The following is a 144,179-nucleotide window of genomic DNA, read 5'->3' on the forward strand; positions in this document are numbered from 1 at the left end:
TTCTGTGGACAAGATAGTTGTAGATATCAGGGTAGCAGATGTCAGGCAGAGACGGCGAAGACAGCGGGTCGAAAAATATCGATTTAGGCATCAAATATGGATCTGGCGAATGGATAGACCGAAGCTTTTCCACATAATGCCTTTTATGCAACGCATCCATTGAGTTCACAGCGTCTGAAAGCACCGGGGCTTCCATGAACTGCACTATAAATTGCACGACAAATTGAAACTATTGAGAATACGGATAAACAATGACGGACAATATGGTGGCCGGATACAGCGACACGTCATCGTGTGACGTTGGTGAGTGGGGTCTATAGGATATTTTGGCAGAACACTGTTTCAAAATATGGTTTGTCCTTGGGCATGTTGCAATTTGAAAACATGATACTCTAAACCAAATAAATTGTCAAAAAAGGTTTGAGCTTTCATTTGTATTTTTTTACTATTTGGTAAAACAAATATGATCTATACACCGTGGGAAATCAAATATGAAATGATGCAACCAACTAGAAATCTATGGGTCCGTTCCTGTGGATGTGTTTAATGTGCTAACTGTTCTAAATTCCACCCTAATGTTATGTAACAAATTAACATAACCACATCTACAAGAGTTTCTCACTAAGAGACTTAGGAGCAAAACTAGCCAACATTCTTGAGTAAAAGAATCAATTTCAAGGAGCAGCTGAAGCACTGTCATCTCAGTCAAAGTCAAAACCCACGCTCACAGTTTCTGTTGATAGTGTTACAAAAATGTTCAGCTGAATTTCTATTTCAAAGAGTTAACCCTTGTCTTGTTTTAGAAATCAGCCCATGTTTTTGCTAGTGAATTAAATTTGATCTGTAAATTAAATTGGCCTGAAAATACTAAATCGTTGCAGTATATTGTTTGACTGGTTTTCAAGTTAGGGTATGTCAAAAGTACCATTGAGTTTTGCATATTAAAACTGGAAAATGAACACATTATGAGGGTTGAGGGATTAATGTGCTAACCAGTCAATCGCCAGGCTGACCTGGTCTAAGGTACTAAAAAACAAAAACAAAAGGGGAAAAAAGCACAGAAGCACACTCCTCTAATATCATGCAGTCAACAAGTACCTTTTGTGTTAATAAAAGAAACACCTTCTGATTGTTAGCAAGCTGCTATTTAAATCTAGATAGGCCAAAAGCTCTTTGTTGAACACCAACTTCAAACGACTGACTTTGCAGTCCTAAAACCTCACAAAGGTATCATACAAAAATGAGACAATCCCACTACGGTCAAAATGTGTAAAAAGTAAAATCAAATGCAACCCTACTGTTAAGTGTTCATATGCTCAATGAAACATTACCCAGACTTCCGTGGATTTAATCCGTCTTCCAAGCGCTTCATCAACCTTCAGCTATTTCTTTCCCCCCAGACGAGACAGTAGTTTCAGCGTGTATGATTAATAAGATACAAATATGCTACGGATATTTGATAAATGACTGGGCTTTCATATTCATGATGCTCAATGAATATGCAGCACCGGCGGCTTGGGCCGATACTTGATTGATCAAATGTATTCCATTCATCACACATTTTGTGCTTAATTAGCATATTTGAGGCAACACCATTAAGAGTGCAGCACTATGGGCTATTTGGGAGATATGATGTATGTATGCAGATGAGCACACATTCCTCTTTGTCTCTTAGGGCTCTCTGTCGTCACAAGGAGAAAATCATGCCTGCCAGTCGGAGAAGAAATGCAGGAATATTAAAAAAAAAAAAAAAAAAACTATTTGCTTGATGAATGTTTTTATAATATATTGCTACCTCAGTCTAGAAATCATATTTTTAATCGCTATTTGGTTGGCTTCTTAGCGATAACAATTCTATGAAAGTTACTGTACATGATTTTTTGGTGGAAAAGGAATTTTCACAATCCTATAAGAGATCAGAATCTCTGCCTGTGCCCAAATTAAATTCACCAAATTCACGACCTGAACAGCAAATTGTGTACGTTCCAGTAATGTTATCCTTTCGACCAATTTTCGGTCACCAAATATTTAATCTGCTCGGCGTGTTGTCATACACCCTCACCATGCCGACCTTTGCATAGAGCTGCCGACCAAATTCCCAAACAGGTCCAGTGAGCCATGCGCTTCTATAAAAAGCAGGATGTGCTTGTTACCACCATCTAGCACACCTAAATAAAGAAAATCGTAAATAAACTTTATAATTATTTTTATTACACCCTTTTATAGAGAAATTCTATTACAGTTTTACACAGTTTGGAGGAATACTATTTTTGTTTTATTATCAGCAATATTCTTATATACAATGATACTCTGTCGACACATTTGAGGTGTAATGGAGGAACCAGCGTCTTCTACACACAAGCTGTAATATTGCTATGATTGTGTAATTGAGGGTTTTGCAGAGGCCAAGAGTACCTTCAGATTTAAACCCTATAGAGAACACAATTTGCAGACTAAATGAAAGACTGAAGGAAAACTGTTGGAGGGAAGTGTGAATCCAAGCATTGTGAACAGGTTACTAGTTTATTCTTTTTACATATTTTAAATTTAGATATGTGTGATTTAACTCACCTTCACATAACACTTTTGTCATTCAAGCGAACGTTAGCTCTAAGTGTCGAGACACACAGGAGGCGACGTCACTCGCGTTCAATACATTTTCCATGGCACAAGCGTGACTAGGTGAAAATCGCCAACCCTCTTGCAGCAAGGCGGATGTTTGTGCACGTGAAATTTAGCCCTCATGCACGTACAAGTGAACATGCAGATCAGCGACACGATATAAGAAAATAGGAAATAGTTCTATTTCTGTCGTTGTCGCCTGGCACGACAACCAATTAGCAATGATTTATTGATCGACAAACTACCTACAAGGACACTGGCAAACCCGGAAATTGACATTCACTCACCAAACTTTGTCAACATATCATTTTAGCAGTGTATGTGCGACCAGCACATACTTTATGATATCTCTCGGCATTAATTCCGGGACATAGATTTAAAAAAACAGCAGTATGGGAAGTTGTTTGGGCTCAGAAAAGATCAGAAATGCCCTCCGAATTCATAGCCAATCAGAGATGAGCGATGACGCACGAGCAGAGAGGGTCAGTCGCATCGCGTGTTGGCTTTCAGCTCAACGGCGATGATTTTCGCATTTCGCCATCGCTCATTGCCTCCTGTGTCTCATGCCTAATACCATTAAGATGTTTTTCCATTTTACTTTTAACAACGATTAATTTATTTTGTAATTGAAGAAAAATTATGACTGATTAATGTTACGTTAAATATTTATATCAGATTTACAAGGGTGACTGTCTGGAACTGATTAATTCTATTACCATGATTTTCTATTGGAGGATTGTTTTCAAAATCAAAACAAATTGGAGGTCACCTCGAATCAGAGTAAATAGTGTTTGACCTTCATATTCCTGTGCACAATTGTCTATTGTGGCTTTTCAACAGAGTGGTGGGGAAAATGAAATCATCTCTGAGAAAAGGAACGACACCCAGGATCTCGGCAGGATATTTCTTGAAAGGGATGTAATAACCTGCGCAGGGAGGATAAATTGGAGGAAAGGGAGTCAGGATGTGGGTCATTATGGCTCCAAGTTCTAAAGGCCTTCATTAAACACATGAGCTAGTCATTACCCTGCTGCAGACTTGATGAACATTCTCCGCCCTCTTCACACCAGCCAATCCCCTTCTCTTCTTCACTTTCACAGTCTCGATGATGCAGCGCACCGGTTGTTGTGTGGCGCAGTGACACGCATACACACGCTCACATAAACACCAATTGTTTGTTATTGAGCCCAGTGATCACATTTGGACTGCATTGTAACAGCACATCAGTGTCATCTGATTACTATTCGTTTGTAGGGTTGATGGCAGGCATTTAAAAGGTGATGTTTTCAAATTTAAAAACTGAAAATTTGTACGGGGGGAATAACTGTATGTAGGAATGTTCACAAGCTGTACTATAGTTAGCAAACATTGCTAATTTCAATGACTGTACTGTATGATTGTTTCCCCTTTTTTCCAGGAAACATTAAAATGAAAATGAATTTTATAGATGCTACTATGTAATTGCTTGAATTTTAAAAAAGCAATCTGGTCAACGTTTTGTTTTCTGCCTATTCCCGATAAGAGCAAGTCGTTCAGAATTTTGTGTTTGCGCATGCTTGTGTGCCTTTTCGTTGGAGGAAGTATATTTTTTCTCACCTGTCCCATAATGAAGCTGCACTAGAAAAATGCATATTCATCAAATTGTACTGGGTAGTGATGATTATTTGGGACCCACAAAAGAAAATGTAAAATGAAATGAAAGAATGCAAATACAGTATAGTATCCGTTCTCCGTTTTTGTTGTTGTTTCCCTACAAAGAGCATCCTAGGAGCGGCGCTGGCTCTCCAACATAATGGCCTTGCAGACGAATCAGAAAAAAGGCTTTAAATAATTGATCGCTTTAATCTGCTCACCGAGGTGTGGGCTCTTTGACAGTAATTATAAATGCGTGCAGAAATTATAGCGGAATACTTTAACCGCATTAGGAGTCATCTGATGAACGAGGTGATTGCCGACTCATTTCCAACAATGGGGGCCACGTCGGTGTCACACACATTCAAATGGTCGGCGCTTTCCCCTCATTTACCATCAAATGTCACTCGCCTGTTATAAAATAGAGATTTGATGGGTCGAGGTAATTGAGGACTTGATTGCTGCACAAAAAAGGAGATGAATTGCATGAAATGTTTATGAAGGTAGGAGGCAATTATTTTTTAATAGCCTTGAAATAATAGAGCTGGAGGAAATATGTTTAATTGTTATGATACCATCTTGCAGAAAAGCAATAAAGGCTGAGATGAGGAAATATCTGGGCACTGCATCTAAACGCCATTATGTGGAGATGAGGAAGTATTTTACAGTACGGCCCTGTTGTCCTTTATCTCACATTGCTTCTTACTGTGGGATTAAAGCGTGTTCCTGTTCCCACAATTGAATTAGATGCATCCTGCAGCTCCATCATTTCCTAATAATGTCCTCAGAGCAAACGTGGTTCTTTAAGTCCATGCCAATATTCATCACTATTAGCTGTTGTTTACACCATCTCTGTTTGCCATCAGGGCTGTTTTTACGACATTTGGGGAGTAGTGAAATCTGAGCAAGGGAGGAGTCCATTTATTTCTGTGCAGATCACATTTAACAGGAACTAAAAATGTCCTTTGCAGAACAACAAGAATGATTAACAAGGCAGCAAATAATGAAGAAAAAAAAAAAAAAACACATTTGTCATGATGGTATAATAGTAGTAGTGAATCCTTATGACTGTCAACGGAAGGCCTCAGATCATTGCATTAAGAATTGTGTTGGGTGTCCCTTTCATGTATCATGATCAGCGTATTAATCAAAAACAATATCAAAAATATACAAATTCATTGAACAAACTGCCTAATCTCTATGTCCAAAATTGTAGTGATAGCTTTTAGGTAATATTGTTTTTTTTTTTTTTAATGATGCACTTTTTGTTTTTGCCTGGTTGGGATAGTTGTCTGTCTCTTTGTGTGTATGCGCTGCAATTGAGTGGAGACCAGTTGAGGGCTTTTGGCCCCAGTCAGCTGTGGAAGGCTCCATCACTAAGCGTTATATTGCAGCCTCTATTCGGAGTGAGCAATTTTAGATTTTGAGCACAGAAAATTAGATTTCGAACACAGTAAAATATATTGAGCGACCGGTTAAAGATTTTGAGCAAGCAATATTTGATTTTAAGCACAGAAAATAATATGGTGAAAAAAAAAAAATCTACTCTATGCCGCTCAATTCCCTCGTCCCGCTCTCACTCAACCTCTCAACCCCTACACTTGCCGGGCTGTTTTCACTTGGGGACTCACGTTGCCAATGTGCCACGTAGCCTACCAATCAGAGAGCTGGCGGAAGTACACCGATTGGCTGTTTCAAAAAAAGTCATCCTTTTCCTGTCCAATTCAACCAATCGATGTACTTCCGCCAGCTCTTTGATTGGTTGGCTTCTTGGCATATTTGGAACATTTGTGCCCAGGTGAGCATGCAGAGCGTGAGGGGAGAATTGAGCGGATTGTAGATAGTTTTTCTTTGTTTTTGTTTTTTTTGCTCAATATCATTTTATGTGCTCAAAATTGTTGATTGCTCGCTAAATAAATTTTTATGCGCTCCAAATCTATTTTTCTGTACTCAAAATCTAAAATTCAGAATAGTGGCAGCAATATAACGCCATACATCTCTTCATGACCCTGAGCAATATAAGTGGTTTAAAAATTGGATGGATACATGAAATATTGGCATTGAGACTCCAGATGTATTAAACAGTGCACCACATTTTTAAAATTACTATTTCCATTCCCCTTTTAGTTAGAAAATTAATCATACGCATGTTGAATTTATAATGGATTAAAAAAAAAAAATCTAAACTAATAATTTAAGATATTTTTTATTTGAGAGGTGACAGTTAATGGAGTTATTTATAAAGTAGTGAGGAAAAAAAAAACAAATATACCCAAAATAGAATACTGTATTTCTCTTCCTTGCTGTCAAGTCATAGCACGTTATATTTATCTTTTGATGGGAAAAAAAAAATGTTGGGCTATTAACGTGCTGCCACTGTCTCCTGTGATAACCGCTGAAGGTATCAAAGATACAAATTCCACCATTGAGACATGTGTTTGTTAACTCTGTAATTGGTGCCACATTCATTGCATGTATTAACATACAGTACAGTCATGGGAAAAAAAATAAGACTACCTTGCTTTTATTTAATTCTTTTTTAATTGTAATGCCTGGTACCAGTAAAGGTATTCTGCATTAATTGACTAAAAGACAGAAAACGACAAGCCGAAAAACACTGTTTTTGGTTGTACAAACCTATTAATGGAAGACTTGAAAAAGAACAGTGATTTTGCTGTCATGAAATCCATAGAAAATGGCTTGATATCAGTTCTTAAATTCTGTTGAGCTATTTTGGTTTATTAAACTTATACTGTATGTGTCTGATGCTGAACAAATCATTACGTAAATTCATCCATATTCCTTTAGTGAATTTAAAATGGATAAGAAACTGAAGAAACAACAATAGTTTTGATACTTTACCCCATGACTCTATATTGTTCAATGATTTAAAAAACAAAACAAAACAAAAAAAACAATTCAAGCTGTTATCAAATGTTAACTCTTTATTGAATATGTAAAAAAGGTGCAGGGATCACAGATATAATTTGTGTTGCAGCTTGTCCTCATTGCATGTGTTTCTTTTTTATTTAAAACATAATTTACACGTGAAAGTTTTGCTTTTGAAATGCTTGAATTTTGAGACTTGTACAGAATCCAGATTGATGATTAAACTTTAAAGTGCTTTCCCCCACTTGCTTTCCCTCTTCTATGTTGGCGACACAAAACATGTTTACATAGAAATAGACTGTACAGATCTGCACAGAACTACCTGCTGCGCATGTATTCAGGTGTTCTGTATTCAAAAGCTGCAAAGTACAATTTTCATCTTTTAATCATGTTGCCTTTAAAATACAATTGAAACTTGACGTATCATACAAATAATAAATAGTAGTCAAAGCCGTGGCTACGCATGCAAACATCAGCATTTATGTTTCTTCAAGCAGTAATAGAATTCATTACTGGTTATGCATCGGAGCAGGGTGCAAACATTTGTCGTAGTGTCTCCTAATGTTTTCTAACCAGTGTGTCTCTGCAGCCACTTCATCAAATATACAGTACTACGCAACGCTAACTGGGAAAAATAGTTGAAATGTTCGACCCGTGTGTTAAAACAGAACTGTATTTATCATATGAAAAACTATTCCTTGTCCATCTCCACATACTGTGAATGGTTGTCAGGGGATTTGCTGTGAGTTTTACTCAAATGGAGTTTGACGGCGTGATTACTGGCAAATGTCCGACAACACAGTTTACATTTAAACTTAGAGTCAATGTCCTCCTCTGGGACCATAGTCTCTGAGGCTCGGACTCCAAGGACCTTCGGAAGCTCTGCCTCGTCCACCTTAATCTGATGCTCCACAGGCATTTTACACATGTCTTTGATTTGGAAGCCCAGATGGGACTCCAGATGGGAAATGAAGGTGGTTGGAGACCTGAACTGGGAAGCACAATCATTGCAGTAGAAGACTGGGTGGCCTGTGTCCATGTTCTTTAGGAATTTGGTGCCTCCCGTTTTCCGTAACTGGTACTTGACATTTGCTAACCAATGGCTAATGGTAGTCATGGAGAGTCCCGTGAATTTAGAGATGTGCATTCGCTCCTGGGGGCCGAGGTCAGACAGAAGATACTTTCCCTCAGAGGTGAGGAAGAGGCTAGAGGCAAACTGAGCTTGAAGGATGAGAAGATGGCGAGGATTCCAATTGGACTGGCGGCCTTTGCGCTTGTGTACTGAGTAGACTTCGGCAGACACGTCCTCAAAGCGTCTGACGTCGGATTCCAGTTTCATGGCTGGGAGCCTTGGTGCCAAGGGGGGTTTTGGCGTGGTGGCTTTGGGAAGAACTTTGACCATGTCAGCGATGTCAGACAGCGCATACTTCTGTGGCGTCGGGGTGGATGATTGCAGCAGCAAAGACTTCGGCTTGACATTTTTCGCTTTAGTCAGGTCTATTGGTTGGTCATCAGGTGCAAAACGAAAAGTCTCTTTAATCTTATTCCTTACTGGATTACCGAGTACTAGCGAAGGCTTGTCACTGCAATTGTTAGTGTTAGCGAAAATAGACCGGATATGAGAAGATAGTTTATCTGCTCGCAAGTTATCAGTCTTATTAGCTTTCCCCAAATGATTGTTTAGAACAGACTGCAGAGCACTTAGAGGGTTTACAGCAAGGAGATCCAGAGTGTCTTTGAGAGGCTCTGTAGCAATGGCAGAAGGGCTCGGAGTTTTGCCCCTGTCAGAAAAATTGGGGCTCAGCTTCCCTTTGATCGGCTCACTCCCATCATTCCCACAGTCTGCATCGGGCTTTGAAGAGAAAGAGGAATCATCCTGACAATCGCTGTCATCTGTCTCCATCAGATCAAGCTTTAAGCTTTGACTTTCTTTCCCATCACTGATCACAACCGTTTCTTGTTTGATGTCTAAGTTTTTATGAGAGCCCTCGGGACTTTCAATGCCCGTGGCACCATGGCACTTCCCCTTTGGGGCAAGCGTCCTAAGCTTTTGGTTGAATGTCTGCTTTAGCTGAGTGGGGGGTGACACAGCGGTGACAGGGGTGCTTTTGATAATGCCAGAGATCTGATAGGCCGCATGAATACTTGGGTAGGCACTCCAACTTGGCGTCCCTGTTTGAGCTTTATTGATGGCAGAGGCCACTGTGTTGGCTAAAGATTTAAGAATGTCCCCCCCTCCACCAGAGTCCTGCTCTAGATCTTCCTCCCTGAGATAGGGGTACTTCAATTCCCCATTTCCGGGCTTTTGATCTTCACTCTCTTGCTTGTCATCTTTTGCTTCAGTTTCTTCCATTTTTTCTGATGCAACTTCCCCTTGGCTGTCCCTTTCACTGCTTACAGGAGAAACATTCTTAGGAGACAACTTTTCTGCATCTTGCTCACTTGCAGTGGGCTCAGTTAACCCCTGGATCTTCTCCACAGCCAGAGGGTCGAGTGCGAGCTGTTTACCCTTCTTGGAAGCAGAATTGGTAACCTTGATGAAATGCCCGGTCACCATCATATGCGTGGTGAGTTGCTGCAGGGTGTCATGGGAGCTTCCGCACTCCATGCACTTCAAAATCTGTGACTTGCATGTCTCAAACTGCCATGTATAACTAGCACCATTCTGATAGCCATAGCGATTATTATTAGCATTACAAGCTGCACCAGCGCGTTGGGTGTCGCTGAACCCGGATGCACCAGTAGTAGAGTCAGGGGAGCATGGCCTGGCAGTTTCAAAGGCGCGCTTCTTTGCTGGTGGCAGTAGTTTGGGTGTGATCACTGGTATAGGCTCCTTTAAAGGCACTTTTTGGTAATGCTTTGTTTTGATCATATGGACGCTCAAATCTTGAAGTGAGTCGAAAGAATGACCACAGAACATGCACTTCAAAACTTTCTGTGCGTCCTCCTTTCCTTCCAGATCCTGCAAACTGCGTTTCTTTGATTTAGAGGATGAGGCTGCGGAATTACTCTGTTTGCTGAGGTTGTTGTCTTGGTAGTGGCCACTCTTGTTCATGTGGACAGTCAGCTCCACAAGGGTGTCATATGCAGCACTGCAGTCTTTACAGCGAAAGCGGCTGGCACCTGTGAATACTGAACCACAAGGTTTGCTGCTTTGCCGGTACAGGTGGACAGAACTAAAAAGGTTAGGTTTGGACGTTGGCTTCTGGGAAGTCGTCTGCTGCAGTGTCTTTGACAGAGCATCCTGGTGCCAGTCGAACTCATTCTTAGCGCTTCCGTTGGTACTGTCACAGTTGGCTTTGCTGGTGTGTTTGCCTAATTTTAGTTCCATTCCCACCCCTGTCCAGTAGGAATCTGAAAGAAAGTTTGCATAGGCCGCCCTCATTTTCTGCAAGCTGTTACCTGTCTCCTCTTTACGTTTAGAGCTATCATCCTCCGGCTGAATGTCACTCGGCGAGGAGGTCTTAAAGTCGGAAAGTCTGTCACAGGTGTCGCTGAGGTGCGACTCGAGCTCTGCCTCTTGGTTCGATAGGAAGCTCGCGGGAGAGTTCTGGTTGCTGTAACTGTTGGTGCTCTTGATGTCCAGCTCGCGGTCCTCAGACACTTTGGGGCTCGCCTTCTCTGAGAATTCCTCTTCCGTCAGTGTGTCGTTGTCACCATCTTCCTCGATGATGGAGTCATGAAGTTCAACGTCTTCATCATCAGGCATGTACACTAAAACAACAAATCAAAGAGATTGACAAATTAATTAACTATAATTTATTTTGTGAAATTTTGTTTGTTGTAGAGAAATATAGCAGATGATTTGATTAGGGCAACAAAATAAATTATATCAAAAGTTCACAATAGATTGATTGAAAACCAAGAGTTTCCCTTTAATTAAGGACGTCAATGTCACTGCTGTGTTTTTTTAGTGACAAGATTTACTATTTAATCTCATATTCTCTAATAGTCAGGAAGCTTGAAGGGAATCTCTTTTGTTTTGTCCAATGAAGATTGCATGTTTAAATTAAACCTCAACCTTGCATGGCATGATCGAATTTGAAAAAATTCCCTCTAATTATTGAAAAGGTTAGGGTTAGGGTTAGGTGTTAAATTGTAATGTCTGAGAACACTAAAGTGCATAATGCACAAGAGAAGTTGTTGCATTAAAGTCCATTTTGCATAATGGTTACTGTAAACTGAGTCTTAGGCTTGTGAATTGTGTGAAGTTTCCATCATTGATTAGGGAATATCTTTGCAAATTTTCATTCATAATGAAGAAAAAAAATCCCGATACATTTATGCCAAAATTTGTGGCTTGTGAGACTGGCGCTGGACACAGTGTCTTTACTAACACACTGCTGCAGCATGTGATTCATGACGGGCCATCGACTTAGTGCTGCGTCCAAGGCTTTTCTGGCCTCAACTTGATGTGTTTACAACAGTCATTGGCGACTGAGTGACAAAAGCAAATTGATTCTTCTGAGGCCTGTTAACTGTTATTGCAAATGACCTATTCCAAAGTGATTAAGGAGGCAGGGAAGTGCAGTGAAAATGCGAGTCTTATGCTTCTCAGTCCCATCACTTCCTTCTCCGTAGCCAACGCAAAAATTTGACGTACTAATGTCGCGACATGCACCGGCAACAAATTAGAAGGCGATTGGGAAACATGACTTCAGCAGATGGTTTGCGAGCAATTCGACATCAGGAAACTGATTTTGCTGACGGCAAACAGAATTATGTTGCAAATGTGAGCGATGATGAAGAGCAATGAAACTATACATAAATAACAACTTTCGAGAGATTACGGGCAATCTGTCAGGTCTTTATATTCCCCCCGACAGCCTCATAAACAGTAATTACATCTTTCATTATTCACCTGTTCCTTCTCCCAACTCATACTGCACAAACATTATTGCTTTCATTAACAGATAATTAAACAACACTATTACTAATTGGCATGCTTCCCATCACGCAATTAGGAGTCTGACTCAGCATTTTCACATGGCTTCAGGAGCGCAGGAAAATGTCTTCTTTAAACGGCCGTCAACCAGATCAACAGCAGTGTTCTTTTCAGAAGGCACTTTGCCATAAATTAAGTTTGTCAGCACAAATCTGAGATGTTTTCAACCTCGCAGCCATGCAGGGAAAATGTGCATTTTGGGAGGAAGACATGGCAGATGTGCTCTCGCTTAAAAATGAATGGGACATAACAGCCGTGTCCGGGTGCACTTATGCCTTTCTCGTGGTTACTATTTCCTCTCTCCACCGAGCAGCACTCGCCAATCCCACATTGGGCAGCTCCAGGAATGCCTTGCCTTTGGCTTTCTCAAAATAAAACTTTTTCCTTTTAAATCAATATTTTACAAGCGCCTCCAGAGAAAGCCTGGAGGTGAGTTGCTTGCCAGCTAATGGACACAAGATGGAGATGTGCTTTAGACTTCTTGAACAAGTATAGAGAATGTGGCATCATGAACACACACAAGAGCCCCGAACACACTGTGACCTTGATCCGTCGTAAAAGCGACATTTTGATTGGCCGACCGACATCCGTGATGGCCTCTAAAACACCCTTGATGCTGAGGGAGTGTGGAGGTATGTTTTATTTAGAGTCTAGAGAACACCAGCGGCTCTGACAAGCTCAACTGGCAAGAACAAACGTCAAAGTGGAGCTATTAGCGTTTTTTTTTTTTGGGGGGGGGGGGGGGGGGGCACAGGGAAAAGCTATTGCAAGTTTGTAAATTCCAAAATTCACTTAAACATCTCTTTTTAGGAAAAATAATTGTGCATTCCCAAAGATAGTCTCACCACTGTCCTATATCAATTTTAATATGAAGGGCTGTCTTATCACGCAGGGAGGAATTGTGGCAGATTAACAGCTTCCCCTTTCCTGTTCTTCTACGCGCTTCTATCAGATGCCCAGAGTAGCAAACTTCCACAGGCACCAATTAACCTTCTGGCTGGCATTGCCAGAATGTCTGACTTTTGCCTTTCACTTGACGTTTGTGTCTCAAAATTCTCCTATCAGTCTTTAATATAAATTGGGATTCAAGGGCAAGAAAGCAGTGGTGTTTACATTTACAGACACACACTTATACGCAAACACACACACACGATGGGTAGATAACAAGCCATTAAAAGAGGAAACCTTTATTTCACACACACATTATAATTAGTATCCATTCTTTATTATAATATACAGCATGTATTTCCATTAATATATTGAATCCAACATTCATCTTTACCTTTCACAAGTATATTATCATACCTCACGACTATGATTTGTAAAACTCCCAACCTTGATATGTGACGGTAACAGCTGCCTTGTGACACCACCTTTATTCTGTGGCGATGTGGATTGCGTTTGTTCAAGAGGGTAGACATTGCACTCTACTTTAATTGAGGCATGGATTCTATGACAGCAGTGGCAACAAATAAATAAAATAAAATAAAAGTTAATGTAATTGCTCAAATTCTGTTGGCAAAGTATGGTGAGTGTATACATATATATATATGTATATATATAGGTGTGTGTGTGTGTATATATATATATATATATATATATATATATATAATACTGTATATGTATATATACAGATATACAGTGGGGAGAACAAGTATTTGATACACTGGCAATGGGTTTTCCCATTCAAAGAAAGACGACAGGAGCTCAGTTAAAACACACTCAAAGCAGAACCTACAATCCCCAAAACAAACTTTGACTTGAAGATGGGCTAGAAAGCAGCTGATCCAATAAACCCTACCGTTATTTGGGAGATCTCTTTTGGTAACTATGACACTAAAAAAAGTTAGTTATATTTAGGTTAACTTACTGTGCTTACAGCACAGTGAAGCCCGGCGCACAGGAGGGAGGCTCCATTGGCATCCTTATATTGCACCTATGCACTGCACACTTACTTTTCATGATTCCAAACACGTGATCAATGCTCTTTTCTTGTTTTCGTAGCGGTGCCAAGGCCACCTAATGCGCGGGGAACAACGTCATCGGCTGTCAGGAGCCATTGGCACAATGGGCAGATGGCACCTCATGTGCGCCGGGCTTTAGCTATTCATAACCACTGCTTAAAACAGTGTTTATATCAACCTTTATTGATGTACGCACATATTTACAGGTGCTTATTTAACATTTTAGTCTGAATATTGCCTAGTTCTTTAAACACATTTCAAGGTAATTAAGTTTTGTACGTGTTGGTCATGTATTTTTGGGAAGTCAAGGAATATCTTGAATATTATTGCTATTATTGTTTTGGTAGCAAGTCACGCTTTGCGCCGCAACGATCAGGAAACAGAGACATTTAAAAGTATGATAAAGTTTTATTTTGAAATGGTCCACGAATGCAGTCACAATATTTACTCCTTGCTATTTTCTAGTCCAACAGAACTCTCACAATTTCAAATAAGAAAACAATTTGAAACCTTGGATCATCGATTCCTAGCCTCACAATAGCCGGTGCACTGCTTGAAAATTAATCAATCAATCTCTAGATTACTGGCATATTTTGTATCAATTGGGGAGCTTCCTCGAACATTTCACAAACGGATATCAGGTTGAATCTACTTAACTCATTTGCTCCCAAAAATGTATAAATCTGTTATATTTTTATTTGCTTCAGTGTCCCAAAAACGTATTTATACGTCTTTTGCAGGGTTTTTTTTTTTTTTACAAGATGCATCTATAGGTTCCTATGTATCTAAGATACGACGCACAAAGTTCAAAACCCATTTTAAGCAATAAAACTTGCCACTGGAGGTCAGTAGCGCATTTGGTAAGAACTCATCTCGGGCCAAGAAAGGAAGTGAAGAAAAATAGTCAGGAACGGAAGTTGGAGGGATCTTGTGAAGACGGTGAGCGTTTGAGAAAAATGTGGAGAATGATCGGTGGAAAAAAATGCAAACAACACCGGAGGAGTGTTTTGAAAAGAAAACGAAACCATCGTCAAAGAATGATTAAAAAAATCTATCTTGATGAGACAGACGGTGACGTCCACAACAACGTCAGGTTCCACACACGTTCTGCGGAGCTCACATTGCATTACTCCTAAGCCCGAGGTTGAAACCAACAATGAAGATAATGAAGATGATGAAAAAAGTGAGACCGATCTTGATCCGGACTCATCAGATTAGGCACGGGAGCGGCCGAGAGCCTTCCCCATTGTTATGTGCGCAAATAGTTCAACAGTTCAATAGTTTAGATATGTATAAATAAATTGTTACTTTGCGATCAAAAGCTTTATTTGTTTTGTTGTTTGTTATTTTGTAGAACAAAAACATTATTCAGATGTTTGGGATGTCACATGAGAGGAAAATAGCTGTGTTAAAGCTGTGGAAAGTTATGTTTGAAATGTATGCTTTCACAAAAAGCTCAATTTCTCTGTTTTTTCATCAGAAATTGGAAAAATGCTCAAACTAAGCTATTTTCTAATACTGATTTCTAAAGAATGGAAAAATATATGACCTAACTTTTTTTCTGTTGAAAGAATAGAGCCTATACTTTCTTTTGGTGGGTTCCCTGTTTATATAGCAATAGAACAGAATTTTATGTGGGCCTTGCAAAATCAGTCAAAATCCAGTAAAATGACCGGGAGCGAAGGGCCTTGTGCTGGTGAAAATGGCTGGGAGTGAATCAGTTAATAGGTTAACTTCTGCCATGCCGTGGGAATACATTCAACTGTTCTGATTTGTAGGCAATAAATAATTTTCTGAGTTAGGTGTAGTTGGATAATAGCTTATCCTGCATCTGCCTTGTATATCTGTTAGACCTCTGCCTCAACCAATTGTCACAGCTACGAAAAAACTTGAAGCTACAAGCCGACCTACTCAATGCTTTCCCCCAAAAATACTACCACTGAAGAGGAAGAAGGCAACCTGACTACCTAGCTTGCAAAACAAGAAGCTGGCATAGCTTACCAGAGATTTAGCATGTCATAAACCGCTGTTAAAGCCTCCAATCTGTGTCAACTCAAATTTATATCTTCAGACTGAGATATGCAAAGGTCAAAAAAGCCGGGGTGTCCATCGTTAATCAACCGGCTGAAGTGTTTAGAACCTTTATCCGTGAAAGCAGGCTCTTGGCATAGGGAGGCCTAGATTTACAGAGGTAGCTGCCTGTTTGTCAGCCAACACACTCTTTTCCTCACGTCTACAGAAAGCAGCTAAGTGCCTCAGCCATACTAGATTACTTTTACGGCTACTTCCACCCATTGGCAGCAAGTTGTCCTAGCCAATAGGTGCGGAAAGAATACATTACCAGATATTTAGTGTTCAACGTTAGCAACTTCAGAGCGCTCTGTTGCCAGTTCCAGAAAGGACTCTCAGGATGTGTCAATCATTTGAGGAATTTCCTGTTTCAACACACCAGCATAAAAGTATGGTTAACCCACCAAAGGTCAAAACGCACTTCATTAAATTGTCACCAGAAATGCTTGTTACATCTTCCAAGCATGAGGTAGAACATTATGCTTTCAACATTTACTGTGTTGCCAAATTAACATAAAAAGTACTGAATATATGACTGTTTTTTGGGGAAGCGTGTGGAAAATTACTCCGCAAAGCACATAAGCACGATGCAGGACAGGAGTGAGCCACAACAAGTTAAAATCTTAAAACAAACATTGTTGACAAGCATTTTTGACACAGGTGCTTCAGGTCTTAAATAGTGGCACATTAATTCCTGCTACAATTCTGCTTCTGCCACTAATGATTGTGTACACTACACAAAAGAAAATATTTTTGCCTTCACCATACTGTCATTATTAAAAGTGTCGAATGGCATTTCTGCAGGTAAATCTGAGCTGTAAAGTTCTGCAGTAAAACTAAGGCAAAGACATGATATTAAAATAGCCACCTCAATGACTGGCATGTTAGTCCTTGTTACAAAGACTGTGGGGCATGAATTTGTAGGTTTCAGGTTAAGCATACGAAGTTGCTGTTGTTGTATGCTGCAGTATCAGTAAATCTCTATTCAGGTTGATTCAAAGGTATCAATGACATACCTGTATTACTGTTCTTGCAACCCCTCATACTCAACTACTGCCCCTCACATATAATCAACCCCGCAACCACACCTCTCAGGCTGTCTCAGGCTTCACTTTTGCTTCCCGCCAGTCGATATCTCTTTTTACCTATTATTGATTGCTTAGCTGTTGGAGCGACCTAAGCAGGACTGTTATGACATTTCGAGATTTCCCGCTGTCCTTGCAACAATCAATTACATGTGCATGGCAATCAAAACCTCTTTGCAAAATGAACCTGCCCCGTGACATTTTCATCTTCTAGATTTATGCCACGTAAAGCACAAGAAAAAATGGCATCTGTGAACATTCTGTGGGTTGCTCGGGTAACTATCACCCTCTCCTTCGCATGAAAGTACCAATTAACAGTGTGTGTCAATTTCAAAACACTTAAAATAAGTGTAGCATTGTCAGTCAAAAGAAAAAAGTTGTATTGTAAACAAAGTTGAGGCACTCTTTTTGTGTTGAGAACAAGCAAAATAAAAGTCGTGTCCTCAGTGAGCTATGATTAGAAGGCGGCGCACACCCGCCACAAGGTGCAATATTTGACATCTTGATATCTGACGACGTGTGTGAGTCACGATCAAACGCCGACGCTGTCAGACATCCCTATGACAGACTTGATGACGTGCTTGACGTCTGAAGTTAATTCAGAATACAGTCTAAAAAATAAAGTAAAAAAAAAAAAATGGCAGTGTTAATTCTGAGCCCCGCAGCCATCTGTAAATATCTGTGAATGCTTTTCCTCGTCACCGTTTCCTGTCAGGAAACAGCCCTGCTGCACGCGAGGACGCAGACAGAACAATCAAGCTTGGGTTGCCTTCTTTTGACAAAATATGTCTGCAGGTTAATTGACATCACTGGAAGAAAAACTGTTTGATTTGCCTTTAAACAAGAGTGTATCATTACCTCCCTTCTGACCCATTATTTCCTTGGATGTCTTGAGTCAAGCTGTTCTGACGATGCCCTCGGGGGACTTCAACTGCTCTGACATGCTACAACTGATCTTTTCAGGGATTTAGCTAGGAGTGTGTGACTATGAGCAGTTTGGAGATGGGTACAATGATTTATTTTCCTTTGGATATTTAAGAAAATTAACCGACCACTACTCTTTTATGTACATTACATTCATTGCATGTGTGTATACATATACTACTGTGTATTCTACAAAAGTGACACGAAATCCTTGTTTAACATGGAATGCACAGTCAGGACAGGATGACAGTATTGCTATCACATTTAAAAAACCCTTTTTCTTTTTTTCTAAGTATAAATTGCAGATTATGATTGCATACCACTACTAGATTATTACGCATCAATTTATAATATTTCCCTACTGCACAATATATATATATATATATATATATATATATATATATATATATATATATATATATATATATATATATATATATATATATATATATATATATATATATATATATATATATATATTGAAATCACATTCACATATTTCAAACAACTACTTGGGAATCTGGCTTCATTCGCGTCACATCACTGTGTTAAATCCACACACTAATAATTACAATCATTTTTATGTTTGTTAAAATCAAACACAGATTATATACATACAGCTTTAGCATTTAATTCTAAATGAGACTGTGCTCTTAAATTCTTGCTTTCCTATTTCTTTTATTCTGCAAACCATTTAAACAAACGACTCATTCGGCCTGAATTAACGGCACCCTCTGTACAATACTGATATTAAGTGAAATCCATTACTATTTTCATTCATTTCATTAACATTCTATTTTCATTCGAGATACTCAAGTGAAGCGATGGAACTGACTGGCAACAATTGGTACTTTTACACGGGTAGTTTTTCTCAATCCACTTGAAATGAGTCGTATTAAGTGAATAGGATTTAATCTGTATACATGAAATTTAAATTAAGATATTATATATAGTTCAATCCGCATTTTCATTGCCTAGCTGAATCAGATTGTATTGTTCTTTTTGACGTTCGTATTACATTACTCTCTGCCACTACCTGTAATGTGTAATGCTGCCTTCACGTGCTGTGGGAAAGATGATCCTTCCCACTTGTTAAACGGTAGTTACAAGGACGTTCTGTTCATGTGCTTTTGTTGTCGTAGAAAAAAAAAAAAAACAGCATACACAGATGTCGTTTTAGTTTGTTGCGTGGGCAAAACAGTTTTAGACCTATTAATTCATCAACTACAATAAGAAGAGATTGCATCAAAATGCAAATGGTACGTTTTTGTTTAGCGTTCTAGCAACCATTAGGCTAAAAAAAAAAAAATCTGAGTTTTATAAATGTGGACATTCGTTTTGATGCTGGCATAAAGAAACATTCAAACTGACGATAAATCTTCTTTAAAAACATAGTTTCTTAACATTCACAACTTCTTGTTCGCACTTCGCCATGTTGAAGAGTTAACAGTTGTCCCATCTTGGAAACTGGGGTATCATAATTAAATCCCAGTTTTCCAGTAACTAATACGACGTGAGGGGGCTTTCACATGCAATTTTCCACTCGACAAGTGGTATTTACCATAATTGAAACATCACATGAAAGCAGCACAAGAGATGATGAGGTGCACTTCCTGCTTCACCTGCGTCTTCTTTTGTAGTCAGAGCGCATGCGCAAACCGAAGATTCCTCTCTATCAACACACTACGCTCCACTCAGCAGTATACAAGAGGCATGGGAGCTGATTATCAATTGGCGTAGTCTACCTCTTACAATCCGATCCAAAAAAACAATACGATCCGACAGGGTGAATCCCATTAGCTAAGGTGTTTATACAAGACATTTATAATCATATTGGCCTTTCAATCGGATTATAAATAGAATTTTTAGACACATGTAAACGCACTCATTGTCTGAGGCGCCAAGCAGAAAACACTTGATTTTCAAGTTGCACCGAAATGAAAATACTTGGCAAAATGAAGAAACGAAGGCCAAAACAATGGCACCAAAACAAATTATATCTTATTTCACCCTCTTTCTTTTTTGTCTGTCTATGACAGATGGATATTTTTTTGCACTTGAAAAATTTAGTTAGGTGTGAGCTCTCTTGTTGCTTCATAAATTATGTCCTGCTATATCTCAATCAATTAAGCAAGCGAGCAAGCAACAATTTGTTTTCGTTAGCACATCATTCTGTTTCAGCGATGTTAATTAGCTGAAAACACAATTTCATTCCCATTTCAGCTGATAATTTAAGAGACCGAATTTTTGGTGCGTCTTTACTCTAGATTTGTCACTTTTTGGGGTGTTTTCAGAGGAAGGGGTTATTAAGAGTAAACTGTACTCAAATTATAAATAATAATCCAGTATTGATTTTCGACAATCCTTATTGTCATTTTGGGTCAAGAATGGGTTTAAGCCAATCCCAATTGTTTTTGAGGTAGAGGAGCTGTACATCCATCCATTCATCCATTATATTTTACACCCACACAATTATTTTATTTATTTATTTTACCGCTTATCCTATTTACCGTATTTTTCGGACTATAAGTCGCACCTGAGTATAAGTCGCACCAGCCCAAAAATGTGCAATGAAGAGGGGAAAAAAACATATAAGTCGCACTAGAGTATAAGTCGCATTTTGGGAGGGAGATTTACTTGATAAAATCCAACACATAGAACAGATGTGTCATCTTGAAAGGCAATTTAAAATAAAAATACGATAGAGAACAACATGCTGAAAAAGTGTACAGTATGATATTGTTACATGATGCATGAACAACGCATTGCGAACGTGGCCGGTATTTTAAAGTAACATAGCTATTAAGAGTTATTCAGAGAACTATAGCATAAAGAACATGCTAACAAGTTTACCAATCCATCAGTGTCACTCCAAAACACCAAAATAACATGTGACATGATATAATAATGTGTTAACAATTTCACACATAAGTGCCGCAGAGTATAAATCGCACTCCCAGCCAAACTATGAAAACAAACTGTGACTTATAGTCTGAAAAATACGGTAACCACAGGAAGCTGGGGCCAGCTAACTGCAAGTAAAAAGCATACTACGCCCTGGATTGGTCACCACTCAGTCGGCAAGCATACAGTCCACCCCGAAATGTACACAATTAATTATTTTAAGCTTGATTGTATTTAGGATTGAACAAGCATTCCCACTTATCTTCACACTGTTACTGTGTTGGACAGAGCCCATGCTGCCTGTACTGAAATTAGGCGTATGTACCATTACAATGACTGAACTTGGGGGCTAGCCAACAGCAATCAGTCGGTAGTCAGTGGTCATGCGAAAAGTGGATATCACAATATCATAAAATCGCTCAGATTGGAAATTTGCTGATATCGTCAATGGAAAACATGGAAAAGTATACCAAGGTGGTAGTAGTTTTAAAAGAAATACAAAACTGACATTTTGAGATAAATGGTGATATCTTGCAGCAATTGAATTTCATTTCAATAAAACATTTTATAAGATTATTTTTGAGGAATGGTATTTGATCAGTCATCTAAATTTAAAAATCTGCATGATCAGCTAAATTCCTGCTGATCAAAAACGCATACATTGATTTATCATGCACATCCCGAAATAAGACCATTAAATTGCGTCTTTAAAAGAGACATGCTTGTGTTGGTTTAGGCTTGAAAAAGCACAACTGTAGAAAAAGCCCATCTTGACTTCTGTATGCATGAAGGAGATGCTACTTTCAGCACATTACGTCCTCCACTAAACACAAGTTATTCATGCAGATAAATGCCTCGTTCTCGTACACTCTCAACCTGAATATTTGATGCCCTAATATAATCACATGGAAACTTGCGGCTCAAAAGAGAACAACAGATTGTGAGCACAGCAAACGACGCTCAGATGGACCCGGCGCCAGATTAATACGACGGGATGGCGGATGCGACACCATCTCCTGCCATCTGGCTCTTCATTTGGCCAAAAAGGATCACAATAATTAAGGCAATTAATCAAAGAAATGTTTTCACAGGCCACATTCGGGAAGTTTATAAACAACAACAAAAATTGAGTATATTCGACTATAATGAGCATATTTGCCCAGCCTCCACCCAGCTCATGATGTCATCGATTTATGTAGACACCCCTTTTGATGATAGAATATTCCACATCATTCGGCCCAAAGCCTAATTGGAAGCGAACTGTCCGAGAGCGGCACAATCTGCTCTTCGGAAGCCAGAGTCATCACTTTGAACTAGCCTCGGATGGATCACACGAGGCCGCCGCTGCTGCACCCACAGATCCAGACCTACGTCATGCACCAGCATACACACAGACACACACATATGCACACCTACATATCAGCATATTTTGACATATTCCCATAATGTCCCAGTCCTTGCATTCTTCATTTTCATCCACAATCTGGCACAATTACGTTGCTATCCTGTGAATCTCTTTACAATGGTCATTTAAAAATATATTTTATATATTTGTCAGATAGTTACCATTAAGGCTCCTAAGGGTCTTTTGTTACACCTTTTTCAAAGCCTTTTTTGGTCATTTTTGCTTTAAAGTCTTTATAATGTATTTCTCATCTGAATGTTTTATTTCGTAATGTAAGTATTATTATACACATCATGAACCTTTTTTTTTTTATAACATCAACATTGTATTAAAAAAAAAAATATATATATATATATATATATATATATATATATATATATATATATATATATATATATATATATATATATATATATATATATATATATATATATATAAATATTTTGACTGAACTCTGTATTCATACTGTATTTTTTTTCTATAAAGCGCACATGACTATAAGCCTCACACAACAAATTCCATAAGAAAACTTGCATATAAAACACACTGGACTATAAGCCGCAAGTGTCTACATTGTATTATGCGATATTTACACCTAAAGACATTCAGCTCATTAGCCCAAATCAATATACACACCACACTACTGGACTATAAGCTAAACAGTTCTAAGCCGGGGGAAAAGATAGAGGCTTAATGTCTGACAAATTGTGGTAACTTTATATTTGCATTACTCTTTTTGGGCCTTGAACAGTTTTTGCAATGTACTCGTATTAATCGAGGACACACTGACAAACTAAAATTCATTCAGTTATTGAAGTAAAATACTTTAATGAGAGTAATAGTTACAAAATCAGCATGATCCTGCATTGCTTGATAACAGATCGCCTACTTTTGCAGGATGTAATCACGGTGGATCATTTAAGATACCTCTCAAGTACTAACTTTGGTACTAATGTTCCATTTCAGAGTTGTGTACAATTCTAGTACAAACACGCGCAACAAAAATCAGGCAACCCTAACCTCAAGACATGATGCAACACAATACACAGGCTTGTGATTTTAGTGTCAAACATGTACATTTGCCATACATGATAGACGTATCCTTCCTGCTGTCTTTCAATTGTTTATAACACTGTACTAGTATATTTACAGCATATAGCATGCACTTTGATCTACAGTACCTTGAATCGTCAAAACTTATACTTTGTTTAAAATAAAAAGAAAGAGGCTCTAGAGTATGTGCACAAACAAAAAGACTGTAGTTGATGGACAATAATGTAGAATCCAATGCAGATATTAATTACACTAACAGGAGCAAGAGCGATCAATGTAAGATGCATATGCTCTTTTATTTTATTTAGAATCTGAGTGCTGACATCACACACACATCGCACACAATGACGTTTCCTTATACAGGTAGTCCTAGGGTTATGACTGCAGCTGCAGCTATCGATTATTTTAGTAGTTGATTAATCGATGAACCATTAGTTCAAATAATCGAGTAATCGGATAAGGAACATTTAAAATTAAATTACCTGAACTGAGCCTCAAACGGTGTAAAAAATAAATAAATGAGGATTTACAACAAAAGAACAATTGGCTAACTTACATAGCAGAGGTCCGCTAGTTTAGGTGCTAGAAAATGCTTACTTTTTTACAATGCCCTTAACAAATGGTTCAGACACATATTCCCACAAAAATAGGCAAAATATACCTAAACTAAATTACTAATGCATTAAAAAAAAACATTAGCTCAAACCAAAACTTAGCTCATGTTGGTCTTAACAGGGAGCACCTGGATTCAGCCATGTGAAATGAGGCAGACTACAAGGCAGTGTATCCACCCAAATCAATAAAACTAAATGCCAACACTTTAAATATAAACCATTAAAACGCCACTTAAATTAAACGAATACTCGAAGCAGCAAAATTTAATTCAAATCTTTTTTTCTAATCGAATACTCAAGTTAATCGAATAATCGTTGCAGCACAAATTACGACGTACCCAACTTACGTGATTTTGACTTTACGACGACGGAATCTCGTCCGCCAATTTAGACCGGGTCGACTGACACAGAGAAACCACGGACATTAACTGGGTCATAGTATAATGCCCAGGATTTAAAAGGGACGCGGCATGTTTGAAAGCAGCCGATTAATTCCCGGGTCACAGTGCGGCAGATGACGTAAATATCATGGCGTGCCGATCGTCATTTCTTCTTTCTTCGCAGTCATACGGAAAATGGTAAACAAACATCGCAATTATCAACATGGCAAGCTGGAACAATAGCAAATTTAAACTGAAAACATTTTAAACCGCAAATTTTAAAAAATTACATTGCTACTGGATCTTAGAGTCAAGGAAGAGACATCGTCAATCTTTGGAAATGTGCAGTTCATTTTGTTGCCGATGACGACCAAAAATGACGCAATGTCTGGGAATTAAATTCCCGTCCTCCGCCCTCTCTGCACAGAGAGCGCCGAGTCGTCAACATGGGACAAATCTAAAAGTGTCCTACCCGGGTAATTCCCAGTACATCTCCGCATGTTCGAAAGCCATGACACGGATAAATCCAGCGTCACATTACATTATTACGTTATCATTATTTAGTGGGATATAAGTCTGATGTTTTTGATAGTTATTTTGAGATTTAGGCGGTATTTAGGGATACTTAATGGGTTAATTCCAGTTTACTAGGAAATTTGGGTTACGTCGTCAGCGTAGGAACGGAACTCGTTCGTATCCCGGGGACAACCTGTATTTCCAATCGAGTTTATATTCACCACTCATATGCCTTCACTCAGGCTCAAAGTGATGTCGGAATTTTTCTGTAGTCAGATTATGATAAATGAGTCATTAGTGCACTAAAAATTGATTTACTGGTGAGGATGAAGCCATACAAGTGTCATAATTACAATTCAGTATGAAGTTTTAATAACAAAAATGCACATCGTGAGAAATGATAGGTTGGCCAACACTTTTTTTTTTTTTTTTTAATCTAGAAAGTGTTTTATTCCAAATACCAGCTACAAGAAGCTCACTCTGACTACCCACCACTGTTATCAGGCGCAAAAGATGCTGGATGTTGTCCGTAATTAATAAACAAAAGGGATGAATATGTATTCAATTGAATTTGGTTAAGTCTTTTTGTCATTATATAACTATCAATTGCATATCTTTTGGACTTGGTTCAGCACTACTAAAAAGTAGATCATCTTTAACATTGTTTGCATGTCATCACCGCAGATTTTAATCATAAATTGCTATTCACAATTTAGGTCGTTTCATGTTATATTTCCAAGGCAAGAATAAATGCACTGACAACATTGAGACACGCAGGAAGTTTGAACTATCTACTGTATAAAGATTTACAATTTGGTGCCGATTAGTGTTGTTAATCTTACTTTCAAAAAGTAATTGGTTACAGTTACATATTACTTCTCCCAAAAAGTAATTGAGTTAGTAACTCAGTTACCCGAATGTAAGAGTAATCAGTTACTTGGCAAAGTAAGCAGAGTCTGTCATTTCGCATCTAGCTCTATATACGTGATATCTATCATAGCCAAGGGTGTAACGGTACACAAAAATCTCGGTTCGGTACGTACCTCGGTTTTGGGGTCACGGTTGGGTTCATTTTCGGTACAGTAAGAAAACAAAATGCAAAATATAAATGTGCTAGTTGTGTATTACACACCTTTGTGCTTTCAACAATACGAACATTAGCCTATACAAAGCTAGAATTCTGCTCAAAAAGTAGCAGGTATTGAAAGATAATCCAACAACAATTAGAAGAAAAAAAGAAGTCCTGTGCTAAAGAGAAAAGCAATCCCAATGGCAAAGATTTTAACATGTATTTTATAAATGAAATGCATCAATGAATCATTTTTTTTTTCTTAGGAACGGTTTTCAAAAGCTTTATTTGTGGATTTTCTCAAGTTAAAGCGCCACACAGAAATTAATAAATTTAATTGTGTAAACAGGATCTGTGTATTATTCTTATCATTTAATTACAGGTATTTTAGCTCATTTCAATTTATTTTATTTAAATGGGCAATTATTTATTTTATTATGTGTTTATATTTTACAAATGTGATGTAGTATTGTTTTTGTATTGAACATGGGGCCGTGTTGGTTATTATCATAGCAGAGAAGACAGCAGTAAATCAACAAAGACAAGTCAACTGTGCCCCGATCTACCACTCAAGAGATCTGATGGACTCAAAAAGTGGGTTACGATTGCATATTAGTTTGAAAATCAACCGGATCCACCGTATTATTACACGAGTGACATCCGGTCTGCCTGATCCTAGCTACCGGTAGTAGTATTGACGCAGGAGGGTCGGGTCTCGCGTCAAATAATAAAGTCTGCCGTTCTTTTAGCGTGCGTCGTGTTGAGCCGCTTCAGGGACGCGTCTAACACGCGACCGCACTGCGACTGGTGTGCATTGGCTGATTGACTTTAACGCCCACGTTTCACTGCGTTCTGGCGGCGGCCACGTTGTTGCGCCATTGACGTTTCTGGGTTATACTGTCCTACCGTGTTGGTCCTCGTTATAGTAGACAAGATGGAGTAAATATAATCTACACAAAGAAACTGTAACCCGATCGACTCACAGCCTCGAAAAGGGTAACATTACGTCAGAAACTCGTTCGGTACGCCTCCGTTCCGAACACAGCACCACGTACCGAAACGGTTCAATACAAATACATGTACCGTTAACACTTTAATCATAGCACAATGAGGTCGTAGTTTGTAGGCTACAGTCAGGTATTATTGGAGCCACTTTGCATCGCATTTGCAACGCCGTCACAACTCCCTTCCCTCCTCCCCACTCCCGCTCTGCTCTCTCCGTGAGTCTGTGTGTCTCACATCATTCAACCAACGTAGTAACGCATAGTTACACATGCCGTTACACCCTCAGTAATGGTAAAGGCGTTGCAAAGATGAGAAAAGTAATTAATTAGATGAGTCACTACTGGAAAAAAATAACGCCGTAAGTAACGCCGTTATACTCGTGCCGATCCATACCAGGATTGTTAGGCTAATGGAAAAGTGATACCAACACAACTCACTGATAACAGGCAAAGACAAACATAAAAAGTGATCTTTACAAGCTTGCAGGAAGCCTTTACAAGTGAGGAAGCCAAAAGGCTCTAGTGTATATTTGTCAGATTATGGATGATTTTTTTCCCTCAGCCCCTGCTGATCCACTCAGTCAGACTCTCATTTCCAGTCTATTGGCTTAACCGGGCTGGCCATGCTTGTGACACGGCTCCCCCGCAGCAACATGATGAGGTTCGATACTTCCTTTCTGCAGAACAGCAGTTTACCCCTCGTTCACCCTTATCAGAGTAGGGGAGCCATCATCTCGCCGCACGCCACTCAAAAAGTGCGGCACATATTGGAGCTGACCGCTCCAGCAAACAGGGCGGCGCTAATAAAAGAGCATCCTGCTCGCCTTCAGATTTCCCTGATGGAGTGTCAGTCAGGAATGTTTGCGTGGCAGCCGCCAGGGAAGTGGGCAGCCGTTTAAAGGACCTCGCAACACATGAGGCCTTTGTTCTGGTTAGGAGACATTGAACGCCTCATTTCACTCACTGTGTGAATGCTGAGAGATGAGCATTCACACTAACGCTGTGCTACATCCCAAAGAATTGCCTTATTTTTCCAATCCAGCTCCATTACTACAAATACTTGAAGACAGTACACATTTTTTTACACATACTTGAAGACAGTACACACAAAAATGTCAACTCTCAAATACAATTTGGGAATTGCGTCATTTGTCAGAACTAGTGTTGAGCACATTAGAGAGGTTATGAAGTGATATCTGAGTCCAGCCGATTTTGCATAAACCATTCACTGGTTTTCCCTATTTTGTGGAAAGTTTTAAATCATCCATAGGTATGAACATGAGCATGAAGGGTTGTTTGTCTATATGTGTGTTGTGATTGGCAGGTCACTAGTGTAGGGCTTGTACTACTACCTTAAATCATCTGATCAGCTCTAGCTCATCCTCAACTCAAATGATGAGAGGCTTGAGTGAAATATTTCTTTTGATAATATTGTTATCTGGCAATTTTTTTTTTTTTTTAAATCATGTAGTGTGATGCTACCAGATTTTAAATCCCAGAGTATGTTGTAGGTTTAGGTCACCATAAATCGGATTTGGCAAGGTGTCAACGGACTGCTACGATATTCGTAAGATAATAAACAGAAATGCAATGATACCATGGAACTGCAGCACTTCCCAATGCTGAATTGTTCCCAATTTTGTCAGTTAGAGATCTTAAATAATATTGAGAAATGTAAAGTTGTTGTACCACTAATGTGTGTGTATTTTTTTTTTTAATTTACATATTCTTTTTTTGCAAACTTGGATGCCATTTTATTTTACCAGGTTTGCACAACAATTTGCGTTAAAAGTGCTCAGAATGTCATTTTTTCAAGCTATTTTAGTTGTTAGGGTCCGCAAATGCAGAAACAAAGTTGGACCTCAACGCAAGCAACAACCGAGGGATGCTTACATGGGTTTATTAAATTAAAACGAAAAAAAAAAACAAAAAAACATGCGATCGTGAAAAAGCGGAAATAACAAAATGGGTCCGTGACAGCAGGTGGACTGGGCTCAATAATACTAACCCGAGGGTAAACTAAGGCGATAGGCAGAGAGCCAATAAGACTATATAAAACACTGAAATACCTGCAGAAGGTATAGAATTACAAAACAAGAGCAGCAGACCAACAAAAACCCAAGGACAATGAGGTTAAAGTACAAGGTGTCAAATGATGATCAGCAAGACAAATATCTCGGCATCCTTCTCTTTGATCAGACGTCTTTAAATGCCATGTTGATGAACTGGCATTGAATGCAGGTGTGGCATCGGGAACGCCCCCACAACCAGCTCTGCAACAAAACACTAACTAGCAGCAGAATGTGACAACTTGATCCTTTTTGGGCTCTTCTGCAGAAATGATGATTCTCACTAATATGTAGCTGACTGGATCCAATTGGAATAGTCAGGATTTAAATTTAAACTCTTTGCCACGATTGGACATTAGAGGAGTAGGTATCGTGGGAAGCTCGTTAGTGTTGGCAATGCATGTGGTATCTTTGACACATCGGGGGAATGTGACTACAGTTGTTCTTCAATGACACAAAGCTTTGCTATTTCTTAATTACACTAAAATAAAAATATTCTCTCAACTGACACTCCTGCTTCAGCAGGGTTCCATGCGCTCATGCACACAGAGAGGTGTATTTCAGTCAGGAGGCAAGCTGTTGCTGTTTTTTTTTTTTTTTTGGTTCCATAAGGTTTTGAATAGGTATTCCTTATTTCCACAATAAAAAAAACATTCGTGATATTGCAGACGTTCGGAGGCAATCCATTTTTTTTTTTTTTCTAAGTCGATCAAGAGGTATTCTTTTGTCGGCAAACAAGAGGAGGTCCCAGGGAAAAAAGTGACCAAAAGACAAGAACTTGTGAAAAATGTATTGTACTAAACCACAGCAAATGCACATTTATACATTCAAATACTACATTATTTATGTACTGTATGCTTGATGCGGCTGGGTTAAGAACCATGAACTAGCAACCTCCAAACGGAGGTTGTCTCAGTGCTCAGGATTCAAGAATAAAGTGTGATGGTGTGATGTCACACCATGACCAATTTCAAAACCTAACGTTTGCAGAACAAATTCACTTGCAAGCATAATTGCAATATCAAAGTACGGTAAAATACTACACTGATAACACACTTCAACCAGGGCACACTTTCATATTGACCCACCTTATGCATGGAACTGATCAAAATATTGGAAAATGACTTAAGTCCCTATTTAGGAATTGACCTGAAATTATATTTTGACATATTTGTGTTTTTATTTATATTTTTTTCCAGGTTCAAAAATAATATTCACAAGCAATGAAAATTCATTGTTTTGTGTTTTTTCATGTCGGAATACAATTTCCTGAAAATTCAGTATAGAATACCAACTACTGGTATGGCAAATGTGAGCAAGGCAACAAAAAAATAAAAGACACAGAGGAAAACGTGCGCACAGAAAAAAATTGTTAAGCTCTGTGAAATCAGTTTGAAACCCAAATACCCAAATATCTCTAATGATCACGTGTACGGAAGAGGATTAGGGCCACTGAAGAAAATGAACAAATATTTTTCTTTTTCTTTTTTAAATTTGATCAACACTGAAGATGTATTTTACTCGGTCACACACATCATTTTTTCAATGTGAATAAGTAGAAAAGTCATTTAGTTGCACTTGTGTTAGTGCATGTTTTCAAGCGCTCATCTAATTAATCTCATTTTGCTGTATAAGACATGGTGAATGAATGTAGCCTTTTGTTTGAATTTTTTGGTCAAACACCTTGTGCAAGCTCTCCTGTTCAAAAAATAAATTGGTGTCTCGCTACTATAAAGAACCACCGTCCTATACAGAATGGGTGCTCTCGTGCTCTTCGCTAAGAGGGAACCAAATGTGGCTGGGCAGCGCACTTTTGTCCCTGGCAGAGTAGAGTAAAAAAGGAGGGCTGGTGTGCGCGCTGCATAGGAGATGGTCTGAAAAATTAAACATAAAAAGTCCAAATAAAGTCCAAAAACTGTCCGTCTGCAACCAATTGTCCCCGAAATGACAATGACAGAGGTTTTCAAAAAGTGCAGTTTGGTTGTTGTAGCAACCCAATGTCAAGTTCTTTACTGGTGGATCACTAATAATCAGACCTTGCACGCCCTTGTGAAGTCACTTGTTATTTCATAGTGCCCCTCTCATTCCCAATGGGATCTTCAAAGACTCCCCCTGAGATCACTCTCTCTCTCAGCAACATCAACTTCATGTGAACCCAAAACAACGACCTGCCCTCCCCAAAAAAGCTCACTCCATCAAGGTCGTGCCTGATGAATGTGATAGTGCAGCTGTGTGTATCCTATTAAAAACAATCTGCATGTCTCTAACTCCTCCTGTCTCCCATTTTTTTTTTTTTTTTTACGAGGCTGCTGGATGTGCTCCAGCCACAGCTTTCCTCGTACAAGCACTTTTAAGTTTTCAGCAAAGGGAGGCACTTTTTTAACATTCCCACTTCATTAATAGTAGATTGCCACTTTTTCCCTTCATTAAATACAATGAGGAGGCTGCGGAGGGAAGGTACGGCTGCGAGAGTGCCTCGGCCCGTTGTTTCTTACAGGACAGAAATGCAGCAAGACAGGAGGATATTGAAAATAGCTTCTGATAAAAGACCCCCTTCCACAAAATGGTCATTTTTAAGTGCAAAACTTCAATGGGGCTTTGTCATTCTGACAGCACATTGTGACAACAAGGCTGCCCAAATAGAAAAAGTGTTGGCAGCAGTTGAAAGTTTCCCTCTTCGAAAACAAACCCTACACTGTTTGTGGGTATTACTTAGAGTTGATATCTGTGTGTTGATTAGAATGGAGGGCAAAAAAAAATTAAATTCAATATTGAATCGGGGCTCCCGGGAGCAGTCACTCCATTGAACCAATTACTTATTTTTTCCAAAAGCTTCTTAAAAGACTGCTGCCACTGTTGAAATTAAGAAAACACATTTGAGGCTTTTGCACAATGAATGCAATAATCAACCATTTGGAACTAATATACTCAAAACTGCTATGTTAAACTGCTTCATTTCAGCGGTGGATTACACGTTACATTTTGAGCGTTACATTTACCTTTTAAGGAAAAATGTACTTTTAAAAGTCGTTTTACGAAGCCATGCTTTTACTTTTGCTTGAGTAGATTCGTGAAGAAGAAACACTACTCTTCCTCCGTTACTTTGGGCTATGATCGTTACATTTTTCCTCTTTATTCTACGTATTAGATTTTATTTTTTTTTGCTAGAGATGCCAACAGTGGCTCTGCCAGTTTCACCAATGAGATGTCGCAATAATCACATGACTCCATGATACCAGTCAAACTGGTGCCTGCTGTTCTATTATCACGCCGGCCTGTTCAGTCACATGACGTCTATAAAGCACTGTAAAAAATTAAGCATTTGACATAGAGTGCTGACGTCAACATGACTCGAAAGCACAGAATTTAACCTCTTTCCCAGTATTTATTTGGTATTGACCATGGAAATTATCCTTTTAATTTGAATTTTCTTCACTAGAGGGCATTCATGCTCTTTGGATGAATGATGCTTTATTTGTGTAATATTTTTCTCTCGCCGGAATTCAAGAATCTTTTTGGTGCGTTCTTTGGCTTAATGTGGTTATGTAATAGGTTACAGTGCAGTGTAGTGCTGCAACAATTAATCGATTAACTTGAGTAATTCGATTTTGAAAAAAGCTTCAAATAAAATGTTGCTGCTTTCAGAATTTGTTTAATTAGAGTGGCGTTGTAATGGTTTGTTTTGAAAGTGTTTGCATTTAATTATATTGATTTTGGTGGATGCACTGCCCTCTATTGGCAACAGTGAATATGACCTAACTCATTGATCAACATTTTGTTTGAGCTAATATGTTTTTCGTAATTTGGTTTATAGGTATATTTAGCTGTTTTTGGGGGGAATATGTGTTTGAACGATTTGTTAAAAGCATTATTAAAAAAAAAAAAAAAAAAAAATAATAATAATAATAATAATAATAATATTTTATAGCATTTAAGCTAACTGACTTTTGCTATGCAAGTTATCCAATTCTTTTGTTGTACTTTTATCCTCATTTATTTATTTATTCTATCATTTATTTTTAATAACATTTGAGGCTAAGATCAGGTATTTAAATTTATTCTTAACTGAAAGTGCAATTCTGCATATTTTAAAGAAACACTCGGAAATTTTATTTTGTATTTGCATTTAATGCTCTTTTAAAAGTGCAATCTTAGCAGCCTGTTTTACATCTCCAAAAATTGATTCTGCAGCACATTAAATCTTCCTAATCCGATTATTCGAACAAACAAACTGATAGACTAATCCACTCCTAAACTAATTGATAACTGCAGCCCTAGTTCAGTATAATAACAGTATAATGACAGTTCATATAGATCATTTTGTGCTGAGAAAAAAAAACACTTAAAAAAAATAAATAAAAAAAATAAAAAAATCTAACCTTGTAAGCAGTTACTCATAATGTTACTCATTACTCGAGTATTCTTTTCACCAAATACTTTTTTACGTGACTATTTTTACTTTTACTTGAGCAAGATTATTTTTTAAGTAAAGCTACTCTTACTTAAGTAAAATTTTTTGCTACTCTATTCACCTCTGTTTAATTTAGTAGGCATTAATGCAATTTGGTGTTTGTAATGAAGCAGGGGTTGGTGACATATAGCTCGTAAGCCATATCTGGCTCTTTTGATCAGTGAATATAGTTCTTTGCTGACTTTGACTGCGACTGACATCTTAAGTGTGGCTCACCTGATATGAACGAGCTGTGAAAAGCTGCTTGTTTGATGACACATTGATCTTGGACACTTCAAATGTAAATTACAATAATATGCTTCAATTCAGTGCCCACTAGTGGCCCGCCCATTGCGGATAGTGTAAAGAGCTCGCCTTCAGAAGACTCAAAAGCTGTTTGGCGAGAGTGCTCTTAGCATTCCCACAGCCAGCGGCAGGGCTGGCCCCTCCCATCTAGGTGCCGAGCAATTTGGAGTATTTTAAAACTCATTGGGAAAAAAAAAACATGAAAGTTAACCGTACCCCAATGTACACATGCGCCAGGATAGGCCCGAGCAATTCTACTTTCATTGGACATGACTTTTTGGGCTGTCAAATTATCGCCACTTCGAGGAGAGCGAGGCGCACCAAACGGCTGCCCTTGGAGGCTCCACCTGTCACAGCTACTGTTATGCATATGTCCACCTGATTGTGGTTGCCACTCCCTGCAAATATGTGCAACGCCACACCGTATTTGTTGCAGCCAAGTGATGAGCGCGCAACATGACAATTGATTATGAATGAGAGACGTGTATTTTTGGAGAGCTACAGTGGCATCTCAACTTTCATGAGTCCCATACAAGTCCCAAACAGTGACGCTAGGCTTTTGTTCTTGCTTTCTCGAGAGTTATTTCAATCACAATATGGCAATTGCTTACTAAAGTGAGCAACCCAATTGATAAAGCAACAAATTCCACTAATTAACCCTGATAAGGGAGACCTATGGAGGAAAAACTATTTCAGACGACAAGCTCTTCAAGCTCCTCTTACACAAAAAAAGTAAAAGGGTAGTTACTTGGAGGAAACTACAATATAAAACTTTTATCTTCAGTCACTTTTTTTTTGTTCGGTACATAATCCCACATGTTCCTTCATAGTTTTGATACCTTCAGTGACAATCTACAATGTAAATAGTCTTGAAAATAAAGAAAACCCACGAATAAAATGTGTGTTCAACCTTTTGACCTGTACTGTATGCATATATCATATTTTTCAGGCTATAAGTCGCTACATTTTTTCCTTTTATAATGAAGCAGGTTATATAGGGATTTTATCTATTTTGTCATTTATTTTACAAAAACGCTTCATATTTTCTCATTGTATGTAAATGTATTGACAAAAAAAAAAAAAATAGACAATTTCATTTAATTTTGTTTCACGGCCCGGCGCATCATGATAGCGTTGCCACTCAGGGTGCATTCAAAGTCAAACGACTAGAACGAATGTTCCGTTATGACAACACTCTTGAGTTACCATGGGTATCCACGTGCACTCGGTCTGTATTTTATTCTCAAAACACACCATTAGCTAGTGGTCCAAAGGCTCCGTTTGTGAGAAAACTAGTTAATTTCAGGTAGATGCTGACTTGTTGTGATGAGAAGAACCTCTGCTGCCGCTACAGAAAAGGATTTAAGCCTAACCATTGATTATTAGACATATTTTGCCACGACATGGCTCTCGGCTGCTACACTAGTGCAGACAAAGCTTCTCAGAAGCTTTGAGAGACTTCATCAAAAAATTAGAGGGGATTTTATTGAGGAATAGAATTCGATCTGAAACTATATGACGCTACAAAAGAATGATAGCTATCCACTGTTTGCTGTAACAATTAAACGTTATGCTAGTGCCAAGTACCATAATTTTCGGACTATAAGCCGCTACTTTTTTCCTTCATTTTGATACCTGTGGCTTATAGTCCAGTGCGGCTTATTTGTTGATTTTTTTAGGTAACACTTTATCTGACAGCGGTGTCATAAGACTGTCATAAGATCACCAAAATTATGACATGACACTATCATGGACATTACTGAATGCTTATGTCATTAAGTGTCATTTGGCAAATTATGTCACTAACTCAATTTGTGTCCATCTTGGATCTTTTGCATCCATTCAAAAGTGAGATCATTTGCCAAGTAACACTTAATGACATCTGTTATAAGCATTCACGAATGCTCAGGACAGAGACATGTCATAATTATGATTGTGTAATGACAGTCTTATGGGACCACTGTCAAATAAAGTGTTAGCAAATACCATAACTAGCAATTGATGAAACAATTGGAACAGTAACTGAAGAAATATTTAGCACTGAACATGATTTTTGATTGTTATTTACATCTGTAGCGCTACAATGCATGGTAAGAGGTATGTTGGATGACAACAGTCAACAGCAGGTGGCAGCAGAGGTTGACTGTCTCCCCCAAGGGAGCAGTGATGGCCAAATGAAGCTTCTTGAAGCAATAAAGCTTTGCACTGATTGGTTCAAAGTTTAATGATGGTTCATTTGGTCTTATGACAGTCGGTCGTATGATGCCGCTGTCAAATAAGGTTGTACCGGTTAATATCTTTTGGTGTAAATATCCCATGATACAGTGAGGACAGCTGCGGCTTATAGTCCAGTGCGGCTTATCTATGAATAAATGCCGTTTTCGTGCCAAATTTGGTGGGCTGTGGCTTATAGTCAGGTGCGCTTTATAGTGCAAAAATTAGGGTAGCCATTTTCAGCCAGCACTCATAGGACGTTTGCCCAGGAAAGCTCTGTCCAAGTCTTGATCCCATTACAGGAGAACAGTTCAAGGCTAGCCCTTGTTTTTTTTTTTTTTTTTTTTTTTTGTTAATTTAAGAGATTGTTGCCACAGTCTGCTACAACAAAGCTGCTATCCTAGGGCTAGCAGTGATTGCTGTTAGCCTTAGTATATCGGATCGGTTATGGCCCTGGGATTTTTAAAATTAATCCCAGCTTTAAGTTTAGAGGGCAAGAGAGATTTAATTTTTTTATTCTTTGTATATATAGTGACCGAGAACACCGGTGTTACTTCACCTGTCTGAAAGGCCGCTGTAAATGAATGAGGAGGTTGCAACTTGGCATGTTGATGTGTGTTTGTTTAATAAAGATATGATTAGTCAGTCAAATATTTTTGATATCTTCGTAAATTCTCCACTTTAAGATCAACAGACCAACCTGGGTCCCGGGGAGATGACGGCAGCCACCTTGCTGGAGCCGCAGGCGGAGGGACGGGCTGCGCTGGCTCACCCCTCTACTTGGCTGGGGGGCGGCCGCCGCACAGCATTTCCACTTGTCTGCAGCACTATCACAAGTCTGATATAATTCATGCATGACGGAATGCAATTAGACACACTCAAGTAGAGAAACTGTCGGTGCCAGGATTAGCGATCAGGCAGCATGGAATAGGGTGTCAACATATCCGCACTTAAAAGTGATTGACATAAGACTGGGTTCTACACCTCATAACGTTGATTTGTGTACACTCCACCCCACCTAATCACTTCTCAGACACCCCATCATCAGGCCTCCAAAATGGTGTCAACAGGAAATACAATTAGCTAATGATAACACTACTATAGTCATAGTTAGTTTAAATGGTAAATGGTGTTAAGCATTGAATGCAATTCTTGTTGTTGTTGTTATTCTTCTGTGTCTCTCACCTTTTCTATTTTCCTCTCTGTCCTCTGATAACACTTTCGTGCTCGCTTCTTTCACCTAATAAACGAAATACAATGAATAATCACAATTGGAGTATATCATACTCCCATGTGATACATTAAAACTCTTCAGACCAATAGGACACTCAGATAAAAATAAAGTCACAAGGTCTAAATTCTCCTCCACATAGTTTGAAGAGAAGAGAGACAGGAAAGAGAACTTGTAACTTTGTTTTTAGCAGCAAAGTGCTAACAACCTTGAATCATGATGACATTTTCATTTAACCGAATCGGATGGCTTAATGCAGGTCAAAATTTGACATCCATTAAACTATGAATTATTCTGAGTTAAAATGTCAAGGCTTTGATCACATTTTGAGCTGGTTTAACCTTGATACACATCATGACAAGATGTGAGAAAGTAAGTGTGCATCATCATTGGATACACCTGATACGAAATGCATTATGTGCGGACAACATACGGGTATACATGTAGCTGTAAAAAGCTTTTGGTGCAAGTCTAGAACGTAGGAAGACTGAACCCACACCATGTTGATAAATGGATGCTACTTTTGTCTTCCCTCTTAATAGAAATGTAATACACATCAAGTTCTTAAAATCGCCTCAAAATGTCATGTGGCTGAAATATATTTTCACTAAATCCACTCCACTCTGGAAAAAAAAAAAAAAAAAAAAAGGTGTAGCTTTCAGCTAGCAAGCTTGCAAGCTAACATTTAAGTAATAATTCATAATAAAAAAGTAACTCCAAAATGCACTGAAACACTAATATGAATATGTTCTGAAAAACTACAGTGGGGGAGAGGACTTTTACCAAAGTGTCTCTGTCGCTCCCCCAAAAATTGCCATATCTTCAGAAATTAGTCAGTTTTTAGATGTTTTTTAAGATAATTGCAGAAATAAATCTCTGAATTGGTATTACAGACTTAAATTAATCATTTGTGGACGTAAAAAACAACCATCCTGTATGTTGCTTGCTCACTAATGCGGCCTTGTAAACATGTCACAGCCCTTCAAATATTGCCAAAGGAAAAGTCAGTGGCACAACAATATTTTTCCTGCGTGACATTTGCTAGGTAAGAGAGGAGGAGTAGGTCGTCGACTTTTCTTCTTTGTTCACGGCACGAGAGCAGAGGAGAGTCGTTAATTTATTGAAAAGAAGGTAGGCGGACGAAGCAGCGGCACGGAACTGATACCTTGCACGGCTGTAGGTTGTGCACTGAGGGAGGGGACGGAGGGATGAGGGTGGTAACGGGGGGTCGGGGGGCGAAGGGGTGTGCCGACCAGTGCGACAGAGGAACGGTTAATGGAAATGAGTGACAGGCTTTCAGAATGATTTACAACGGGTGGCGCTGCGGCAGAGGCGGCACTTGATGGATGATACTGAAAGACGGAGACGAACCATAAATCATGTCTGGGAATCATTGACAGAGATAAAGGAGGGCGAGAAAAAGCAACGGCATTGACGTTCATTCTTCCAATAATGTACATTGACGAGTTACACTACGGAGCCTTAATTAAAAAGTGAACATGGAGGCTCCACCCCCCCCCCCCCCCCCCATTCCACCACCTCCTTCACCACAGCTCCACCGTCCCTCAACACTCCCTCTCCGATTGTCCTCCCCCAGCCTTCTGTATTTCCTTATCAATGGTAATTAAAGATGCAGCATCCTCGGCCCAAAGACACTTCCGCCTCACAAGATAAATGCTGTGCCAAAAGATAATGTCCATACCACTTCCTCCCAAAACAATATCTGACCCAATTGTTTATGCGGTTTTGGATAGAGCTTCACGGTTTCATCCAGGCTGCATGCTAACACATTTTCAGTCTTAAAAAAAGGTCATATTAGGTTAATTTGATTTATTTAACGCACATATACATCCACAACTCTTATTCATCTGTAACCACCGATACACATCCATCTATTCAATTAGTAGACTGAAGAGAGAACCTTCACACAGCAAAAACACACCTCCTTTAAACTCGTTAAATTCTCTTGTTTTCAGTGAAAATCTACCAAAAATAATTGAAATTATCTACCAGTGCTTCGAGTAAATTTTACACACGTAGGTTTCTTGAAATAAGAAAAATACCTGGCTGATAATGAGTTAAAAAGACTTATTTTAAGCAATAATTTAAAAAAAAGCTTTGCAATGTTAAATGTTTTTAATTCACTGGAAGCAAATTTTTCTTGATTAAGGTGAAAAATTACCAATTTTTGGATGTATAGGCTTAGTAAGAACAAATAGTGATATTTAGTGAAAGTAAATCATTATTCTGTTAAAATTGTCTCTAACACTCAAAACAAGATGTAGAAAATGATTTGACTAGATTTTTTAAAAAAGCGTGTTTATTTCGTATTACATCTGGATTGAGGAAGAAGGTGAATGTGATGTCAGCGGACTAATCATTTTCACAATACAGCCATTAGTATTGTATGCAGGAGGATTGTGCATTCATCTGATTTTGCGGATTAATATGTTTATTTTTGCGTCACGCCAGCCCAATGTGCTGCAGGCTTTTGTTGCTACACCAGGGAGAGTGGTGTGAGGCTTTTCGGATTTCCAAAACATCCTGTTCACCGCGAAGAATGGGCAAAACAAGTCCGACAAGCAACCATTGGCTGGATGACGAAGTGAGTGAGCTACGTGTTTTATGTTATGCCAAATACTGGGATTATGGCAAACGTTTTAATAAGGAAGTGGCATGCATTTTGTGGGTGACAATGCTCCCTGTCCATCGAAAAGGCCACTCGGCAGACGACCGGCGGCTTCTCACACACCAGGGTCTCTGGCCGATACAGGCTATTTGCAGGCCATGACATTGACTGGACGAGGGTTTCTCCAAGGAATGCTTTAACAGTTTTAGCTCTGTAGCATGATGCATTGTCATCTTGGAAAATAACAAACATATTTTCAATTGAGGGGATAAGAAAGCTGTCTAAAATTTCAGTGTAAACTTGTGCATTTATTGAAGCTTTAACCACAGCCATCTCCCCAGTGCCTTTGCCTGACATGCAGCCCCATATCATCAAGGCAAGGACTGAGGGAATTTTGATGTTTTCTTTGTAAATTTCACTGGAACAGCACCAAACCAAAGTTCCAGAATCATCACCTTGTCAAGAGTCATGAATCTGTATTTGACAAGGTGTCAGGAGTAAAGAATCTGCATTGGAGAAGAAATCGCCAGCTTCATCAGGTTTTTATCATTTATTTCAGAACTTGTGCAACATAACAGGCCTACTGTCTACCGTAGTTGACGGTTTCTCAACAAAACATTAAAAGAGAAAGCAATAACTCTGCCGCACCTCTCCCTCTCTCTATCACGTCCTCGACGCGGTGCGTTCAGGTATACCACGCAAAACACATCCGCCACATTCGAACCCGATTCGTTACATTATTACAGGAATTATTGTTATTATTATTTTATCATTCCGTTTTTTATTAATGATGTATTTGTTTTGTTGTGTGTAATTGCCATTTGTAATAGTACCAGCAGTATTTATTAAGGATTTAGTGTAGGTTTTTGGGCTGTGGAACAAATTAATGGAATTATAAAAAAAAAAAAATATATATATATATATATATATATATATATATATATATATATATATATATATTAGGGCTGTCAAAATTATCATGTTAACGCGCGGTAATTAATTTTTTTAATTAATCACGTTAAAATATTTGACGCAATTAACGCACATGTCCCACTCAGACAGTATTCTGCCTTTTGGTAAGTTTTACAGCGAGGCTTTTGGTGCTGTCTAACAGCGAACTCTTGTGGTCGCTTTGCGACATGGTTTATTGTTTTCTTGCCAGTTCAATATGGCTGCACAACGTCTCGGGCTGACGCCTACGTTGTAATGTTGTGCCTATATGATCCTTGGACAAGATTTGTCCGTGAGTATGGTTGTTGTAAAGAATGTACATATTATGTTAGTAAGCGAAATGTTATATTTTTTGTATGAGACGCTTTTTGTTTATGTTTAGTGAAGCTGTATAGCGTGCTAGGCTAACGTTGTTGCTAATGCAATGCTTGTGTACTTTTTTTTTTGTAGTTTTACAACGGTCTAAAGAGGACAATGGTTTCAGGCCATTTTACTAATAAATCAGATGAAAAAGGAAGAAGTCTGATTATTAAGGCGTCGTTCACTAGCTGTCTAGCTTTGGAAAAAGTAGACGCTTCGGAGTGAGGACAGCATAGACAGATTTAAATGACAGTAGAGTAAAATGCCCACTACAGTCCTTATGTACCGTATGTTGAATGTATATATCCATCTTGTGTCTTATCTTTCCATTCCAACAATTTATTTTACAGAATATATATATAATTTTCAGAAAAATATGGCATATTTTATAGATGGTTTGAATTGCGATTAATTGTGATTAATTACGATTAATTAATTTTTAAGCTGTAATTAACTCGATTAAAAATTTTAATCGTTTGACAGCCCTAATATATATATATATATATATATATATATATATATATATATATATATATATATATATATATATATATATATATATATATATATATATATATATATATATATATATATAAAAATATAAATATATATATATATATATATATATATATATATAAAACACATACCGTATATGTAAAGGGATCACTATACTGTAGTTTTTTTCCATAGGGGCGGACCATAGGGATGGATGTGAGTGAACCATAACTGTTTTATTGTTTATTGTACAGTGTCCTGCGATTAGCTGGCGACTAGTTTCTTTCAAAGTCAGCTGGGATAGGCTCCAGCTCACCTATGGCTGTGTGCAGCATAAAAGTAGGAAATGGATGGATACATTGTAATAAAAAAAATTTTCAAAAATGCCAGCCCTGCCCAACCTCTAAGAAAGCGAAGTTGTTCATTATCTCACTATTAGTCGCATGCAATTCTATTGCTGAGCCTGCCATCTGTCAGTGGTTAAATGATTGCCCCTAACTATTTCTTTCATTGTTTTTATGCACTGATGTCTTGTACAATTTGCACATTGATCACTGTCCACAATGTTGTTCCATGAAGGGTTAATGTACAACTGTACCGAAATGTGTTAGCACATCTGATGTACTTTCTTAAAACAAAAAAAATAAATAATTGCATATGTAGTGCCTTCATCTTCCCACCGTGCTCCTCTTGAAGATGGCGTCAGAGTGTCTTGAGTGCAGATGGCACCTCGATAAACAGGAGGAGCCCTGCAGGAGCCAGAATGAGTGGCATTCCACATCAGCTGAGCTCGCTTTACGTGCACACAATAGAGCAATGAGGTGAAAGTAATCCTAAACATCTGTCTGCTGGGTCCTACACGCACAGGCTGTTTGTTCAAGTTCTAGGAAAGACACTAGAGAGTGGGGGCGGGGTTGATGGAGGGGCTGTTAGAGAAGATATCAGTTCATGCTCTAGCCTCCAGAGGGATTAAGCTTCTGATGTTCCCCTCCGCTCTGTTCTGACAAACAAAACGTATATCCGTTGATGCATGTGCAGTAATACTTAAAACTGCATAAGGACAAGCAGAATAAATCAACAGATATAGATTTTTGTCCATCAAGATTCTTGTCAATCATGTGACTCTGGATCGATGTAACAATTGCATCAGCTTGACACCACATATGGTGAAATGGAAGGAAAATTTGATTTTGAACCTCAAAAATTGACATAGTAATTTAAAATATGAATATCTGAGTGATATATCTGAAGCTAACAAAATGAACTGGGCTTTATTTTGAAAAATAAAAATCTATAAAAATCCCAACAACAAAAGATATATATTTTATGAATCATTTACAAAAGAACAAAATAGAAAACACAATAGAAAAAAATGCCCAAATCTGCCTTTTATTTCGTGTATTTGCATTGAAGTTCTTCCAAAGACACACTGTACACTTTTGTTTAACTGTTCAAGCAAATCCTAACACACAAGTGGTATTTTCATTGCTAGTCAATGTCATTCTTCAATCCAAGATCATTGAACTAACAATAAAAATAAAAATTAAAACTAAATCTCTTTAATACCTTTAATTTTGAGGGAAAAAATGAATGAGAATAATCATTTAGGAACTGCTACCCTGAATAACAATATTATGTGCAAATATGGCAGCATCGTATAATCTGTATCTACAGTATAGAGCAATGTTGTGTAAGGTAAATAATAAAGCAAGGTGAAGTTACCACCCTAAATACTGTAACGTAAGCATTTCCTTTCATCTACTGGACTGTCACTTGCCTGCTTTTACATGTCGAGATGTTCATCTTTCTTGAAGACAATCATTATTTTCTTACACTTGACTTGACTGACTCAATGTGAAAGTTGTTTAATGTAGTCGTGAGCCTCAAGGTCCGTTGCCCTTCAGCCTTTTCCTTCCTTTTCCATTGTTTCACAATTTACGTAACCCTCTGAAGGGCACGAAATTTTATAGGTATACATGAATGAAAATATAAAGATACCTTGCAATAAAACAAAAGGATAATAATATTTTTTAAATAAAATTAAAGGATAAATAATTGATGTTTCTTACGTGTTAAACAGGTTGCAGACTTGAAAATGATTGTATGGGTATTTTTTAATCCGTGCCTACTAAAGGTAGAGGTAGGTATTTATCATTTTTAAGAAATACATATAATTAATATAATTTTTTTCCATTGCATTTTGTTGCGGATACCAATAACAGTGGGAAAGAAATTTGTCTTTGATTCTATCCAGATAGAATGGGCTTGTGCGCTATGAGGGGAGATATAGAAAGGGGTAAGGGGGAAATCATTCTCCCGCCATCCTGCTGTGAGCAGGACATGTTGGCAGGCTGGAATGAAAATGAATAGACAATGGCCATCGAGCGTTGAGAAGCTGTGGCGATACAATCAGTCCTGTGTGTGAGAATGTGCGCGCTAAAGAAATCATTCCCATTTGAAGGCTTGAAGTTGTTTGGATCATGTTTGATCGCATCCCTACATCAAAACACACTTTGATAGACAAGGCAAATAATTAGGTGTCATTCAAACGTCTGACTTTCTTCTATTCGCCGTCCTGTTTTATTTTATTTTATTTTTTCTCGTTACTTCCGGTAACTCACTAAACTCAAACCATAGACCTCCATTGACTGTTGAGCTCAGCAAGTCAAAGGGCTGAAAGTAATGAACTCCTCCGAGTCATTAGCAGAGCGTAGTTCCTGCTGATGTTTAACGGTCTTAAAAGATGATCCATACAGTAATAGAGCAAGCTCTGATGCTGGCTCAGGGCCCAAAATGGGAACAGCTTAAATCCTAAAGGGATACGAGGAAGCTTCTGTGGCACCTTCTTCATTTTTGATCCTTTAATGTACTACAGGGTTCCTGTGTTTACAATGGTTAAACCTGTGACATTATGAGATTAGAATAAACAATAGCACATGATAAAAACATGGTCCCTCTTTACTGTTTACATTTGATTGATTTTGCATGTATTTATCTGATTCTGCATTAGCCTTTGCTACATTTCCACGTAAGAAAGGAACTCCGTCATCAACTTAAGAACCGCTATAGAGGCATTCTTTTAAATGTTGTCATTGATTATTCAGCAGCATAGATTTACAGTGTAATTATTGGGTTTTAATTCACACAAGTTGTGTCATCATGAACCCTTGGAATTTTCTGTTTTAAAATTAATGTGAGATATTACTTTGGAGGGCTTGATTTGCAATTGAATGTTTGCTTATGTCTCAAACAATATAAAAAATAACAATCGAAAGATAAACTCCATCAATGTGGTTTAGTGTGTCTTTGTCTTTCCAATGTTTGTTTTGTGACACCACTAAACTGGATTTTTTTTTTTTTTTTTTTTTTTTTTTAAAAGGCCAGGAAGTGGAAACTATTGTAATGTAGTAACATGTCTCTAGTGGCTGCTTCATTGGTAACAAATACAAAATGGCAATAGAAGAGGGGAATGCACACTGGACCCTCCAGTGAGCTATGTTTAGTCTTAATGTGAAAAGACTCTAAAGCCCGGGCTCCACACTGCGACCAAATAGTCGCATTTTGTGACTAAAGTTAGAGCCAGTACGAGTATTTTTTTCATCTGCTCACAAATGCTTGACCAGTAACATTGCTGGGATTTGTTGTTGTCGTTGCTGACAAGCTCTTTCACTGTTAAATCCACTAGTTGACGGTAATGTAACGAGCTGCTTTGCCGAGTGAAAATAAAACAGAAGAAAAAGAAGGTGGAGTTATGCCATGTGTGGAGCGGGTTATAATTGGGGTAGCAGGAAAACTTGACAGCACTTACGAACAGTATTGTTAATAACGGCGTTAGAATATAACGGCGTTACTAACGGTGTTATTTTCTTCAGTAGTGAGTAATCTAATTAATTACTTTTCTCATGTTGGCAACGCCGTTACCGTTACTGAGGCGGGAAAGGCGTGCGTTACTATGCATTGCGATGTTGGTTGACTGACGTGAGAAAAGTCTGAAAAAGACGGACTCACGGAGACGAGAGAGTAGAGCAGGAGTGCGGAGGAGGCAAGGGAGTGTGTTGCGTTGCAAACGCGATGCTACTATGCTAGGTGGCTCCAATAATACCTAACTGTAGCCGATAGCCTACACACTACGCCCACATTCGGTAGATATCACATATATACAGAACTAGATGCAATGACAGACACGGCGGCATTAGCAACATTTATTATAAAGAACTAGATGCATTAGTAAACAGCTGCCATCTTAAAGCAGTAGACTTCTCAAGAAGGCTCTGTTGTAGAGAACCTTCCTAGCGAACCTAAGTAACGTTTGATCTAAAATACTCCTAAATCGGCAAAAATTAACAAATTTATCTTTAAATGATGAAACTGTTTTAAAACTTACACATGTCGAAAATAGACAGAAGGGAACTAATGCTTTAACGGTTGATTCACAACATTAAATGACGTCCACATATAGCAAAGGTTACTATCTAGTTATCGCAATATCCGCAATACACCTGTGTCTAGTTAAGTTTAGGGTAAAGAATTGGGCTCGGGCCAATTACTTCACATTGTGTGAGCTGTTTTTTTTTTTTTTTTTTTTTTTTTTGAGTTAAAAAAAACATGAAAATTATCACCAGTTACTTTGCCAAGTAACTAATTACTCTTACATTAAGGTAACTGAGTTACTAACGCAATTACTTTTTGGGAGAAGTAATTTGTAACTGTAATTAATTATTTTTTTAAAGTAAGATTAACAACACTGCTTACGAATAATGGCGAAAAGGACAAGAAGTCTTTCCAACAAACCCGCAGGCACTGTTTCAAAGGGGGGGAATAAGTATCACTCAGGGTTTTGACATACGGGAGGCGATGAGCGATGGTGAAATGTGAAAGTCATCGGCATTGAGCTGAACGCCAACACACGGGACGCGATGCAACTGCAGTGACAAGTGACAGCAACACGCACCCCCCATTGCCTGGGCGTCATCGCTCGTCTCTGATTAGCTATGAATTTGGAGGGCATTTTAAAATTTCTGTTTTTTTCTGAGTGCAAACAACTTCCCATACTGCTGCTTTTTTACTTATGTCTCGAAAACCATGCCGACAGGTATCATTAAGTATGTGCTGGTTGCACAATGCTAAAATGATACGCTCCTCCATGTTAATAAAGTGTAGAGTGTGGATGTCCATTTCTGGGTTGGCCAGTGTCCTTGCAGGTGATTTGTCCGTTGCTGACTGGTTGTAGTGCCGGGGGACAGCGACAGAAATAGAACAAAATTTCCATGTTAACCTAATTTTTAAGCAGTATATTAGTTGATGTCAAAAGTGACAGAGAATAAACTATAAATTTATAAGTTTGTAGTTTTATGAAAGAGGTGTGCAAAATTTCCGATTCTTAGATTATTCGCAATTCGGCCGTGGAAGATTCGAGAACAATTCACAAACATCCAAATTCCGATTATTGAAATATGCCAAGTAAAGCGGAAGTACAACGCACTCAGCGCGCCGAGCGGTCTTCGGGATGCAATGAGGAACGGAGCGAGAGCAGCTAAACATCATGCTTCTCATTACCCGGCTCCTCGGGTAATGCCAATGCTCAACTCACGGCTCTAGCTCAACTCATGCCACGAGATAAAAAAAACACAACAGCATACCTGACTGCTGCCGAAAAGCTGCTACAAAGTACATCCACATAATGTTACGGTAGATATAATTTATACAGGACTAGATGCAATATAGATTCGGTAGTGTTAGCAGCACATCTACAAAAAGCTAGATGCGGGCGTTAGTAAACGGCCGGCATCTTAAAGCAGTACACTTCCCTGCAAGGCTGTTGTAGCGAACCTTCCAAGCAAACCTAATTAACTTTTTATCTAAAATACTCCTAAATCGGTAAAATATTGACTTGAATCTATCTTTAAAATAGTTTTAAAACTTTCACATGTCGAAAGTAGACAAAAGGGAAATTATGGAATTTTAACAACTTTAAAGATTGATTCACAACATTAAATTAATTGAATGTAGTTTAAAGCTGCTGATACAGAATGGGGACTGGAGCTTTTTATTTACTGTTATTTTTGTATATTTGTTTACTGCTATATGTTAACTTGATACTGAAATAGTAGTTTGGTTTAGCCTGAGAGGATTTTTGAACAATTTTGGAACTAATGTACAAAACATTAAAAAAAAAAAAAAAAAAAAAAAAAAAAAAAAAAGGAGACGGGTGCATCAATAATCGTTTTATAATCGAATCGGAGCCTCTGAATCGTAATCGTAATGGAATCGTTAGGTGCCCAAAGATTCCCAGCTCTAATGAATAGTATTTAACGGTTAAAGATTGAAAATTAAAGGAAAACTTTGCATGTTGATTTACAGTGTGCGCCCCTGAATCTTCTGCTTGTGGCCCTAAAATTTTAAGTTAGTGGCCATTGTGCTCCTAGTAAAAAATGTTAGTCTGGAGCCTAGAAAGCAGATCTTCTCATATGTTGGGGCAGGTCCATTTTGGTAGGGTTGGTGCAATGTTTGGGTGTGTGTAGCCTGGGGAAACATACATTTCTGCCATACTATAATAAAGTGTCATTGCACACCCATTGCATTTAAGACGGCCATGGTGCTCTCATTGTCAAAGGGTGGGAAGAAATGCCTATTAGCTCTTTGTGTAGGGTTTTTATGAACTGAACATAGAGCAGGAGGATTAATATGCAATGGACAAACTTGTAGTAGATAAACATGAAACATATTTAACAGGGAAGAAAAGAAACCCCAGAGAGACTGAGATTTTAAGACAAAAAGGAAAGTCAGAATATAGCTAAGCTCAGGAAATACCGGATTTCATGTAGCACTTAGCATAACTGTGACTATGGCGAGCGACGAGGAAACACCGGTGTGTTCACTCTGTCATAAACTGTTGTCAGCAGAAGGACGAGGTCAAATAAAGGAAGGTGCCACTTACTACTCTGCAAGCAGGTTCAAAAGCCACTTGAGTTTTTTCAGCATTTTTTTAATCTGAAAAAAATCGGAGGTTCAACACCAATTCTTAACAGATTTTGTCTGTATCAGAGGATTTATTGCAATAGATCTTGACATCGAGGCATTCTAATTCAGAGCATGTTTCTGGCCGCAAAAGGGCCTGCAGGGCGGCTTACAATGTCCTGCAGCACTTTATGTCCGAAACCGTAACCCCTCCCTTCTCTTCCTCACCACTGACGCTTCTGCCGGGACCACCCTGCTGGCCGGGTTGCGCCACATGACAGGATGCTGCTGCTCAGAGCTCAGACCAGTCGCATTGTTTTTCTTGGAGCACGCTGAAAGCAAATTGTATTTAAAGGGCCGCAGTGCTCGCAGTAAAAAACAAAAGCCGCACAGTCATTCATCAAAGTCCAAAAATACCCCCAACAGCAGACAAGCCACCCACTCCCCTCAAGGCCCAGTGCACCTCCCACTCTGGGCTTTAACTAGGACTCCAAATATTTCCAGAAATGACAAATGATACTTATATCTCTGGCCTGTGCCAAATCAATAAGCATGCAGAACAACAATCCATCTTGGGACGTATCGACAGATGTGGCTCAACATCTGCGGGATGCGCTTGGAGGTTTGAATGTGGTGGGCGGAGCCAAGTAGAAGTTACCAAAAAATGCTTGCATTAAACAGAGGAAGGGGGTGGATTCACCCGCTAAGAGGTGGCCTTTTATAAAAAGCGTGATACGGGTTAGTCTGACAAGAACACCTCTCTATGTGTACATGGCAGTTGTATGAACCCAAACTGACCCCCTTGCTAAAACCCTCACAACTGCCCCCCTCCCCCTTGCAACCACAAGAGCAGCTGACAGATCGCACTTCAGAGCAGCTTTAGCTCCAGCTCCCCTTGAGGGGCTATGATGGATGACTCCCGCAGCCACCTCCATCCTTTTTCTATTCCAATCTGACTTGTCACAGGTAAACCTCAATCCTGTGCTCACATTGGAGTGTTCTATTCTGACTTCAAAAACATAGTGCATTTGAAATGGCAAATTAAAGGCAGATTCCAACTGAGTCAAAGGAAGCTATCCTGAAAATAAGGGATCTTAAAAAAGCAAGCCAGTGTTGTTTAGGGACATGATGTCATTAGTAGAGAGATGTTCAGACCCCTGCTGGTCTGAAGGCGTTGAAGAGCAGTTAGCTTAGCCATCTGGTAGACAATTACAGCAGAACAAACGCACCGCCTCAGCAAATAAACCTCGGCTCATCAATCAACACAATGGCCGCAAGTCGGCCTCGTATTGGCTCTGATTTAATAACCCGATGAACTGTGGTAGTGTCAGCTGGTGAACATTCCTCCAGCAGTTTGCGTGCCGAAAAGCTCCAAATGTAAATATCTCATAGAGGCCATTAAAAGGATATAGTTTATGCTGGTTTTTGCCAGACACGTTGACATACACATCCCTCCCATTGATGGCAATTTGACTACAATTCCTTACACTTTGGGAAAATTAAGAATCAATTAATTAATAAAAGTTATTTTTATTTATTCATTTATTTAAAGAATTGGAGGGTATCTTTTAGAATATTCTGTTCCCTATGTGTGTTTCTATGTCATTTTGATTGATCAGAACAATGCTTCACTGAGGAGCTGAGCAAGACCAGCGGTCCACAATATATACGCGTATGTATATCTCAGCTTCCCAAAGCTTATGTTACACTTGGCTCCTTTTAAACAACAAATTAGCTGAATGAACAGCGCCTCTGCTGGTTGCATGACAGTCACACACACCATTTGGTCTAAAATGCTACAAGACACAATTAGCCACCAATCAATTCCACACAGGCAAAATAATTGTTTACAGTCAATTAATTGATTATATCATCTGTCTCTAGGCACTTGCAATAAAAAGTACACTGACTCTTAACAGGCTTTGACCTATGCATGTACTGCATACTAATTAAGCTTCAAGTACAGAAAATCCACACAATTCCAACACAACACTGACACCAACCTGTCCAGGGTGAACCCTTCATCTTTGAATTGTTGTCTGATCTCTGGATCATCTATGGTGAAAAAAAAACAAGGTGCGAAGTGGTGATGAATGGCCTCATTTGTGAAGCCACAATGTCAAGGTAACTGAAAAGCGTCGGTTTAGAGAAGTCCTTCTCAAATAGTATGGGCCAAGCCATGCCGGTTGGGGGTCGCATGTGACCTCGGGGAAAGTACTCTTTTGCCATACTAAAATACAGTGTAATTGCACATCCACTCAGTGGGTGGCAGTGGCATTCTCATTTTCAGAGTGTGCGCAGTATTTTTGCACCAAATAAGAGCACACAGAAAAGCGCAGGAATAAAGCGCATTGATTTAACAAACCCTTCAGTGACTATGCATGTGCTGGTATGAGATTCTGACGGTATGATCACCTTAAGCAAAAATATCACGGTTTCACGGTATTGCAATTACAGCTCTAAAATGTGTTACTGTTAGATATCTGGGTTTTTAAAAAAAAAATCAATTGAACAGGCTTTTTCAAACATATTAGCAAATTGAAACATAAGTATAATGTTAAGTTAAAATAAATTAAAAATATATATTCTAAACAAAATTAAAATAAATGCAGTCCTTTAGGTTAGCGTAAACCACAGCTTACCATTATTTTATCAGAACACAAATAATTGAACTATATTCCATTAAAAGCACTTGTGTATGACTCGTATCATGTTTACATTATAGACAGACACTTTCTTTCTCAACACAGACAGTTGCCAGAAAGAAAAACATGTTTTATTACCCTCTAGACATGCTAAACATGCTGGAGCTCGTAGCCGGTGCGAAACATTCATGATAGTGTTTACTAACCTTTAATTTTGTAAAAATGCCAAATCTTATTGGAGGTATTCCCTCCTCAGCAGCCACTCTCCGCAAACATGTTTTACATGTCGGTTGGCCCTCCTCCTCTAAGCCGCGGCCGTCTGTAACTTTTCTGTCACCGAAGTGTTCGATTTAATTTTTCTTCGATGGGGGCGCAAATTCAGGAGTTTCACCTCCTCCGGCCATCGTGTAGCACAGCTGACTCACTGACACTGAGCAACAACCAGTGGGGGTGGGTTGAGATTTGGAGCTGCAAGCGAGGGACTTCTACCTGCATTTATGGTACGTAAAGAATAGCTAATACCTTAGGGACAGTATGACGGAAATTTCTGCGATTTTGAAACCGTGATGTTTTCATACCACAGTATACCTTGAAACCGGTTATTGGCACATGTCTATCAGTGACACCATGAAAAATTATTTGACAAGGATGTCGGAAATGTCTCCAGAAAGCTAATAAGAGGAAATACAATAAAGCTTATGTAGCGTAGTATTTGGCTTCATTTTTAATACAGTCAAAGACAAGGAAAGACCAGTATGTTTACTGTGTCTAACAATGTTGGCAGCGGAAAGCATGGAGCCAAATCAATTAAGAAAATATTAGACTCTAATCACATTGATAAGCCACCTGATTTTTTTCAGTGAGAACATCTGTAAACCAGTGAGCACTGTTAGCATCATATAAGATGGCATACGAAGTTGCTCAGTGCAAAATACCCCACACCATGGCAAATATTCTGGCAAATTGATAAGCTTTAAGTCTTTTCTGTTACAGACAAAAACAATGTTAATAAAGTTATGCTTTATTGTAGGTTTATCTATGTTCATTTGTTTCCTTGTTAACATTAAAGAAAAAATGTCATGCATAGGTGTACTGAATAATTTTAAAGACAAATGATACTATTCACAGTGGCGGCAGAAAGTTGAGGGGTGGCGTGAAGCATTTTCCTCCTCCCGATGGGGTGTAACAGACAATAATTGAAAAGCACTGGTTAGTGTAACTACAACTGTGTTAAATACTAAACTAATAGTAAGTTTGGGAGCCTATCACCTTGGCAATCAAAAGACGTGTTCGTGTATAATGTATATTTGTAATGACAGACAACACAGCACAAAGTTAAAAAAAAAAAAAAAAATCTTGATTTTGTCTCTGTTGCAATTTGCTCCAGTATAAATTAGGCATAATTTTAAAAAAGAAGATGGAGGTTAAAAGTGACAAACATTTACAACATCCCCCCTTTCTGGTCTCAAGTAGTTTTCTTAATTAACATTTGCCCGATGGTTTTAATTGCAATCACACACACCCGTGGGAACTGAGTGTCGCTTGTCTGGTAATTGCAGATGTTGATATGAGATGATGGTGTCGCCATGTCAAGTTAAACTGCAGAATTTACAAAAGAATGATGAGGAGATAGGGGAGGACCGCCGCTGGTGTGTGGGGACAAAGAGGCTGAGTTTCACCTGAATGCAGGTCAGCCTTTGTTGAGAACAAACGGAGATGTGTTTCTGGGTTGCGGCCTGTGCGGGAAGAAAATAAGTAGGCCACCGCCGCGGTCGCCAGTTCTGCTTGGTACACGCGTCACCTGCCAAGTCGTGTTGTCCCGTACAAAGCCGGACGTGAGCTGCTCTGGCAACAAGCAAATGTTTTCATTTACCTCAAGGGCATCTGCACTCTGTAGTGGTAGGACTGGGATGGGTCACGCACTCTTGGTTTGGGAGACCACAATATAAGTAGTACTACTAGTAGTAGTACTCTGAGCAAGACAGACTCGAGATCACCTGCTAATGCTTTCAGACTTACAATTGAGACAAATGCACATGCACCACAGGTAGGTCTATTTACAGTAGTATGCATTTTAGCTATACCTGAAGTATGAGTCTCAACAGCTCTTTATTGGTTTTACAGCAATCCATTTAGGTAACATATCAATTGTGCCATCTGTCTATCTTGCTAAAAATTGCAAATTTTACCTGGTTGCCGAACCTGTAAACAATCTAAAATTGATTTAGCCGTGTTCATCCCAAGTAAGAATGGCAAAAATTAAGGTCGTCTTTGAAGGAGACAGCAGGAGAAGGGCGGCGGACAGTGGCAGCTTGACAGCATCAGATTTTTTTCTTGGTGGGGGGACCCTCATGAATGCAGTTTTCTGAATCTTTCACTCAATTAGAGCAGTAGGGGTTAGGAATGTGTTTTTAGAGGACACGTTAAAGTTTCACGCATTTATTTGCTGCCATCGCAGCTGAGTCGTTGGCGACAGCCTGTCATGAGTCGACTTCTTTGATCAGCCGACTCAAAAAAAAAAAAAAAACTGCAGGGGGCTGGGGAGAGTAACCATTGCTGACAAGTGAAAAGAGAAACCCAAAAGGTACACAAAATGTTTATAAAGCACAATTTCAAACACCAAAAGAAGCAGAAAAGTGGTGATAAAAGACAGACAAGGATGTGACAAAAACAGTGCTAATCAAATGAGCTAACAAGGCCAAGGAACCTCACAATTGAGAACAACTTTGGAAGGACTCAGCAGGACAAATCAAAGTTTAGCCGTTCATTTCAAAACAGAAAATTGTATCTTTGAGACCATTAAGAACGAGGACAGTCGGCAAAGCAGAGTAAGGAGTTACTCATACCCTGCCTCCGTTTAATGATTCACCACGAAGAGCGTCCACACGCTTCCAGGAGGGTTCAAATCCCTTTTCCCACAGCCTCTTTCAGTCGGCATGATAAATGACACCCGTCATTCCACTGCTGCCAAACAGCACAGAGGGGAATTGTACTGATATATGATTCACAAGAACAGGAAATAAACTCGGCCTTTCAGTGCAGTATTCCCGCTCGCCAAGTAGGACGGACCTGGACAGCGTCAAGCTCTCAGGGAAGAAGCAGTAGGGAGGGAGGCGGCTTTGGTTCTGCTGAAGCCCAAAAAGGGAATAAACGGCAGGTCCAAAATGCTTCTAACGACTGATGAAAGACACACAAGTCGCAGCAATAAAACAAAAGCAAGCTCGGGAGGCTTGAACTGTTTAACCGAGGCTTTGCTAAAGTGTGCAATTATCAAATGGGGTAAAATTGGAAAAAAAAAGTACAGGAACTTGCAACCTCCCTGTGCCCCCAATTAGACTGCTGCGAGCAGGGCTAATTAGTGCTACATTGATTTGAGAAAGAACTCACACAGATCTGATGTGAGCATAGGCATTTCTTTGAAACAACATCCAGCTACTTTTAGACTATGTTCCTTAATGTCCAGATCTGGGATGTGACCTTTAGTAGTGCTTGGCTTCCCAATCAGAATACCATAAATGGCATGAAAAGTAGAGTTATAGTAATATAGTTTTGTCTAATTGGTTTCAAAGAACATTTTAAGTGTAGAAAAACACTCTTCAGAAAGCCAACATTCAATTAGCTAAACATCACGACAGGTATTTTATGCTGATCGCTAATTAGGCCTACTACTCTATGTTTTATGCAGGATCGTTTAGGTAGTTGCACCTGGTGTAATAGTTCATCATCAAGGCCAAACTTAGAAAACATTAACGCCCAATTTGACAGGACATTGGTGAGCCATTTGTTACAAGAGTTCAGCAAACTAAACATGAGTTATTGCAATTTATCCTTCGCAACTGTGCTCTCCTATCACCGATTTTTAAACTACTGTATTTCTAAATATAGATTGTTAATGTGTATAGTTAGTCCAAAATTAGAGTTACGTGCCTTCAGTGTACTGTAATAGCGCAGTAATGTTGTCTACTGTTCGAAATGTAACTGACAGCAAAAAGGGGAAGCCCCAATAGTGTAATACTGCTTATATTTTATGTTTGTTTTTACTACAAGCAGAGGGAATATATGCCTCGGTGTATTGTTGGGCTCGTATTGTAATTTATAGTAACTATAGTTGTTGTTGTGTCATAGATTTAACAATAACTTCTAGCTTCAACCTGTTAATTTCTTGCTTTCTCAATTTTGATTTAGGAAGAAACTTCTCTTCAAAAGAGCTGTGCTCTTTAACATAACGGCGTTTCACATTTTCACTTTTTTATCTGAGCAACTGTCTTTCAGCATATTAAGCACTAGAGCTGGGAATCTTTGGGCACCTAACGATTCGATTACGATTACGATTCAGAGGCTCCGATTCGATTATAAAACGATTATTGATGCACCTCCCTCCTTTTTTTTTTTTTTTTTTTCTTTTTTTTTTTAAAATGTTTTGTACATTAGTTCCAAAATTGTTCAAAAATACTCTCAGGCTAAACCAAACTACTATTTCAGTATCAAGTTAACATATAGCAGTAAAAAAATATACAAAAATAACAGTAAATAAAAAACTCCAGTCCCCATTCTATATCAGCAGCTTTAAACTACATTCAATTAATTTAATGTTGTGAATCAACCGTTAAAGTTGTTAAAATTGCTCCCGTTATTCCTTAATTTCCCTTTTGTCTACTTCCGACATGTGAAAGTTTTAAAACTATTTTAAAGATAGATTCAAGTCTATATTTTACCGATTTAGGAGTATTTTAGATAAAAAGTTAATTAGGTTTGCTTGGAAGGTTCGCTACAACGGCCTTGCAGGGAAGTGTACTGCTTTAAGATGGCGGCCGTTTACTACGCCGGCATCTAGCTTTTTGTATATGTGCTGCTAACGCTAGGGAATCTATATTGCATCTAGTCCTATATAAATGACATCTACCGTAACAATATGTGGATGTACTTTGTAGCAGCTTTTCGGCAGCAGTCAGGTATGTTGTTGTGTTTTTTTTATCTCGTGGCATGAGTTGAGCTAGAGCCGTGAGTTGAGCATTAGCATTACCCGAGGAGCCGGGTAATGAGAAGCATGATGTTTAGCTACTCTCACTCCGTTCCTCATTGTCCCCAAGACCGCACGGCGCGCTGAGTGTGTTGTACTTCCGCTTTACTTGGCCTATTTTCAATAATCGGAATTTGGATGTTTGTGAATCGTTCTCGAATCTTCCACGGCCGAATTGCGAATAATCTAAGAATCGGAAATTTTGCACACCTCTATTAAGCACATAGGTTTGGTACTTGCAGTTGGTGAAATGGATGCATATTTGTCAGTCCATTCCTCATTGAAACGGTTGTTTTCGTTGTCCACTTTTCTCCTCTTGATCAACTTGGAGCATGCCATTTTGTTAGATTCGGTCTTCTACCGGTGGCATGTAAACCAACGAATTGCAAAGTACCGAGTGCGACTCGTGTTTTCACACTGCTGCGGTCCGTCCACTCTAGCTAGCAGCATGCAGGCTCTCTCAGCCAATCAGCGCATCCAGGCCCGCTCTCTCAGCCAATCAGGGCATCCATGCACGCTCTCTCAGCCAATGAGCACATCGTTGTCCTAGAGATGACAACAGAAGTGGGAACATGGAAGATATCTGACTAAAAATGAAACAGAAATTAGCGATAGCATAGTAGAGCACAGCGATAGATCGGCGATTCATACAAATAATACTGTATGAGTTAAAATAACTTTTTTTTTTTTTTTTGAAAAGTGCTATTTGCTCTGTTTCCACAGAGAGGTGTGCAGTGGTCTGGTTGTGGACCGCGGTCCGCTAATTGTGGGCCCCGGATTTAGAGTTTATTAAATCAGAATTGGGTCAATACGCCCAACAATGAAAATCCAGGACCAGGCCAGACAGCACTTCCCATTGTATGCCCAATGACAAAACTCCATCGATGCTGCGATCAGCGGTGGGCCTGCCTCTTGGGCTCATACCAGCTAGATGTGCCCAGGGCAGCACTCAATCACCCGGACAGGGACATCCTTTCGCCATCACTATCAGAGAGGCCTCTTTTGGAGGGGGGCTGGGCGGTGGTGTGCTCCTGTGGTGGATATTTATGAGTGGAGTGAACACACATACGCACACATGCACACACTTGATGATATACTGTGTGCTGGAACTGTGTAGTTCATCTCCTCCTCATTTCCAGCCTCTAAGCACATCCCAGTTGTTTGTGGCCCTCTTAGCTTTCCAGGTCTCACTCCGTGACTCTAAAAGTAACTGACTGGGTCTCACTATCAATTATTACTTTGTTGAAAAATGTGGACGAAATGACCAAAATTCTGGTGCTGGTCTAACAAAGACACTTTCATTGTTGAGAAGCTATATTTTAAAAGAATAAGCAACAGTATTGTATTTTTAAATACTTTTCAAATACAAGAAGACACCATTAAATTCTTACTACTAGCCAGTTTCTATTGTTTCACAGAATGTTAGCTGAGCAGTGTGTCTCAGAAGGGGTTTAGACAACAAAGTTAAATTTTTACTTTTTGTTCTGTACAACTGCATTGCGAAGCTTAAAATCTGTCTTCATGCATTAGTAATTTCCAACCAAAACGACAACCGTGGACCAAAACTCTTACTCTATTTGTATTCTTTAAGTTTGTATATTTGGAAACTATTCACATTAACTGCAATGTCACATCTTAAACTGCACTCACATAAATGTATGTACAGGTAATGTACATATTACCTGTATGTCGAGAAGGCTATACAGATAAGTGACAACGCCTGCTGCTGGTCTTGCATCAGAGTGGCCATACCTCTGGATTTATGCTGAACTGTCGGAATTTAAACGCTTCAAGGCGGACACTTATTTTTCCTTCTTTTTAGAGTTGCACCTGAATGCAACATGACACATCCTCCGCCCTCACTACTATCAACAAACAGACTGTACGATGCAAGACTCCGCCGATTTTCAACTACAGAGGTGAAATTACAGTGCTCAACTTTCAAATTGCTGTAATGCTCCACAAACTTACAAGGTGAAAGCAATATTGTTTTGAACAAGCTAGCCATGTTTTTGCCACTTGACTCCAGTGAACGTGTAAATTGGCGTTTCAAGTTCCTTAAGATGCAGGTATATGTTGACAGTCTCACCCATATCTAAGCACACTTTGCTTTTCCTACTGATTGAGACTCAAGCTTTTCCTTTCTCATTAACGACGCTTCAATCAAATTGGGTCAATGATGACCAGATTTAGGGCCGAGTAGCAGGCGCCCATAAATCGTCTTCACCATCTCCACTTTTCTCCAGAAGACCACCATAGATTCAACCAATTAAAAATATGTTTGACTTGCTTGCTTATGGAACTATCGTCTCTTGGCATCAGATGGAGCAATAGAAACATTATTAAATGTTGTCACCGTAGCCCAGCGATTAAAAAACTTAGGAAAGAAAGGATATCACCAGTGCAACAGTGGTTTAGAACTTGCGAGCAAAACTCTTTATGAATGGTCTATAATACCTAAGGAACACGTTTTGATTTTTGTCTCCTTTGTACCTCTTTTGGCACACTCCCAATGTCTCAACACCTGAACAATTCATTGTCTTTTCCTATAAATATCAGATTTCCATATTTTTCACAGGTGCAACTGGACCTGGATTATTTTGAAGCTATGGCTTCTTCCGTCAGCCGTCTGAAGAGTCACATCAACCACAGCTGTTTACAATTAGCTGGATGGTGTCCCAGAGCCTTTTTTTTTTTGTTCTGTTTTCCACTTTAAAACAGTGAGGCGTGTATACTCTACATTATCTTTGAACACATTATAAATCTGTCTCTTGTTTTAACTGGAGGCATGCCAGAGTGTCGTGTGATATAACATACTAATAGTCTGCCAAATTGAAACATATTTCCTCCTTTCCGATGTATCCTAAAGATTATCCTGCTTTATTATTCCTGTGTGAGATGCATCGCTTGAAACGAGACATTTGCCGAGGATTAGCTCAGGAAACCAATATAAATTGTCAATGTCAAACCTGTTTCATGTATGACAAATCCTTATGTACTATTTGTGGTAACCCGTTAGTTGGGCGGAGCCAATGGTTCTGTTGCTATGTTGTGAAATATGTCAAATAACATCCACTAAGGAAATGATCTGAACCGTTGATGCTGGAAACAATCAGAGAAGCAACTGATTGTGTTGTGTTTGTTTTACATGTCTCCCTAATCATTCAATAAAATAGAAATGAAAAGAGTTTATCCCCACTAAGTACAGTGGTACCTCTACATACGAAGTTAATTCGTTCCAGGACCCTGTTTATAAGTCGAAATGGTGGTATGTCGAGCAGGATTTTCCCATAGGAATACATTATACCGTATTGGCCCTAGAGCTGTCCCGACTAGTCGACGTTGTCGACGTCATCGATGACGTAAATGCGTCGACGGGCAAAACATACCGTCGATGGGTATTGACGGGTTAAAAAAAAATTACATGCGGATAAAGTTTAGAATGGCGGGCGCTCGCGATGCAAGCGGTTGTTACTAACACCCCCAAGGGGGCCGCTGTTATTTCAATGTGATCGGCATTGTCAGATTGAGCAAAGAGGAAGAAAGTGGGCGAGCGAGCGAGAGTGAGCGAAAGACAGGGAGTGATATCGGTGAGTTTGGAAAGTGCGCGACTGCGCGGGTAGCGCGGAGTTCAGTGGCTGCAGCTCCTGCGTTTTTGTTTTGGACATTAAAAGTATCTATAAAGAGCCATCCGACGCCTCTTGGTGTTTTTATGCACGCCGCCGCCTTCCTGAGGAGGACATGGGCCGAACCGACGACAACGAGCCAAGTGAATCGCCGATTCACTCCTCACTATGGCGAGGAGTTGAAAACACCGCCAATTACCAAAAAGGGCAGAATTGGTGACACGTGAAAGTGGCATAAAGCCAAAAAAAGCAGACCAGAATAGCCAGAGCCTGGAATTATATCAAGGAAAATATGGAGGGTGCCACTGTGTGTACTTTTTGCTAAGTTGAGCTCGCATACCACGGTAGCATGTCGGCTATGAACGAACACTTGAAGCGCCGTCACTCAAGTATAATTTTCCAAGACAACAAGAAACAACAAGCTAGCGGATTGTAAGTCCATACAACTTTCTAACGATGTTTTTTAAAATAGAAGTTACCTTTATGTGCGTCGTATCAACGTACATTTTTATATAATAAAATAATTAATGTATATATATAGTTATATAATTTTTTAAAATTATTATTAAATTTATTAGGATCATGGAAGCTCCCACTTGGGGAAAATATATACATACATCCTGTATATACATAATATAATGAAAATATATATGGAAACAGCACTGGCCTGCTTACTGTAATCCATGACTGCACTAATGTTTGTCACTTTATATTATAAAGTATCATTGTGTGTATACATATAGTAGTATACTATAAAAATAATACTGTATATTTAATTTTTGTTACTGTGAGTTTGTGTGCCTCTCATTCAAAATAGTTGTGGTAATATTTCAGTGTGCCCTCTACTTGATCTATTTTCAGGTTAAAACAAACAAAAACTGAACAGTTTTTCCCCTCCCCCAAAAATGCAGAATGCACACCAGAAAAAGCATCTGAACTCACACAAAGTATTCTGAAAATGGTTGTCCGGGACATTTAAATTCATTTTAACATTTAGAACAATATAGACAATGACATACCACAAAAAGAGTGAGAATTGTTTTGACTCATGTTAAAGAGGTGAAGTCTCAGTGTTTCCGTTTACATTTTTGCACTAGTTAATGCCAGCATCATTTGACCTCATTGTTTGTGATTTATTATTGATTTATTATTATTATTTATTATATTGATTTATGTTATTTATTTATACATTAATAAAGAATGTAGGTGTTCCAAAATGTTTTTTGTGAATTAATAAGCTTCAACAAAAATTTCATTGTTAAAGTAGTAAAAAAAAAAAAAAAAATATTAGTCGACTAATCGTACAAATAGTCGGCTGACTAATCGGGAGGAAATTAGTCGTTTGGGACAGCCCTAATTGGCCCGAATATAAGACTGTGTTTTTTGCATTGAAATAAGATTGGAAAAGAGGGGGTCGTCTTGTATTCGCGGTCTAGACATTATACCCATTCACAACGCTAGATGACGCCAGATATCATTGAAGCAATGTTCTGTCACGACAGATTTCAGCTACTAGTTTAACCAGTTTGCATTATTTTATTGCAATGTTTTTCCTCATTCAGAATTGTTTCAAGACTACAGTTACAGTTAGACTTCACTTTGATAGTTAATGCAGTTATTGCAATTTTGTTGTTTTATCACAATAGATTGGTTTATTTACATTTCAAAAACCAGAAGCCATTCATTTACGAATGTGATTGCACTTTAGTTTACATATTTAAATGTTCAGATATTAAGATTTGAATGAGGCAAAATAACATGCTTTTTCTCTCAAATATATTGTTATAAATTTTGTTTCAGATCTACTGTAATTATTTTCTGTATGAAAATTAATTTGGTGTTCAAAAAGGTTTTTTTTTTTTTTTTTTTTTGTTTTTTCAAACTTGAGTCTTGAAAAGAGGGGGTCGTCTTATAATCAGGGCCGTCTTATATTCGGGCCAATACGGTAATTCCATTTATTCATTCCAGAGCCCAAAAACCTACATTAAATCCTTAATAAATACTGCTGCTACTATTACAAATGGCAATTACATATAGCAAAACAACTAAATTATTTAAAACAAATTTTGAATAATAATACAGTATAATAATAATAGTAATAATAATTCCTGTATATTGTAACAAATCGGGTTCTAATGTGGCGGATGTTTTTTTTTTTTTTCTGTACCTGAACGCACCGCGTGACTGACGTGACAAGAGAGAGGAGCGGTGCGGTTGAGTTTACTTTCACTTTCAATGTCTTCCTGAGTACACAATCAATTGAGGCGGATAGCAGGCGTTTTGTGTTGGATAACTTCTGAACTAAATGATAGAAACCTGACAAAGCTGGCGATTTCTTTGACGATGTAACCACAATAATAATTGTCAACTTATAAAGACTGGTGAACGGTGGTTGGAGAAGGACCGTGGAGATGTATTGTTAAGCCAGTTCATGGATTGGCACTCCATGCTCATTTTTTTCTATAATTTGCATCTACATTTAGAAGGTAAGCGTCACCTTTACCTTGTTTCACCACCTGTACCAACCTTTTTGAAACCTGTGTTGATTTCTGTCACAAGAAAGTCAGCCATACATCTGTCTGCGATGCCGTCATGTCGTCATATTTTGAGCATGTCGTCGGATGTAGAAACAAATGGCGAGTCAAATTTTACGTCGGCTGTCGAAAAGATCTTGTGTCGAAGCGATCGTATGTTGAGGTACCACTGTAATCAGAAAATCTACTGTACTGTGCTACCACATAAATCTGGAGGATGAAACTCAAGATTGTCGGTGGAAATATCGTTATTTATGGTGTGCTGTGTTGGACATCTCAAGAACACCACAAACCATACGAACAGTAAGGAAGTGCTACTTGGTTTCTTTTGTGTGTGGTCACCCACATTTTCTAAATCAGTTTTTATAAATCAGTGTGTGTACTCTGGTTTAGAAAACAAACTAGTACAGACAATATGTTTCCTTTTTCAGGCTCTTAACATATGAAAGTGTGAACCTCCACAAGCTTACTGCACAAAAGGATAATGCTGTTATCACATGTGGCCCAGATTCACACGCCAACAATAGACACACAAGGTTCTGAGGGACATAAATCTGTGCGAGACACCCCTAAAGCCATCAGGCAGCTGCATTCAGTTCAGCTCACTATAGCACTGTTCCAATCTGAGAACTTTTGTCTTTCTAGTTATGTCCTTCTGGTATACTAAAACTGCACAATTATACCAAAAAGGGTGAGCTAGAGCCAATTCCACAATGCATTGCCAGTCAATCACCATGTTGTGGATTCCTTCTTTTGGTATGGCTCTAAAACGAAACAACAAAAATCGACTGGCCATGTAGATAAGAACAGTGAGATGTCAATCATTGTGGGCTGCTCACAAACTCTCTGCTGTACACACCTCTAATTAAACTCCAGCTTTTTATCCAGGATGAGGTGGAGATGATCCACACCTACAGCAAGGCCTCCCCTTTGTGTACTTAGGTGTTTGGCGTTGCCGTGACTACGGTGCACATGTCCACACCTTTACTGCTATGGTGCAGAACACAGCAGAGCGAACAGACACACTGAGGTTCGTCATCAAACACTACTGATAATTAGAGAGCTGAGTTACGGCCATATGTTATTTTGATGAACATTCACTTCCCAACTAAAATGAAAGAGTAAACAGCCACCCACCAGTATAATCACAGTGGAGTTATCTCTCTATTTGATATCACCCCGCCCTCATGTCCTGACACTGAATGCCATATTTTTTTTTATGGGGGGGTGGTGGTAGTTGTCTGTGGAGAGACTGGCAGAGGAAGCAGTCATGTGCACAAGACAATGGGCCAACCTGACTACAATAACAGTGTTTATCAACGGAGCGCCCGCATGCTGCGCCTGAGACGATCTGAAAAGTAACCGTCTATTTTCCTCTTGACGGCAGCTGACACAGCTCGTGTTTTAGCAAGACCTCTTGAGGTTTTGCCACCAATTGAAATGCAAGCGACCTTTGGCAGGAAATAAGAGGGGCGGGGTGAGGGAACCAATGCGGCTTTTCATCATTTCAGCCAAATCAGAGAAGGAAATGAATATGGATGTCCTCAGGCAAGAGGGGAAGGCATTTGAGAGGTTGATGAGGTCCCTCAAGGAAATGACTGGACAATTTCGCAAGTTCTCACCTTGGTCATTGCCAAAATTACACAACAACACACACACACACACGCAGAGACAGTACAATAGGTTTTAAAATCACAAGTCGTTTGAAAATATATACTGTATATAACTTTTTACAACATATAACTAGATTAATCTACATACATATACATTTAAATGGGGCTGCATTCACTTTACTGGGGAAATTAGTTCATTGAAAAACACATAAAAAAGAAAATACTATTATATGTTTATTTTAATTTTATATAAATTTGTACCAAAATGCAATGATTAAATTTTTTTTGCAAATTCAATGAAGAATCCATTAATATTTCTAACGTTTTGATCTTTTTCTTAATTCTTTTCATGGAGCCTAATGAAAAATGTAAGCCATAACAGTTTCTTTCTACTACCATCTACTGCATGAATACAAAATAACCTTGTGCAGGTTTGGCAGAGGTCTGCTCTCTACTTGGCGTCATATTAATACTAGATGTGTGACCTTGAAAATATAAAAATAAAATACAAAAATAAAAAAAAGAGCTGCGCCAAAGCTGACTACAATCTGCTCACGCTGCCTGTAGAAGGCTGCTGCCAGCTGGAATAGGCCTCTGCATTTGCTCAATTGCTCAGCGTAGTGAATAGTGGCAATGACATCAGCGGCCGCACCCACGGGAAGTGTGCGCGTGACGTGTCAGCACAGTTCCCACCGGCATCCATTGCGCTCCACCAGACATGCAAGCCGCTTCCTGTACTGTGTAATATTAATCACGTGAGGATAAAGTTGTAAATCCTACTTGCTTTAATGTCTACGAGGGGTGTGGCTTTAATCAGTTGTAAGTGCCTTAGAATGTCAAAGTGACAAAGTTGTTGTTTTTTTTTTCTGCTCTCGGCCCAGCCTGCAAAAAAAAAGCATCAGGGAAAGATTTGATGCACTATCTGCTCTCGGCCCATCCTGAAAAAAAGTATCGGGGAAAGATTTGATGCACAATCTTACCAAATTAGAACAGTTTCACATAATATGACCATTTCAAAGCAAGTACCGTATTTTTCAGACTATAAGTCGCAGTTTTTTTCATAGTTTGGCTGGGGGTGTGATTTAAACTCTGGAGCTTATGTGTGAAATTATCAACTCATTATTATATCATTTCATATGTTATTTTGGTGTTTTGGAGGGACATTGATGGTGTGGTAAACTTGTTAGCATGTTCTTTATGCTAAGTTATCTGAATAACTCTTAATAGCTATGTTACGTTAACATACCGGCCACGTTCGCATTTCGTTGTTCATGCATCATGCAACATTATCATACTGTACACTTATTCAGCATGTTCTTCTCTATTGTATTTTTATTTTAAATTGCCTTTCAAGATGTCATATCTGGTCTATGTTATCAAATAAATTTCCCCCCAAAATGCGATTTATTTTCCGGTGTGATTTATATGTTTTTTTTTTCTCTTCATTGCCCATTTTTGGGCTGGTGCGACTCATACTCAGGTGCGACTAAAAGTCCAAAAAATATGGTAAAAAAAAATGTTAAGTTTCCCCAACAATCAATTTCTCCTCTAAATGGCACCATTTGCCATGTACTTATTAGTGAGACAGTCAATTCCAAATGCCTACAATATCAAACTCAAATCAGGTGGGAAGCACATTCGGCATCTAGCTGACATCAAACAACGTTATTGTATGCACAAATATGATATTTGAAATGAATGAAAGTTCAAACAAAGCCAGCAATGTAATACGGAGTCAATCCTGAAAGACCTGAGTGACTGCTGGTCGCTAGGTAATAGCAGGGCACATATAGAAAAGTTTCCGAGGTACTTCCGCATGTCTGCTCTCAACTTCCGTTTTACAATTTCTCCATTCAAAAGAACAATGGAGCTGGAGTAACATTACTCATCAAAATCCCTTAAAAAGACAATTTGGAAATATCGCATCCATCTTGCCTGGCACAGCCAGACTGTTCTCCCTGTGTTCTTCCAAAGACTGAGAGTGGAGTCTGGGACCCAGCCCATTAACGGCCTCTCGAGCAAGTACAAAATCAATCGACAAATCAGATTCGTTTATTTGCGTGACGTGTTCTTAATGAGCAACGTCACTCTTCCGCGTCGGAAGTCGTTTCCACAACAACACAGATGGCGAACAGGAGAGCCGAGAATATGTTCCAATCCACGGTAAAATCAGTTTTAAATTACCAAAAACACATCGACACAAGTCACTGACAACAGTCTGTCTCGCGCTAGCCATGTTGAATAAACTCCGCTCTCCTCGTATGTTTACTTCCACGCGCAAGTCCCTTGTCCCACCCGTCGCTGATTGGTCCACTCCGCTGTCTGTTTGCTGTGGCTTGCTCTGCCCTGGAAATTTTATCCGCTTAATGGTGGCCAGACTCAATAGCTGGAACAGCAGTGAGTCTGGAGTACCAGGCTAGCATCCATCTGCCATCATCCCGACAGGGGAGGACAAAATGTTCATGACGGCAGATGTGGAACCAAGCTCGTGCCACCACAAAGACCGGGTGTTCTTGTAGTCATGTTGCCGCTGTGTTACGGAATGTTCTTCCCATCCTTGCATTTTCATGTGTCCGGTGCTCAAAAAATACTAAAGCTAAAATCTTGCTCGTGAAATGACTTGTTGCCTTTGATATTGTTATTACGATGATGATTGTAATTATGATGATCTCTAATATTATTTACTACAACTACTGTATCTTCTGCTAGCCTGTTGCTAATCAGTACATGTTGGATGGCAAAATTATGTCAATGCCTAAATGCAAATGTTACAAGTTTTTTCCTCGTTTGTTCACCGGTGGAAACGCTGTTAAGGAAGGGAAGATAAATTGATGTGCCTCACAGCAACACTTACTGTACGTTGATGGACGTGTATCGAGACTACATGCGTTCTACCCGGGGGCGGCCGAGAGGCTGGGGCTGAGAGACGGTGGCTCGTCTCAAGGCGGACCGCCACCTCGAACCCGAGATCCAACTACGAGCTTTTTAACTGCAGCAACTTTAAGATACGCTACTGGAGCTGAAATTACCGAGGACAGCGGGAGAAAGCCCGTCTGGAGACCGCCGAGGCTCTCCGTAATGTCGAGTGAAAGTTTGGCTCTGCTGTCTGACACTTTCTCACTTTCTCGTATGCTATTTTCCTAATTAGTTATATAAATTGTGATTTTTTTTTTTTTATACCTGTTTTCCACATGCACCAATCGTTTTAAATAAAACAAAAAATTGAATCATGTTCTCCAGATGATTTATTGGTAATAATATCTGCAATTAAAAAGAATGACATACTATTTTTGTGTATATCTACATATCTTTTAACATCCTTGTAACAACAAAATTCGTGCAGCACTTCTGCATTCGGCACATGTTATATTATTTGTAGTTTCACCTCATTTTGGTTACTCAAGTGGCCGGCATATCAAGCTACACCTCACGTCAACACAGGCTGACAGGTTGTTATAATTTTGTCCACGAATGATCAACGGAGTGATAAGAACAAAGTTTAAATCACATCCTTAACTTCTTGTCTGCAGCTGGTTTCGATTTAAGGCGTATGGCCAGGTAGATCCACACTGGCGCTTTGAAGCATTTGGGCTGTTCAAAACATTCCACTTCAAACCATATACAGTGGGGAGAACAAGTATTTGATACACAGCCAAGGCAGTGCATCAAATACTTGTTCTCCCCACTTGTTCTCCCCATACACAGCCAATGGGAAAACCCATTGGCAGTGCATCAAATACTTGTTCTCCCCACTGTATATAGGCGCTTTGAGGAGTTGACACACAGCACAGAATGTCTCAGAGTGTCATCTACGTCGAGCTGAATCCCTTTTTGGAGATTCCGTGGGCTCCTCTGGTTTGATTTTGCAGTTTTAACTTTGTCAACACACTGCATACTATAACCGCAATTTATGTTGTTCTTTCTAAACCGGAAGTTCTTGTCTATAGACAAAATAATTCATCCTCACGCTCACACATATTGACAATTTAAGGTTTTCAATTAAACTAACGGGTTAAAAAAATCTACAGTAAATTTAATACAGGTGGAGCCCAAAAAAAAAAACAGGTCACAAATTTGGATAAGCATCATGTCTTGATTTTTTTTTTTTTTTTTTTGTCGGCATAAAAATAGACTCTACCTATAACTGCGGTATTTATTTTCAGAGCATCTTACCTCGTATTGATAATGAATGAGTTTTAGCTGCAGTTTTTCTTTTGTTCTGAAAAAAAAAAAAAAAAAATCAAGGAATGACGCCAATCCAAATTTGGGGCCCGTTTTTTTTTTTTTTTTTTTTGGGTGGGGTAGTCATCCTGTATGTTCAGGGTTAACCTACCACCATCATAAAGCTTTACTTAACTCTAAATTTATAGAAGGGCAAAAATCAATTATTTACATGCGGAATATTTTGGAGGTTTTCAACATCGTTGGCAATCCCATGAAATTTCAACTGGCTCAAATCAAAGATTTAGCTCCCTAAGCTTGCGGGATATTTCAGGACGTCCCGCGGGTACAGCGGCCCGACAGACTCGTCAGCCACTGTTGTTGCTTCTCTTAATCAAGTTGTGAGCACAACACAATTATTCCACATCCATCACGGACACTGAAGCTGTCACCGCTGTTTAATGAGTATCAATTAAGTCGTTTCAACTGACTCGCTCAGCACGTTGTGAAGGCACAAGCGGGCGACCTCCAAACACAAAAGACCTTCAGGCACAATGATCTTAATGTGACAATATGTCGTCATTTTGGCTTCAAATAATGGCTTCATTTAAATGTTTGGGAAGAGATATACAACTATTACACCACTCTCTGTATTCTTTTGAGTTAAGAAAAAATGGCGGACTAATTGGATACTTTAGATGGTAACATTATTTTTGAATGTAAAACATTAAAAAGATCAAAGATGAAAAGATTAAATTCAAGAGAAAAGAGTTAGACTTCACCTGTGGCCCCACGACAGGACAGATAATTGCCTAAACACAAGTGAAAGACCGAAAAGTTGGCAAAACAATAACACTGCTTTACATACTGCAAATACAACGTGCTGGGAATCTGCCACATTTACAAGGTGTTGCTAACTATGTAGGCTAGCATATTCAGGGCTCGAAGTTATTGTTTTGTTTTCGGCTTATAAGAACTAGATGAGTAATGGAATAACACAAAGGAACGCTTAAAGAGCAATTAAAGACCTAAGTCCTCATTATGTTTAAAGCATTAAAGGAAAATTAGTAAGAGCACCAATTGGATTATCATGTACTTTGTCCAGATAGATTATTTTTTTTCTTTATAGTATTTTGTGTTTCATTTTCAAGTAACAAATTTTTCGCACTATAAGTCGCACCTGACTATAAGTCGCACCAGCGCCAAAATGCGCAATGAAAAGAAAAAAAAAACATACAAGTCACACCGGAAAATAAATCGCATTTTTGGGGGAAATTTACTTGATAACATCCAACGCATAGAACAGATATGTAATCTTGAAAGGCAATTTAAAATAAAAATACAATCGAGAAAAACATTCTAAATAAGTGTACACTATGATATGATGCATGAACAACGAAATGCGAACGTGGCCGATATGTTAACGTGGCATAGCTATTAAGAGTTATTCAGATAACTATAGCATAAAGAACATGCTAACAAGTTTACCAAACCACCAGTGTCCCTCTAAAACACCAAAATAACATGTGAAATGATATAATAATGTGTTAATAATTTCACACATACTTCGCTCCAGAGTGTAAATCGCACCCCAGCCAAACTATGACAAAAACTGTGACTTACAGTCTGAAAAATCCGGGAGTGGTCAAGTAGTTTACATCAAATGGGTAAAGCGCAATATACAAAAAAGATAATAGTATTTTGTGATGATGATTCTTACTTTTTGAGCTAGAATAAGTTCCTTGCCATTTGCTTAAAATGGACAAGTATATGTGAAATGGTGTGTTTCACTATTCTTCTCTATATCGCTTGCCACAATAATAGACACAGTGATTGCACATGAACACCTTTATGGTCTCCAACTTTCTTTTTACTAATACCACATTCCAGCTGCATCTATAAGGAAAGTATGTTTTGACTGCAATTCGGTTGTATTGCGTTCATGTGACATAAACCTGAGCAACGCTAGGCCATACTGCTCGATAAATCTATCCAACATACATAAAGAAAAAAAATATGGGAAAGCCCTGATTTTGAGGTTTCATATGTGTCGATTTAACAAACCTTGGCCTCAACAAACCAGCACAAATAGTATGCCCGGCAATGCCGGGCCATACAGCTAATTATTGATATCATTAATATAAATCTTCTTGGAATTGTTTATTTTTCTTCCAACAAATTAATGTCATTTTAGGGAGCGTAAACATGCCATAAAACTTAAACCTGTTTTTGCCTACACTCTTGCAACTTTAAGTCCTCTATTGCATTACATTGTGCACATAATATATCAGCTTATTTTATGACAGCAAACAAAGATACATAATAATTTGTGACTGGCAATATTTAGCGTCACCGACTTTTTATTCCCGACTGAATTCTAAAGACGCCAACAAGGGCTAGTTACCAAATCTCATCAGTAATGCACAAGAACTCGGTTTGACCTGCACTGGGAGATGGAATATAGTGGTCCAGCAAGGTCAACGATGGCGGCTAAGCATTGACTTGATTCATCAAATTAGATCGTCCGTAATTGCACCACATGACGACTCATAAAACACGGGGCACATAAAGCTGTCGGGGCGCCATCAAGCTGGCGCTAAACGAAGTTACCAAAGGTGCAAAGTTCAGCAATTCATCCAGTGCCGCAGGAACGTGTCCGGCAACACGTCTTCTGATCACATGCTCGCCGTTGCCAAGGAGACATGAGCTAAGCATCCTTCTGAGCCTGAAGCCAAAGTTTTAAGACAAGGGTTACGTTTTAGGCTAATTGGTAGTAGGTGATTAATAACAACAGTAATCATTAAATAGACTTGAGCAGAATGTTGAAGAGGTGCCTTTTTAAAAGCATCCTGCTGTCTCGCAAACAACCAGTCATATTCATCGAAAATATCACTTGATGACATTGCCAGTCATTAAACTCATAAAGGGCAATGACATACATGCACATGCATATACGTTTTGTACACTTAAATAAGCATGACATTTCAAATGTACTTTTTTATTTGTTATATCATTTATAATATTTAAGTACTTAGTCAATTCTTACCACCCAGTCAAGTAACCAAATTAAAATAATGTTTATCTTCGTATTCTTTAAGAATTAAGTACAGGATTATATGTGTTTAGAATATGTTGCTATGTTTTTTATTTATATTTTGAGGGGAAAAGCCAAAAGGGATGGATGGATGGATGGATGGATGGATGGATGGATGGATGGATGGATGGATGGATGGATGGATGGATGGATGGATGGATGGATGGATGGATGGATGGATGGATGGATGGATGGATGGATGGATGGATGGATGGATGGATGGATGGATGGATGGATGGATGGATGGATGGATGGATGGATGGATGGATGGAATGTTATTCAATGGTAATGTTACTGTTTTAAGATGTTTTTCTAAAAATAACTGGTTCGTTGTTCCATCATGAAACAGACTTACACAAAAATTTCTGCTTGTTATATTTATAGTGTAATGTATATAAATGTGTGATGTGTTGTATAATGGCATTTGAGTTTGAGTTTATAATTTCAAATGGCAGTAAAAGGGGGGAAAAATATGTATTACATTTAGACCAATTAGTCTTAATCTCAAAAAGTTAATACAGTCAACAGTTCCTTTTGGAGGCAAAGCCTGAGGCTCCCAACTTAATAGTTTCATATCCAAATGACAAGCTTATTACTTACTTATACTTACTTATATATTACACTGATGCAAAGAAACTTAGTTACAATAATTCTCTTTGTGTCTGTCTTTTTCAAGATTGCATTTTGATAAAAGTGATAACACACCCAAGTTTGTGTTATTCCTGTATACTTTATATTTTCTATGGCAGTCTGTTTAGGCAACATACTAGTTCTGCCCTAATTAAGCACCCCCATTAAGAAAAGACCTTTTCCGCAACACCTGAATGCAGCTGCATCAGCTGACTTCCTCCTGAGGAAGGGTGCTGTGTGACCATGATTTTCTTATGCAATTATTACAGATCTCCATTAGAATTAGCAAAAATGCTGTCATCTCTCCTGCAGTCATGAGCAGTCAAAGGTTAATTTGCATAATTCATCAGAATTACAGCTCATTAAGAGTTTGATAAGAAGCAGAGAGATACCTTAAGATGAATGTTTTTTACTGCTTTAATTGAGGACATGTATTTCCATGTAGTGAATTCAATAAAAATATATTGCCTAAGTCATGAAAAGGCTGTCTCTAAATGACTTTCACTGACAAAAAAATGTGACCTGGCATACCAAAATGCTTCGGAAGTCACACAGAGCGATTATACGCAAAGATATTTGACTAGGTGAAAAATTTCAAAACTGACATTTCTTCATTAACATTCCATAAAAACCTCTCTTATCAATGTAAAGTTCCACTATTGAAAGATAAACATAGCCAAATGTACAAAAAATTGTGCTACAACATAATGGCACTAAAATAATAATAATGATAATAATAAGAAGAAGAAGAAGAAGAAGATGTAAAACAAACCAGCTCCACAAAGCATGATAAAGTATGATTTAAAATAACTAAAAAGATTGAAGTGAACTTTTTAGTCATTTTTTTAAAACTTTCAGAAAAGAATGGGTCTCCCTCAGGTTGTCTGGGTGAGCATTCCACAGGCACGGTGCAGCAGCAAATAAGGACAACAAGCAGAAACTCGCACAATAACAGTCCACTGGTAATCCCCAATTTACGTCCATAAGTATAAAAAACACCTTCCCGTTTGCTAATTTTGTACCCATTTTTAATAGGTGTATGTCATTTTAAGATAAAATTTAGTCAATTTTTGGAAAAAGTGTTCTGTGGCCCTTTTGCACAAACACAGACTTTTCTGTGGGTTCTAAAAATAAAAAATAAAAAAAAATAGAAAAAAAGCATTGATTTGTATGATTAAATGACTTTTTGGAAGAAGACAGAAGTTTCTTACAGTCTGAATCAGCTGTCGCCTTGCATTTTTGTTGTTATTGCAGATGCATTGGCAGTGGACTTCACCAGACTGCACTACTGGAATTTGATAATGGACATGCAGATAGCGTCTGGGAAGAATCGGAGAATGACCAATCAATGTGAATGATACTAATAATTCAGGTTTTGTTATTAATAAATCAATAGGTGTTAATGAGGTTCAGTGACACTACTTCAGAATTAATTTTAAAATTACAGTGGTGCCTCGACATACGATCACTTCGCCACACTTCGCCACTCTTTTCGACATTGACATAAAATTTGACTGGCCATTTGTTTCTACATCCGACGACATACTCGAAACACGGCGATTCATGACAGAGGATTTTCTTGTGAGAGAAATCAGCATGGGTTTTAAGACATTTAGTGCAGGTGGTGAAAAAAGTTGAAGCTTACCATTTAAATGAAGATGGAAATGATAGAAGAAAATGAGCGCGGTGTGTGCGTCTGTGAACTGGCTCGACAATACAGTCATAGAATGTCTACAGTTTCGACGGTCTTTATAGGTTAAGGTGACCATTATTATTGTGGTAACATCGCCAAAGAAATCGCCAGCTTCATCAGGTTTTTAATCATTTATTTCCGAACTTGTGCAACACACCTACTGTCCACTGCAGTTGATGCCAACAACATTCATCATCAACAACAAACATTAAAAGAGAAAGTAAAATCTCTAACGCACCTTTCTCACTGTCACGTCAGCCACGCAGTGCGTTCAGGTACAGCACACAAAACACATCCGCCACATTAGAACCTGATTCGTTACATTCTTGCAGGAATTATTATTATTATTATTATTATTCCATTTTTATTTATAATTTCTCTGTTTTGCTATGTGTAATTGCCATTTATAATAGTACCAGCAGTCTTTATTAAGTATTTAGTGTAGGTTTTCAGGCTGTGGAACGAATTAATGAAATTATAATGTATTCTTATGGGAAAGTTCTACTCGACATATGACCATTTCGACTTACGAACAAGATCCTGGAACGAATTAACTTCATACAGTATGTAGATGTACCACTGTATAATGAAATGCATTTAAGTCATTACTACATTGCTGAATAATACAATAAATTGTTCCTCAAAATGGCTTGAATTTTAGTGCCTAATTTGGTGGTAGTCCAGCCCAACTAACATTTTTAATATCAATAAAAATCTTCCCGCTTCCATTTTGCCAGACCGAGCAATTTGAAATCACAATTTCGCACGGATGAAACATCGCATCAAAATCAAAACTTTTTTAATTATGCCAAAACTGCTATTTTAAAAGCAAAACATAATTTGATCTCATTCAGTTTACTCTAGTAAACCTAATCCACTAGTTTTGTAAGGACTCCATATTGCCGACATGCCCCCCCCAAATTCCCACCTCCCGATATAAGACATGTAGGTCAACAACTCCAAGATGAAGGTCTCAATCTTTGTGCATGGAAAAGACAGAGATGACGTGCGACACAAAGTATAAATTACAAAGACGAAAGCTCTGGAAGAATGCTGGTCGTAAAAGTAATACACGGCGCACAAGGAAGTGTTCGTTTTAGAGCAAGGAACATAAAACACACAAGCTCACCAGCACTGTGTAATCGATACCAGGCCCTACATTGCTACTGTATCTTTCCTCCAGAGCGCAAAGCATCATTTTATTTTTGGTGTGTTGTTTTGTTTTGTTTTTTGCATGGGATGTCAAACAGACACAATGGGATTCAGCTGGCTTGCATTAAGCTCACACTTATTGTCAGACTTAATGAGAAATAGGTGAAAAAATAGATACTACTACAAGAAATTGTCTATTTTCTGCATCGAATATACATTACATGAATCAAACACAAAGTGAAACCTGTAAACGTATATACAGGTATATATATATGGTGGAAAACACTCAGGTGACTTGAAGTTCCACTCTGAGACCCCGATATGGCCAAATTTAAAAATTGTCCTGTATGCATGTGTGTTACATCATTGGAAAGCTTAAAATCTCAATTTTCTGGGGGAAGATTTTTTTTTTTAAACAGCAAAACCCTAAATGGAGGTGAGAGCACAGGAGAGCATAATTAAAGACGCCATGATTTTAACGAGATATTATCGCGTACTTACCTCTTTTTGATCCAAAAACTCCACGTAGTATGTATCAAGTGTCAAGACACAGCTGTGATTGGCCACAGCCAGATTTTGGGGGGATTTTAAGGTGAAACATGGTAATATAACAAGGGTCGCGATGCAGAAATTGCTGACATCAAGGAGTGGTCGAGATTTTTATTTTCATATATTTACCCTTTTAAACTTTTTTTTTCAATCTTTCTTCGGATCAATTATCAATAAAATATTGGGGAAAATGCGACAGTAACGAAAAAAATACAGTTAAGCGATAGTTATAAGGTAGATAACCGTGACTTTTTTACAGACGCAATTTTTTTAGTTGTGACGTAATTTGTTTAAAAGCTTAAAATGAAAAAAAAGCTTTTTTTTTTTTTTTTTTTACTAAATATTAGACATCAATTAATGATTGTAAGCTAAAAATGACAGACATTTTGAATAATAAATACGATTACTTACCTTCTTTTTATGGCTATGTTGAAACAAAAGCGGTTGCGCGACATCTGTAAACGGGGGTTTCCAAGGTAAAACGGAAAAATTAAAAATAGTTCGGGGGCTTAACGCGCCACGAATCTGCTATGGCAGCATATAGACATATTGTTCTAGTGCTGCAAGGATTAACCGATTAACTCGAGTATTCGATTACTAAAAAAGATTTGAATTATTTTTTTTTTTTGCTACGAGTATTCGTTTAATTAATGCGGCGTTGTAATGGTTTACTTTGAAAGTGTTTGCATTTAGTTTTATTGATTAAGGAGGACACACTGCCCTTTGGTCTGCCTCATTTCACATGCTTGAATCCAACTGCTCCCTGTTAAGACCAACGTAAGCTAAGTTTTTGTTTGAGCTAATGTTTTTTATGCATTCATAATTTAGTTTATAGGCATATTTAGCCAGTTTTTTGTGGGAATGTGTGTCTGAACCATTTGTTAAGAGCATTGTAAAAAAAATAAATAAAAAAAAAACGTTAGCATTTTAGCGCATTTTACGGACTTTTATGTAAGTTAGTCAATTCTTCTTTTGTTGTAAATAGATCTCTTTTTTTTTTCGAGGCTCAGCTCAGGTATTTTAATTTTTCATGTTCCTTATCCGATTACTCGAACTAACTAGTTCATCGATTAATCGACTACTAAAATAATCGATAGCTGAAGCCCTATATTGTTCTATCAAACACAACAGTTCTTTTAGCTTAAAATACAGCAGTTTATTTTGAAGAGGGGTGCAAGAGCAGAAATTGCTTTTTCAGTCTTGTCTGTGTTTTCCGCCATATACATACACAAAATGTGAACATCTGTCCGTCCATTGAGATTGAGATAATGTAAAATGTCCATCGGCACAAATACACACATATTGAAACATCTGTCGTTCTGTTTACAGTAAAAACCATATAAACTTCTATCATTTCACACAGAGACAATGTAAGCATCTGTTCACATACACACCTGTTATGAATATAGATATGTAAGTCCATAAATGACATACTGTACACATAATGTAAATATAGTGTTTTTTTTCCAATCAAATAAACCCATCATGTCAAGATTTACACACACACACACACACACTATCTGTCCATTACCATGCACATATACTGTCAGTCCCTTCACATGCAGATTTATTGTCAATAGCATGCAATGCTTTTATACATAAACAAATAGGAACGCATCCTTGTGCATGTACATACTCGTCTTGTAATGTATTTCTATTCATGTATACATGAAATTTAGAAATTTGTCAATACCTGTTTGACCATTCACATGGTACACAAATATCTGTTGACATATGTACATAACAAGTACAGTACTGTATTTACATATAGTCTAAAAAAATAAATAAATGAAGATCTGTCTATCCATTTACATACACATAGTATAAGCATTTGTGTCCATGTGCATACGTCCACAATCTGTCTGTCCACTCAAACATAATGGGAACATCTGGTCATGCACAGGAGTCTTGCTTCTCGTCATGCAGAAAACACAACTCCGTAACCCACATGTGCACGCAAAGTACCAACAGCTAGAGCACACTGCTAGCGGCACCTGCCACCATCTCACCTGACTTGATATTTCTCTTCATGATTTTACAGTAAAAAGTCGCTGATGAAGAGGTAGTTTATTATGGGAAATCTCTACGGGTGGAGAGCCTAAAACTGCAAACGCTGCAGCAAAGTGTGCCGCGCTCAGGAGACTGCATTTGATCAAAACATTTGTTGACGCAACCTCGTCGTGGAGAAAAAGATTTAATGCTCGCTAATGATTGCATCACTATGCAACTTCCTGGACCTCGAGCCAAACTTTTGTCCCCCCCAAAACACACTAAAGTTTTTCTCATATTACCATCAAAATAAAGTAACATGACATTTGTGTTTATAAGTCAAAGTTTGTTTGTTTTTTTCATATTTTTTGCCCCTATTCTCAGAGTAAGCATTATACAGTATGCTCTCCAATCAACACTAGACTTCATCAAGCTTTAGGTAACACACCACTAATCTTGGTACTCCAACAGAAGACTGCCAAAATGTAGTGCAAAATATTGCAGATCAGTAGAAATAGGTCACGTTGATCGTTGTTTGTTTATTGGTTGGATAACGCATTAATTGCTTTCCTCCAAACTTTTCAAAAATTAGGAACTAGGCCAAAGTTAGAACCCATTAATTTTGCAGGCTGAATACATTTTGCCTCATTTTTTAAATTACAATTTTAATATGTAATTTCAATTCAATTCATTTTCTTGCAGAGTAATTTTGAGTTGAAAAGGCAAATAGTCAAGATATAGATATAGAATAGAGTGCAATATTTAAGTGCTCGAAAGTCAATTGTTTTAGCTTTACCAGAGATCTGTGTTCTAATGTGTGATTTTTGTAGTCGTGTATGAAAAATGATCTGTTCGGATCAAAAATAATTCCCAATTCCCTCCTTTCACCAAACTAATAAATAAATAAAAGGGCATTTCACTGAACAAATGAATCACATCGTGCTCAAGAGAAGGTTTAAAATCTCTTACAAAAGAAACAAATATGCTTTGTTTGCCTCTCTTTCGAACTCGACCACCTTTTCCCACCTTAAGTAGATCAACAACATCTGTCTTGATGCTGGGATGTTTTCTGAACTAACCACTTAGGAGGAATTTGTGCAAGGCCATTCCCACAAGCTGCTGTCAGTCACGAGCTGGCGCTGCAACACTTAATGCCTTTGTCTGCACCCCAATTCATCTTGTTAACAGCAAATTGGGTTACAGGCACAGCGCTATTGTAAAAATTAAAAACAACAACAGCGAAAGGGATCCTCCCACGAGTCGCACAGTAACATATGGCTCCTTTCACTCAAACATGAACCTTGTGCTATTACGGCACCTTTAAACTGCGTAAAAGAGCAACTAGGCTGATGAAGTCTCACATTGCTGAAGGGCCACAAGGCTTTAAGTGCTGTTTTCCAAAACACTTTTGATCCACTTTTATTGTTCAAATTTGCCCATAAATGAAGATTTTACAAGATTAATTTTTGTCCTGTTGAAACCATTTCCCAAAATATTATAAATTACTGTAATTTTCAGACTAAGTATAAACAGCTGTTTACTCTCCATTCCTCTTATAATGAAGCTGCTTATTGTTTTTTTTTTGTTTGTTTTTTTGTTTCTTTTTTTGGGGGGGTCATGTTCTATCTGCGAAAATATAAAATTTACGTTTTCATTTCATTTGATTTTATTCCACGGCCCAGCGTATCATAAAATATAAAATGTACGTTTTCATTTCATTTCATTTTATTCCGCGGCCCAGTGTGTCATGATGACGTACTTGCCACTTGGGGTGCGTTCAAAGTCTCTAACAACTAGCGCAAGTGTTCCACTGAGTTCCCGTGTGTATCGGCGCACGCTATCAAACACAAATGCATCCTCAGCTTAGTGGCATAGCAATCCAAAAACTACGTTCTTGAGAGAGAAAGCTTTTTTTCAACGTAAATGCCAGCTTGTTGTCCGGAAAAGACTCTTGGTCCCAATATAAAGGAACCATTTAAGGTGAACCATGGATTGTTATACATCTCGGCTTCTTTTACCGCTGACAAAGCTAACCAGCTGCTTCATCAGACTTCATCAAAAACCCTGGGGATTTTGTAGATGAATAGTGTTTTGTCCAATGTTATGTGCTACCACAAATGAAACATTTAAAAGGATCCTTTGTTTGCTACAGGACACTATGCTAGCACTAATTAGCCGTTTTCACCAGCACTCAGAGGACGTTCAGTCTGATGCTTAATGTCATTACAGAAGAACTGTTTAAGAATAAGCGTAGGTGTTTTGACAGATTTAAAGAGGACGGATAGCCACAGTGTGGTACAACAAAGCTGCTATGCTTGCGCTGATAGCTGTTCACCTAGAGTTCATCAAATAGGCTTATTATTCGGATTTTTAAGAGTACTTCATCCGCTACAGGCACAGATGTCAAGGTAAAGTGGATGTTATTATTTATGCTTTCTAAATCAGTCTATGTGTATTTTAAAGGTATGTGTTTCATAGTTTCAGACTGCCTCAGAGAACAAAAATTGTGGTTTCTCCCTTCCCTAACAGGCAGTTGCATATGAATGCGGAGGATGCACACAGCATGTTGATGTTAATTTTGTTAATAAATATATTTTTAATAATCAATGTTTTTGTGCAACATCGCTCTGTGTAAATATTCCAAATTTTATGACATGGACAAGTGTGGCTTATAGTCAGGTGTGGTGTTTATTTGTATTTTTTTGTGTGGGTGTATTTTAATTTGGGCGGTGCGGCTTATAGTCAGGTGCACTCTATCGTGCAGAAATGACTGTAGGTAGCCATTGTTACCTAAAATAGATGCAGTAGCTAAGAATATGCAATATCAAGAGTTAGAGGGGTGGCAGAGAGGTTAGCACGTCTGCCTCACAGTTCTGAGATCAAGGGTACAATCCTGGGCTTCGGCCATCCTGTGTGGAGTTTGTATGTTCTCCCCGCGCCTGCATGGGTTTTCTCCGTTTTCTCCATGGGGGGTTTCCCCCCACATCCCAAAAAAATGCATGGTATGCTGATTGAACACTATAAATTGGCACTATGAGTGTGTGTGTGAATTGTTGTCCGTCTACTTGTGCCCTGCAATTGGCTGGCAACCGATTCAGAGCGTACCCTGCCTACTGTCCATAGTTGGCTGGGATTGGCTCCACCACCCCCGTGACCCAAGTGAGGATAAGCGGCTCTGAAAATGAATGAATGAATGAATGAATGAATGAGAGTTAGAGGTGCAACAATTAATGGATTAATCAACAATCAATTGATTCGCAAATTAATCGACAACTATTTTGATAACCGATTAATCGTTTAGGACCTTCTTCAACTTAAACTTGAATAAAGTCTTGAAATTATAACAAATATAACTTCTCAGTTGTGAATATTATCAGATTTCAAGTCAACGTAGGACATGAACAAAAATCTTCTTTCACTTTGGAAAAAAACAATTCACATTTTTGCCAATTTTCTGACATCTTACTGTCTAAACTAGCGTCTAAATAAGGCTGCAACAACTAATTGCTTTAATCGATCAATAAATTGCCAAAAAATTTGATAACCGAGACTGTTCAAGGGACTAGTCATCCATTTTGTCCTCATTGCTACTTACAACATGCCAAAAACAACTTCAAGGTAAATTGTGAAGGTAATTGAAAGAAGTGACATTTATCCGATTAATTGATTATTGCTTGATTAATCGTCAGATCATTCGATTATGAAAATAATTGTTAGTTGCAGCCCTATCGAAAATGAAACTGTTCACCAAACCACCTAATCAGAATGTTGTTAGTTAGGTTGCTCCTCATCACTTTGAGGAAACCAACTCAACCCCACGTGTAAGCACTGTACAATAGGAAACTCGGAAGATACAAAGGGAAAGAAAGTGAACACTCTAATTGTTTCTCTTCCTTAACCTGCCACTAAAAACATACGTGCAATCGAGCAATTAAAGGAGAGCAGAGTGGGTAAACATCACAACAAGAAAAATATCAAGGCTATAAATATTTGGATAAATTTAACGAATAAAAAGTGACATCACAATACGTGAAACTCAAGTGCCCAATTTTCTTTATTTTCTCATATTGATGGTTTTCTTCATTCAAAGTATGATGTTTGATGTATTAGAAGATAAACATTTAATTGTGGTATGTTCCTTGGTTAACCAATAAAAGCATTCATCCTCTTGAAAAAGTGCTATTTAACTTCATGTTTTGCCATTCTCAGTTGAAGCCTATACAGAAATACGAAGCAAAGAGAAATACACTTAAGTATTTAATCAAACTACATTAAGTCTGCTAGTTGAGTGCAACCCAAATTAATGACACTATACATGACGACACTAACGTCAATGTAGCTGTATTGCATTTTTTAGACTATAGTGTTGGTCACACTTTTTATACAGTTGGGCTGGTCATCTGGACAATACTTGGGTGTGAATTATGTATTAAAATCAATCATTTCGCACATTCTTAAATGTTATTTCACACAACTTGACCAAAGTGTAAATATGAGCAATAGCCTGTCTTGAAAGGGTACTCGAGGTTTTGGTACTATTACTGGTATCTGCTACTTTATTTCAGCATGCATTTTGCACAACACATACATACACCAAGGATGGAGGCTTCAATGGATTTAGTGATTTAAGGTGATTTCAAGAATTTGGTAAACCTGTTTAGCGGTACCTTTATTTTTTGTTAAAGTGATCCTCTAGTTTTAAGACAAGTAATTCTTAAAAGTTACATCTTAGTATGAGTTATAATAATTTGACATTAAATCCCTCTTAATGTTTTCGTTTTAATAAAATTTGTAAAATTATTTTAACTGATTGTTCGCCATGGTTGTTGACGTCGCAGTGCTGTGACGTCACAAATCCCGCTGCCGGACTTCAGCGTGTCATTCATTTGCAACATCTCGTCAGTTCGTCCCTTCCAATTTGAACCAGAGCGGAAAAGTGAAGAGCAGGACAGCACTGTCGGTCGTTCACAAGACGAGCAGCAAAGGCGAAATGCAGAGCAAGAAATACCTGATGAGGCAAGAGTTGGGCTAAACTTCTGGTGTACTTGCGGCAAGTGCATCTCGATGACAACGGAGCGAGAGAGCGTATGTTGTCGAGAACTCAGGTTTTTGTCAGCAGATCTTCAAGGTGAGTTATTGCGTCATCAAACTCATTCCAATATAATTGTGTAGATTGTTAGCATCCAGAGCTGTCGTATGCTTTACATACAGTACAGGCCAAAACACATTGGCATTCGTGCCTTTTTATTTTCTTGACCATTGACATTATAAACTCTCACTGAAGGCAATAAAACTATGAATGTGTGGCGAGCTAGGGAAGGATGCGGAGTATCAAACCACGGAGCTAATCCGCGTTGTTTTATTGACATTTAGGCTGCAAGAAATAGCAATGTCTGTCTGGCATGCGACCCGCGGAAGGTAACAGTTATTTCCAGCTGTTCCCTTCACAAAGTACCCCCCCCCAACCACACAACGTGCCAACATAATTTCCGCCGGTGAATTCTGTTATAACTTGCTACAAATGCACACGTGTGTATTGTGTACTTAGAAAAAAGGTGAAATAACTAAAAACGTGTGATATTCTAGTATCTTCAAAGTAGCCACCCTTTTCTCTGATTACTGTTTGGCACTCTTGCCATTCTCGCGATGAGCTTTCAGAGGGAGTCCCCTAAAATGGATTTTGACTTCACATGTATGCCATTCCGGCGATGAGAATTTATTGCTTTATCAATGGGGTTGGGACATTTGTGTTGCATTGAATGAATTGCATTGGACGTGCTTTGATCAGTTTGAGTGGCAGCATCACTCATATTAGCTGAATACTGAACACACACTGCCTGATGAACTGACAGTAGAGGTGAATTATTAGCTTCCTCTGTGACTAGCGGTACGCCCGAAGGTTCGCCTCCCGCTGTAGCGACAGGAGCGGCTTGGGTGCTTAAGAGGGCGGCCAGAGTGTCTCGTCCGTCTCGCTTCATTGCGCGCATTTCACTCGATATCCGAGCAGGCTGAGGCTTCTTGTGCGGGAAAATAGTTGCAACAGCATTTGGTTTTAGTCTGCGCTTATATCTAGCCGCTCCGGTGAGATCTTTCATTAGTTGTCATCTACTAAAATCCTCAAACGCGGTAGGAGAAAAATGGCGACAACAAAGCCTTGGTTGTTTGGGAAGATTTGCTTGTCTACAGGCATTTTCCCAAACCTTTCTCCTCTTCTTGTCAACAGGAAATTTGTGGAGACTCGCATCACTCTCCTTGTTGCTATTTGACTCGAAATTGCATCCATAAGCAGCACATCGTGGCATTTTACTTCGCGAGTTAAGCCAGTAATACACAGTTGTTGTACACACGCTACACGATTGGAAAAATATCATCTACGTCATCACTCCGCGCCCGCAGAACATGCAGAACATGGCGCCAACTATCGGTCAAAATATGCACTAAATGAATGTTATAAAATATTTCCATTGATTTAACATTTTATGTGTTTCTAACGACATATTTTAATACAAGAGAACAATTGTGATTTATTAGAGCCTACATGTCTTTAAAATCGAGGATCACTTTAAAATTATTTCATTTTTTTCTTCATGATGGTCGAGTGGTTAGCACGTCCGCCTTACAGTTCTGAGATTAATCCCAGTCTCTGGCCTTCCTTTGTGGAGTTTGCATGTTCCCCCTTTGCCTGCATGGGCTTTCCCTGGGTACTCCCAAAAGCACGCACGGTAGGCTCATTGAACACTCCAAATCATACCTAGGTATGAGTGTGTGTGTGAACAGTTGTTTGTCTACTTGTGCACTGTGACTGGCTGGCATCCAATTCAGGGTGTACTCTGCCTACTGCCATACAGTGCTGGCCAAAAGTATTAGCACCCGTGCAATTCTGTCAGATAATGCTCAATTTCTCCCAGATAATGACGGCAATTACAAGTGCTTTGGTACTAATATCTTCATTTATTTTGCTTGAATTGAATAAACACAAAAGAGAATGGGAAAAAAATGTCCAATGTTTTTGGCTTTCTCAGGTGAGTTTTGGAAAACTCCAGCCTGGCTTTTTTATGTCTTTGGGTCAGAAGTGGGGTCGTCCTGGGTATCCTACCATAGAGTCCCTTTTCATTCAGACGCCGGCAGATAGTACAGGTTGACACTGTTGTACACTCGGACTGCTGGACAGCTTGAACTTGTTTGGATGTTAGTCGAGGTTCTTAATCTACCATCCGCACAATCTTTCGTTGAAATCTCTCAATTTTTCATTTCTGTCCACATGTAGGGAGGTTAGCCACAGTGCCATGGGCTTTACACTTATTGATGACACTGTGCACGGTAGACACGGAGACATTCAGGTCTTTGGAGATGGACTTGTAGCCTTGAGATTGCTCATTCAGCCTCACAATTTTGCGTCTCAAGTCCTCAGACAGCTCTTTGGTATTCTTTTTTCTCCATGCTCAATGTGATACACACAAGGACACAGGACAGAGGTCAACTTTAATCCATTTTAACTGGCTGCACGTGTGATTTAGTTATCGCCACCACTTGTTATGTGCCACAGGTAAGTAACAGGTCCTGTTAATTACACAAATTAGAGAAGCATCACATGATTTTTCAAAGGGTGCCAATACTTTTGTCCGGTCCATTTTTGGAGCTTTGTGTAAAATGATAATGATTTTTTTTTTTTTTTTTTTCATTCTCTTTTGTGTTTTTTCATTGCAAGCAAAATAAATGAAGACATTACTACCAAATCATTTGTAAATGCAATCATTTTCTTGGAGAAATTGAGCATTATCTGACAGAATTGCAGGCACGCCAATACTTTTGACCAGCACTGTAGGTAGCTCCAGCTCCCCCCCCCCCCCCCCCAAACCCTTGTGCGGATGAACTGCATGGAAAATTAATTAATTTGACCTGCCTACAATGCAGTAGTATCTAAGCGTTGGTCTAGGTTTTTGTAAAATAACCCCCAAAGCCCAAACAGACTGATAAGGGGAAAGTCACATAGATGCATATGCTACATATACCTCTAAATACAGTTGTACAGGTGTGCCAATACATTGATTTGATGTACTGCGATGCAACACGTGCTGATTTGATAACGATTCATGAATGTTCAGAGACACAATTACAAAGCACATAATGTATGACTCTACGGTATATGAAACAATTCGGAGTCAGATAAATACATAAAGTGCGTCTGCATGTATGGAAATTGAATTCAGAATTGTTAGGTCTTATCGGAGAGAGACTATATGAGCTCAACTGCTTCTATTCTTATGTTTTGGATTTTTTTTTTTAATAGTGCTCTCATTTAGGATATCAGTACATTGTGCAGGTGTGCTTAATGTAGTGTCCAGTGGGTTTATTTATGATCTGACATTTTCATATGCACCTATTAATAAATACTACAACTCCCAGAGGAACATCTTGACTGCTTAAGAAAAGAAATGCAACAAAAAGGACAGTGTCTGTTTAAGAGCCCCGCATCAACAATGAACACACTTAAAAATATATTCCTTTGCATCTTGTGTATGCTTATTTCCATCCTCCTTTCTCCTTGTTCCCGCTGCACACATCATTAAACATATTATTATAACATGACTGTCAGCCGCCGTCTCCGCTCGCTCCATTCTTGCTCTGCCAGGTAATCAATTTGTCGTCACTCTCTGTAACCTCAGTAAAGTCATCAAGTGAAATGAGTTACAGCTGCAAAGAGCCTTCAAGAATACTAGAGGAGGAGGGGTGCAGAAAAACGAGAAAAATGACAACGAGGGCCGGGAATATTCCACTGCTTCACGGCACCGTCGCAGGTCTTGAAGATGAAATATTAATGCACAATTTGTTTATCTGCGGGCCCACATCTCACAAGAGCAAAGCTGTTAATTTTCAAGCAGAGAGGGTTGGGAAAGGGGGGGCTTGCAGACAAGGGATCAGTCAGTCATGAACTCTTCACAGCCATTAGCGGGCCGACATTTTGATGAAGTATTCCTAATGTAGTGGATAGGAAAGAATGAAAACACTCTGCCTGCCAACTTTTGATTGACCATTAAGCCACTGATGAATGTGCCTGTCAGCCAGAAGACAATTACCTCAACAATGAAGAAACTCTTCTGGAGGGCTTATTTGTACGCTTGCAGAGGCCCGACACATTTAGGGAGCGTGTAAAAGGATCACTTAGGCACCGTCTAAAAAGTTTGCCCAACCCCCTTCCAAATAATAATAATAATTTTTTTTTTTTTTTTTTTTTTTTTTTTTGAAGAGGTTGAAATGTGGGAAAAATACTGTCCCTATGGACCAGGGTGACCATATTTTGAAACTCAAAAAATAGGAGGCCAAAGGAATCGAGTGGTGTGTATGCTGAGGGGCTAATTAGAGAAATTGACTTAACACTGCCAAAATAAACAGAAATTAACATTAACGTTTGTTTTTTTGTCTCATAATACCCTATATTGACACTTTTTCTGGGGACGTTGGCAACAAAAAAGAAATTGCAATTATTAAAATGAGGTTGAATCTATTTTTCCACTTTTTAGATCTAAATCTCATTCTAAATATTTTATGTAGTCACAGTTGCTGCTTTCTTGGCTAAGACTTTGAGACTGACAGAGACTTGAGGCTAAAAACAATGAAGAACACATACACAATATATATACACACAAGTATAGTCCATACTGTACATATATAATAAAAACCTTCATGTACATAAATAACAAAATCATAATACCGTAAGTTCACTAAATCCGCAGCTGCAATGTCACTTCTATATGGTCGTTGTCATAACACTTACAATAATGATTGACACGTCACCAATTACTGGCGCTGCTTTAATGATTGACATGCGCGAATGGCAGTTAAATGTATAAACAATGAAGCTTGACTGGAGATCAAACTACAGAAGAGAATGTGCTCAGTGGTTTGATCACAGATATATTTTGAAGAACTTGTTTGAAATTGTTTGAAGGAATGGGGAAAACAACAATTACAAAAGGAATTCATGGATAAATATTTTGTATAATCCAAAAATGTGAATAAATTGGAAAACTGGCCATCCTCATATCTCAGCAGGTGCTTTCGTGTGAGTGTGTGTGTAGGTGTGTTTTTGAGAACTCAGTATCTTCCTCACGTAGAAATGCAGCGCTATTATTGGCGGAGAAAATAATCGCCATCTGCTCACAGCATCCGCAGCCATAATAAAGACTGATAACTTCACACGGCTTCAAATGCTAGAAAGAGGGGGGGGGGAAACAGGGTATCCTCTGACAATAGCGACAAGACGGCCTAAAGGGTGAGGTGATGGGGGCGGAGATCGCTGAATATGGCACCCTTTGGAAAACAAGCTTAGAATCCCCACAGGCTAAAATCCATTATTTATTTATTATTATTACAGATACACATTACAGCCCCTAAAATGTGTTTCTGTCCGGTAGATAACGAAGAGTTCACAGAGAGTTCACAACATGCAGCCAAGGAATGACTTACTTATTATTTGCTACTAGTTCACATTGAGGCAAGGAAGTGTGGATCATTGAAGGTGTACAAGTTGATGATGATCCAAATTTGGATACTTTTTTAATGCTTTAAAGGAGCTGGTTATCTTTAATAGTTACATTTTGTTTCATGTTTTTCCCAAGTGCAAGTCTAAAACTGCAATCATGAACATTCATTCATTCATCATCCATATCGCTTATTCTCACAAGGGTCACTGGAGTGCTGTAACATATCCTAGGTGATTATGGGCAGGAGGCAGGGTATGCCCCAAACTGGTTACCAGCCAACCAAAGGACATAAAGAGACAACCAACAATGAACATATATACAATGTCGACCTAATAATTGAACAATATTTACTTTTTAAATATTGTATGTCGTTCTATTTAGCATCCAGAGCTTGCCTGGTGACCAGTCCAGGGTGCACCCCTCCACTTATTGGGAAAGACTCCAGCTCATCCGTGACCCCATTAAGGACAAGTGCTGTATAGCATGAGGGAAGGTTATGTTGTCAGGTGTACCTAATCCAACGCACTCTGTGTTATATAACTTTTAAAAAACTTATTACGTGAAAAAAATAAAAAGAATGAAGAAATAAACGTTCTGAAAGACCGTTCTGTATGAAAACAAGCCCAAAAAGTTTGTTGGGAGTGAGGAAAGGCGTGCTAGAGGAGGGAGTGCATGTGCAGAGGTGAGGCGGTGACCATGGTAACAAAGGCAAAACAAGCCTAACAATGTCCCTAATAAAGAAAAAGACAACGAGAGTTGAAAGAGGCGTCTTCTTACCCGCAGCCCGTCGAGGCGCCTGCTGCTTCCTGCGTGGCATGGTGCCGCCGGGTGGCCGTTCGCGCGCGTGCCCAGGTGCAACCACAATGCGGGCCCACGCTCGTGCGTGCGCATAGAGTGCACACGCGCGTGGAGTGCGTGGTTTCTTTTTTCGTTGTTGTTTTTTTCCTGATGTCGCTGGTGGTTCTCAAGGCGGCAGCCGGACAGAATCCAGTTCGCTATGTGGCGCGAAGCAGATAAAAATAAAATAGTCAGACAAAAAAAGGAATCAATTAAAAAAAAAAAAAAAAAATCTGCGCTTCTTCCGTCTTCTACGCGGGACGGGTTGCCCTCCTCCTCTTGTCCATCTGATCGCTGTTCCCCGCGTGTGTGCGAGTCCACTTCTCCCTCCGTGGACTCTGCGCGTGGTAGGGTTCAAGAAAATGGCATGAAGATGGAAAGGGAAAACAATTTTCTTGTTTATATTTTTTTGCGTGGACTGCTGGGTGCCGGGGGGACGGGCAGAGAACAGAGGCGATGTCAGCGCACAGACATCCACGCGAGAAACTGAACATTGAAAACTCCTCCCTCCCTCATTCCCTCCTTCCACCAGGCCGGACCTGACGACGACGACGATGATGATGGCAGCGAGACATTTATGAGAAGATAAGCAGCAGTTTATTAAAGGAACAGAGACTGCCACTCTCTGCCATTTAAAGGTCTATAATGTAATTGTTGGTTTTAAATTTTAGTTTAACATAACTTTTTTTTTCATTATTATATTATGATTTTTATTATTATTATTATTATTATTATTACACATTTTTACAGTCTAATTATGCTTCATGTACCTATTCTGATTCTTACGCCTTAGGGAAATTCAACGTCCACTCAACTATACTGTATATGCAATTTTTGTGGTGCACAGAATGGAACCAAATCACACATGGAGGCACATAAAGGGAGATGAAAGAGTCAGAAGGGCGAGCTAACAGTACTTTTCCCTCTTGAGCTAGTGTTCAAGGACACCTTAATAGTGACCAGCAAGCAGACTAGACTCTAACCTAGTTAGCATATATATATATTTTTTTAATAGATGTTGTCTACAGCAACTCAGCAGAACTCAAATTGTGAACCCTTCCAAAGCCCATTTTCTTTCAGGGGAGTGGTTTCCAAACTATTGTCCTAATTTAAATAAAACATTCAGGCTGCAGTACAGTAGAGTCAAACATAAAACAAGTACAGTGTGTTTAATGGTCTCATGCTTGCATGGGTGTTCTCTCTGACTTGCTCCCCAAATGTTTCAATAACATGCATTTTAGGTTAAGCCCCAGGCCATTTGCATGGAGACGCACCGAGAATTCAACACATTTCATGTTTGCATTTACATGGTTCCGTCTCAATTTGAACGATGTCACAATTCCGTGTAAAAATGATGTAGTATTCATGCCAGACCCTAGAGGGCAGTGCAGTTTTACAAGGCGACAGCCAATTATGCACTTCCATGACCACAACCGCTTCGGCCTAGAAGACAACATACCCGCCCACTCGAAACAATGGCGTACCTGCGGTTTTTTTGTTTGCTTCAAGAGGAACAAAAATGCAAACATTAAATGTTTAAATTAAAAATATTCTAAAAACAGTCAATTAAAGCAGACCTTCTGCCATGTTTGCTGTTTGAATGTTTAGTCGCAGAGACTGCGCATGCCCAAAGTGACGAGTGCAATTGCTGGCGTCATCAGAGCGAGTATGTTCCATTTATATGGTTGCGAAGCAAGTCCAGCAATTGAATTGTTCCACTTTGAAAGCCGGAATCAAACGGCCGTTTACATGGTGACTCTCCGAGAATAAGAAAACTTTCAAATTTGAATTTGAATTTGCGTCTCCATTTGAACAATGTCGCAATTCCGCATGAAAACGATATAGTATTCATGCCAGGCCCTAGGGGGCAGTGCAGATTTACAGGGCGACAGAGAATGATGCACTTTGACCCCACCAAGCTCCCTCAGCCCGGAAAAAATATGCCCGCCCACTCGAAGCAATGGCATTTTTCTTTTGTTCAAAAAGGCACAAAAATGGAAACATTCAACATATTTAATTTAAAATTATTATTAAAACAGTAAATTAAAGCCAACATTCCACCATATTTGCTGTTTTTAATGTTTAGTAGCACCGCTGCACACAGCCAATGTGACGTGTACAAGTGCTGACGTTAACTGCGCGGTCTCGCGCCGCGGGAGTCTTTGATATGCATGCCGAGGAAGCCCCCCCTCAATCCCCGGCAATCGGATTCTTCCACTTTGGAGGCAGGATTCAGAATTTTTCGTCTTTGCCTTCCGTCTTCGCCGACACCATATGCACGCAAGGCGAGTCGGCTACTCAGTCATTGCGTCTTTGTGTCGCAGAGTCGCCATGTAAACTGCCCCAAAAGTGTGCATCTTCGCGTTCCGTTTTCACGTCACCGTGTAAAGGCGAGGCTATTCTGCAACACAATCGTTGGGTCTTGGTGTCACAGCGTTCCCATTTAAACTGTCCCTCAATTGCCCAAATGTATCTGTAAGCTTGTTTGTCAATATGTGCCTTTCAATTGACTGGTAACTATGATTGAGAATTTTTGGCATTTGGCCAATTCCATCTGTGTCTAGATCAGGGCTAGGCAAACTATTCCACAAAGTGGGTGTGGGTTTTTGTTCCAACCCACCTTTTCACCAATCTGGTGTCTTAAAAGTGCAATCAATTGATTCAGTATAATATAGACAGGTTTTCGAGGTACTTCTCCTTTACTTCCGCATTTCGGCTCGCGACTTCAATTTTACACGTTCTCCATCCAAAACAACAGTGAAGCTGGAGTGGCATTAGTCAACAAAATCCCTAAAAAAAGACAATTTGGAAATGCTGCATCGATCTGCCATCATAAAGACATGGGAGGACAACATGAAGAAATGGCTAAGAGTCGTCCCAACCAAAATAGTTTTGTATTTTAATGATTTAAAGCCAGTGGATGGAAATGCAATCAGTGACCTCAAAATCTCCAAAGCATCCAGTTGAATGTGTCCTAATACATTAATATGGGGATTTTGTGTTCTTGAAGGCAGAACCAAGACAGTGCTAAGCACAAAGCAATAACAGGTACAATTATGTTCAATTTGACTACAATTCTGTTTGTTGCGTCACAGCAGAGACATTATTAGCTGTGCATTAACTTCGACGATAAAGAAATGGAAAACAAACTCATCTACAACAAGTCTTACACAGGCTTTTTACCCTAAATGCATAAATTCAAGTGTTACACGTTTTTTTGTTCGTTTGTATACAGGTGGAAGACGCTGTTAGGCAAGGGAAGACTACTTGATGTGCCTCACAACAACACTGATGTTGATGGACAAATATCAAGACTACGTGCATTCTACCTTGATGACGGAAGGCTCGCTTTATGCTCCACCTTCGTTGATATTTTTCCAATTATTTTATTAATTGTGATTTATTGACCTGTTTTGCACATGCACCAATTATTATACATAAATCAAAATATGGAATCTTGTTTTCAAAAAGCTTTATTGCGATCACTATCTGCAATAAAAAAAGATTGACATACTATTTTTGTTTGTACATGTGCGATGAGCTCGTAATATCAAAACTATAATCTAACCAGATGAAAATGACCTTATATTTCCTCATAACAACATAATCTGTGTCAGCCCTTCTGTATTCGGAAATTGTCATATTATTTGTAATTCGCCTCATTTTGGTCACTCAAGTGGCCTGCGTATCAATCTACACCCCATGTTATCACAGGCTGCACAGATTGTTAGAATTTTGTTCACGAACAACCAAGGAAGTGATAAAAACAAACATGCAATCTTTTAGGTGGATCCTTTAGGGTTAAAACTGCGAGCCAAATCTGGTTTCGATTTAAGGCGTAGGGCAAGGTAGATCCACACTGGCGCTTTCAAGCTGGACGTTGTTCAAAACATTCCACTTCCAAGCATATATACCAGTATAGGTGCTTCCAGGAGTTCCCACGACCACGCAAAGCACAGAAAATCCCGGAGTCTCATCTATGTCGTGCTGAATCCATTTTTGGAGATTTCTTGGGTTCCTCTGGTTTGGTTTGGCAGTTTAAAACATTGTCCTCTTCAACCGCAATTCATGGTGTTCTGTCTAAACCGGAAGTCCGTAGCAGAAAATGTCAAAGATGGCGATTGCCCACTTTTCGCTCAGGAAACATGTCTTTACGAGAAACAAAGTGATGCAATTCAATACCACATAGAAAATAGCAAAAAGATTTGTTTTCAAATCTAGACAATTTTTTTCCTAAACTATTTCCCAGCGGGTAAAAGGCACTTTATTGTTTCTACATGGACCTGTAGGAAACAACAAAATCTTAAGTAAAGAATGGCACTGACATTTAAAACAAAAAACATTTTTTAAAAATTGAATGGCATTTTTTGAATGTGATCAAATGTTGCCCATGCAGTTTCAAAATAAAAGCCCAATAAATAATTTGTAGTATGAATTGGTATTTCGTAAAGCTTTTTTTTAAAGTTGATTCACAGCTGCATTTCTGCACGCCGCTACTTCCTTACAGCTACTTGCTAACAGCTGTTATGTAAGCGCTCATGGTGTTTTAAAATAGAAAACACTATTATGTGAACACTCACAGTGGTTTCAAAAAAAAAAAACAAAAAAAAAAAGCCTCGTGAAGCCACAGATAACCAATTGATTGCTAGCCTTGTGATTTCCGATGCACAGTGCTACAATCAATGTTTTTATGGATTACCGGCGAATTGGGTATCAACTGAGGAGCTTGTTATCCATATATTCGATACGGATGTCACATTTTTGTCACAAATCTACAAGTAACCAATCAATAAGTTGGGAAAGGCTCCAGTTATAGGTGTGTAAACTTTTAAAGCTCGCTACACATTAACAATACGTCAAAATGTGGGTACATATCTCCAGTCTTATCAGCAAATGTCCAGTTTGTAATTATCCTTACTAAGCAATTGTCCTTTAGTGTGTGTTTTACAAGCAGGACTTTTTTCTTCTCCAAATTTCTTGGAAAACGCCATTCGAAATAGAATCTGTACAGTATTTACTAAAGTGACAAATTTACAGTATATGTGGTGGACTACATTTAGGGAAAAAAAAGGGGGAGAAACTTTCTTTCATTTTTTTCCCTTTAACTTAATGGTCTGTTGCACCAATCTTCCTTTTCCATGTCTGTCTTGGTACTGCAACAGACGTCTGGTTTGTGGGAGGAGACTGACCAACTTTGGCAGCACTACGGTTGTGAGCACATCAGTGGCATACACTGAAGTTATAAACATTTCAAAAGCACTGACCTGCATTTTTGTAAACATTATTTTTCTTCCAAAAGCCTTTTGTCTTCATTTCACTTAATGTCAAGTTTATTTATATAGTCCTAAACTGTCAAAAAGAAGATAAAGGGCTTCACAAACTCACAACTGACATTAAAATATAAATTAATATTGTCATGTTAATCAGTGTTATTATAGTAAATAAATAAATAACAATAAAATGACATGAGGTCATTGTGATGTTTGGTGACATGATGTGTAATCCATGAATATTGACCAATGAAAACTACATAATGAGAATAGAGTTGAAATGTAATTGTGGGTGTATCATTTTAATGGTAGTAGATACAATAAGAACATCTATTAGCAAATGCATTGCACAAATTATTCAAAAGTTTGCGGTCCATGGGACAGTAGCCAACCTTCCTGGATGTCTGACATCAATCTGAAATCAATATTGAAATTAATTTTAAAAATGCATGGGAAAGCTATTTTTCGTTTCCTTTTTTAATTTTTTTTTGATTGATTGAAGTCAAGTTTTTTTTTTTTTTTTTTTGATTGAAGTAATGTTGATGTGTGTTTTTTGCCACATTTTGGCTAGGACATTTTTGTGTTTATTATTCGATCTAAATTCAGTCAAAAAATCAGTTGCTTAAAAAATATATTTTCAGAAAGAAAAATCACTTCAATCAAAAAAAAGAAAACATTTAATCATAAAAAAAGTTTTTGAACGCGAAAAAATATTTTTAGATTGAAAAATTTGCATTTGAACACTTAATTTTTTATTTAAAAAGTTGCCTTTGATTGAAGAAATCCTTTTTGTGTTTGGGCCATATTATGGGTAGGACATTTGTGTCTAAATCATTCAATCCCAAAAAAAGTTGCCGTCACCTAATTCTTTTTTTATTTGAAAATTATATGCAAAGCAAATGACCGTCACATGATCTTTTCGAAAAATAATTTTGACCCATTATAAAAATATATTTTTGTTCATTTCATTCATTTTTGTTGCAGTTTTATTGCTTTACAACTTTAATATATATAGGAAAGACAATTACATGCAATGACACTTTTCAGCCACGGGGGGGCCTCGCCCCCCCCCCCCCCCCCCCTTAAAATCCGCTTATGGTCAAAAAGATTTTGGATCAACATTCCGCTGTCGATCTTATATTGTTGAATCACCCGACGTTGATTTGTCATCCTTTTTGCACCCTCAATTAATGTTGTTTCAACATTGAAATCCTTACAAAAGCTAAACGTCATTGCGATTATTAATAATATTGGAACAACACTGAATCAATGTTATGCTTTCCTTCATTTTCAACCTTAACGCTATTATTGCTTTTGAATATGCCTTTATTTAGAGGTCCTGCTTTATTTACAGACAGAAGAAACAGCGAGGTTGACAAATAAAATACTATACTGAATAAATAATAAAAATAACATGTCTAGATTTCAAATTATTTTTAATAACGCTCAGTAAACATATTTCAAACTTAAGCTTCCTCTTCAGTCTGAAGAGCTTGGCTGCAAACCGTGCTAGCCACTTCTGCAAAAGAGCAGCGAATGCATATTCTGACATGTCCATGTCCCATCTGCCTCTTCAGTGAATTTGAAGAATACAAACAAAACAACTTTCACAGTTAATTCATATCATGGAATTCAAGCAGATATCATGGGTTAGTTTAACAAATTTCAGTATTTTGTGGAGAAATAAGATTCTCAACCAATCTTAAACCAAATTAGGGCTACATGTGGGAACGGAGCTAGCTACGATGAAAAAATTCCCGCTTTGTCTTGGTATTCAATAAATCAATTTAGACAAGGCTCGATTGTGTAATATCTAGAGATTTTAGCACTTGAATTGAAAAACAAATTTAGTTTGCCCCTACTTTTACTTAGCTAACAAAGCCTAACATCCATGCTACAGAGGTCAATCACAGCAAATGCATCGTTTCTTACAGTTTTGGCAACTTTGTCACATTGTGTCAGGCAAAGGGTTTTATATACAAGTAATATTGACAAACGCGTTTTTTTCTACCGTGAGACATCATTGTTATTAAAGGCTCTGAAAAAGCGCAACAGGCTTACTTTTAAATATGGCTATCCTTAAATGAGGCGTTTCCAGTGGAGTTTGTTCGAGGCGAGTCGCTGTCTTCCCGGTCAACCTAGAACACAACTATTTTTCGGCCAAAACTCCGGCTCATCCCTAATTCGATTACTTTTCAATCATATTTCCTGGTCAATCGTAAAACAAGGATCTGTCAACATTATTTCATCAAATATAAAACAATATTAACGGAACCGTCGCCTGACATACTATAGAACAACGTTGTTTCAACATCACTGCCATGTGTCATCGGTATTTGCAACAAAGCTTACCTTTCTCTTGCTGCCTTGGATGTGAGTCTTCCAACATCTGCTACTACATCTTATGATTCTTCGTTTTCTCCTTAATCCTCTGTTATATTATGGGGTTTGGCTAATTAATAACACTGTGAAAAAGTTTTTTAGTTTATAGTAAGACTTTCAACTTTTCCTATTTAAAAGTCAAATCAAATGGAGTCTTATTTCTGTATACCTAGGACAAATTAGCATGCTTTGTTGCAAACTTTAAATATCTTGTATGGAAACATTTGGAAAGTGTCTGTCTCTCCTCAAATGCTGTTCATGACTTCATCCAACTTGAAGCCAAGGTGATGGATGACTTCATTCCAGAGAGACAACACCCCTCAGAGATCCAGGCTCGGCCCACATTACAAATGGCTTCCTGATAATATTCCATCAGCCTATTTTGTGTCTGTCACTCACTCACGCTGCAGCCGATACCGGAGACCTCCGCTGAACTCCACCTGAACTCGCGCGATCAATCACACCTCAGATCAGGTCTGAGTCGTACCTGTCTGACAGCTGCGAGCACCTTGTGTTTACGCAACCGCAGCCCTCACCCCAACAAAGACACACACCTTATCACTCCCAGCATTTACTGCTGGTGCCCACATCTCAACAACTTCTTTGAGATTCAGTGTTTGGAGCAGTGCAGATTGTAATGGCAGATTGATGTCTTTTTTGGAAGTATGATCACAACAGGTAAGTTAACCCATCTCACTTTTGGGCCAGATGGCGACAATTAAGATGAAAATATTACCACAAATAGACTGTTTGTTTTCAATTATCCCCTTGTATGACACCAAAAAAAGCATGTACAGTGGGGCAAATAAGTATTTAGTCAACCACTAATTGTGCAAGTTATCCCACTTGAAAATATTAGAGAGGCCTGTAATTGTCAACATGGATAAATCTCAACCATGAGAGACAGAATGTGGGGAAAAAAAACAGAAAATCCCATTGTTTGATTTTTAAAGAATTTATTTACAAATCATGGTGGAAAACACAGTTGATTTCTTTTGACCAAGCGTTATTGCAGATTCAGTCTTCCCAGCCTGGTGCAGGTCTACAACCTTGTCTCTGGTGTCCTTTGACAGCTCTTTGGTCTTGGCCATAGTGGAGTTTGTAGTGTGACTGACTGAGATTGTGGATAGGTTCCTTTTATACCGATAATGAGTTAAAACAGGTACCATTAATACAGGTAACGAGTGGAGCCTCATTAGACCTTGTTAGACCTCGTTAGAAGAAGTTAGACCTCTTTGACAGCCAGAAAACTTGCTTGTTTGTAGGTGACCAAAAACTTATTTTCCACTCTAATTTGGAAATAAATTCTTTAAAAACAATGTGATTTTCTGTTGTTTTTTTTTCCCATCATTCTGTCTCTCATGGTTGAGGTTTACCCATATTGACAATTACAGGCCTCTCTAATCTTTTCAAGTAGGAGAACTTGCACAATTGGTGGTTGACTAAATACTGATTTGACCCACTGTATATTTCATATTTCACGCGGTGTTCAATGCTCCTGAATTAAATGGACCACTTGGATGTGTGTGGAAGCGATCATTTTATATATTCAATTTTTGAATCCCACACCATGAAAATGACTTACTTCCGGCTCCAGTCGCGGGTTTAGGACGAATGCAAATGTGACATCATCCGGGTCAGCATTTCACAATACAGCATTGCTTTATAGCAGACATGTCCAAAGTCCGGCCCGGGGGCCAAATGCAGCCCTTTGTCAAATTTCATCCGGCCCCCATCCTCGGTCATAAAATCAATAACGTCTGGCCCGCAAACAGGCTTAATAAATTGGTCAGCAGTACTGCTACCAGCATATGAAGTAGCTTACAAACTAAATGCTGCTCCTCATTTACCCACTTAAAGGCAGCAGCACTCTAAGCAACGTTACCCTGGGTGACCCTTTATTCCCAATTTTCTAAAATAACGACAATCAACAACAACAAAAAAAAAGAATGTTGACTGCGACGGCCGACGCTTCAAGGATAGGTGGAAATTGGAATATTTCTTCACTAAAATACGCAACAACTGTTATTTGCAAAGAGACAGTCTGTGTTTTTAAACAGTTTAATGTGAGGCGATATTACCAAATAAGACACGTTGACGACAAGATTACAGAGAAGATGCGCAGCGAGAAATTCAAGCAACTTACAGCTAGTTTAATTTTACAGCTGCAGTATTTCACAAGAGCATCACAAAGCCCGAGAGCCTAAAGAGAACGCCACAAAAGCTAGTTGCGAGATTGTTGAAATTATTAATTAAAAAAATAATAATAATAAAGCAAAAGTGACAAACGGAATGGCTTGCTAAAATTTGCTTCAATAATTTGTTCTATGTAAAGGACGTCAGCCAAGGTCGGCCCCCCACATTTTTACCAGACCAAATCTGGCCCCCTTTGCAAAAAGTTTGGACACCCCTGCTTTATAGCATGCAGATGGACTGCAGATTCAGCTAATTTTGCGGATTAATTAGTTTATTTTTCAAATCACGCCAGCCAAACTGCTGCAGGCTTTTGTGGCTGCACCAGGGAGAGGCGTGTGAGCCTTTTTGGGTTTCAGAAAGTTCCTGTTCACCCCGACATCGGCCAGTTTGTCCGGTGGTCATTGTCCAGCTGCTTCCCCACAACGAGCCCTCTGCCCTCAGCAGAGCTCTAACTTGCTCGCCACCGGGTGGTTTGCCGATCGCCGAAGACAATCGACAACCCCGCTGCCGGGTGAAATGTCCGGGCTAGTTATGTGTGATTTTTCGCTTCGAGGACTTTGAAACATCACTCGGTTCGGGCTAGCATGTCGGCTAGCTGTCACGCCTCTTGGTTTGTTTACATTCTCCAAAGCCAGGGCACGGAAATGACAAAAGCCCGACTAACTACGGTGGCATAGAATATCATTCGAGAGGTGCAACAGTAAAGGTGAAGTCGACAATTTTGACCATTATGGAGTCATTTTGCCATGTCGTACTGAATAAATGCATTTTTATTATTTCATATTCCATTTAGCACAAGACTGTTATTTGTCATGACCATACCATTTATTTAGCTATTGGGGAAAATACTTGGATAAAAAGAATATGCTGTATAAATATTGGAGTAGAGAGACTGAAACAATGACTTTTTGCGGCTCTCTTCGTCGCATTTTCCTCGTTCTGAATAATTCCCCCTCAATGGGTTGAATAGTAAAACAGATAAAACCATTCTCCTGCCGACGTCATCCTCCTGTTGGGGACGCTAGAGCCCTATAATGGTAGGTGCGGCTAACCGGCAGATTAAAAGACATTTCGAGAAATTTCTCGTCATTTGCGCCTTGCCAAATTGTTGTATATAGTCAAATCGTCTCAAAATATGATTCTAATTCACATAATAATGCTATTTAAGACTTTTTTTCTCCTGTCGTACGCACTTTAAACCCACTTAAAAATGGTTTCAAGACCTGGACTTAGCTGTCACAAAATTCAATTTTAAGAACAAGAAAAAACAGAATTGGGCTCTCCAACCTGCAGAAAAACAAATTAGAAGGGGGCTTAGATGCTCCCCACTTTCAACACTATTATATAGCAAATGAAATACAGTACAATACCTCATTAAGTGGTTACATCTGAACACTGAACAACGATCATGGCTGGAATTAGAGTAAACAGACTGCAATCAAATACAACTGGCAACCCTCCCTTTTATTAGTTCCGATATCAAGCGACATAGCTGCTTCAAGAATCCAATCATAGCATGTACAGTGGGGCAAATAAGTATTTAGTCAACCACTAATTGGGCAAGTTCTCCCACTTGAAAATTTTAGAGAGGCCTGTAATTGTCAACATGGGTAAACCTCAACCATGAGAGACAGCATGTGGGAAAAAAATAGAAAATCACATTGATTAATTTTTTAAGTATTTATTTCCAAATTAGAGTGGAAAGTAAATATTTGGTCACCTAAAAACAAGCAAGATTTCTGGCTGTCAAAGAGTTCTAACTTCTTCTAACGAGGTCTAACGAGGCTCCACTCGTTGCCTGTATTAATGGCACCTGTTTTAATTCATTATCGGTATAAAAGACATCTGTCCACAACCTCAGTCAGTCATACTCCAAACTCCACCATGGCCAAGACCAGAGAGCTGTTGAAGGACACCAGAGACAAAATTGTGGACCTGCACCAGGCTGGTAAGACTGAATGTGCAATAGGTAAAACACTTGGTGTAAAGAAATCAACTGTGGGAGCAATTATTAGAAAATGGAAGACATACAAGACCACTGATTATCTCCCTCGATCTGGGGCTCCATGCAAGAGATCACCCCGTGAAGTCAAAATGATAACAAGAACAGTGAGCAAAAATCCCAGAACCACAATGGGGGACCTAGTGAAGACCTACAGAGAGCTGGGACCACAGTAACAAAGGCTACTATCAGTAACACAATGCGCCCCCAGGGACTCAAATCCTGCACTGCCAGACGTGTCCCCCTGCTGAAGAAAGTACATGTCCAGACCTGTCTGCGGTTCGCTAGAGAGCATTTGGATGATCCAGAAGAGGACTGAGAGAATGTGTTATGGTCAGATGAAACCAAAATACAACTTTTTGGTAAAAACACAGGTTCTCATGTTTTGAGGAGAAAGAATACTGAATTGCATCCGAAGAACACCATACCCACTCAATGATCCCAAATACACAGCCAGGGCGACAAAGAAGTGGCTTCGTAAGAAGCATTTCAAGGTCCTGGAGTGGCCTCGCCAGTCTCCAGATCTCAACCCCATAGAAAATCTGTGGAGGGAGTTGAAAGTCCGTGTTGGCCAACGACAGTCCCAAAACATCACTGCTCTAGAGGACATCTCCATGGAGGAATGGGCCAAAATACCAGCAACAGTGTGTAAAAAGCTTGTTAAGAGTTACAGAAAACGTTTGGCCTCCGTTATTGCCAACAAAGGGTACATAACAAAGTATTGAGATGAACTTTTGGTATTGACCAAAAACGTACTTTCCACCAACATTTGCAAATAAATTCTTTAAAAATCAAACAATGTGATTTTCTGGTTTTTTTTTCTACATTCTTTCTCTCATGGTTTAGGTTTCCCAATGTTGACAATTACAGGCATCTCTAATATTTTCAAATGGGAGAACTTGCACAATTAGTGGTTGACTAAATACTTATTTGCCCCATTCTACCTTGAAAGATTGGTGGAAAGAAATGGAAATTATACATTCACAATTGGCACCATGTACTGTAAATTTTCACCACTCTGGCACAATCCAGACTTTGGAGTTAGTAAAACTGTTTATTTTTGCACATGGGAGGAAAAAGGAATAAACCAGTTACAGTATTTTTTAAAGATAACATATTTACTGGTATGTCATGAAAAAATCCGAGTGTCAAATCAGAGGGGTCATTTTCCTTCAATACAATAAAATCCGGGCAGCCATTAAAAGCAAATTCCCATCACTAGCGCGTACTTTAGATCCTCCACCGTTCGTAAATAAAATAGTAAATATCCAGCCTCAACAACAACAACAACAAAAAAATCCTTTCAAAAGTGTGTAAAGCATTTTTATGTTGAATATCTCATGATCTACCATTTTTAAGTGAATTGTTTTCTCATGTTCAGACCCTTTACTCTTTATCAGTTGCTGAATGTGCCAGTCAATTTTTTTTGTCAAACGCACATTTGATCGGCTGATTACCAGATGCCCCCCCTCCCCACACACACACACCCACACCACATTCCCACAGTTCCGACAGAAATACAACATGTCGACAACATGCCGCCACCTCTACCCCCCGTCGAAGAGGAGGCATATTAGAATATTTTTTTGTTGTTGTTTTTTTTTTTCGGCCAACAGTGGCCACTGTAAATAATGCAAAAAGACATAAGTGTTGTGGAGTTGGAAAACACACCACTAATTCTGCTACTGAAAGCCCGGGCTGCATCAGAGTTAACATTAAACTGTGTGAACTTGCTAACCTGCAAAACTTGAATAGGAAGCTGCTTAAAGAGAAGTGTCCTCCTGTATGTGTTTTCTACCGTTAACGTTAATTAAACAGTGAGAAATGTTCTGAACTCTGCTAGAAACTATAGAACCAGAAAATCATAAAGCTGCTTGACAATTAAAAAAAAAAAAAACGCATGCTGATGCTTCTTCGTACGGCCTGTTTTAGAATGAAAGAAAGCTAGCGCATGTTGTGACTTTACACTTTTGAAACCAAATACCTAGTGCATTTTATTTATTAATTAAAATGTATTTATTTTCTACATTATCCCTTTAAAATTTGCATTCTATGCATTTTTTCAGCTAGTCATAGATGAATCATAGTCGAAGTAAAAAGTTTAATTAATCCCGATTTAGATTTTTTTCCATAATTGCTCAACTTGCACTTCAGAGATGCTTGTGGGCAAAAGCAGTAGTATTTTACCTGAAGGAAGGCTCCATTTTTATTTATTTTTGTTAATCCATGACTAAGAAGTTTTTTCTGTTATATTTAGTTCATTTATTTAAACATACAAAGTTGAGCGGTCTTAAGAGGAAGGTTTATTTTTGCATTCCTGGATAGTTAAGAGATTATTAACACGTTTGTATTTCTTGTGTATGTAATATAATTAACTTATGTTCAAATATTGCAATTTAAATGTGCCAATGAAATCCAGACCTTTATTCTGGAAGTTTTCAAAATGTTTCTTCTGTAGTTTTTGAAAACAAATGTTTGAATCGAACGGTTTACCACCTGGATCAATACACATGAAAGGTAGTATCAGTCAATACAGATTTATTTTGCATTGATCATTTAGCCTATCAGTTAATTAGGTTAATTTCGTGAGATATGTAGCCCTGACCCCCGTTCACCCAATTTGTTTGGTCTTATTAATGTTTTGTTCCCAGCAAAAAGTGTACAGTGCCTTGCAAAAGTATTCGGCCCCCTTGAATCTTGCAACCTTTCGCCACATTTCAGGCTTCAAACATAAAGATATGAAATTTAATTTTTTTGTCAAGAATCAACAACAAGTGGGACACAATCGTGAAGTGGAACAACATTTATTGGATAATTTAAACTTTTTTAACAAATAAAAAACTGAAAAGTGGGGCGTGCAATAATATTCGGCCCCTTTACTTTCACTGCAGCAAACTCACTCCAGAAGTTCAGTGAGGATCTCTGAATGATCCAATGTTGTCCTAAATGACCGATGATGATAAATAGAATCCAAATGTGTGTAATCAAGTCTCCGTATAAGAGCATTATGAAAACCAAGGAACACACCATGCAGGTCCGAGATACTGTTGTGGGGAAGTTTAAAGCCGGATTTGGATACAAAAAGATTTCCCAAGCTTTAAACATCTCTAGGAGCACTGTGCAAGCCATCATATTGAAATGGAAGGAGCATCAGACCACTGCAAATCGTCCAAGACCCGGTCGTCCTTCCAAACTTTCTTCTCAAACAAGGAGAAAACTGATCAGAGATGCAGCCAAGAGGCCCATGATCACTCTGGATGAACTGCAGACATCTACAGCTGAGGTGGGGGAGCCTTTATGGAAGAGTGGCAAGAAGAAAGCCATTTCTCAGAGATATCCATAAAAAGTCTCGTTTAAAGTTTGCCACAAGCCACCTGGGAGACACACCAAACATGTGGAAGAAGGTGCTCTGGTCAGATGAAACCAAAATTGAACTTTTTGGCCACAATGCAAAACGATATGTTTGGCGTAAAAGCAACACAGCTCATCACCCTTAACACACCATCTCCACTGTCAAACATGGTGGTGGCAGCATCATGGTTTGGGCCTGCTTTTCTTCAGCAGGGACAGGGAAGATGGTTAAAATTGACGGGAAGATGGATGCAGCCAAATACAGGAACATTCTGGAAGAAAACCTGTTGGTATCTGCACAAGACCTGAGACTGGGATGGAGATTTATTTTCCAAAAGGACAATGATCCAAAACATAAAGCCAAATCTACAATGGAATGGTTCAAAAATAAACGTATCCAGGTGTTAGAATGGCCAAGTCAAAGTCCAGACCTGAATCCAATCGAGAATCTGTGGAAAGAGCTGAAGACTGCTGTTCACAAACACTCTCCATCCAACCTCACTGAGCTCGAGCTGTTTTGCAAGGAAGAATGGGCACGAATGTCAGTCTCTCGATGTGCAAAACTGATAGAAACATACTCCAAGCGACTTGCAGCTGTAATTGGAGCAAAAGGTGGCGCTACAAAGTATTAACGCAAGGGGGCCGAATAATATTGCACGCCCCACTTTTCAGTTTTTTATTTGTTAAAAAAGTTTAAATTATCCAATAAATTTTGTTCCACTTCACGATTGTGTCCCACTTGTTGTTGATTCTTGACAAAAAATTAAAATTTTATATCTTTATGTTTGAAGCCTGAAATGTGGCGAAAGGTCGCAAGGTTCAAGGGGGCCGAATACTTTTGCAAGGCACTGTATATGCAGGTTATGCTGTTATGCCTTCCAAACATATGCCCTTGCATCAGATTTTTTAAAGACAAGACTTCTATTTATTGTTGAAATTCAAAAATCCATTCAAAAGAAGAAAAACGCCTTAATCTGAAATTATTGAAAGGTGTTAAGCAAACTCATATTAAGCCATTTTTTTCAAGGTAAATATGGCTACATTACATCAGTTTACAGTATTTTAATAAGTACAAGTAACGTTACATTTTTTTTTTCTGAGTGCGTCCTCCAAAATGCCCGCTTGACAACACTGATGTTTCAGATCAGTTGAGATGGTGATGGGCTGAAGGACAAGGTCGAAGATAGTCCAGGGGCGTTACCTGGGGGGGGGGGGGGGGGGTTGTGCCCACCTATGGACAGGCTCTGCCCACCCAAAGAAAACTGTATGTAGTACTAACTAATATACTAGTAGTACTGATGTGTTCTTAGTTTTAACCATTGTGTTGTTACCTCCTCTTTCACCTTAAAAAAAAAGATTTTTTTTTTTTTTTTTTTGTTACATTTTATAAAAGTTTTCAAGGCTGTTGAGTTTGGTGAGTTTTGAAGCATTCTGAGGGGGTCAAAGTAGGGCTTGAAGCGTCAGCGGGACAAAGAATGACTGCTAAGGGGCGCAACATAGTGCAGGGGTTCCCAACCTATTCCACTAAGGCACACTGTGGGTGCAGGATTTCATTCTTACCAAACAAGATGACAACACTTTTTCCCCAATCTGGTGTTTTACAAGTGCAATCAGTTGATTGCAGTCAGGTGTGGCTTGTTTTAGCAGAAGCCTCATTGGTTCAACTGTCTCTGCTGGATCGGCTGGAACAAAAACCAGGACCCACAGTGTGCCTTGAGGACTGGGTTGAAAACCCCTGACATAGTGCATTAGGAATTCATCTTTACACCAGTGGTTCCCAAACCGGTCCTCAAGGACCCCAGTGGGTCCTGGTTTTTGTTCCTACCGATCGAGCAAAGACCATTTAACCAATGAGGTTTCTGCTAAAACAAGCAGCACCTGACTACAATCAACTGATTACACTTGTAAAACATCAGATTGGTACACATGTGTCGTCCTGTTTTGATGGAAAGAAATCCAGCACCCACAGCGGCCCGATGTGGAGTAGTTTGTAGTAGTTTTTTTAATCCCGCGCCAGGAAAATGAGTGACTTCCGGCTTCGGTCTCGCATTGAGGAGGAGGGCGCTGTGACGTGTACGGTAGAAGACGTCCTCTTCACGCTACAGTGTACTGTTGTGTATGAGGACGAAGGATTCAGCTGATTTTGCGGATTAATACTTTTATTTTTTGCATCACGCCAGCCAAACGGCTGCAGAAAAATCATTCTGTATGCGGGAGAGGCGTATGCGCCTTTTTGGAGTTTCAAAAGGTTCCCATTCACCGTGGATATTTACTGTGGGACCATTGGACTTACAAGGAAGTGAGTAAACATCTTGTTTTGTATTATGTCAAATACGAATACAGTGATTACAAAGTAAACACTATAAAATTCCTTTAAATAAAGGACTACTTACGTTTGATCATTGATAGGCATGTAAAAAGCTATCCTCACGCTCATTAGCAGTTAGCTGTTAGCACGTTAGCTACACAACAATTCCAGCCACCCTCCTCCAGGGAACGAACTGTAAATTGCTCTCCGCCGGGCGGTTTGCCGATCCGCAAAGAAACTCGACAACCGGGTCGTCATGTCAAATAATCCAGGCTAGTTATGTGTGATTTTCCACTTCGAAGACTTTGAAACATCCCTCGGTTCGGGTTAGCATGTCGGCTAGCTGTCACTCCTTCTGGTCTGTTTACATTCTCCGAAGCCGGGGAAGGGAAATGACATATGTCCGATTTAGGTGTCATAAAATATCGTTCGGCAGGTGTGACAGTAAAGGTAAAGTCGACTGTTTTGACCATTATGGAGTAATTTTGCCATGTCGTCTTGAATAAATGGATTTTTATTATTTTATATTCCATTTAGCACAAGTTATTTGTCATGACCATGCCATTTATTTAGCAATTGGGGAAAGTACTTGGGTAAAAAGAATATCCTGTAAAAATATTGAAGTAAAGAGACAGAAACAATGACATTTTGCCGCTCTCTTCGTCGCGTTTTCCTCATTGTGAATAGTTCCCCCTCGACGGGCTGACTGGTCCTTCTCAAGCCATTTATATAGCTATTGGGGAAAAATACTTGGATAAAAAGAATATCCTGTAAAAATATTGAAGTAATGAGACAGAAACAATGACATTTTGCCGCTCTCTTCGTCTCGTTTTCCTCGTTCTGATCAATTCCCCCTCAATGGGCTGAATAGTAAAACCGATGAGCCTAGTCTACCGCTGACGTCATCCACCTGTTGGGGACGCTAAAGCCCTATAATTGTAGGCGTGGCTAACCGGCAGATTAAAAGACTAATTTCTCGTCATCTGCGCTTTGCTAAATTGTTGTATATGGTCGAATCGTCTCAAAATATGATTCTAATTCACATAATAATGCCATTTAAGACTTTTTTTCTGGTGTCGTATGCTCTTTAAGGTGCTGTAGCCCTACACTGGATTTCGACCTACTTGAGCATTGTAGCTTTTTTTTTTTTCCCAGGTAAGACTAATGCCCACCCACACCTGGCATCCTGGTGACACCACTGGAAGATACTACCTGAAAAGTAACAAATAAATGATTTCGAGTTTTGAAGCCAGCTAGCGAGCAACAGCATTGGACAAACTATCCCTACTCATTCTAGTTTTTCTTGAAAGGCCCCTAAGTTCTTTTTACATTATAATTTTTTCTTTCTGTAAACACAATGCACAATAACAATAATTTGCAAGTGCGATTGGTGGATTGGTGACAAAGTTTTGAAATGGAGTCCATGCTTTTGTTGTCTTCGTGGGGGCTCTCATATACTTCACAGTGGCTTTTTTCTTTTTTTATATATTCGAGTCACAAAGGGCAGCCACTCCAGATCCATTAGTAGTTTTCACGGTGAGGAAATCCCTTCTCACCATTGTCCCACAGTCTTAGATGCATGCCGCATCACACGGCTCCCCCTCAAACAAGTTAATTTTTGCAAGGGTGTGTAAATTGTACTAGAATTCTTAATCCCTGGTGTATTTCAACGAAATCGTGTCACTGTTCATATCCTACAATTGGGGGGGAGAGTCTTTCGATACGTACATACAATGCCTTGACTACTTGCACTTTAGTATAAATGCTATATGAGTATTAAAATTTGTTGGGAATCCCTGGCTAAAACAGTTCATCAAGATGCTAAGGTCTGATTTTCACTATGGAGTTAGGTAATAAAAATAATAATGAAAAGTATCATCTGAATTGTGTGGTATTACTTGTAGGTGCCGTCTGGATAAACCACAGACTGCTAAATTTTCCTGTGTGACACATAATCACGGAAATTGAGTTTCATTCCTTTCAAAGAGGAATATGGTCAAAATGTTTGCTTGACTTTCAGTCATAAAGCTCTGGGAGAAAAAAACGAAAACTTTACAATAAAAACTAAATTAAAAATCTCATGCATGTGGGATCATGTAAACAACACTCTCGACACTCCTCTGCTTGTAGTATCTTTTCTGAAAGGCATTTCGGGTGCAAAGGGGTCAGAGTTGACCACATTTATACAAAAAGGGCACATCACATTTGAGTGCAGGCGAAGTGGATCGAGTTGACGTGAGTGTCGCTGCTGTTGAAAGCAGTAAAAGCAGCTTTGTGCTACACGCTGTGGTTTGTCCTCAGGGCTGAATGTAACAGATGACTGAGATCATTGCAGCCTTTTTATCCTCAACATCACTCAGACCCTGATGATTTTCACTCTCTTTACTTTGTACTTTTTGTTGAGAAATTATGGTGTCTTAAACTATACGTCTTATATTTTATGTTGATGCACTTTTGGCAGTAATTACAGCATCAGTTATTTTATTATTTTTTCTAGGACCATGGTGTACCCTTAACACACTTACCTTTAGGCAGTTTCGCCCATTTCTCTTTCTCACCATCTTTCAAGCGCCATCAGTTGGATGGGCGCATCGTTACGCAGCCATTTTCTTCTATTGGCTGCGTTGCTTTTCCTCAGGGACTCCGGTTTTCTCCCAACTTCCAAAAGCATGCATGCTAAATTAATTTACGATCCGAATGTGTCTGTGGCGGAAAACACTTCGGTGATTTGAAGTTCCGCTCTGAGACCCCCAATTTAGCCAAATTTCAAAATTGTCCAATATGCATGTGTGATACATAATTGGAAAGCTTAAAATCTCAATTTTCTGGGGGAAGTTTTTGACCGAGAGGGCATTTTTATTTTTAATTTTTTTTTTTTTAACAGCAAAACCCTAACTGGAGGCTAGAGCATAAGAGAGCAGAATTAAAGACGCCATGATTTTAACGAGATATTATCGCATATTTACCTCCTTTCGGTCTAAAAACTCCATGTAGCATGTATCACCGAGTGTCAAGACACAGCTGTGAATGGCCAAAGCCAGATTTTGGTGGGATTTTATGGGTGAAACATGGTAATATAACAAGGGTGGCGATGCAGAAATCGCAGACATCAAGGAGTGGTCAAGATTTTCATTTTCATATATTTACCCTTTTAAAGGTTTTTTTTTAATTTTTCTTTGTTTGGATCGATTATTTATCATCTAAAATGGGGGGAAAATGCAACAGTAATGAAAAAAAAATACAATTAATTAAGCAATAGTTATGAGGTAGATATCCGTGACTTATTTACAGACGCTAATTTTTTCATCGTGAAGTAGTTTGTTTAAAAGTTTAAAATATGCAAGTGAATAATTTTTTAAAGTCTTTTTTTTTTTTTTAAATTATTCAAACTAAATATTATACATCAATTTATGATTCTAAGCTAAAAATGACAGACATTTTCGAATGATAAATATAATTACTTACCTTCTTTTTATGGCTAGGTTGAAACAAAAGTGGTTGCGCGACGTCTGTAAATGGGGGTTTCCAGGTTAAAACGGACAAATTAAAAATAGTTGGGGGGCTTAATGCGCCATGAATCTGCTATGGCAGCATATAGACATATTGTTCTATCAAACAAAACAGTTTTTTTCTGGCTTAAAATACAGCAGTTTATTTTAAAGAGGGGTGCAAGAGCAGAAACTGCTTTTTCAGTCTTGTCTTTGATTTCCGCGCTATATGTATGACTGCGAGTGTGAATGTTGTATGTATAATTAAGACCGCTAATTGGCTAGCAAACACTTCCGGATGTACCCTACCTCCTGTTTAAAGTCATCTGGGATAGGTCACCCGAGCCCAAACAGATAAAGGAGAACATAATGGACATTAGATTATACATTACCCCCTGTGAGCCCTAACTATGTTCTTAGCAGATCTGGGAGCATACATTGCTCAAAACGCTTCAATGCAAAGGATAGTCTTTGACCGACATCTGATTCACCACGTAACACATATTTTTTTCCCAGGTTCTAAGTGTTTCGTCGCATTGACATATATACAGTGCCCCCTTGAACCTTGCAACCTTTCGCCACATTTCAGGCTTCAAACAAAAAGATATAAAATTGTAATTTTTTGTCAAGAATCAACAACAAGTGGGACACAATCGTGAAGTGGAACAAAATTTATTGGATAATTTAAACTTTTTTAACAAATAAAAAACTGAAAAGTGGGGCGTGCAATATTATTCGGCCCCCTTGCGTTAATACTTTGTAGCGCCACCTTTTGCTCCAATTACAGCTGCAAGTCGCTTGGGGTATGTTTCTATCAGTTTTGCACATCGAGAGACTGACATTCTTGCCCATTCTTCCTTGCAAAACAGCTCGAGCTCAGTGAGGTTGGATGGAGAGTGTTTGTGAACAGCAGTCTTCAGCTCTTTCCACAGATTCACGATTGGATTCAGGTCTGGACTTTGACTTGGCCATTCTAACACCTGGATACGTTTATTTTTTTAACCATTCCATTGTAGATTTGGCTTTATGTTTTGGATCATTGTCCTGTTGGAAGATAAATCTCTGTCCCAGTCTCAGGTCTTGTGCAGATACCAACAGGTTTTCTTCCAGAATGTTCCTGTATTTGGCTGCATCCATCTTCCCGTCAATTTTAACCATCTTCCCTGTCCCTGCTGAAGAAAAGCTGGCCCAAACCATGATGCTGCCACCACCATGTTTGACAGTGGGGATGGTGTGTTCAGGGTGATGAGCTGTGTTGCTTTTACGCCAAACATATCGTTTTGCATTGTGGCCAAAAAGTTCAATTTTGGTTTCATCTGGCCAGAGCACCTTCTTCCACATGTTTGGTGTGTCTCCCAGGTGGCTAGTGGCAAACTTTAAACGAGACTTTTTATGGATATCTTTGAGAAATGGCTTTCTTCTTGCCACTCTTCCATAAAGGCCAGTTTTGTGCAGTGTAAGACTGATTGTTGTCCTATGGATAGACTCTCCCACCTCAGCTGTAGATCTCTGCAGTTCATCCAGAGTGATCATGGGCCTCTTGGCTGCATCTCTGATCAGTTTTCTCCTTGTTTGAGGAGAAAGTTTGGAAGGACGGCCGGGTCTTGGTAGATTTGCAGTGGTCTGATGCTCCTTCCATTTCAATATGATGGCTTGCACAGTGCTCCTTGAGATGTTTAAAGCTTGGGAAATCTTTTTGTATCCAAATCCGGCTTTAAACTTCTCCACAACAGTATTTTGGACCTGCCTGGTGTGTTCCTTGGTTTTCATAATGCTCTCTGCACTTTAAACAGAACCCTGAGACTATCACAGAGCAGATGGATTTATACGGAGACTTCATTACACACATGTGGATTCTATTTATCATCATCGGTCATTTTGGACAACATTGGATCATTCAGAGATCCTCACTGAACTTCTGGAGTGAGTTTGCTGCACTGAAAGTAAACGGGCCGAATAATATTGCACGCCCCACTTTTCAGTTTTTTATTTGTTAAAAAAGTTTAAATTATCCAATAAATGTTGTTCCACTTCACAATTGTGTCCCACTTGTTGTTGATTCTTGACAAAAAAATTAAATTTCATATCTTTATGTTTGAAGCCTGAAATGTGGCGAAAGGTTGCAAGGTTCAAGGGGGCCGAATACTTTTGCAAGGCACTGTAAACACTGCTGTTTTCAAAAAAGTTTGGGTTTGTGGTCTGGACTTTTAAATTGTTTTCCATTTTTCTTTACTGTTCTAAATGTTTCTAAAGCTTTTATATATTTACATTTTCCCTCTTATTTTATAGACTTATTTTGACCTGAAACATGAAGGAATTACATTTTAACAAATATTTTCCGCATAACTTAAAATCTGAAATTTTGAATATAGCCTCTAATTTGATCAAATCCAAACATTTACCTTTTTAGTGGCACTTTTTCATTTACTGTATTTTCCACACTATCATTAGAGTATGAGGTGCACCCTCAATGAATGGCCAATTTTAAAACTGTTTTCCTGTATAGGGCACACAGCGTTATAAGGCGCAGTAGTAGTAGTAGTGTTCGGTGTTGAGTTATGCCTGTACTAAACGGAGCGAAGCTAAATGAATGTTGTGCCATGATTAAAACAATATTGTTTTATATACTGTATAAGACGCATCAGATTATGAGGCGCACTGTCGGCTTTTGAGAAAATTGAAGGTTTTGAGTTGCGCTTTATAGTGCGGAAAATACGTAGTTTAGACCCAAGCAACACAAATAAAATGATTACAAGCCAGGAACAAATTTTATATTTGTTTTTTCTTTAATGCTTAAGATGCTTGAATTGGTGCCTGTTATCGGTATCTGGGTGTGTGCCTAGCTTTAGTGGTTACACGGCACAATGACAAAATTTGGCATAAAATCTGAAAAATTTCAAACTAATTCTTGAAGAAAATGTCAACGCTGGAGAAGGATTAACCAGATGTAACCCTTTTAATCTCATCTGCTTTTAATTGAGTGAAGGTGTCACCAGTTGTGAAGAGCACATTGTGGGTCTATTGTTGGCCATGAATTCAAGCCAATAATAATAATAAAAAATAAATAAATAAAAAACACGCCAGCGATCGCACTCACACTGCTGCTTGACCTATTTCCTCTCGTGTAATGTATCGTTAAAGCAGCCTTGTGAAAACGGTTAATTATTCATGCTTGATTTCAGAATGAAGAGCTTTGAGAACATGGCTCCACGGGAGGATCGACACACGCAATGCACACAGATGAACACACGCACGCGTACATACACACACGCAGTTTTGTGCAGAGCGCATTAAAGCACAAGTGAAGATAAATGCTCTGTCAGCGCCTTTAATGATTTATTTCAAACATTCCACTGGATCCAATAAGGTTGCAAATCCATGACAGGTAATTGTTTGTACAGAAGCGAAATTGCAGGGCCTTTTGTTTTGTTTTATTGAGCACTGAACTGAGCAAAGAACATTCTCACCAACGACGAATATCCACTGTCACATATGAAGACAAATTGAAAAAAAAAAATCCTGATACCTGTCGACAACTTTCTGTAAGACAGAAAATGGTCTTTACTTCCGAATATAAAGTATCCCAAAATGGGGGCCAAATAACATGCAAGTATTCGTCACTTAGTGTCCAGCATGTGCTGGTATGAGATTCTAATGGTATGATAACCTTAAGACAAAATATCACGGTTTCACTGTATCATGGTATTACAATTACAGCTCTAAAGGTTAGATAAGTCTAAACATACAGCCACAGCTCAACATTATTACCCTCTGAACAAAAATAATTCAATTATGTTCCATAAAAAGCACGTGTGTATGACTCGTATCAGGTTTACACTATACACACTCTATTTCTAGACACAGATAGTTGCCAGAGAGAGAAAAAAAAAACGTTTTACCACCCCTAGACAAACTAAACACGCTGTAGTTAACTCTCGTAGCTGGTGGGAAACGTTCACGACAGCCTTTAATTTTGTATAAATGCAAAATCATATCGGAGGTATTGCCTCCTTGTCAGCCAACCTCCGCAAAGATGTTTTACATGTCGGTTGCCCCTCCTCCTGTAAGCCGCAGCCGTCTGTAAATTTTCTTTATTCCTACACCAGCGATTTTGTTTTTCTTTGTTGGGGAAAAAAGTTCAGGATTTCACCTCCACCAGCCATCATGAAGCACAGCTGACTCACTGACACTGAGCAACAACCGGTGACGGAGAGTTGAGCCTTGCAGCTGCAATCGAGGGATTTCGCTATGCATTTTTGGGACATGAAAAATAACTAATACTGTAGGGACGGTATGATGGAAAATTTTTGCGGTTTTGAAACCTTGACGTTATCATACCACAGAATACCTTGAAACCGGTAATCAGCACATGTCTAACACCAACTGTATCTGCCATCATGCGGTCTTGAAGTTCTGGGTTTCAATCTCAGCAAATGCTGTTCTCTGTCGAGTTTTCGTACTCTGCCACTGCTTCCTGGGTTTTCTTAGAGTACTCCGGACTAGGGTTGTTCCGATCATGTTTTTTTGCTCCCGATCCAGATCGTTTTAGTTTGAGTATCTGCCGATCCCGATATTTCCCGATCCGACTGCTTTTTTTGGCTCCCGATTCAATTCCGATCATTCCCGATCATTTTTCCCGATCATATACATCTTGGCAATGCATTAAGAAAAAAATGAATAAAACTCGGACGAATATATATACATTCAACATACAGTACATAAGTACTGTATTTGTTTATTATGACAATAAATCCTCAAGATGGCATTTACATTATTAACATTCTTTCTGTGAGAGGGATCCACGGATAGAAAGACTTGGAACTTTGTGTATTGTGACTAAATACTGCCATCTAGTGTATTTGTTGAGCTTTCAGTTCAGATACTGCAGCATGCCCCAAGGCATGATGGGAAAGTGGAACCATGATGGGAAGTAAAACCATGACTGTGAGTCATGCTAACAATGGATATACCATCTGTGCTTTATGAAATACGTCATAGTAGAAATAATACGATTTAATGCGACCTTGCTTCCCCACTTTGATTTCAATGTCACTTCTAGTCGCAGGAAGAGAGTTAGCAAAGTTTCGATTAAATGAGAGACGAAATCACGGGCGGCCAAAATTCACTCTGCTCAATTAATACCGATTGTTATCTCTCTGTAAGTAAAACGGCAACACAACGGATTGAGTGTGTCAACGAGAGATTAAAGTGACTCATTTATCAATCAAGTGAGTTCCGCTACGCTAAACCTAAACTAAAGACTCTGGATGAGTGTAACATATGATGTCTGTAACGTTAAATACAATTAGAAAACGATTTAATTAATATATATATTAAAAAACAGCATGGCCGATATTTTTTTGCCAATTCCGATACTTTGAAAATGACGTGATCGGACCCGATCGATCGGATCGGGACATCTCTACTCCGGACAGAATTCAACCGCATGCAGAACTTCATGCAACATTGTTGTCTGACCTCGGGTCAAATGCAGGCAAACATTGTGCGAGGGATTCAAATGTGAGGAATGCCGTGTCCATCCGGATGCTGTTATGGCAGCAGACTGTCAGTTGTCGCTCTGTATTGCATTCAGTGTGTCCGGACAGTGCGCCCATGTTGGGTTTGTCAGCGTCTATTCCGACCTGACCTGTCTGCTTGAGCACAAGGCCGCGGATGCTGATGGACGTTTCCAGCGCTTCTTCCCTGTGTCCATCACTCGGCTCGGGACGTTCACTTGACGCGTCTTCCTTTGAGCTCCTGAAATCTGTTGACAGCTGCAGAGGGTGGTCTGCACTTGTGTCAGCCTCCATTACGCTAGACGGGACGGGATCCTGACGGGAGGGATGCAGGTTGCCTGCTGTGCATAAATGCTCAATTGCGGTCAATCGATCTCTTGCTAATAGGTTTTGAAAATTGACAACAATGCGAGGAGAAGGATGAGTAAAATTGCCGCTGAAGGATTTTTTAGGTTCTTATTTTGAAATCCTGCCCCAGAGGGTAAAGTGAAGCTGGGGCTTTGGGCCATGACCTATTTATTTATTTGCTGTCAAGCTGGTTTAGATTCACTTGAAATGCTTTTATGTTTGTTGCATGTTTGCAGCCACTTCATCTCGTGTTTGTTCTCCTAATTTGTTGCTAGCCTGTGAAGAGAAAAACGCGCTATTTAATTAGCACTCCCTCTGTTCTGCTGAAACTGTTTTATGTAGCATGTGTGTGGTTTTTTTTCCAGTGGCGATTGAGGACCCCGCATTGCACCCCCCCCCCTTCCTGAAGAGGACAAGTTCAGCTTTTAATAAACACGTAATAAGAAAGAAAACAGCTGGTAGAGGCTTCGCAGATGGCACCATGCTCGGCATCTCCGAGGAAGGGACCTCACACATGCAGATGGCTCATTATTCCAACATTTGGTGATGCATATTGCACAAAATTTTATTCCAATGCTTAACAACCAGGATAAGCCGTACAGGTGTTATGATGGCGTCTTCAAAGAGTTCAGACCGCTTCAATTTTCTTCACATTTGGGATGTGGCTGCCTTATGCTGCATTAGGAGCAGGTTTTCTTCTAGGTCTTTCCACCATCACCACACAGGACGTTTTCGAATGAGAAGGCATAATGCACAACGTGGGTGGACAGTGGAACCTCAAACAGTGAACTTCAAAGGACCAATGTTGAAAGCGCACTTTTTTTTTTTTTGGGGTGGGGACCTAATTTAAAAGGACCAACCTTCTAGTAACATTGTAATTTACGAACTCAAACATCACCACACTGGTGTCACTTTACGTTTACTGTACATATCATTTTATCAGATGGCAGCATAATCACAAGCCTACAAAAAATGCTGTATAGATTTGTATGAAAATTCTGTCTTTGGCCTAAAATAAAAATAGGTAGAAATCAAAAACAAAACCAGTAAATTGGGGACTGAACGCGCCTTCTTGTGCTGCATGACGACACGTTTTTACGGCACTTTGCAAAATAGTATTTTGATAAATTAATATAGGTGAAAATTGTTTTTGAAGCAGTTTCAGTAGGCTGACCCACATCACATGTTGGCACGCTACTATTTCAATGAGAAAAATTATATTTATTATATTTCGTTACAGTTTTATATTTGTAATTATTCATATTATTCCATTCATCTTCTCTTGACTTAAGTTTAAGTGATCTGATTGACCCAAAATAAATATGTGGAAAAATGTATCAAGACACCACAGCGTCGCTGAGAACTTGTAAAGCTTGATGATATGCACATGTGAGAATCTTATTTATATTTATGTAGAAATATAGCACTGCGAAAATGAAAAAAGAAAGAATGAAACAAGGGAAAAGGGTTCACTCCCACGAGAGAAATGTGCTCTTTGTTGAGTCTTTTTTAGGTTGACTATTTTAAATTACAGATGCGCTCTAATTGGCTACGGTCAAATAAAACCCACCTAATGAGGCATCGCAGTCATTTGCTTCTATCCTTTCAAGTTGTTTCCCTTTGGATCTGAGAGCAAAGAGTCTGCTCCTGTGCTCACTACTCTACTCCGAGACTGCTTGAGTCTTCTTTGTCAAACATTTATTTTGCCACTAATAAACTTGCAAATATTGTTGATTTTGTTTTTTGTTTTTGTGTGTGCGTGTGTGTGTGTGTGTGTGTGTGCATTGAAAAGTTTGGGCAGAAGCTAGCAATTGCCATGTAATTACTCTACTTATGCACATGCAATGACAAGTAAAAACAAAAGTATGCAGACAACACGATCCACCCAGTCAACCTTCCAATCCAGGCATCTATGCGTAAGGGTCAAAACAGAAGAACCCTACTGGATGCCCATGAATTTAGGGCACTAAAAGAGCAATGGTGTAAAGGAAATTACAGAAAGAGCGTAGCACTAGTTTCAGAAATCTTCGTCAGTAAACACAATCCACCTTGCCATCAGCAGTTGCCATCTGAAACTCTACAGTGCAAAGAAGCTATTTCTAAATAGGACCCAGAAGCACAGGCAAAGTTTTTCTCTGGGCCAGAAGTCATTTAAAATGGAATATGGTGAAGTGGAATATTATTCTATAATCAGACTAATCACAATTTTACATTTTTTATGGAAAACTGGAATGCCATTGGACTAAAGAGGGCAAAGACAGCCTATGTTATTTATCAGCGCTTAGTTCAGAAGCCTTTGTGATGGCAGGGGGTTGCATAAATGTGTGTGATACGGACAGCTTGCACATCTGGAAAGACATTATCAGCCTAGAAAGGTATATATATTCAGGTTGTAAAATAACATATGTGTCCATCCAAACATTGTGTTTTTCAGAGCATTCTGGTTTTTTTCCCACAGCTTTTTATCATTTCCCAACTTTTTTGGATTTCAGTCTGACTAAAGATATTGTCATTGAAAGGTTGGTAAAGTAGCGCTACGGTCAGTGAGTTTAACAGAAATTCAATGTCTTTCTGGATCTGACTTTGTGATTCATTTTGCCATTATAATAGTGTGAGCCATAAAGGCCTCTAAGTCTATTGTCATACCGATTGTTACACATGAGGTATCATTGGTAAGCTTAGTCAATGATAAATATAAATATGACTATTTCTCAAGAAAATATTGGTTACTTCATGCACACTGTTGAGTTGATTGTGCGTTCTCCCCTACTCCACATTAGGCTTATTGGTCGGTGCACCTCATAACAGTAGATGAATTTCAAAATTTGGCATGTAGATTTTGTTGAACTCATTTGCTCCCAAAAATGTATAAGTATGTTCTATTTTTAATTGCTTCAGTGTCCCAAAAACATATTTATACGTCTTTTGCGTTTGTTTGTTTTTTTCCACAATCGGCCTCTACAGGTTCCCATGTACCTTAGAATGCACAAAGCTCAAAACACATTTTAAACAAGTAAAACTGGCCACTGGAGGGCAGTAGCGCATTTGGTAAGACCCCAACCCGATTCAACCAGTACAGCGTAGTTGTGACCGTACTTCTCGCCGGCAGAGCCCGCACCGCATGCTCACCGCTCGCGTCCCCCGCACCCTCCAGTGTCCCACACGGGAACGCGCACGGCCAAACCTGTTCCCCCCCAGGAACACAAGTTCCCCAAGCGAACGAAGCAGTGGTCACCACAAAAGAAAGACAAAAAAAATCCATCGTTACGAGACAGGCGGCAATGAGGAAAAGTATAACCCGCTGTCGCGGCTACCAAGCGTCATTTCTCAGTTAATGTGTGAATAAATTGTTACTTTGCTATCAAAAGCTCTATATGTATGTTTTTTTTAAATGTTATTTTGTAAAAGGAAAACATTATTTAGATGTTTGGGATGTAACTAAAGAAAAAAATAGCTGTGTTAAAGTCAAAGTTATGTTTGAAATGTATGCGTTTACAAAAAGCTCATTTTCTCCAGTTTTTCATCAGAAATTGGAACATTGCTCAAACTAAGCTATTTTCTAATGCTGATTTCTAAAGAATGGAAAAAGATATGAACTTACTTTTTTCTGATGAAAAAAGAGAGTCTAATCTTTCTTTTGGTGGGTTCCATGTTTATATAGCAATAGAACAGAATTTTCTGTGGGCCTTGCAAAATCAGTCAAAATCCAATAAAACGGCCAGGAGCGAAGGGCCTTGCTCCGGTGAAAATGGCTGGGAGTGAATGAGTTAAACTGCCCCAGAATTTGCCAAAATGAACCAAAAGTCTATATTATGGTTGCATTACTTTACATACATTTTTTATACATGGGTTTTGTTGAACGCAAATATCAGTAAACTTCAAACAAACAAACAACCCGCCAATTAAAGTCGACCAATAGTAAAAATTCAGTTTCAATAAAGTTTGTGTACTTTGAAACACTTCATTGCCCCTAAAAAAGTTTTGAAAAAAACTAGGCAAATACTAGAGCGTTTCCCCGCGTTTTTGAGGCTTTGAATCAATTCCGGGCTGCCACCGTGGTTGTGTTCACTCGTGCCAGTGTATGAAAAGGTAAACATACTGTTTTTACATATTATTATCCATCATAAAAGTGTGGCTGTCTAAAACCCTTAGCCCGACTTTATTAACCAGCCTGCTTTGTTTAGAGTTGTCTTATATTGTTTGTTTGTTTCTTTCTTTGTTTGCCTGCGCTGTAATTGCCCCTTGTCACATATTGTTCCAGGTTTGTCTGATTGTTCTGTAACGTGTGTGTGAATGTTGTATTTAAAAAAATACAGATGGTTGCATTTCCTCAAATAGAGAACTCCCTTCTGACATATTCTGTGTCTCAATTGTGTCTCAATTGCCAGGGATGTGTAGTTATAGATATATCCTAATGACAATTTCATGTGGTGCAAGGAAAGTGATACACATACCATGAGACAATGTTGTGTGTGTCCATTATTATGTTCCAGCGACCTACATACCTTCAGACTTGTTCCACCTTGGCAGGATATATATTTCATGGTTCAATTGCCACAACTGTAATGTTTTGCTGTCAAGTGTCACAATTTGGATACATGTCAAGACACCAAAAAACACATCCATCCAATCATTTCTTATACTGCATATCCTTGTTTGTGAGTTGGATTCTATGGCAGCCCGCCATGGAATATGATATCATTTGATAAGTATCAGGTGACAACCAAATATGAATACAAAAAAAATCTGATAACTATTGGATATATGCCAGTTAAAGTACAGTGGAAATACAGTTTAAATAGGATTAGGAATCTTTGGGATGAGAACAATTCGATATGTGTCTAAATACATGGTTTGCGATTTGATACAAAAAGAAATAATGTTTAAATTAGGATTCAGTTCAGTTTGCAAGTGATACAATTTAATAAGATATAGGGGGAAAGAAATACAATTTGATACACTATGGATAAAAGCAATTCCTTAATCTAGACATCAAGAAGTAATTATCCTCAGAAATAAAATAATAATAATAATCAGGAATAATTGGTTGTGTTACAGCATTTCCAAATATGTAAAAGGCAATTTATTGTTTCTTCATCCAACCTCCATCGAGGTGGGTAGAGTTAGCCTGGTACTCCAGACTCACCGCTGTTCCAACTATAGACCCCACTCACATGACGGCACAACCACGCCTCCGCGCCATATTGTCCATCAGCTCGTCGTGTTTACACAATACGCATTACCGCTACGTAAATTCCTCCTATTATGGCGTGTTTTTCTGCTTGTTAACATTAATAATCAAAATGGTGAAGGCGTGTGTGGCAGTTGGTTGCAGTAACAAAGAAGATAGATGGAGAGACTTGAAGTTCTACCGTATTCCGAGAGACCCGGAGAGGAGAGCGAGATGGACTGCTGCAATTCAACGAGAAAACTGGGCACCAAACGATCACCACAGACTACGTAGTAGTCATTTTATACCTGGTAAGATGCATTTAATATATATTTAGAGGGTTTTGGGCTGACAACCACAATTAAGATCATTGCGAGGCTAATCGCCGACAACATACAGTTTCAAATTCAAGATGTTTATTTCTTCCGCCATCATCATTTTTTGAATAATATTTAGCTGGTACCAAGTGAAAGAAGCTGGCCTCGTCTACGGATCATCAGTTAAACAGGGATGTCCAAACTTTTTGCAAAGGGGGCCAGATTTGGTGTGGTAAAAATGTGGGGGGCTACCTTGGCTGATTTACGTAGAACAATATATTTAAACAATTTTTAGCAAGCCCTTGTGTCTGTCACATTTGCTTTATTATTATTTTTTTTAATTCATAATTTCAACAATCTCGCCTTTGTGGCGTTCTCTTTTGACACTTGGGCTCTTGCGAAATACTGCTGCTGTGAAATTAAAGTAGCTTCAAGTTGCTATAATTTCTTGCTGCGTATCTTCCTTTTAATGTTGTCGTACATGTCAGCGTGTCTTGTTTGGTAATATCGCGTCACATCGAACTCTTTGAAAACAGCGACTGTCTCTTTGCAAATGAGGCAGACACAGTTGTTTAGTATTGTATTGAAGAAATAGTCCAATATCCACCTATCCTTGAAGCGTCGGCCATAACAGTCAACTTTTTTTTTTTTATTAATTGTTGCCATTTTCACGGTGGCTGAGTGGTTAGCACATCTGCCTCACAGTTCTGAGATCAAGGGTTCAATCCCAGGCTTCGGCCTTCCTGTGTGGAGTTTGCATGCTCTCCCCGTGCCTGCGTGGGTTTCCTCCGGGAACTCCGGTTTCCTCCCACATCCCAAAAACAAGCATGGTAGGCTGATTGAACACTCTAAATTGTCCGTAGGTATGAGTGTGTGCGTGAATGGTTGTATGTCTCCTTGTGCCCTGCGATTGGCTGGCAACCGGTTCAGGGTGTCCCCTGCCTACTGCCCGTTGTTAGCTGGGATAGGCTCCAGCACCTCCGCGACCCTCATGAGGAATAAGCGGCATGGAAAATGAATGAATGAATGAATGTCGCCATTTTAGAAAATTGAAAATAAAGGGTCACACGGGGTAATGTTGCTTAGAGTGCTGCTCTTAAAGTTTTTCATAGTTTCGTGAGAATAGGCTGAGTTTCTGTGGACAAGATAGTTGTAGATATCAGGGTAGCAGATGTCAGGCAGAGGTCAGGCAGAGACGGCGAAGACAGCGGGTCGAAAAATATCAATTTAGGCATCAAATATGGATCTGGCAAATGGATAGACTGAAGCTTTTCCACATAACGCCTTTTATGCAACGCATCCAATGAGTTTACAGCGTCTGAAAGCACCGGGGCTTCCATGAATTGCACTATAAATTGCACGACAAATTGAAACCATTGAGAATACGGATAAACAATGACGGACAATATGGTGGGCGGATACAGCGGCACGTCATTGTGTGACGTTGGTGAGTGGGGTCTATAGAGTCTGGCCACCATTAAGCGGATAAAATTTCCAGGGCGGAGCAAGCAACAGCAAAGAGACAGCGGAGTGGACCAATCAGCGACGGGCGGGACGAGGGACTCGCGCGCGGAAGTAAACATACGAGGAGAGTGAAGTTTATTCACCATGGCTAGCGCGAGACAGACTGTTGTCAATGACTTGTGTCGATGTGTTTTTGGTAATTTAAAACTGATTTTACCGTGGATTGGAACATATTCTCGGCTCTCCCGTTCGCCATCTATGTTGTTGTGGAGACGACTTCCGACGCGGAAGAGTGACGTTGCTCGTAAAGAACACGTCACGCAAATAAACAAATCTGATTTGTCGATTGATTTTGTACTTGCTCGAGAGGCCGTTAATGGGCTGGGTCCCAGACTATACTCTCAGTGTTTGAAAAACACAGGGAGAACAGTCTGGCCGTGCCAGGCACGGGTAGAGTAGCCAAAAAATTCACTCAAGTAAGAGTAGCGTTACTTCAAATATAGACTTCATAACCTATTGACATGACACGGGAAAGGGGGCCAATTCAGAGGCTGCCTGTTTACAAAAACTTCAAATTCAAATATTTACAACACCAAAGCTGCTACTGACCGAAAACCAAAACAGGCACTTACCTTTGCCATATATGAGTCTTCATAAGCAGCGGCATAAAAAATTTTGAAGTTGTTCCCTTACAAAATCCCGATTAATTATTTTTTATATAAGTATAACACAACATAAAATGACTATAAAAGTCTCAGATTTTCGACTAGATGCACAAAAATAACCAAATGCAGAGATAATCACCTATATTTTCAGAATCAATAGCCATGTTTAACATATCATATAAGTTTTTGACCGATACAGCAATTTCTTTTTTTTAATTTTTTTATTTTTTTATTTACTGCAAGTTTTCAACAGCTAATAAATCACTCAATTTAACATCAGAAATGTAATACTTGAGGAAAACATGCAGAGTCAATTATAAATAATATGTAAATGGATTATTAATAAATTCTATATACAATCAGAACTTATTATAAACTAGAATAGCCCTTCATTATCATTATACACTATATACTGTTACCAAATGAGGCGAGCGGCCGCCTGGCGTAACAGGAGCTTTTCTGGCAAAAAATCTTGTGAATGAATGCTTAAATCCTCGAATTCGTCATAGATATGGACGTAAAACAGTCTTGATTCTTGGTTAAAAGCAAGAAACCGTGCAATTCGCGTTTATTTTACGTATATTGACAAAGTACAATGCTACAATGTTAGCAAATGAGGCTAGCGGCCGCCTTGCATAAAAGAAGCTTTTCTGGCAAAAGTTCTTGTGAATAAATGCTTAAATCCTCAAATTCTTTATAGATATGGACGTAAAACAGTCTCGATTTTTGGTTAAAAGCAAAGAAACCGTGCAGTTAGCGTTTATTTGACGTATATTGACAAAGTACAATGCTACTATGTCAGCGAACGAGGCTAGCGGCCGCCTGGCGTAAACAGAGCTTTTGTGCCTCGATGGTTAAAAGTAAACTATGAGGCTAGTCAGTAACGAAAATTAGCCGCCACCATGTGTAAATAAAGAAGAAAATTCCTGCGAATAAATGCTTCAATCACGCATGCATGGTATGAAAAAATAATATAATCCTCGAACAAATCACTCCCGAGACAATCTGTTCTGTTTGTATGCGGTACTACTTTCGTAGGTAAATCCAATCGTAAGTAAATCCATGCCTAAATCCGACATGAGCGTGTGCCATCTTCGGTTTTTACTAAATGACTTCCCGCCGAACGCAAGTTTTGACAATCGCTTGACAGTCTTTTGACAGTTTGTGAAAACAGACATTTGCAATTGGAATCGAAAATTCCCTGTGACTTTTTGAAAACACTGGAAGGAATTTTACGAAGTCTGATGTCACGTTTTCGCCTGCCTTGTTCGGATTTTTGCTTGGAACTAAAAGTTCACCGGCGGCTAGGTGGAAGCTAACTGCCGAAGAGGGCAGCGATATCAAGAAATCTCTTGACTTCCTATCAGAAAAGATATCAGTTATTAAGCTACAGCAAAAATCGATCCTAAACCTGGTGGAGGAGGTGAAGGCTCTCCGAATCCAGAATGCCGAGAAGGACCACCGTCTGGCGCAGTGGGAGTGCCGAGTGGTGGAGTTGGAGCAGCACACCAGGATAAACGATGTGATCGTAACTGGGCTCCGGATCAAGCCGTGGTCATACGCCCGGGCTGTGACCGATAGTGTTGGGGAGCCCAGCGAGCAGGATGTCGGCTCTGTTGAGCAACAGGTGGCCGTCTTTTCCAGTCCAAAGGGATTGAGGTGGACCGGAATAACATCGAGGCCTGTCACCCTCTACCCCGGTGAGACGACAGTGACAAACGAGCTGTCATCATCAAGTTTGTCAATAGAAAGCACAAAACCGAACTGTTAAAACAAGGAAGGAAACAGAAGGGAACCAACGTGTTCATGAACGAGCATCTGACAAAACAAAACACTGATATATCAACAAAAGCACGACTAATGACAAAACAAGAGAAAATTCAACAAACATGGACATCGAACTGTAAAATATTCATCAATCTAAATGGGACACCTGAAAAAGCTAAAACATTGGTCGTCAGGAGCATAGAGGAATTGGCCAGGTATGAATAAGCAACATGGACTTGTGACGTATGAAGACACACACCATCATGACACACCCATCACCACATAGAGACAATAGGGATGTATTCCAAAGGATTGATGAACATGGGGAACTAGAGCTCAGAACATTTCAACATATTGAACATCAATCATTCGATCTGGAGTATGATATAGATCCGGACAATAATTTCTTTTTTAATACCAACATCAACTGCTGCTATTACACCGAGGAACAGTACAACTCTACCGTTAAAATGAACGATAAATTATCAATAATACATCTCAATAGCAGAAATATGTATGCTAACTTCAGTAATTAAGAGAGTATCTGAATCAATGTATAAAACCATTCAAAATAATTGCCATATCAGAAACATGGCTCAAAGCATATAAAGGAATGGATTTTAAACTGGATGGTTATGAATTTAACTGTGTAAACCGAAAGAACAAGATTGGAGAAGGTGTCGCTTTGTATGTGGATAAAAATCTGAACTACAAAGTTGTAGAAAGTATGACAACTGTGGTTGATAACCTGTTGGAATGTATAAAAACTGAATTGGATGATGAAAAAAAGCAAAAATGTCATATTCAGCTGTATATATAGAGACTGGATAGGAGAAACCAACAGTGCTACTTCAATAGATAATATATTCACCAATGACATTGAAAGTAATACAGTAAGCGGACTGTTAATTTAACATATTAGTGACCACCTACTAGTTTTTACAGTTTATAACGGCACCCAGTTTAGAAATTTGCCAGAGCAGAATGTCAAATATAGGCGAGTCAAGACAGAGGAAACTCTGAAATCATTTAAAAAGGATTTACAAGAACAAAACTGGGAAAATGTATGCAATGGCAGTGACATAGACTGTGTATATGAAAGATTTTTGCATATATTCACATCATTATATGATAAAAACTGTCCATTACAACAGTACAGCAGAAAACAAAAGCACAAAGCTCAACCATGGTTCACGAAAGGATTACAGAAAGCATGTAAGAAGATGAATCCACTTTATAGAGAATTCATAAAAGAAAGAACTACAGAGGCAGAAAATAATACAAAAAAATATAAAAATAAACTGACCAATATCATAAGGGTATGTAGGAAAGAATATCATAGTAAAATTTGGTATAACAACAAAAACAATATTAAAGGAATAGCCTATGGGATATATTGAATGGAATAATTAAAAATTGTGCTAAACAGCAGCGTTATCCTCAATACTTTGTGGATAATGATATGAAGAAGAAGAATATGGATGACATTGTCACCAGCTTCAACACGTTCTTTGTACATATTGGACCGAATCTGGAAAAAAAAATTCCAGATGTAAGTTTATCTGAGGAGGGGAATGACAACCTCTTCAAAAGGAATCCTAGCTCAATGTTCCTTACAGCAGTTGGAGAAGAAGAAATAATCGATACTGTAAATCAGGGGTCGCGTTAACCGAATATTTTCCGTCGTTGACCGATTTTTTAAAACGGTGACGGAAAAAACTGAAGTCCATCCGTCATTTTGACCGGTTGCAATTCACACCCCAGACCACAGGGTGGCGAGTGAGCATATTAATTAGTTATTGTCTCTCTTGATGCATGACGTCGTTGGCCTTACTCTGAAAAAATGTCAAGGCAACTGAGTGTCCGAAGTGTCTTCAAAAAGCCCCAAAACGACGATGGTGTTGATAAAAGAGGTGAAAAAACAGGGACTGCACAAGCGGGCACGCAATTCAAGTCCATGCGCACCAGGAGGAAAGTGTGAGACTACGTTCAGGCCACAGCAGGTGAACTGTTAATTTAATTTCATTCATCTGGTAGGCTACCTACCTACTGGGGCCTCAGTGATGTTTCTTATTCTCGCTATATGATTATACAACTTTAACATTTGTTAATAATACGCTCTGTGTGTAGTATCATCCATCGCTTTTCCTTTTTTAATGGGCACTTATAAGCGAACGCAAGAAGTAACAACGGGAACATTTTTAAACAGGCATTTCACGGGAGAGCATTTCGACTCTTCGGCCAATCATATAGCGAGAGCGAGTGGATAGTGAGGGGACCGCGCGCGGCTCTTAAGTGTCTCTGTCACGTGACTGTCGTAGCCGGTGTAGGCGCTTGAACCTACACCGGTAACGCGCTCGGCCAAATGGACACACAAGTACGGAAGGTGAATTATGCCAAACAAAGGGTCACCACAATGTCATTATCATCATTTTAAAAATTTAAGTGACGGGTAAAAATAGATTATGACCGGATTTTTATGACCCTGTCAGTCAAAATGACAGACAACGAAAAAGTCTAGCGCAACCTCTGCTGTAAATACATGTAAATGCATCCACTGACTTAAATGGCATTGACATGACAGTTGTGAAAAAGGTCATTGAGGGGATTTCAGAACTACTAACATACATCTGTAAATGATCATTTCAAACGGGTACATTTCCAAACAAAATGAAAATAGCTAAAGTAGTGCCATTATACAACACTGGGAATAAACACCACTTCACAAATTACAGGCCAGTTTCTCTACTTCCACAATTTTCCAAAATTCTGGAAAAATTATTCAACAAAAGATTAGATAATTTCATCAGTAAATATAACTTACTTTTTGTTGGTCAGTATGGATTTAGGGCAAACAGTTCAACATCACTAGCCTTAATAGAAGCAGTTGAGGAGATCACTTACGCTCTTGACCACAAATTGCATTCCGTTTGAATATTCATAGATCTACAGAAAGCATTTGACACTATTAACAATGACATTTTAATTAATAAACTTGAAATCATGGGCTCGGGGGGGTATACTACACTGGGTGAAGAGTTATTTAAGTAACAAAAAACAGTTTGTGAAGTTGGGTGACTATGCATCATCATGCTTGGACATTGCTTGTGGCGTCCCTCAGGGTTCAGTGTCCAAAACTGTTTATTCTTTACATAAATGAATTTATACAAAGTTTCAAGACACTAAAATTAGTTTTATTTGCAGATGACACTAGGATCTTTTTGTGGTGGTCCTAGCCCACACTCCCCTCTACTGGCTTTTATTGTTGTTACACTTCCTGTTATGTGGCATGAGTTCAACCTTGGCAGGCTGGGTGTGGCAGACCTGGGAGTGCACCTGCAGCTCATCGCAATCAACACTGCTTATAAGGCGCTGCCTGGGCAGCAAGCAGGTGCCAGATGATTCCGTCAGTGACCATCGGTACATCGGCCAACTAGTCTGTAGTTTTTGACGATCATTCATTGAACTCTTGACTAATCTTGTTTTTTGTCATCAGGACACCCACACTCCAAGCCCTCGCAGCCACAGCCTGAGCCACAGCCACAGCCACAGCCATTGTTCAATAAAAACCCTTCACTCCACTTCTGTTTCCTGGTCGCACTTTGGTCCGCATCGATTTTTCCAAGTTTGCCATAACATAATCATCTGGCCAAAAGAATGGACCAAGCGACCTCCAACTGCTTCCAAGAGGCCCTCGGACACCAAGGACACATGCTAGGTAATCATGAGCAAATGCTGCGCAGCTTGGAAGAGACGCTAAAAGCAGTTTCTATGGACTTGAAGCAGGTGAGGACACAGCTCTCACAATCCCTCACTTCCAGGGCCGGACCTAATTTGCCCGTGAGTAGTCCTACTGGTGGGCCATCACCCCCACTTCGGCCGGGCGTGTTTATACCAACTCCTGAGTGTTATTCTGGGGAGTTGGGCTCATGTAGTCGTTTTTTGCTTAATTGCAACCTTGTTTTTAATATGCAGCCTTCAAGTTATGCCTCTGACGCTGCTAAGGTTGCTTTTTGTGTGAACCTCTTGAGGGGAAAGGCTGGTCAGTGGGCAACCGCACTTTGGGAGAGGAATTCCCCGGTGCTGTGCTCTTTTGACGCTTTTTCTGGAGAGCTACGCAAAGTATTTGACCACCCTGTTCGTGGGAGAGAGGCCAGAAGCCGCCTGTTTTCTCTCCAGCAAGGTACCCAATCAGTGGCGGACATCTCAATTTCTTTTCGTATCTTGGCTGCAGAAAGTGGCTGGGGTGAGCAAGCTTTAATCTCTGTATTTTCCCGTAATTTGGCAGATGATTTAAAGGACGAACTAGCAATACGGGATGAGCCTTCCACCCTGGAGGAGCTAATTTCCCTAGCAATAAAGATTGACAATCGCATCAGAGAACGCAAGAGGGAGAAAGCCATCAAGTCATGTCTGTTTCTGCCACTCATGTCACCCTCTACCGATATCATCAAACCATCCCCCAGATACACACAGCGACCAAAACCCCCTCTCTGCCCTGCACAGCCAAAAGACTGGTCTCACCAGATAAAAGGGAGCACCATGGTGAGCCAAACCTCCTCAGATTCCTGCTCTCAGTCACGACTCATACTCCCAGCTAGTGTTTCCCATGGTTTAGACGCCATGCCACTTCATGTATTCATCGATTCTGGCGCTGACGATAGTTTTATGGACGAAGGTTTTGCGAAACAAGCTGAAATCCCTCTCGAACCCCTCAAGGCCCTCAAAGTGGTGGAAGCAGTGGATGGTAGAAAACTGTTTTCAGTAAGTCATCGCACCGTCCCTCTCATGCTCAAGGTCTCTGGTAATCATCATGAATCAATACAATTGTTTATTATCTCCTCTCCAGTGGCACCTGTCATCCTTGGTCTCCCCTGGCTCAAACTTCACAACCCAAACATCACCTGGACGGTGGGGAAGATTGTGGGGTGGAGCAATCGCTGCCATCTGGAGTGTCTTGGCTCAGCACATACCCCTGGCAAATCGGTCAAAGAGCCAGCCTATCCTCCAGAGCCTCCTGACCTCTCCAACGTACCCGCCGAATACCATGACTTGGCGACAGTGTTCAGCAAGGACCTCGCCCACACTCTACCTCCCCATCGCCCCTGTGATTGTGCCATTGATCTCCTGCCGGGGGCACCCCTTCCAACAATCAGACTCTACAACATATCCGGTCCTGAAAGAGAAGCTATGGAAGACTACATCAGAGACTCCTTGGCTTCTGGTATCATCCGTCCCTCCTCCTCCCTGGTCGGCGCAGGCTTCTTCTTCATGGGCAAGAAGGATGGCGGCCTGCGGCCCTGCATTGATTACCACAGTCTAAACCAGATAAAAATAAAAGATAAGTACCCTTTGCCTCTAATTGACCCTTCTTTTGAGCCCTTCAGTCACGCCAGGTTGTTCACCAAGCTGGATCACCGTACAGCATATCATCTCGTCCGAATCCGTGAGGGGGATGAGTGGAAGACGGCATTCAATTCTCCCCTTGGTCATTTTGAATATTTAGTAATGCCCTTTGGGCTAACAAATGCCCCCGCTGTCTTTCAGAGACTCATGAACGACCTGTTCAGAGATATTCTGAATCGCTTTGTGTTTATTTACCTTGATGATATACTTGTGTTTTCCCGTTCCCTAGAGGACCATCGCCATCACGTCAGGATGATCCTGCAGCGACTTTTGGAGAACCGGCTTTTCGTTAAACCGGTGAAGTGCGAGTTCCATGTGTCATCAGTGAGCTTTTTGGGCTACATCATCGCCCAGGGCCAACTCAAACCAGACCCCATAAATATAAAGGCAGTCGTTGACTGGCCTACTCCCAGTACCCGCAAAGAACTACAGAGATTCTTGGGTTTTGCCAATTTCTATCGTCGCTTCATTCGGGACTACGGCAAGGTGGCACTCCCTCTGACCCAACTCACTTCCACCAAACACCCCTTTACCTGGTCTGAAGCCGCAGGTAATGCTTTTTCACGTTTGAAGTCCCTCTTCACCTCTGCCCCTATCCTCAAACACCCTGACACCTCACGCCAATTTGTGGTGGAAGTGGATGCATCCGACGCTGGAGTAGGGGCCATTTTGTCCCAGCGGGATCCCACTACCCAGAAATTGCATCCATGTGCCTTTTTTTCCCGGCAGCTGAGCCCTGCCGAGAGAAATTATGATGTGGGCAACCGGGAATTGCTGGGGGTTGTTTTGGCCCTGCAGGAATGGCGTCACTGGCTGGAAGGTGCTAAGATCCCGTTCCTTATCTGGACAGATCACAAAAACCTCTCCTACATCCAATCTGCACAACGTCTCAACCCCCGACAAGCCCGCTGGTCACTGTTCCTTTCCAGGTTTAATTTTTCGTTGTCGTATCGCCCAGGTTCACGCAATGGCAAGGCTGATGCACTGTCACGGCTCCATTCACCATGTCCAAGCTCTGTAGACCCTGGAACTATTCTTCCCTCGGCCTGCGTGGTCGGTGCAGCCAGATGGGAGATTACATCAATGGTCAGAGAAGCTCAAAAAACTTATCCAGACCCGGGAAACGGTCCCCCGAATCGCCTATTTGTCCCATCTGTTGCACGCTCTCAAGTCCTGGAATGGAGCCACTCGTCCAAACTAACCTGTCACTGCCCATCATCCAGTCTCCTGGAGCACTTACCTTCCCTGGGTGGAATATGCTCATAACTCACTCATCTGCTCGGCCACCGGTATGTCACCTTTCATGGCCTGTAATGGTTTTCAGCCTCCTTTGTTCCCAGAGCAGGAAAAGTAAGTTGCTGTCCCTGCTGTGAAGGACCACGTCAGCAGGATTAGGAACATCTGGAGGACTGTAAGGGCTGCCCTCACTCGTACCGCCAAGAAAAACAAGAAGCTAGCCGATCTCCACCGTTTACCAGCCCCTGAATACAAGGTGGGACAGGAGGTCTGGTTGTCTGCCCGGGACCTTCCCTGCAGGTAGAGTCGCGCAAATTAGCCCCCCGGTTCGTGGGCCCTTACAAGATCACGAAAATCATTAACCCTTCCGCTTTTCGGTTGGACCTCCCGGCATCCATGAACGTGCACCCCACCTTTCATGTTTCCCTGCTCAAGCCTGTTTCTTCCAGTGACCTCTCCCCTCCGGCTGTTGCCCCTCCCCCACCCCTTCTCATCGACGGCCATCCCGCGTTTGCGGTCTCGAAGATCCTGAATGTTCGGCCTCGTGGCCGTGGGTTCCTGTTTCTGGTGGACTGGGTGGGCTATGGACCCGAGGAGAGGTCGTGGATCTCCCGTGGTCTCATTTTGGACCCGTCCCTCTTGAGGGACTTCTATGCTGCTAACCCTGGGAAACCGGGCAGGCCGCCCGGTGGCGTCCGTTGAGGGGGGGGGTACTGCCATTGTTCAATAAAAACCCTTCACTCCACTTCCATTTCCTGGTCGCACTTTGGTCCGCATCGATTTTTCCAAGTTTGCCATAACACTTTTGCTCTTTACATGAACTCATGGGGAGGGTTTCTGATGAGATTTGCAAACTAGAAGCATGGTTTGATAGACACAAACTATCATGAAAGTTATGTATGTAACTACGGTTCTATGAATCCCGAATGACCGCCACAGGCGGTGCTGAAAGCACTGAATGATCCCTTCGCGCATGCGCAGTGCGAGTATTAATACCAAAGAAGTCACCTGTGACCCCAGGTTGACCCCCTGCCAGGGTATAAGTTCCGGCGTCAACCTAGTACCAGCCCCTACAGAACCTTCTCGCGAGTGACACAAGGATTCTGAGTGACAGAATGCTCTGGCGGTCATTCGGGATTCAAAGAACCGTAGTTACATACGTAACTTTCGTTCTATTTTATCCCTGCTGCCCGCCAGAGGCGGTGCTGAAAGCACTGAATGACCAATACCAGCGGGGTCACGAAGAACCAGACACAAACCTCACAGGGAAGCCCCCGCAGAGCCGAAGACCGCACCCAGCGGGTGGGGAGAGGTGACATCCAAACAGCAGAACCTGAAGAAGGTGCCAGGCGCCGACCATGAGGCAGCGGCACATATGTCCTCCAGAGGCACCCCCTTCAAGGCAGCCCAGTACGTGGCAACGTCCCTGGTAGAGTGACAGCGCACCCCCGATGGCAGGGGGTGACGAGCCATCTGATAGGAGTGAGAATTAGTATCCATGACCCAATGAGAGAGGCGCTGCTTGGAGAGGGCAGAGCCCCGGCCATGTGCCCCGTAGCAGACAAAAAGTTGGGAAGACTTATGAAAACTCGCCGTAGAGTCCACATAAAGCCTCAGGGCCCTCACCGGGCACAACAGCTCCAGTCTGCTCCCACCCTCCCCAGGCGGGGGGCGGTAATGAGCAAGGCGTAAGGGACGATTGCAATGGGAGCCAGCCAACACCTTGGGCACAAACGCAATGTTAGGCCACAGTGTGACACCCGAACCCCCGGGGTGCCAAAACATGCACGAAGGGCTAACCAAGAGTGCGTGCAGTTCGCCGACTTGCTTAGCAGAGGCAATGGCCAGCAGGAACGCCGCCTTGCGGGCGACCCACTGAGGCTCGGCCGCAGCCAGAGGCTCGAAGGGGGGTTCGGCACAAGCTGTCAAGCACCAACTGCAGATCCCAGATCGGGGCCCGAGGACACCTGCGGGGGTGGAGCCTCAGAGCCCCCTTGAGGAACGTAGAGACCAGGCCATGGCTCCCCACAGATCCACTGGAGACCTTGGAGTGATGAGCAGAGATGGCGGCGACGTAGACCTTGAGGTTGGACGGAGAGCGACCCATATCAAGGAAGGACTGCAAGAAGTCCAGAACAGTGGGGACAGAACACCTCACCAGGTCATCCCCACGGTCCCTGCACCACTTCACAAACTACCTCTACGGACCAGCATATTGCAGCCGGGTGGAGGGCGCCCGAGCGTTCAAAAGCGTCCGCCTGACTGAACATGAGCAGGCATCAAGCAGCGAGTCGGTCCCCTCAGCGGCCAGACGTGCAGGCGGAGACGGCGAGGATCGGGATGCCATAACTGGCCCCCCAACTGGAACAGTAGATCCCGCCTCTCGGGGAGGCACCAAGGCTCGCCGACACACAGGCTGCGCAGTAGGGGAAACCATAGGCGAGCCGGCCAAAAGGGGGCCACCAGCAGCAATGAGTGCCCCTCCAGAAACACCTTCCGAAGCGTCAGCCGGATCAGTGGGAGAGGCGGGAAGGCGTAGAGCAGGACCCTCGGCCAAGGGTGGGCCAGCGCGTCCTGACCGAGAGGGCTGGAGCGCTCCCCCAGGGAAAACCAGAGAGGGCAATGGGTCGACTCCTGGGAGGCGAATAGGTCCACCTCGGCTCGGCCGAAAACACCCCAAATCGCGCACACCACCTCGGGATGGAGGCGCCACTCCCCCGGCGGGAGACGACTGCGGGACAAGGAGTCCGCAAGACAGTTCACCCGGCCAGGAAGATAGGCGGCCCGCAGACTCGCAAGACGAGGGGCCGCCCACACAAGAAGACGGCGGGAAGCCTCCAAGAGATGAGCGGACCTCGTGCCCCCCTGGTGGTTGATGTGGTACACAGCGGCAGCGTTGTCAGAACGCACCAGCACATGCCTCCCCCGTAGGAAAGGGTAAAAGTGCCGGTGAGCCAGGTGAACCGCACACAGCTCCAGTACATTGATGTGGACAGCGTGGTCCCGCAGAGACCAGCTGCCCCGAGCAGCCCTGCGCTGCCAGACAGCACCCCATCCCAAGCGACTGGCGTCCGTAGTGACCACCTCGCGACGGACAGGGGCAACCCCCAATTGAACGCCCTCAAACAAGGAGGCACCGTTCCTCCACGGCGCCAAGGCCACCGCACACCGGCCGGAGACTCTGAGCAACCATCGCCGGTGCCGCCTGGCGTCCAGGCGAAAGCTGTTCAGCCACCGCTGCAGGGGGCGCAAGAATAGAAGACCAAGGGGCACGACTGCGCTCAGGGACGTCAGCACGCCCAAAAGATGCAGAAAGGCCAGATACGGACGCACTTGACCCATCCGAAAATGCGAGAGGAGGCGAAGAGCAGCCTCAACCCGACGGGACGACGGACGAGCCAACATGGCCACCGAGTCCAGAGACACCCCAAGGAAGGTCGCCTGCTGAGAAGGAACCAGACACGACTTCCCCAAATTCACCCTGATGTCCAAGCGAGCCACGTGGGCAAGAAGGACAGCCGTATCGCCGCATGCCCGAGCTCGCGACGGCGCACACAACAGCCAGTCGTCGAGGTAGGGCAGAATCTTCATGCCCTCCGACTGGAGGGGAGCCAGACCAGCCCGTACAACACGGGTGAATACCCTCGGGGAAAGGGAGAGCCCAAAGGGGAGCACCCTGAACTGCCAGTGGCGACCCCTATAGGCGAAGCGGAGAAACCGCCTGTGGTGAGGAGTGACCTGCACATGAAAGTAGGCGTCCTTCAGGTCCACAGAGGTGAACCACTCCCCGTGGGCGACCACCCGAAAGACATCCGCGACGGTCAACATGCGAAACGGAAGGACTTTCAGGAACCGATTGAGGCCCCGCAAATCCAGAACCGGCCGAAAACCGCCGGTCTTCTTCGGGACCAGAAAGTAAGTTGAGTAAAAACCCCGGGGGCAAGCCCGGGGATCCACAGGCTCGATGGCCCCGATGGCCAGGAGAGAAGACAGCTCCCGGTCCAGAGCCAGAGCCAGAGCCGGGTCTGTGACAGTAGTCACCCGGACTCGGCGGGACACAGGGGGCAGGCGTCGGAACTGGAGCACGTACCCATGGGTCAAGGTGGATATCACCCAGGGGTCCGAAACTCGAGCAGCCCAGTACCTGAGCTGCTGGTGGGAAAAAAATCCGACGGCCGGCCCAACGGCCTCAGTCCCGGCCCAGACGGGCCCTGGGGTGCTGGCGGGCGGGAAGCTTCGTCTGCGCCCGACGTAGAGGCAAGCGGGCGGGGTCACGAAAGGAATCGGCCGAATGCCAGGAGGCTGGCTGGGGACCATAGCCCCCGTCAGGGGAAAGGCGCACCGCACGACGAGGACGAAGACCAGCAGAGGGAGCCCCTGGCCCACCTGCAGGAGCGGAGCCCCGACGCAGGCCCGACAGCTGTTGCCTGGTCATACGGGCCGAAATAGTCCTCTCCAAGGCAGACACCGCTGCCGAGCCGAAGAGATGTCCGGGTTCAACCGGAACGCTACGGAGCGTCCTCCGGGCGGCCTCAGTCAGGGGGGACTGAGCAAGCCACACCTGACGACGAGCCTGCACAAGATAGGACATCATCCGCCCGAGCTCCCTCGTCACCAGGGCGAACGCGTGCAATGCCGGGTCGCTGAAGCCCACTGCAGAGGCGTCAGCACTACTCTCGGTCAAGGACGCCAAGAGGGCCAACAAAAGGTGAGCCATGGTATTACCGATGCGCCAGCATGCGCACCGGCACCATAGGCCTAGACAAGGAGGTCGTCCGTCAGCCGACACTGAGGCTGAGGGCACCTCACAACCGGGCGGAGAGACTCCTCAGGGGACACGATGAGGCCCACAGCGGCCGGATCATGCATGGCCGCCAGAGCACGGCCATCGGCCGAAAGACGAGAGAGAGCCGCCGGACCCCTCCAGCCCGCATGGAGTTCCCTAACAAAGTCAGCCGAAGCAGGGACCGAAAAATCCGAGGCGGAGTCCAGCTGCAGACGCGCCAATGCGCCGCGCAGCACCGCCAGCATGGAAGCGTCAGGGGAGCCGGCCGACGAGCCCAGCGTAGAGGACGAGGAGCCGAGCTCCGACACAAATGCCGACTCACCCACGACATCGTGGAACAGGGAAGCAGAAGCCGCCAGCGATGCGGCATCAGCCTCCAGGTCGAGGTCGGGCATGCCAGGTGAACGCGGGTCAAAAACAGCCGCCGAGGCACCCGGGGGACGGTCACTCAAAAGAGACCTCAACTCCGCCACCTCCCTGCGCAGCCGCTCAACATCAGAGGCAAGCAGCTGGTCAACCTTCGCTTTCTTCGGACGTGGGCCGGACGGAGGAGCCGAAGGACCACGGCGGTTTGAGCGCCTAAGCTCAGAAGGGGGCCGCGTCCCAGACGCGGATGGGCCCCCGAGCACGACTGGGGGGGGGGGGGGGACGAACAAACATCCGCAAAACCCCCACATGGAGCGTCAGACAGGCCACGGCAAGCCGCACACCGGTCCAGGGTGTCGGACGGCCCAAGGAGGGAACCGCAGGCAACACAGCAGTGAGAGCCCTCCATAGCGACGCGACCGTGATAACAGCGAGCCGAGGGAAGGTGGCGCGAACGCCACCTACACGGCAAGCGCAGGCAAGCTAGCGGAAAAGGCGAATCGCAGGCAGGCTAGCGAAAAGGCTAACCACAGGTACGCTAGTGAAAAAGGCTAACCACAGGTAGGCTAGCGAAAAAAAGCTAACCCCAGGTACGTTAGCAAAGAGGCCAACCACAGGTAGGCCAGCGAAAAGGCAGACCACAAGAAGGCCAGCCACTGATCGCCCACAAGCGGCGGAAAACCGACGCCACACGGCGAAGGCCCGCGCACAACCGACGCGGTGGTCGTGAGCGCTGACACCAGCAGCACGCCAGTGGGAAAAACCAAACGGGCGAACGGAGCCGGCGACCACGCAAACAGCGAGCCAACACAGACGCCGCCGGTCTGGAGAGGGGTCACACACGAAGCCGTCACAGGCACGGGTCGTCAGTAGTCCGAAGTCCGGGAAAAAAAACAAAAAGCAAAAAGCCCTAGACTTTCCGATTGCCAATAAAGTGACGCAGCCTAAGGAGAGCGAAACCGCAGCTCCGACACCAAGTCAAACAAGGCTATCCGCGACACAAGTAGCAACTGCCACGCGAGAAGAAAAAAGGGGCTGGTACTAGGTTGACGCCGAAACTTATACCCTGGCAGGGGGTCAGCCTGGGGTCACAGGTGACTTCTTTGGTATTAATACTCGCACTGCGCATGCGCAAGGGGATCATTCAGTGCTTTCAGCACCGCCTCTGGCGGTCAGCAGGGATGAAATAGAACTAAATTTATGTTATTTAGCAGCCACAATAAATGTAGTCAAGTACAGATACAGATAGATGGGGTGACTATTGAAAGGGTCTATGAAAATAAGTGTCTTGGTGTTGTAATTGATGACAAGGTTAACTGGAAAGCTCATATAAAACATATAGATTCAAAGTAAATTAGCAAGAAGCATTTCAGTTCTGAATAAAGCAAAACACATTCTTGATAATAAATCATTCCACATTCTTTGCTGCTTTTTAATCCTGCCATATTTACACTACTGTGCAGAGGTTTGGGGTAATACCGTATTGGCCCGAATATAAGACGACCCCGATTATAAGACAACCCCCTCTTTTTCAAGACTCAAGTTTGAAAAAAGACTTTTTGAACACCAAATTAATTTTTATACAGAAAATAATTACAATACATCTGAAACAAATGATTATAACAATATATTTGTATATATTCTTATTCTTATTCTTATATATTCTTTTTGAGCTCTCCATCTCCGTACATTACACTCTGTGACACCATATTTCACAGCCGCTTTGCAGTTGTTTGAAGACACCGCCTCATTTATCACCATCAACTTGAAGTTTGCGTCATAACTTCTCCTCAGCTGCCGATTAACCTGGCCAATCTTCGACCCACTTTTCTCCAAATTGTCGCGAAGTTTCTCCATTTTCGGTTATCTCTTCTATTACCGGTATTTTCTTCCCTTTTCCTTCTTACCACTTTCTTCTTCGTGTCAGGGGTTCGCTTTGGCCGCCGGAGTCGCGTTCAGCATTCGATTAATTGATGACTGGCGCCATCCAGCATCGTGAATGGGTATATGTCTAGGCCACAGTTTTTTTTTTGTTTTTTTTTTAGGCCGCAGTTATAAGACGTCCCCCAGGTTTTCATTCTTACTTTAATGCAAAAAACACCGTCTTATATTCGGGCCAATACGGTACTTATAAATGTACAATAAATTCACTATCCAATTTGCAAAAAAGAGCAATGAGAATAATATATATTGCTGGTTATAGGGATCATACTAATATATTATTTTTAAAATCCAGAAATTTAAAACTCACGGACTTGTTTCATTTTCAAGCAGCTTAGCTCATGTATAAGGTTATCCATATGTCACTTCCTGGCAATATACAGAAGTTGTTTTTTAACAGAGAAGGTCATTACAGTTTGAGAGGGGAGCTTCACTTACAGCATCAGAGGGTACGGACTACATTAAAAAGCTTTTGTGTTTCTGTTCGTGGAGTAGGGCTGTGGAATAAGTTAGATGAGTGGCTCAAGCAATGTCCAAGCATGACCCAGTTTAGGAAGCAGTACAAACACATGGTTTTTACAGGGTATAGGGAAGAGGAAGGGTTTTAATATAGGGGCTTTTCACATATGTTTTATTGGCTGGTCCTTTTTATTTTATTTCATTTTATTTTATTTTGTCTTGCATCTTATGGATATGGACACATTATTTCTTTGTTGATATGAGGCCTAATTACGGTAAATAGGGCGGACTGATATTATTGAGGAATAGAAAAGGGGGCTAGGTTTTAATAAGCAAATGCTTCATTCTACTCCTTTTTGGACACAATGAATAAATTCTAATATTATTTATTATTATTGTTGTCTTAAAAATTGTTGCTGTTATCTCAAGTATTATAATTGTTTGTCTGATTTTTTGTTTTGTTTTTGTTTGTTTGTTTATTACTTTTATTTTCTCATGTCCAAAATAAAGCATTCTCATTCATTCTCATTCTCAATGAAGCTCGGCACCCTCTGAAAAGGCGTCACGCAAAGAATGACGAAGTGACACGTAAATAGTGATGATGTCTATGCTTCAAAATAAGGTTACTCAAGTAAAAGTAGTTGTCCAAAAAATGTACTCAAGGAGTTCGAGTAGTGAAGTGTACCTTCGTAAGTACTATTTTGAAATTAAAAGGATCATATATCCGGTTTTCCGTGGTCAATCGGTGCGAAATAAAAACTGGGACAGAGGTTAAAAGCCGCACTTTCGAGTCATGTTACTTCATTTTTTACGGTGCTTTAAAGACACCGCATGATTGAACAGGCAGGCATAAAGATAGAACGGCAAGCCTGCGTCTGATTGGTACAATGGAGTCATGTGACGGCGTTCAATGTATTTCTTGTTGTTGTTTGTGTTTCCTTTATTTTACTGTGTTTATTTCTTTTCTTCTGCTCCCCCATCACCCCTTCCTGTTCGCTGCTTAGTCAAAATAAACGAGGTATGTTGAATGATCACAATGGGAGTATGTCATATTCTCAATGTGAAACATTAAAACTATTCAGACCAACCGGACACTTAGACTTTAATTCTCCGTGTCAAACAGCTGAACAGGACAGGTTTAAAAAAAAGAAAAAAAAAAAAAAGAGACGAGTCATTGGCTAAAGGCTGTGTTTATCCCAACTATCGGACGCTCAGCGCCTCTGAGGGTCTATGGCCTGTGGGCAGGGCTCGTCCGGCCTGGACGACACACTTCATGCATGATGATGATGATCTGTCTGAGACGGAATCCCTTTTTGATTGACAGAGAAATGAGCACATCAGCAATTCTGTGGTGGAAACGTCCTTGGTAGCATTTTTCAATTTTCCTTCTGTTGTTCTGAGTTTAACTGGAGACTTTCCTAATCATCCTAACGACACTTTCTTTGTTTCTTTTTTTTTTTGTAGCTGCTTGTGTTTGGAGACTGACTTCTATCGCTCCACACTTTCTGTCCCTACTGATCCCCACCACCATCACAAAGCACTCACAGACCGACACACTTTGAGCTCGCCCTCATTGAAAGACCAGCATCTGCCACTGCTGTAAGAAATACCAGAATATCAGGTAAAGAATGATTATAACATTATAAAGGGAACGAAAGTCTTGCATAGCATTTTTTTTTAAATGGAATAGGAATACTTAAGAAATAAAATAAATACAGTTCTATTTGATCGGTATCAAAAGTGCAACATATCAGAATGAAAGTAGCATAGTGCTTTGGCAGGTATGGAAAAAATGGTTCGAAAATTAAAATATTTTGGTACGAATATTGCGTAGTGCATTAAATACTACAGGTAAAATGTGCAATATTTCAGCTTGATTATCGTGTTGCTGTAAAACTTCGAACACAATAGCTAGCTCAAAAAAAATTCAAGGTAAACAAGTATTAAACAAGTGTTGGTGACATATTTTCAGGATGTCAATGAACATCTTGAATATCACTGTCCCCATGCGTTAGGTATGTGACAATAAAAAAATAATAATTGTGGAATTAGTATAAATAGAATTAACGACAAGTAATAATAAAGATAAGGTTGCTTAACGGTCGGGAAAGTAAGGCTAGTTTTGGTCAGTGAGTGTAATAGAAATTCAATAGGTTTCCGAATCTGACTTTGTGACCAATTTTGCCACTAAAATGGTGCGAAATAAATGCCTCCGGCTTGCTTATTTTCTTACTGAAGTAATAAACAAGAGAAGCGACAACCAACTGTGTTGAAGGGAAGTTATTCATGAAAGGGTAAAAATTATGACAACCAACCTCATTTTCCCCTACGCCGTATCAGGCTTATCGTCACACCTTTTAACAGCTTCCGAGCACTTCTAAGGATGTACACAGAGCTATCCGAAACATGCTCCGAAGTGCAATCCTAAATATCCATAGTCCTTTTTTGATATTTATCCTGCTTCTCTCACTGACTACTTTGTACTATGCAACATTTTCTTTTTAATTCTTAATTTTATTTTTCAAGCTGTGCTGGAGTTTACCCTAGCTGAATTTAAGAAAGAGGCAGCGTACCACTTGAACTTGTCGCCAGCCAATGCAGGGCACCCTGACAAACACACATTTACACTAACATTCATACCTACGTAAAACTTAAAATCTTCAGTAAATCTACCATGCATGTTTTGGGGGGGTGGGAGGAAAATAGCCTATAGACTATTAAACCAAGGCCCTATTTGAACCCTCAACTCTGAACTGAATCGCAGACAGTCATGCTTCTGCCATTTTCAGGATATACCGTACACTATATACTGTAAACTTGAATAAGAATCGCTAAAAAAATATATAAATGCACAATTCAAAGTCATACATACAGTAAGTAGTACCAGGTATTGTCTTGCAGAATTTTACCAGCTCACTCTCTGTGTTGCCATTTTATTTCAAGTAGTGATTGCAAATTTCCCTTGAATGTGATGATTAAGTGTGCTGCTAATCTCAAGTGTGAGTGAGACGGGGTGCGTGTGTGTGTGTGTGTGTGGGTGTGTGTTCACGTGTGTGGTAGTGCGTGCATGTCCCAAATCAACCGAGGGATTTTCTTTCAGCCCTCCTCCCATTTGACACTCGCTGTATGGCCGAGCTGTCCTGTCCAATTTAGAGCAGCAGCCAATGTGACCTTTATCCAGGCGATGACTGTAATGGACTTGAGCACGTGTCAGTCTCCCCGCTCGTGTCATATGTTTTGTCGTGCATGTTTTACTCTCACTGGGGAGCCACGTCATGTCTTCTCTGCTGCCGCCGATTTGACTTTAAATTCCACTTAGACAGGTGATAAGCTTCAAAAACAGTGTTTTATTCCTCCTGAGACGCTTTACAGGGGCCTTTTTAATAAACTATGTCACATACCAATGAGCTTAGCTAGTCATATGGTAGTCTTTGAAGGACTTTTAGGTGGTTGACTTTGTCAGTTTATTGGAAAATCTTATGTTGATATTTTTTTGTTGTTGCTATCATTTAAAAAAGGTATCATTAAAAATAGTAATCATTACATCAATAATTAATCATTTTGATGAGTGTTTGATTTTGTAGGAGGAAATAGGACAGGAGTATGTGCACAGTATATACAAATGTACATCTGGGGCAGTCTCAAATACACTAATACACTAAAAAGACAAGATATTTAATATTCAAACTGAGGATTGTTTTTAGCAAATAATCATGAACCTTTTACGACTGCAACAAGTTCCAAAAGAGTTAGGACAGGTGGACTGAGAAAACTGAGGAATGCTCATCTAATATCTGTTTGACAAAAAATACCACATGTGATCAGGTTAACTGGGGACAAGTAGACGCCATGATTGGGAGTAGGTTTGGTCTCAATATTGGTAGGGACGATATAACAGCATAAGCTGCATGTACACTTTTTACTGGGGACAGGACATTAATAACACCAAACAGATTGGGTGAACGGCGGTCAGGGCTACATTTCTCACCAATAAGAACCTAATTAATTGATAGGCTAAATGATTACTGCAAAATAAATATGTATTGACTTGTACTAACTTTCACACTTTCAAATTTTACAGTATAACGTCTTAATCTGATAAATTTTCGTAAATCTAGTCGAATATTTTTTTTAATCTTATTTTGAGTTTTTATAGGCTAGTTACCACATAACTTCATTAGATTATTCCACTTACTTTCAGTAAATATTACCATGTGTTCTTGTTTGGCCGATACATTTATAAGTCAGTCATTTTTCACCTAAAACAAGAAAAAAAAATGCTTTCAAATAATGTTTTGAGCAGTAACTATTCTTAAATTAAGAACATTTCTGACAAACAAGTTTTTCAAGAACAAATATACAAACTTTATGTTTCAAATAAGTATTTTTAGCTAGCAATTTTTATTTCAAGAAATCTGAGTAATACTTACTTGAAGCACTGGCAAAAAAAATTCACTTATTTCGAGTAGAGTTACACTGAAAACAAGAGATTTTTTTTTCTCAAGAAGGTGGGTTTTTGCAGTGCATATGTATTGGTTCAGGTGATACACTATTCGATTGTACCCTTTATTTTCAAAAACTACTAATGACACATTTTGAAAGAATAAATGTATGGATTTTATTGGCAAATCTAAAACGCATTTTTGAACAAAAATTATATTAACATACACAAGAAACAGAAACTTTTTAATCATCTCTTAATGCCAGCTCTATCACTTCCATTACTTACAGTGGCTGCTGGCCGAAAAAAAAAACTTCTAATATCCCTCCTCTTTGAAGGGGGCGGAGGAGGGAATGCGAACATGAATGCAATGTAAAGCCTGAGTTTTGCTCCTGCGTTGCGATGACGGCGAAGTGACTACGGCGTCAATGAGCATTCGTTAGGGAATGTGTTGCTCTGTAATTAACCACCAAGCCACTAGAGGGTTGTGGCGTTATGTTTGTACAGTTTTGGGGCATGCTTGCTGACTTCCTCT

General features: G+C 40.0%; 1 protein-coding gene across 4 annotated transcripts; it reads right to left on the minus strand.

The window, feature by feature from the left end:
- Positions 1–6,727: 6,727 nt before the first annotated feature.
- Positions 6,728–89,305, minus strand: LOC130912203 (teashirt homolog 2). Of its 4 annotated transcripts, XM_057830104.1 has the most exons (3): positions 88,706–89,305; positions 50,742–50,793; positions 6,728–10,857 (listed from the first exon to the last, which is right to left on the minus strand). In XM_057830104.1, exons 1-3 carry the CDS (start codon positions 88,817–88,819, stop codon positions 7,835–7,837), a joined length of 3,189 nt encoding a protein of 1,062 aa, XP_057686087.1. In that variant the 5' UTR covers positions 88,820–89,305; the 3' UTR covers positions 6,728–7,834. The 4 variants fall into 4 exon arrangements, with proteins under 4 accessions (XP_057686087.1, XP_057686090.1, XP_057686088.1 ...); XM_057830107.1 differs by lacking the exons at positions 50,742–50,793; positions 88,706–89,305 and adding an exon at positions 36,816–38,839; XM_057830105.1 differs by lacking the exon at positions 50,742–50,793 and having other exon boundaries at positions 6,729–10,857; positions 88,706–89,304.
- Positions 89,306–144,179: the final 54,874 nt, after the last annotated feature.

The sequence above is a fragment of the Corythoichthys intestinalis genome, chromosome 2, assembly GCF_030265065.1.
Source record: "Corythoichthys intestinalis isolate RoL2023-P3 chromosome 2, ASM3026506v1, whole genome shotgun sequence".
NCBI lineage: Eukaryota > Metazoa > Chordata > Actinopteri > Syngnathiformes > Syngnathidae > Corythoichthys > Corythoichthys intestinalis.

Bases quoted from the DNA above. Each gene is read 5' to 3' on its own strand.
- LOC130912203 (XM_057830104.1), bottom strand. From the start codon at position 88,819: ATGCGCACGCACGAGCGTGGGCCCGCATTGTGGTTGCACCTGGGCACG. The intron at 50,794-88,705 runs GTAAGAAGACGC...TTTTCACCATAG, and splicing joins GGCGCCTCGACGGGCTGCGG to ATGATCCAGAGATCAGACAA. The intron at 10,858-50,741 runs GTTGGTGTCAGT...TTGTTGTTTTAG, and splicing joins GAAGGGTTCACCCTGGACAG to TGTACATGCCTGATGATGAA.